Genomic DNA, 128,520 nt, shown 5'->3' on the forward strand with positions numbered 1-128,520 from the left:
GGAGGAAAATTAAGTTTTATTTAAAGATCATATTATGGCTTTGGACAATTTGTGTTAAAAGCTATATTCTGGCACAAGTCTTGATTATATTGCAGCAATGCACCATCTCCTCCTCAATGACATTTATATGCGTGTGTCTCTATTTCCATTATCCCTCCCCTGAACAGCTCTTTTGTCCCCTGTATCTCTCTTCCTCTTTTTCTGGCAAAAATTAATCCTTTTTAGAATGCTGAATAAGGGCCCTAAAATCAGTTCCTCATTTACCCTGGTTCAGTTAAGGTAAACTATTTGTATTGAGAAACATCAGCATGACAAAAACTGCAGGGTCCAGCCAGGAGCAGCGCCAGGGTTTTTGCCGCCCTAGGCGGGGGGTCCTTCCGCGCTCCCGGTCTTCGGGGCACTTCGGCAGCGGGTCCCGGAGCGAGTGAAGGACCCACCGCAGAATTTCCGCCGAAGACCCGGAGCGCGGAAGGACCCCCCGCTGCAGAATTGCCGCTGAGGGCAGCAAAATGCCGCCCCCCAAATCCTGCTGCCCTAGGCGACTGCCTAGGTTGCCTAAATGGAAGCGCCGGCCCTGGGTCCAGCCCAAGCTCAAATGTCCACACAGCAATTAAACAGCCCTTAGAGCCCTGGGAGACTGACTCAGTTGGCATGGGCCAGCTGCGGGTTTTTAATTGCAGTGGAGACATACCCTAGGTGTCCACACTGGGAGTTAGTACTATTTAAAGTACTGGGTGGATGAGCAAGTGTAGAACCACTAAAAACGAAAAGCCTCCCTTTAAGGGGAAGGAATCACTGGACCAAGGCATCAATTGATTATGGGGGACAACAAATGGGAAAAAAAACCAGGAATGGGGGTGAATTCAGAGGTAAAGAATTAGGGATCCAGAGGGGGACACTGAACAGAGAATCCCTGGCAGTGCCCACTGCTCCTCAAAAGAGTCCAGGGAGTCAGTGAACACTACTCAGAGGAACTCTGCCTGGAGGTGTAATCAAATAAGGGACCAGAAATAGGCCCCACAGTCGCAGAGTACCCCCCTGTTCAGCTTCCCCCTCCTGGTGTGATGGATGGCTGTACTGGCCAGCACCAGGAGAAGGCTGACAAGGAAGTCCCATGACTTTGTGGGGCCATGAATGGTGTGTGCTTGGATCAGGAGGTGCAGGGAGAAGTGCAGCCAGAACCTCAGGAAGAGGTTCTGGAAAAGCCAGAAAAGGGGCTGCAACCTGATCCACTCTACAAAGATGTGCGCCAGGGTCTCCCTCCAACTGCAAAAGGCAAAGGTGCCAGGGGAGTTTGTGAACTATGCCAGGTACATGCGCATGACTCTGTGAAGGAGCCGCCAACTAATATCCCCAGCAGGCCATGGAACCAGACTGGAGTACAGAGTGGCCCAATGGGGTTCCTCGCCCCCCTCAGGGGGCAGCACATCCCACTACTTGGTGTTGGGGCAGGACATGAGTGGATAGTGTGAAGCACAAGCATGTACAGATGCTCTCTGGGCACAGTTTGGAGGTGGACCAGCTGGCTCCTGTGCAATTGGCTCAGGTGATGTCGGGGGTGGCTAGGGAGGCTCCCAGGCAGGGGTCTGATGATGAGGTCTGGAGGGCCAGGGATGAGAGGTGGGTGGGGTGCACCTGCCCGCAGGACCCACTCGAGGAAAGCAAGAGCAGCAAGAGTCAAGGCTGCCCTCACCTCCTGGAGCACATGACATGGGATGCGCAGGGTGGGCAGCTCCATGTCCACCCTAGCCTAGATGATCTCCAATTATGGTGGTACCAACTAGGACCAACCTCTGCCGCACCAAGGGGGACTCCACCACCTGCACACAGAGAAGGGGGTTGTGTAGCAGGGGTTCTACTAGGAGGTCCTCCCCTTTGGCGGCCACTATGGACCTGGTCACTGAAACTAGCTTCCAGGTCCTGAGGAGGTCCTGGTAAAAGACCAGCAGCTCAGAGAGGTCTTGGGGGAGACCTCTCGGGTGAAGAAAAGAGTTGCCAGTTGTATCAGAGCCCTGGGAAGTGGCAGAGGAAGGTGTTGCACCAGCATGCTCCATGCTAGACCATCACTTCGCAGGGCCTGAAGGCAGAAGGCATGGACCTAGCTGTGGATATAGACCAAGCCCTGTCCACCCTTCCTCCCGGGGAAGCTCAGGACACATGCAGAGACCCAGTGCAGCCCTGGCCAAAAAGACTCCAGCATCATCTTCTGGAGGCTGGCCAGAGTTCCCTGTTGTACAGTCAGGGTGTTGAACTGATGCCAGGTCATGGACAGGACAAGCTGGTTGAGCAACAGTGCACTACCCCAAACGGAAGGCACTGCAGCAGCCCCATTCACCTCTGCCATCAATCAGCCACCCTGTCCTTGATTTTGACCCAATTCTCTAGCAGGGAAGGAGGTGTGTCAGAAAGGTACATGCCCAGATAGAGCAGTGGGCCCACACCTAAGTGGATGCCACCCCTCCCCAACTACCAGGCCAGAGCTCTGTTCAGGGGTGCTGAAACAATTTGTATATTCGGGTGCTGAGAGCCATTGAATCAAACTATACCTTGTATATAATGGCTTCAAGCCAGAGTATGCTGTAGCACCCCTAATTCCAGCACCTATGGTTCTGTTGTTTCCAAGCTTCACAGCATACAAAATAGAATTAGATCTTGAATGTCTGTTAACAGCCAGAGAAATTGTGGAATTCCAATTTCAACATAGTGAGTTGCCTGGTGGATAATAAAGGTCTCAGTACTCCCCCCTCCCTCCCCCCGATGATCTTGGCATCAAACCATTGACTCCACTTCAGTGAAGTCTTACAGAGACAAATTCAAGCCCTGGAATCATTCATGGATCTGACTCAGGAGATTCTCTTTGTCTCTAAACCAACAATATTTGGTTACCACCAGTGATTCAAGCACTGACCGCTTATCTATACAGCACAGTGATAGAGCCAAGAAAGCAAATATTTTGGATCAATTCAGTCATGTTGTAATAAGCAAGGCTATAGAGTTCCTAGGTGCTGGACCTCATGTTCCAGATCTATCCATTTAGTTCAGACAAAACCCTGACAGCTGAAAATACTGGAGTCAGGAGATAAGCAGAACAGTCCTACAAAAGTCTGAACTGGAGAGCTGAAAATAAGTGGATGTGATGTTATCTGATTAGAGTATAACCATGCAAATCATCGTTGCAATTATATAACAGTGGTAGCCACGAATCTTATAGTGTGTGACACATGGCCAGAAAGGGTTAAGCGGCTTGCAGGCTAAATAATCCAGAGTCAACCTTTAGAGACATGTTAGAAAAGTATATAAATGGTACTATGCCCATCTAACAAGGAATGGCCCTAGAACGTTGAAGTGCAAACCTGTATTGTTAGAGAATTAGAGGTGATACTAATTGTATGTGTGTACTTAGATCTTGTTAGATGTTAGCCATGTAAACTGACCGTTCCTGTCTGTCACTATAGGTATTGATTCAGAGATCAAAAGGGAATATTAACATTTAGATGAATCTTGGGTGAAATAATGTCATTGTCTATATGTCTCTTTAAAGTTTGTGGTAAACTGCCTAGTGGATAAAATGCCTTATGTTAATCTGTGTAGCTAATTACCAGTGATGTTTAGGAAATAGGTCTTCTTCAAAGTTTCCATGATTGCCTATTGTTCGCCTAAGGACTCCAACCTGTCAAGAGAAGGCCTGGAACTGTATAAAAACCCCTTGGGTCCTGATCCTTTTTATCTCAGATCTGCTTGATGCTTTATGCAGGGGAAGCTTAAGTCATAAGTGTGAGATCTCCAGTCTTAATCTGGATCACCCTGAATCTGAACATTGAACTATAACCTATGGACTAATTCTGAAAGAACTCTTTGCAGCTACAAAGCTCACCATCTCTGCTATGAATCTGATCTCAGAACTGTACTCATGTCTGTACTCTTTTCTTTTTAAATAAATTCTAGTTTAGTTAATAAGGATTGTCTGTAAGCGTGTATTTGGGTAAGATCTGGAATATTCATTAACCTGGGAGGTAATGTGTCCGATCTTTTGGGAGTGGTAGAACTTTCTTGTACGATGAATAAGATTTTCAGTAATCCTCATCATATTTGACTTGTGTGTCTGGGTGGAGGCCCGAGGCTGGGTTGCTTTAAGGGAACTGTGTTGTTGGCTTCTGGGTAGCCAGTGAGGTATTACAGAAGCTGTTTTGTGCTGGTTTGGTAAATCTAAGTATTGGAATATCCACCAGCTTTGGGGATTGTCTGCCCCATTCTTTGCAGTTCACCCTTATTGAGTGACCTCAGTGCTGCTCCCCTGGCACTCTGGTCACAGTGGAAAACAAAGCAACCTGAAAAGAATACCATAATGAACACAAGCATCTGGAACTGAGGTGGGGCACGTTAATAAAAGTGATCATATGTCTTGTTTTTTCATAAGATGTGCAGGTCCCTGAAACTTCTTTTGGGGTATCTAAAATATTCAGTTTTTTCCTTTAGTCAATCAACCCATTTAAAAAAAAAAAACCCTTACAAAACATCTGTTCAACATGTATTGCTATGCAGAGTAGAATCTGCTCTGTACTTATTGTGACAGTGAGATATGTCTAAGTCTATGGGTGGAAATAGTGGACACTGCTACTGCCGAAGCATGGGCCTGGTCAATGATAACTATTGTACTGCATTCCAGACAGCCACCCTGTCTGGGAAAGATGCTTGACACCTTGTTGAAGGACTAACAACCAAGAACCTTCAAGACTGCAATCTGGGGCAATGACTCTGGTTGTCTCTCAACAGCTGGCCCACTCCCCTTGTACAATGGGTTTTCTATACCAGGACCTGCAGTGGGGAAGGGGAAAGCATGAGTGGTGGGTCTGTAGCTTCAGTCTGAGCACATGGCTTAGCTCTGTAGGCCCTATTTAAGACTGGGGTTCTGCTCTGAGTAGGGGGCCTACCATCACCCCACATAAAAAAGGACTTGCAGGAGAGAGAGGATAGGAGGGACTCTGCCTACCCTGAAATGCTGACAAACCTGAGATTCACAAAAGGGGTCAACACAGACATGGGGAGCATGAATGTCAAGTCCTTTGTTATTTTCAAAGGTCTGTAACTCTTGACTGCTAGAAGAGTAAAGTTTCTGTGATTAAGATTCTTTTGCTAAGCCTGTGCTCCTTGCTTTCCTACTGTGTTGTCCCTGAAGGGGTTAAACTAGAAGTCCAGTGTCCACAATCTAGGTAGGGTTCGAGGGAGCAGTTGTAAGGGTCTGGGGGGGGGGGAGCAGGGAGGTCTCAAACACTGGTTTAGGGATCTAGGGTGGGTGGATGGTGACATCCCAAGGAAGGGTGTCAGACAAGAGGTCAGAGAGAGAGAGAGAGAGAGAGTGTGCCCTGGAGCCTCAAAGCTAGAAACAGTGACTAGACTCTACCCCGTTGGTTTGGAAGCATGTGGGACATAGAAACTGGGTCCACTTGCAATAGATTGATGACACATAGTAGGGTACTGGGCCAGTATGAAAAGACAGGCATAAAGTGAACAGACAAGTTGAACGAGAGCAGACACTATAAAAATTGTTCTTGAGTTTTATGATTTTATTTAGAACACTCTTACCAAGAAAAATCCTTCACCAGGAGAGAAATGCAAATATCACTGTTGAGTCACAAGCTGGCAGTGACGATAGCACACTTTTGTTTTGTACAGTGTACTTTTGCCTTTAGTATGACTTTTGTTTCGTGACTCTAAAAAGAAATGCCAAACAAGTGTTCCACTTTTTTATTTTGAAAATAGGGTCACTTGAAGTATTGACTGATTCTTGGTGTGAAGTTACTGACAATAACAGTGGAGGTGTATTGTAATACGAGTCCACTGTGCCATGGACAAATGATGCAGCGAGGATGGAAATCACTTTCCAATCACTGTCTTACACTACTGAGGAAATTTCTTAGAACTGTTGGAGATATTTTTTGGCAGTCAATCCTCCGCATGCATGTGTCCAATTGATGCAGAAAGTTCTGTGTTCTAACAACCTAACTTGCCATTAGTTAATTGTAAGTATCTAGTTCTACACAGGGGGTTTCTGGGTCTTTGAAGTAAGCTGAGCACTCTTAGTAAAGTCTGTTTAATAAGCATTCCCCACTGTGTGTCATATTTAGGCTTGACAGAATTCAATTTTATTTTTTATAATTTCAATGAATAATATCAATGTTTATTTTTAAACATTTTAAAAGATTTTTATTTACTTTTTCACAGTTGTGGGAAATTATTGGGGGGGTGTCAGACAATTATTTAATGAAAATAGGTGTTGAGATTCAAAAAGATAAACCTTTATAACTGTTAAAACACAAACTGTCAACATCACATGTCAAACCATACAAAGTAAGGGCATGTCTACACTATGGGAGCTACTCTTGTAACACTGTAGTGTAGATGTTGCCTATGTCAATGTGGGTAATCCACTTCCCTGAGCAGCAGTAGCTCGGAGGACACAAGAACTCTTTTTTTTTTTTTTTTTTTTCTGTGAATTTTTCACACTCATCCCCTGAAGCGATGTACCCAGGTTGACCTAAATTTTAAAAGTAGACCAAGGCTAAATATCCTTAAATCAAACTGATAATTACTTAAGAAGCATTTTTCTTTCTTTGCCATCTGTCAGGTTGGATTATTAGAGACAGAAATATTTATCAGTTTGTGTGTGTACAATGAAAAATTGGTCCAACAGATCTTACCTCACTCACCTTGTCTCTCTAATATCCTGGGCCTAACAGGGCTACAGCTCCACTGCATTCAGTGAAACTAGGGTGACCAGACAGCAAATGTGAAAAATTGGGACAGGGGTGGGGGGTAATAGGATCCTATATAAGAAAAAGATCCAAAAATCGGGACTGTCCCTATAAAATCTGGACATCTGGTCACCCTAAGTGAAACTGACATTTATCGGATACAAATCAAATCGTGCCAAGCCTAGTCATGTTTTTATTCATATAACATCATAAGGGGAGCAGATGCTCTGCCTTCCACTTACAGAGCACCGTAAGGAAGTGTAGCATTACAGGGGAGGGGTGGATGGGACTGGGCTGCATTGGATGCAAGGGGACAGCCTGTGGGGTGAGGGAGAAGCAGTTTGGGGAGGAAAGGAAGGAGGGGAAACAGACGCAGCAGCCAAGGGCAGGAAGCAGATCTTCCCCCCTTCTAGCCTCTGGGCTGTGGAGCTCCTGCTTTTCCCTGCCCGCCTGAGCTACACTTTTTAAACTCAGCTCCGCCTAGTGAAGGGCTGGGAACAATTCAGCGCCCTCAGCCTGGACTGGAGTGAGGTACCTGCGTGCGGGGCGCAGGGCCAGGGACGGGCTGGGCTCTCCACGCAGCGATGCCCCCACTCTGGGGTGCTCGGTGCACGGCTGCCGGGCGGTGGCGGGGCCGGCGCCGCGGCCGGGCTGAGGACCTAGAGCACAGCCCGCGGGGGCCGCCTGGTGCGGGAGGGACGCTCGGTCCGGGCTGGGGCGGGGCCGGGTTCCTCGCTCAGTGGGGGCGGAGCGCGCCTGCCTGCGGAGTGTCCCGGGCCGCAGCGAGCCGGGCTGGTGCTGCACCGGCGGGGCCCGGACGGAGCTGGCGGAGGTAAGGGGGTGGCGGGGCTGGGAGCTCGCAGCGCTGGGGGAGCCGCCCGGGTTTGGGGAGGAGGCGTCTCTGCCGAGCCCCGGGTGCGGGTGAGCCAGAGTCGGGCTGGCCCCAGCCTTGCTCCCTAACTCTGCCCCGCCGCTCCTCTCCCTTGAACACCCTCCTTCCCCCCCCCCCCCCCCCAGAGAAGCCCCGAGTGCCTGGGCTCCCGGGAAGCAGCGGGAGCCCTTAGAGCAGTTGTTGTGGAGCGCGGGCAGGGGGGCTGCCCTGAGACCTTGCAACATCTGCAGCAGAGCCTCCCCTACTGTAGCCTCTGCAGGAACTGTTGTGATCTAGCTGAAAGCAGGCTGGCTGAGAAACGTCTCTGGATGCCAGAAGTTAACATAGGTCAAGCTGGCACTAGGGGTGGCCTGCACCCCCTGGCTTGAAGAGGTTCCCATCGTATATAGATAGGGTGGGTTTACAGGTTTGGCTCAATGGCTCTCAGCACCCCCACTATACAAATTGTTCCAGCACCTCTGGAAGCCAGTGGATTTCTACCTTTTTTCATTTGCAGGGCCCTAAAAAATTTCAGATAGCGGTACGGACCCATTTGGAAATCATAGACCTAGTCTGCAGACTCTCAGGGGTCCTTGGACCACAGGTTGAAAACCACTGCCATAAGCTACAGCTCCTGGGTGTGAAGCTCCAGGGTATCTATCTGCTTATCCTTGTGTGCAGGGGTTAATTAATTTACTGCATGCTTACATCACCTTGCCTGTCAAATTGGTGGCAAGTGAAATTATGTAGGATAGGGTGCATCACCAACAGAAGAATGCATTAACTGATTTGATTAGGGTCTGGCCCTTATAAATAATTTCACAAAAATCGATGCCATTTCTTGAGCTTTTTTGAACTTCTCATCAGTACAAGGCAATATGGAGGAGGGGTGACAGGAATTAGTGTCTCTGTGACGGTTTTATTTTGGAATAGATGCCATTAAATCAGTTGAAATTTAGTTTCTTTCTGAAACCAGGCTTTTTCGTTTTCATATTTCAGTATTTGAGGTTAGTTTCTAGACCAATTTCTTACCGTTGTCCCCAAATGCTACTTACCAATCAAACTGGATTTCTCTAATGGTAAAGAATATCATGTAAAAAGATGTTTAGGGAAATAGTGGATATGTGCAAACAGATACTAACACTGTCAAGTTTTCAAAGTTGTGTATTTCATCACCTTGTGAATTGCTACTTTGATTTACAGAGAGCAGCTCTGTTTCTGCACTGACTTCAGTGTAGTATGTCTCAATTGTTAATAGGAACTGCCACATTTCTTGTCGGGAGCCACAAATTTGGATACAGTGCTTGCTCTTGTAAACAGTAGAATACTAGGTTTTGAGTCTGGAAACTAAGTGTCTAGTACAGCTGTGGGAAAAACTGATTTTTTTGGTTCACAGACAGTTCCAAAAAACCCAGAAATTTGGCTTGATTAAAACCAATTGGAATTTTTTTGTGAATTGAGAAAGGAATGGAATGTTAAATGGAATATTTTATTTTGTTTTGGGGGCATTTTTAACCTTTTGGCTTTTTAAAATAAAAGCAAAGGAAATGAAGGGTTAGATTAATAAAACTGGTGATGTCCGGTCTTCCTTTGTACTAGTAGCCTAGTGGTTAAGGCACTCACCTGGGATGTGAGAAACCCAGACATGAATTCCTGCTAAGGAGCAGAGACTGGAGCTGGGGTCTTCCCCCTCTTAAGTGAGTGCCCTAACCTTGGGCAACAGAGACATCCTCACTCTTTCTGTGAATCTAGCCCACCCAGTTTTTTCAAATTTGCAACTAGCTTTGGTGACCTGAAACTATATTTTTCAGTGAAGAAATTTTTGACTGAATAGTTTAAAGTGTCTGGGTTAAATTTGGTTGTATTTTAGTTGAATTTATTATTTGTTTTGGATTTGATTTGTATGTTTGCATGACTAGGATGTCTTTGTTTATTATTTTTTGGTGTTACTGATTATAAAGCATTAGATTCCTTGCTAGTCAGTGATTTTTATTTTAGATTTGCATTGTCTACTTACAAATAATATATGACTGTGCTCAAACACAGGTAGGAAATCATGTTTAGAAAGTAAAATTGTAGCAGTACTGCACTCTTTCCATGTAATGTTTGGAAGTATTTGTAAGAGGAAATGGGACAAATTTTGGAATTAACCTTTGAAATCCCCTAAAAATCACTAGAAACCATATATTTGAAATGACTAATAAGGAGACTTAATTTTGGTTAACTGACCCAGGATCTGAAGTTGTCCTTAATACTTTACTACTTTCTTTGCTATGTTGTCCAGTGTATGCAAATAAGTCCAGAATGCTGAATCTGTAACAAGATATATTGGAATGATACTTATTTGAAAAAAGAAGTCATTCTAACTAACATATACATAATTTATGCTGTCACTTTGAAGTTGACTATATAATGACTGATGCAAGGAGTGGTGGAAGCAAGGGAGTTCCTGCTACAAGAGACAACCACCCCCAAAAAAGTGAGTAACTCCAGTTTGACTTTGACTCTGCCTCTACTCATAGCTGTCCCAGAAAAGTCAGCAGTGTGAAACTGAAATGACTTTTAACAATCACACTGAATACTGTCAATGAAATCTATCAGTTGTGTTAATTTTCCACTTCTGCTTGGCAAAGCACTGAGCATAGTCCGTGCAAACTCAGGAGACAACAATGTATTGGTTTACATTTGTAAGGTTATTTTTAACCATAAGAGCTAGAAATTCAGTATTTTAAATGAATACTGCAATTTTCCAGAAAAGTATAGCATAGGCCCTTACACTCACTAGAGACAGCATCACACTAGCCCCTAGCAAGTGGATTTTGTCAATCTCCAGTATCAAGTATTGTTTAGAGTGAGGTATTGGTGGGGTAAGAGATTGTCAGGTTTCCATATGCAGATCTGCCAGTGCACATCAAATTTGACAAGCAACTCTGTTATTCCAGTCTTGGGTCTCTCTTGGGCAGCATTATCATTTGTTTTAAAAATGGCTTGTGGTGATGAGATATTATCTAGAAGCCAGACTGAGCCCATAAAATTAGTGTCATTTCCAGCCATGGCCATCTATGGGAATCTATCCCAAATGTGTAGGATTTCCTCAGGGACTTTAGCAAAAATCTGAGTCTCTTTCCCCCCATCCTCCTTCATTACTTGGCTTTTACACACTTGGCCCCATTTCTATATTAGTCTCAGAAGAGAGTGTTTCTAAAGCAAGTTAAGACTGGTGAGTGATGATGTGCTTACCTCTCATATCAATTGCAAAATCAAAACATTTAAAAGCAGGGAAGTTAACAGGACTCTCCAAATCTCAAGTGGCCAGCATAATAAAACCACCATTTACCACAGAAAATAAAGTTAATTTAATCCTTAATTCAGACCTATGGATATTTTAAAATGTATCTTTATCTAAATGTTTTTCTCTTAAGAGATATTGGTAAGTGGGAAATACTGCTCTGCTGTATAATTTTTTGGGTAAATTATTTGTAATGGCTGTTCCTTGAGAAGAATACAAGTAGTTTAATAGGTTAGGGATACATAAGTTCTGCTCACTTGATGCCAAAATGAGGTACTGCATGGCTTAAAGTTTGGCAATGCACAGGAGGTTATTGATGGCTTTGCATAGATGGGGTTCCCAACTGTGGCTATTGATGGGACACACATTCCTATTCTACGCCAACCACATCACGCCAAAATCTTTGGATATGTCTGCATTGCAATTGGGAGGTGTGATTGCAGGATGTGTAGACATACCTAAGCTAGCTTTGCTCTAGCTCAGTGGTTCTGAAACTTTTGTACTGGTGACCTCTTTCACATAGCAAGCCTCTGAGTGTGACCCCCCCCTTATAAATTAAAAACACTTGTTTATATATTTAACACCATTATAAATGCTGGAGGCAAAGCGGGGTTTGGGGTGGAGGCTGACAGCTTGCGACCCCCCCATGTAATAACCTCATGACCCCCTGAGGGGTCCCGACCCCCAGTTTGAGAACCCCTGATCTAGCTAGATCAAAAGTGGCTCAAATAACAATAGTAGTGAAGCCGTGGCAGCATAACTTGGGAACATCATAAAGTTTGAGCCACTTTAGACCTACCTAGATCAAAGTTAGTTCGGGTATGTTTACACATGCTGCAATCACACCTCCCAGTTGCAGTATAGAAAGACTTTATCAGCAGGAAGGGGTATCTCTCCATCGTGCTGCGAGGCCTGATTGATCACCATGGAAGATTCACCTGTAGTACCAGAACTTTAGCCGAGACTAGTGCTGTATTGGTTTACCTAGGGAAAGCTTCCAATAATTTTAAAAAGGAATCAATCACAAACAATTTTTCCCCCCTTCTGAGTAATTGGCAGGGATCCTATAACCTTGTTTGGTAAGGTATATCAAGGACCTCATGCCTTTGTGACCTTGAAAGAGTATTTCTTTTTCCTGGTGTGGGATTATCTTGAGCACAAACAAGACAAGACTGTCAATATTCATGAATATCTTCCCTCATAGTGAGCCACCATCCTAGAGTGGACAATTGTTGGAGGGTCTTTTCAGTTCACTGATGTCTTCCCATGGGGGAATCCTGAACCAAACGGATGAGCTATCTTCTTAGAGCTGTAGGCACTGCCCACATCTTTGGTGTACATTCCAATCCCATCAATTATTTCAAAATTTCCTTCAAAGGATTTGTAAGGTGAATTCTCAGGCAGAGCATTATTCCCAATCCAGCCTGCACCTACAACTCCTTGGGTCATTAACCCAGACATTTATTAAATAGTCTGAAAACCTGATCCAGCCATGTCAAGGTTAAGGATGTTATTCCAAATTTAAGAGAATTTCATGAATTCTCTTAGATTTGGAATAACATCCTGAACCCTTTCCTTTTAGGAGGCCACAGGTGCTTGATTAAGGATGTCTTTTACTATAATTGATTACACACTGACAGATCTTTTCCTGCTGCTCCTTACTTAGCCAGCCAGTCTGGTTTCTGTTTTTGGATGGCACATGGATCAGTTTTACTGTGAGCCTTAGCCTTTTTAATCAAAAGGGGCTTTTGTAAACAAAAGGCTAACTCAACCATATTAGATACTAAAATAGGGTATTTTATCATGGAGCCATCAGTAGAGGTAAAACCACTTCTAAGCCAAAAGAGTAAAAAGTCTGTTAAGGAGTTGTACACCCAAACAGTGTCTGAATACAGTATAACTGCATAATCTTCCAGCTATGCATATCTCTTTGGGACATGGCTCATGTAATTCTGGAATCACAAAGGGTTCTTTCCCCAAATCCTTTACCACTGTTTGACAAATCAACTTGTTAGTCAAATCTAAAATTAACCTTTGCTTCATCAGAAAATCTGCTCCCAACAGGCTTTGTGGTTTTGGTAATTTTGCCAGAGCAAACACATGAGTCCTGCATAAAACTCCTATGCGGGCTATCAGTGGGTGTGATAGGCTGTTTCATAAAGGTTTCAAGAAACATGACTCCTCTTCCTGCCAACGGTGACGTGACTGGGTGAGGGTCATATAATACAGATATATTTGCATCTATATCAACAATGAACATTACCTTGTGACCCCTTATGAGAGCTGATACAGTTAGTCTCCCTGCTCTGTCTGTATATAAGGAGGATATTATATGACATGATGGAATCTGGTGGTGTGGTTGTGAATGTGTGAATACTCTCCCCCTCACCTTACTTAGTTTCTGGAGTCACAGGCCTGGTTAACTGGTCCAGAAAACCAGGTATCCCATTCCATTAGAGAGGAGGAAGCTACTGAGTTTCTGATTACTCTTCCTCATTAGGATCCAGTTGCTTGTGTAACCACTTCAATTCCTTCACTTGAGCTACAAAGGCCACATTCATATGGCGAATATCTGCTACTGTTTCATCTCATTGATTCAGTGAATCAGATTGGGCAGGGGCCCACAGGCTCCACTGATCTTCCCCCCAAAATGACTTAGGAGTTTTTGAATCTTGATTTAGTGAAGGATTAGGGTTTTAACAGGCCATAGGACTGATTAGGTTCATAAGAGAGTTTCTGTGCTCTAAGCTTCTGGTTTTTAAACCTTGGCAGGAGCCTATGTTGGAGCTGACTGGCAGCTTTTTTTTTTGTCTGAGACTGAGAAGTCTCAAACCAACAAGGCTTGGTTGCTGGAGCATGGCTGGGTGCTTCAACCCATTCACCTCCTGCTGCAGCTACAGGAAGCTTTCTGTTTTTACCCCTCGTTGGCTGCACAGTCTCTTCAATGACTATCTCAGCAGCTTTGGCCATCAGCTCACACATTTGGGTCAGTGTTGATTCCTTGTTCCTTCTTTCTTTTTAATAGGCAAAACATTATTAATTAACAAATCCACTTATTCAGGACAACCAACATCCCCTTGCGTGTTAGTGCTATCCCAGGCTACAGCTAGCTTTTCATGATAGGCACGAGGAGACCTCTTTCTTTTAATATTTGCAAACTGTGCAATCACAGCCTGTACTGGATATAAAATCTCTTCCAATTTATCCAGCATTTCAGCAAAATCCTTAGCTCCTGACTGAAAATGTGGTGGGAGAGCATACCATAAAGAAGGCTCCCCGTCATTTGTAAAACCTTGAATCAATACCTATTATCCGATTGAAACATTTGACTGTTACTCACAGTTCTCCTAGTGTGCAGGGCAATTAGAACACCCTTTTAAAACAGATCAACATTTTTCGCTACCAAATCCAATGTTTTAACATCCACTACTGCCACAGGACAATGTCCATCATTTGATCCCTCTGGATCTTCCCTTTCCGCTTTTGAGGTATTACTGTTTAATACCCTATCTGGGGAAGATAGGCTGGGGGTTTGAAAATGAGACACTTGCGCTGTACCAGATTCTGCATACAAAGGGTTACAAAATCCACTCCCATTCCAACTATCTAGTAGTGCTCTTGCTGTTTCACAAACAGTAGTAGATTGCAGGTTGCTTTGTTCAGCAGTGTTTAAAAAAAAAAAATCTCATAATTTGAAGGGAAGGAGCATTTGGTGTTGCTAACACTTCTCCCACAGGATCAAGGACAAGGTAATCTGCTCTAAAATCTGGAACAGAAACCCCAGTTGCTCCAGCAACAAAATCACAGGTTTTATCACAATCCAAACTGTCTTCACTTGAGCTGCTCTCTGCGTCAGAATCTATTTGATTTCTCAGTCTTTGAGTTGTGGACCTGGTCAACACTCTACTTTACTTTTGTCCCAGTTCCTCCTCTGGCTTATCTCCCTGGGAAATCAGAGTGTCAGGTTTAATCTCTGACAAATCTTCCCTAAAAACTGAGTATCTTCCTTCATTTCCAAAAATATCCAATCATCTTCTAAAACAGGAGTGCCTATACTAAAAATCTGTTTCCCTTCCTGTAAAACGGCACGAAGCTCAGCCAACTCCCTCTGTGTGGCTGTGTTAGGAATCTCTAACTCTTGGGCACGATCCTGTTCAAATTCATTAGATGCTCCAACATTGAGGTCCTCTGCCTGGTTTGTAATATTTTTAATCTCCCTTATAACTAACTCGTGTTGCTCTACTTTTTGCCTATACTGTATCTCTAAAGAAGTCCACAGTAACAACAAACAGTCATTGCTGCTTTCTTTAAATCTTTGCTATTAACTTTCTACTATTATTAGCCTTTGTTTAAACAAAGTACACACAAACCCAAAGGGATCTTGCCAGTCTGCTAAGTTTACCATAGTGTCCATACCTCCCCCATGACCAGCAATAGAAGACTTAACAAAAGTCATTTAAATTATTTGTTTACTCTTCCTTTAGAGTTTCTTGTACCACTAGATCCTGAAGAGGCATTCCCCATTCAGTACATTTTACTAGAGTAAAAACTGGTTTCTTTAATGTTATGTACTCTTGGCACATTAAAGTTCATATGTCAGCAACCTGACTCAGTTTCCCCAATATCCTTATTTGAATCTTTGGATTCTCTTTGGCCTGGAATCAATGCAGGTAGAGGGAAGGTGCACAATCACTGGATGTTTCCCAGTGATCCTTTAGATTATTTTAAGAATCAAAGGGTAGGTAATCAGTCCCCACCCAGTATCCTATTTAGGATCTTCAGTTACCCTGGACTGGAATCAAATTTTTTTTCTGATGAAGGGAAAAAGTGCTTCAACTTCCTAAGCATCCGTTTGTGCGCCTTAATGATGGTAACCTATCATCTTTCAAATACCCCTCTTAGAGTCCTCAGTCTTTTTTTCTAGACTGGAATCAATACAGGTGGGGTTAGAGAGGCACGATCATTTCCTACACACCCCTTCAGTTCTGGGAAATGTAAGCGGAAGGAAGAAACATGGTCAACTTTCTAAACACCTCTTTGGCAGCCGAATAAGATGCCCTTGTGGAGGTCTTTGACCTGTTTGTGGGTTGGATTTTTAAATAAGTGATAAATTACCTTATATGGGGTCTTTGGCTTCTCTGTGAGCCAGAATTAAGAAGGGGGTAGGAAACGCGGTCAACCCTGTCCGGCACCAGAATCAAAGGCTAGTGTGCTGTCACCAGCCTTAGTTTTCCTCTGAGACTTCCATCTCTCTGGCCAGTCCCTACAGCCTATTTAAATTTGTGGGGGATGCAAGACCCAAGCTTAACTGCTTGTCGGTATCTGGCTGTTCTTGGGTGGTCTCGGATCTATGTCCTTGAGCCAGTACAGGGTTTCTATAACTTTTAATACCACCAAAAATCAAATCATATATTTCAAAATCAGTTCTTTTATATAACACTAAAAATATTTTAACTGCAGTTGCTAACAAGAGACAAAAACAATTCCACAGTCTATTTCAAAACAATCTTGCAACTGTGTTACAAAACTTAAGGATTCTAAGTGAAGTGAGAAGCAAGAACTGCTCTTTAAAGTCTTCCTGACTTTCCCACTTCCCAATGAACCCCAAAATCACTCAGTCATAAACTTCACAGTCCTAGGTTTTGGCACTAATTGTAATCTTAGATTTATATGTTCCCAATTAATATTTTAAAAATAAGGAATAAAACCAAACTGAATTTTTTAAGGTTCGAGCCTCCAGGATGATTAGAGATAATTTAATGTAATTTTACTGGAGGAATGTGAATGATGCCATGAGTGATCAAATTAAAAACTTTGCTTAACCGACTTGTATATAAAATAAACAGGCATTGCAATATAACCATACGTTGCATTGATACTCCCATTTTAAGATGAACTGATGCATTTAGGGGTAATCGCTTCCTAAATGAGGAGAACAGGTATAATCTTTTCTCTAATGGTAACTTGATGGTGGATGGGTGCACCTAATCTGGAATCAGCGTATTTCTCTTTTGATAATAAAATATAACACCCCCCCTTAATTAATTAGCATTAAATCCACCTTTTACCATATCTGTATTTCCGCTACCATAATTAAATATTTTCTACTTTCTCACTGGCTTTTCAACACTAAATGTCATCCTAATTAACATCTCACAAATGCCATAGAAATAACTATCAATATAGATAGCATTTTCCAAAATATTAACATTTTATTTAAAACACTTGTAAAAACCAGCTAGGACTAAAACTTGTTTACATGTTTGGCTATGTCCTAACTTATCTTCAGCTTGCCTCCGAATTGTCTCACTTCACTTTATTCCTATTTTCCAGGCCTTGCTTGGCTATTGTCAAGCCTACTTTTAAGAAATAGATTTTTGGACCTACTTACATTTCTATATAAACATAAACAAGCATCATCTCTATTGGCTACATGGAAGAGAAACCGATTGTCTACAGATTATCTGCTCCTGAAAACTCCAGTTCAAAGACCTCCAAACTATAGAAAGGAGGGACTGAACTTTTCATGCGGGTGCTAGTTCTCAGCTAAGGCTGTTTTGAACTTGTGACCACGAGAGACTCCTCTGGGGAGGGGGTGTGTGCCAGAGCTCATATTGAAGACAGTTGGGGTGATTTCTGGTAAGCTTATTAGCATATGTGCAGATTCTTTTATTGTTTTTAATATGTTTTCGCTGTAGTGCTTATGCCCTAAGAATAAATATGCCTGCTTAGAAAGTGCTGTGTGGTAACTTGTAACTGTGGCATCGCACTATTAACAGTTTCTAAAGAGAAAGCAAGCACGCCTGTTTAGGCATACTGTCTTTTGTTGGAAATAACTCAGTGAAGCCAGGGAACTCTTCTTCAGCCTGGAAATCTGTGGTCGGGAAGGAGAGAGATGCAGGTTCCACCCAATAAAGGCAACAGTTAGGGAGCTAGAACCCTGAGAGTGGGGGCCCTTGCTCAACCACTAAGGGTATGTCTACACTGCAATTAAAACCCCGCTGGCTGGCCTGTGCCAGCTGACTCGGGCTAAGGGGCTATTTAATTGCAGTGTAGACGTTCAGACTTGGGCTGAAGCCTGAGGCCAATGTTTACACCACAATATGCTCCTGTGATAAACTCAAATATTAATAAAGTTATTGTTGCTATTGAGCCACCTAATAGAACAGGGATTGGCAACCTTTGGCATGCAGCTCGCCAGGGTAAGCACCCTGGTGGGCCGGGCCAGTTTGTTTACCTGCCGCGTCCACAGGTTTGGCCGATCGCGGCTCCCACTGGCCGTGGTTCGCTGCTCCAGGCCAATGGGGGCGGCGGGAAGTGGCGCCAGCACATCCCTTGGCCCGTGCCGCTTCCTGCAGCCCCCATTGACCTGGGACGGCGAACCGCAGCCAGTGGGAGCCGCGATTGGCTGAACCTGCGGACGCGGCAGGTAAACAGCCCGGTCCACCAGGGTGCTTACCCTGGCGAGCCGCGTGCCAAAGGTTGCCGAGCCCTGTAATAGAACAAGGTTTAGATGGAAGATCTTTAGTGCAATCAGATTAGGTATCTGAAGAAACATTGAGTTATTGGCATATCTAGATCTTGCTGTTTTTGTGGAATGCTATTTCTAGTACTTTTTGTGTTGTGCTCTTATAATTACAGCAGAATATAATCTTGTTTAGTTATATACATTGGGTCATTTAATTGAATTTAAGATCTCTAAGCACTGTGAGCTGTTGCAGGAGTGTGGGAGCTGCAGGAACTAGGGGTTTCCTTCCTCCTTCCTGGATCTTCTAAACCTTCTAAGCTTCTCTTCCTGATCCCAGCAGCATCTGCAGCACTTTGAACTTCAAGAAAGTTATTTTCCCTCTATCTGTTATAGTCACAAACAGAATTAGCTGTTTTCACTGTAAAAATACATTTCTGCAGTGTATCAGAAATGCAGCTTATCCTACTATGACTGGATCTAGCCATCATATTTCAGCAAGTCTGGCATTTAAATTAACAACTTGTTGAAGTGAATGGAGGAAACTGATACTTCCTTAGTAGTAACATTGCTGGCTGATTGCAAACAAAACTGCATCAGTTCACATTTAAGGTATCTTTGTACCTGGAAAACACTATTTTTTTTTTTTTTTTAAATGGAAAGCTTACCTTCTGTGGAAAGTGCTGGTGTACCTAATTTTCCAAGAGTTTATGGATCCACTGATTTTCAGATTCCCGCCCCCTCCCCCCCCCATCCATGGATTTTTTTTTTTACTGTCCTTGCTGCTTCTTCTGACCTAAGTACACCTCTACCCCGCTATAACACTGTCCTCGGGAGCCAAAAAACCTTACTGCATTATAGGTGAAACCGCGTTATATTGAACTTGCTTTGATCCGCTGGAGTGCGCAGCCCCGCCCCCCGGAGCAATGCTTTACCATGTTATATCCGAATTCGTGTTATATCGGGTCGCGTTATATTGGGGTAGAGGTGTATCTAGGTTTGAAAGCTTAAAGTGCTAAGGGCTTGTCTAAACACAAAAACTGCATGAGTATAAATAAAATCACTTTAAAACTGATTTTTGTTAAGCTTGTGCAAACCCCTATGTGAACAAACTTAAATCAGTTTGCTCCTGGTTTATATTGATTTAGCTTAATTTGGTAACTGAGCGAAATTATTTTCATAGATTAAGACCATAAGAAACAACTATCATCTCATTTGACCTCCTGCAAAACATAAGACAAAGAATCTTGCCCAATAACTTCTACATCGAGCCCCTAATTTCTGCTTGAGCTATAGCATGTCTTTCAGGAAGACATCCTGTCTTGATTTAAATATGTCAAGTTAACCTGGTGCAATTTTTGTATATAGATCCCACTGGATTGTCTAGTTCATCATCATCATCCGGGGTGGGAGGGGTGGCTTTCTCAGACAGTATGCTTTCACAGTCAGATTCTTTATCTGTTTCCCCCCCCCCTCCCCTTCCTGCTTTTGGTTGGCATTAACTCTGACACTTGTATAATGCCACCTTTTTGCTAAATTGTATCTCAGTAGTCATATTTAAAAATGAAGAATGTGGTGGTAGAGATGGCGTTCTTCGAGGTCTATACATGAACACCTGGTCCAGTTTTACCCACAGGTTTATGGATCCACTGATTTTCAGATCTCTCTCTCCCCCCCCCCCCCCCCCCCCCCGAGTATCTTGCTCTATAGTACTGAAGATATTTCCTTGCCTTTGGAAATTTGTTATGCTCTTGTTTGCATGATGCATTTGACACTTTTGTAAGATTTATGTTTCTCTTTTCAGGTAAACCTAAATTTCAAGGATGGTGACCACCCCCTTGGCGTATGTCAGGAAAAATACATAGAAGACAGCTAAATAAAGACTAAGGTATGAATGCTTTCTCAAGCAACAAATCCAAAAGGAGGATGCATTTGGAAGTTGTTAAATTCTGTAATAGAGCCCTCAAGTTCTCTTGAATTAATCCTAGAATCAGGGCTGGCTCTACTGTTTTTGCCGCCCCAAGCAGCGCGCCGAATTGCCGCTGCGGACGGCGGGGGCAGTCCGTGTGCCGTTAGGGCAGCACGTGCGTTTCCGCGGCGGCGGCAATTCGGCGGCAGCTTCTGTCTTCAGCCGGAAGACAGAAGCTGCCGCCGAATTGCCGCTGCAGCCAGCTGAACATAGAAGCTGCCGCCGAATTGCCACTGCCGCGGAAACGCGCATGCCGCCCTAATGGCGCACGGAGTCCGCGGCGGCAATTCGGCGCACTGCTTGGGGGCAAAAACACACGGATTGCCGCCCCTTGCAGATTACCGCCCCAAGCACCTGCTTGGAAGGCTGGTGCCTGGAGCCGACCCTGCCTAGAATCATAGAAATGCAGGGCTGGAAGAAATCTCGAGAGGTCATCAAGTCCAGCACTCTGCACTGAGGCAGGGTCAGGTAGACTATCCCTGACAGGTGTTTAACCTGTTCTTAAAAACCTCCAATGATGGGAGGATTCTACAATTCTCTAGGAAGCCTATTCCAGTGGTTAACTGTCCTTCTAGTTAGAAAGTTTTTCCTCATATCTAACCTCAATCTCCCTTGCTGCAGATTAAACCAATTTCTTCTTGTTCTACCTTCAGAATCTATGCATTATCTCCCATTGCTCAGAAATTTTTATTTCCCCCCAAAAAACTTATTTGTGTGACTGTCACTAGAAAAGCTCAGATCCAGCAGTTGGCTGTTTGGTTTTGATTACATATTAAGATTTCACAAAACATTTCTTTAAAAAAAAAAAAATACTGTGGAGTCCAAAAATAAACATGAAACCTCCCTAGCGGAACAGAGAGTGAACTTGGGGGTGGGTGAATTCTGCTGCCTCTTCTACAGCGACCTAGGCAAACCATCTGCAGTAGTCTAGATCAGAGACTCCCAAACTGTGGTCCGTGGAAAACTGGCAGATCACTTAGTGCTGTTGTGTGTTTCCCTCTGACAGAAACAGAATGGTTAGGGAGGCAATTAGATTAAAATAAATGTGTGATTAATTTAGCTAAAATGATGCAATATTTCCTTATTACTTGGAAGGGAGGAGGTTGTCATAATGGGAAGGCGCAAGGCACTTGGAAGCTGGTTAACAGCAGATGCGTTGGGAGAGGGCTTGACGTGCTTTGAGGTGAAGAGACTAATTCTAGAGAAAGCAGGCCTATGAGTTGGGGGAAAAAGAGGAAGATTTAGAGAGGATGATTCAGGCCTTCGGAGCTGTGGGATCTGCTGGTCAGCATTGTTTTTTGTCAGAGAAACTTATAGAGGAAGCTCCTTCTATTAGCTGAGCTTGGTTATACACACTAATGCATGCACAAACTGGGGTATTCATCTTCTCCAGCATTTATCTGGAGCATGCGTGTTAAGAACAGCTAATTCTTCCCAATGCACTGTAGAACTTTATATATGAGCTGTTTGAAGTTTTAATTGACAACATGTTTAATATATTCTAAGTATGTCTGGAGCTCTGCTTTTTCATATATGCATCCTTTGCTACTTGTTTATTTCTTTTATCTACCCTGTAAAATACCCCCATACATTGTATAACAAAATTACATAATTTTAAAATCAGCTTCCATATAAGGATTGCATAACTAATTACAAGACTGGCAATAACCAGAAAGCTTTGAAGATTGCCGATGAGACTGGACATGCAAAAAAGGCGTAGAACATGTCAGGTTGCTAATAGAAACCTGCAACACTGAACAGTGAAAGTCTACCTATCTTTCCTTTGGAAATCCAGATGCAAAGTTACACAACCAGAATCCAGACAAGATTAGTCCTTAAAATAACTTGTCTGCCACTTCCTGAATAGATAGTCCTGAGTACTTAATGAGATGCAAATGTAGCAACAAGCTCCTTCATCTCAGATTTGCACTGGAGTTATCCTCCAACAGTAAATTATAGACTTGTCCACACTTAACAGTTCTGCCACTTGAACTACACTGGCATAGTTAAAAGACCAAAAAAGCCCTACGGTAGAAGCAGTTATACTCTTATAAAAAGGCACTGAAATAAGCTATCCTGGTATAAGACAGCTTTATACCAGTATAACTGAGTCTACGCTTGGGCTTTCACTAGTATAACGGTCAGATAAATCACACCCCTTAGTGATATAGGTACGTGGGAAAAACATGTAAACCACCCCCTGTGTGTGGACCAGTTAATGGCTATGATTTAAAGCTTTCAGAGGAAGATGCTAGGTCAGCACACTCACTTCTCCTTCCCAAAGGGATGAATACTCTTAGTGCCTTTGCATTTATTCTAGGATCAGTGAGTACAGTGGGTATAGTACAGAACAAAATTTACGGTGCACTTTGAACACTTTTAGCATGTTAATGAAATATCTTGTTTTCTCTGCAGCAAAACATGATCTCTTCATTGTGGTTCATTTGCTATATCATTCCTTTTGTTTCTTCATTCAATGCTGGTAAGTCAAACTTGTTTATTAATAATTGAATTATTTCTAAAATGAGTTATTTTCAGTATATACATGAGTTAAGTAATAGCACAACAGAGAAGGCTGTCTTGCACTCTGCCATGCCAGAGGTGTGGGTGTATTGATTGGATGCCCTTTCTAGGGTGTCATTGTACCAGAGATGATGATGACTGCATGATGTGTGGCCCGACAGACTTGTAAATGTATCAAAATGTAAACTGTACAAATATAGAGGGAAACTTTAAAAATAGGTATCTTAATCTTTCTTAAAAGTACTTAGTTCTAGAATTAAAATGGCCTATTTATAACAGCATTGTTTACGATCTAGCATCTGCATACCTGAGGTGTGTAATATCTCAGCATACCAGTGGTAGATATCATCCATATAGGTGATAGTGCAGTGATTCTCAAACTTTTGTACTGGTGACCCCTTTCACATAGCAAGCCTCTGAGTGTGACCCGCCTTATAAATTAAAAACACTTTTTAATATATTTAACACCATTATAAATGCTGGATGCAAAGCGGGGTCTAGGGTGGGGGCTGACAGCTCATGACCCCCTATGTAATAACCTCGCGACCCCCCATGTAATAACCTCACCACCCCCCTGAGGGGTACCGACCCCCAGTTTGAGAACCCCTGTGATAGTGCTTTTGAGCTTACTCAGAATGTCCTGGACAGTGATAGCTGCGCACCTATTAGCGGGCAATTTCTGGCTCCAGTCATAGGTAGAATCTTGCTTTTTGGGTTTAGGATTGCAGGGTTGAAGCCTGAATTTGTTATCTTATCTCCATATTCACTTGGAAGTCACAACTCTCCTTAACTTCTGTCACAGTGAAGAATGTCTTTCATTTGCCATGAAGCTGTAAGGACTCTATAGGATAGAAATTCTGTTTAGCATCTCTTTGTAACAGAGTGGAGCATGAACTGTGTTACTGAAGAGAGTTTTCTTTGTCTGTTTATAGCATCTATAATATCCCAGTGAGTAGAACTGTTGTGCTTAGTGAATAGCAAGGCTCATCTAACTTTCTGAGAGATTATATGACTTTGTTCATAGTCTCCGCCAATAACATTCTCGTGCTTATGAATTCAAATGTATTTATCCAAAACACTCAAAAATTCCAGAAGGAGATAATATGCGAAGTCAAGTACGCCCAGTATCTCAGTAAAATAAGTGGGGGGGAAAAAAAGTATACTTTTATTACTGAAAAACAAACTGTTTTTGCAAACAATTAGTTGAAATTCAAAATTCGCAGTGAGAATATAAGTCAGTGGCTTTACTAACTATTTCTTCTGTCTATGAAATTCTAAATTCATGATAGTATAAGGCAGTGACAAGATCTTACTTTTTGTGTCTTTATTGCTAAGGTGGTTACATGTTGTACAAGGTGCCCTAATGACGAGTGTTCTGGTTCTAGGCCAGAAGCGGCCAAACTTACTGACCCTCCTAGCCGCATTCGACAACCTTCAGAAGTTCGAGAGCCGGGGCACACCTGCTGGGGCTCGGGGCTTCAGCACCACGGGAGGCACCTGATGGGACTTGGGGCTTCAGCCCCACTCCTGCTGAAGCCCCAAGCCCTGGCTGGCATGCCTCAAGGGGCAGAAGCCCCGAGACTCCCCCTCCCCGCTGGGCAGAAGTCCCTGCCTCACCACTCTGCTGCAAGGCAGAGGTCACAAGGTCCCCACCCCCTGTCTGGTAGGTGGAGAATGGAGTCAGGGGTGCATGGGGGGGCGGGGCGCTCTGTGAGCTACACTTTAACGGTAGCCGCATATGGCTCGTGAGCCACAGTTTGACCAGCCCTTCTCTAGGTATTTCAGGAAAGCTATAGATAAATAACTTACAAAAGATCTTTTCAGTCCTATGTGAACTGTAACATATTTAAGGTTCAAGTGCATTTCCCTGTTGGTAGGGCCCTACCAAATTCACGGTCCATTTTGGTCAATTTCACAGTCATAGGATTTTAAAAATAATAAATTTCATGATTTCAGCTATTTAAATCTGAAATTTCACAGTGTTGTAATTGTAGGGTCCTGACCCCCAAAAGGAGTTGTGTGTGGGGGTGAGGGTTGCAAGGTTATTGTAGAGGGAGTTGCAGTACTGCTACCCTTACATCTGTGCTGCTGCTGGTGGCGGCCCTGCCTTCAGAGCTAAGCAACTGGCAGCCTTAGAGGGCATAATGTTAGTCTGGTCCTGAAATTGTGTATGTAACTCCCAGTTCACTTGTGTACTGACTTAAAATTCTTTAGATTTAAGTCCATTAATAGAAATGAGGATTGCACACTGCAATGACATTCCTCTCCCCTCTTAACAAGAGCAGTCTTGAACAGATCCAAATTGATTTGTACTCCATTGAAAACTAGCGATTATATTTTAAATTATTTGGCAAATGGCATAGACGGGGTGGGGGTGGGAGAGAAAGGAGGACTAAACTGGTAAGTGGAAAATTTTAATTTTAAGGTTCTGTGCAGTAAAATATGGATGTGGGTTTCCTCTTTAAAAATTCAACTCTGGATTTGTATAGGATTCAGTATATTATGGATTTAGAAGCTTTTCAGTAAGGCTCAATTTTTATCAAGTATTTTGGACACTCAATGTTACAAAAGTAAGACAAAATGTGAAATCGGTTCTGTGGCCAACTGACCTGCTTTGTTTATGGCTGTGGTTAAACTGACCTCTTAAAAATGTTAGGTATGCAGATCTCTGTCATTAGGTATGCAGATCTGTGTTGTTCTATCTTCCGTTGAGGTCTGAATGCTTACAGTCCCAATCTTTTTGTTTAAGGACTTCTTGCAAGTGTACATGCCTTGCCTTAACTTGTTACACAGTCATAATTAGTGAAGTCCTGCTTATGCTTAGCATGTCATATAGTGTAATGCTCAAACAACGTTTGCCATATTAAATGAAAATCTGGAAGTGTGGGGGAGACATGGCAACTTGCAGGATTGGTCACAGGATATATGCTAAAACCGAAGACTACTTGGTCTGAACTGTTGACTTGCTACTGACCTCGTCTGGTCATGTTACATGCTGCAGATTCAGATCTTTATCAAGTTTCTTGCCTATCATGTTCTCCAGTGCTAGAAACCACCTCTGAAATGCCCTCTCCAGCCTGGATTTGGTCCACCAGGTCAGAATTGAGTCACATTGTTCAGAGCACTGTGGGGGAAACTTGCACTGCCCCTAGCCTGTACTGCACTTATTGTGACAATTTTTACATTGCCTATCTTGTATGGGTACTAAAATTCACTGCTTGTCTTTAAATAGAAAGAACAGGAAAATTACATCCTGAAGATCATGAAGTTCAATGAATTTGACATCTTTATATACTGCTCTTTATATTGAGGCTACTGGAGTTAAATATAGCTCTTGTATGACCACCTATTTTAAAGGGTATTGTGTGACTTAAAGCTTGTGAAAGTTTTGAAGTTCTCAAATGGAAGGTGCTAAACAAATGCAAACAATAATATAAATTGTTATTGGACAATAAGTCATCAGTCTTGTATCTTTGTAACTGAATAATTTAAGTTACCTCTGGCAGTAAAATTAAGGAAATATTAACAAAAAAAGCAAACAATTTTGATAATTTCTAATTATTATGATTTTTTTTAGAACAAAGCAAGCTGTCTAGTCACTTCGTACTTGTAGGAGAGCCTATTGCTATCAGTTGTCAAATAGCTAAAATTCCACCACTTCACTCTGACTACAATCTGACTTGGTATAGAAATGGTAGTGCTACACCAATAACTACAGAGACACATTCCAGAATCCATCAGCGAGATGACTTGCTTTGGTTTATTCCTGCAACTTTAGAAGATACAGGACTTTATGAATGTAACATACGGTAAGGGCCTGTATTTTTAGAAATGTTTTTACATGCAAAATCGTTCTACAAAAGGGAAAAATGATGACACATGAAGTACAAAAATGTATTTTTGGTGTTAATCTAGTGCAGGGGTCGGCAACGTTGGCACGCGGCTCGCCAGGGTAAGCACCCTGGCGGGCCGGGCCAGTTTTATTTACCTGCTGACGTGGCAGGTTCGGCCGATCGCGGCCCCCACTGGCCGCGGTTCGCTGGCCCGGGCCAATGGGGGCGGCGAGAAGTGGCGCGGGCGAGCGATGTGCCAGCCGCGGCTTCTCGCCGCCCCCATTGGCCCGGGACGGCGAACCGCGGCCAGTGGGGGCCGTGATCAGCCGAACCTATAGACGGTTTTTCATCGAGGTGCTTTAGAACTATTAACTAATTGAATTTTTTTGGAAGTGTAAATTTGTAAGTATGCTTTTTAACTCTATTGGAGTTAATGAGTCACTTCATATTTAATTGTATAGTCTGTTTCTGACAGACAGTAAAACAGTTTTACTTTCTTGGTTTGATTCAGTTAATCAGGAGACTGAGAAATATGGGGGTGAGGTGAATTTAGCCCAGTCACAGTCCCGTTTTAAAAATAATACTTATCTATGGTAGCTTTACATGTCTCGCTAAACACTATTTTAAAGTATGGGTTTAAGAGTAAAAGAAATACAATTTACTGAAAATCAAGGCACCATGTTATGCAGACTGCTTTGCCAAATACTCTTTAGGCTTTTCAGTTTTTTTAAGAGGCCAGATAGATGATGATGATGATTGGAATATCTTTCATCCTAAACGAGAGAGCCAGGACTGTAGAAGCAAAGAAGAAAGTAAAGCAATTCTTCAGCTTCCTTTGGGATTTAAAAATCCCACTTCTCCTTACTTCATAGGGTGACAGAAGCTCAGTTTTGTTCATAGGGCTCTGCCTACATTAGGATTTTATATATCGGAAATAAAGCCTAAAATTCATTCTGTACCAGTCAGGGATCCAGAGCCTGACTTGCATTATTGTGGACATGGGAAGTACTAGTAATGGTCCGATTTGTTGCTGTTCTCATTACAGGAATTCTAACAGCTCTGACAAAGAATATATACATCTAAATGTTTTCAAGAACAATGATGGCTTATGTTTTAATGGAGAAACTATGTATAAACAAAAAGTGTTTATGTCAATTGGTGGAAAGATTACATGTCCTGATCTGGAATATTTTTATGATGAAAATAATACTGCACCTGAAATACAGTGGTATAAGGTACTGTGTATATGTATTTTTACTGTAACATTCCCTATCATATAATTTAATGCTTCTAGTAAGCTAACTGTGCATGGTAATGAGAGAAAAAAAGACAAGATTTTTTTTCTGTGTAATGTGAATAGCTACTTAACTTTCCAAATCTATTGGAATATTATAGGAAACATAATAAGAATGTGCTTACATTTACATTTTAAATAAAACAACCCCTCTATTTTTCCAAAGCATATTCTAAAAGATTCTGATCTATACTTAAATTGTAAGATAGTCCATAATATTTCGGCATCAAAAATGTGAGTGTGATTTTGCTATGTTACTTTGATGTGTAATTGGTTAAAAATATGAAGTAGATGAACACATTACACTTTTAATCATGCAATTGGATCACTTTTCTCTTGTAGCTTACAATTCTTAAAAACCTGTTGGACATGCTTTGTCTACTAAAGATTAAATAAATAATCTGGCACTTTACATTGCTAGTGCAGCTTCAGCTTCAAAGAAAGTAAAGCTCATCAAAGCTGTTAAATCTTCTGCTCCAGTAACTGGAAAGTATCTGACATTTTAGGCCACACGGACCTGAAAGGGTGTAGATTCTGGTCCCAAAGCAAGTTAAATTATCTAGGGGAACAGCTGGCCTTCTGTGTAAAGGTCAAAACCCAGAAGCCCTGTTATTAGGTGGTCCTCTGTCTGGCTGGGGGAACGAATGCTTGTGTGTCTGATGGAGCCTAGGGCCTAGGATGAGAGCAAACTGGCTGAAACTCAATCTAGGAAAGATGGAGGTGATGATGATTTCCTGGGGAAAGCATCTAGAGAAGTGGCATCTTCCTGTATAAATGATGGAGGGAGGGGGAGTAGGGATTCAGCCTCATTGATGATAGGTGGGCATACAGTTTTAGGAGTGCTTTTGTCGTTTTAGACATTAGTGGCCAAACTTTTTTTCATATGCATATTAGCACAATGATTGCGGTGACATACAACTCCGATATAAGTCACCAGTGATCTATGCATTTGTCACCAATAACGCACTGTACAAGAGATTTACTCTTGAAAATCAACTAAAAGCTACAGCTGTCACAATGCGGTAGTCCACTTATTTAGTGGGGTTGGCGTTAAGGAGCATGCTATATTGGGGCTTCATACACTGCACTAACTTTCTATTCGCTTCGAGATACAATTCAAATTGTTGATCTTCAAAGTTTTAAGTGGTTTTTGGTGGTCTAGTTAATGGAGAAATTGCATCTTTCTGCATGCACTGTGATTAGGTGGGGGGGGATACCTACTCTGCTTTAAAAATTGGGGTTTAAATTAATACTTGTAGAAACGCCTTCGTGCTGCACTCTGTGGGAAATTAAAGTAATCCATCACTTAAAGAATACACAGTATGTTTAATATCAAGACCAAAATGATGGTTCAGCCATGCAATGTGCCCCTTGACTAATTCTCCCTCTTACCTATTTCCCTAGAGTATCATGGGAAACTGTTCTTGGAAGTTTCATTGGAAAACTTCTAAAACAGTCTTTTAATTGGAAGAGAACATAATGAAAAATCTGTTTAGATGCTTGAAAACATAATCTCTTCCAAAATAAAAACAAAAAATAAAATCCATTAATTCAAGGGCCTCGTTATTCACTGCCATGAAGAAGAAATTAGTTCTACTTGTGATCTCTTAGTGTAGGAAGAAAGCACTTAGCTCCTGCAGGATAGTTAAATGCCAATGCCAGTCAGCTAAGAAACAGCACCCATATATGCTGTAAAGGTTAAATATCTGGATAGATGTCCTAACTAGAGCTGCCTAAACATTTTTGGACTAACTTTTTTTTGAAAAACGCATGGGTCAACTGAAACATTTCACAAATTTGTGTTGAATTCACTGAATTGTGTCAGCTGGAAAAAAAAGCTGCCTTTTGACTTTTTCAGAATGAAATGTTTTGACTTTTCAATTCAAGATGACTTTTGGAATATGACTCCCATTTTATTTATTTAAAAAAACCCAAGAAATCCTATAACAAAACATTTCACTTTTGGTCTTGATAGTGTCTCTTAAAATAGAATGACGTATTGTCAGTGTTTCAGTACCAAAGCTCTGTACATTCATATTAAACTTGACAACTACCTTGCCATATTCAGAGAATATTTGGCAGTACACCTCTACCCCAATATAACACAACCCGATATAACACGGTAAAGCAGTGCTCCGGGTGGGGGGAGGGAGGGCTGCACACTCCGGTGGATCAAAGCAAGTTCGATATAACGCGATAAGATTTTTTGGCTCCCGAGGACAGCGTTATATCGAGGTAGAGGTGTATCTACACCTTGGGCAGGAAGCTGTCTTTTTTACATGGTTGAAATAACTTTTTTTTTTTTTTTTTTTTTTGGCAAATGCTTTAATAATCAATATTTTATTGGTACTCCCAAATAACAGCTATTTTTGCTTTATTTAGGAATGTAAGCCTGGATTACTGCAGGACAAGAGATTTCTTTCATCAAAGTATGATATCTATCTTTTGATTAATAATGTAACTATGCATGACAAAGGAAACTACACGTGCCAGACAACATATACTTATATAGGAATACAACATAATGTTTCACGAACCATTTATGTAGACATTGAAGGTATTATGTTCCTTTTTTTTTTTTTAATGTCTTTGGCTCTCCTGTGTTAAAGTTTAGGGTTAATAGAGCTAGTTATTGGCATATCATCGTACTGCTAATCTTTCACCTTCAAAAAGTGCAGCTGGTTTGTAAAATTTAAAGGCATTGAAACTTTTCTAAATTATTCTTCCCCAGAATGTTAGAAATAAACTACAATAGAATTTTGTGTTGGAACAATTACTCTTTCCCCTACTTGTATTTTGGATCAAATTAAGGCTTGCAATCCCCTTGTGGAAAAAGGTTTACCACATGCAGTTGAAAAAACCCTAGACTTGAGATCTGTTTCTTTGTGAGGAGAGGGTGAAAGACCATGTGACACTAATTTCTGCTCAGCTATTGATGAAATTTAAACTACCAGAAACCAAACTCTCAATGTATTTGGCATAACCGAGCAAATGATATCCAGGGCTTAAAGTGTATGACTTGTTACTCTTGCCAGTACGCTTCCAAAATAATTTTGTTGGTACTGCAGTATTTTATTTTACTGAAGGCCAATGCCACATAATCGTGCATGTGTTTCAGTGTCTCAGTACACAGCTGTGGAAGAGGTGACCTGTGATGATGGTAGTATAGGGAAGTGTCACTTGTTCTTACCGCTGTGTAGGTAGTTGAGGACAAAAGATGATCAATATTCGGCAAGAATAGGCCATTATCTGCATAGTATTTTTACACTTCAAGAAATCACTTGGGTCCATCAGACTCTTTAGAGGGGAGTATAAAACAGATTCACTGCCCCAGTGAGAGCACACGAGAGTCCTGACTGCAAACAATAAGAGGAAATTGCCTTTGGCAAGATTATCAATCAACAATTCTGCAAAATCAGTCAACGAAAAATCAAGAGTGTTTCTATATGTAGAGCTGGAAATAATTTAGGGCATTTTGTCTTTGTAGCTGTGACAGCCTGAATTATTGCAAATTGCTCACCCGAAAAGACACAAAACCCGAAAGAATCCATAATCAGACAGTGGAATTCCAGTTTCAAGTTGCACAAAACCTGTATTTCCTGAGCTAGGAACGTTGCTGGGTCAGCAACTACTTCTAGAATCTTGAATGGATTTGGTGGCCAAGAGCACCTTTTTCCTCAGCATCTGGCTAATCATTTTTGTTCTCCTCTTTCAAAGCCAGTCCTTATTTCACTAATCTAATGCCTCTTCGATTTATGGACTAGACTACCACAGTGTGGCTTGTTTGGGACCACACAAGACCCCCTTGAAGATTACGGCAGGCACAAAACATGTTTTCCTGCCTGCTTTGGTAGTGGTAGGCAAAAGGAACACTCTACCAGTTCAACAGTTCACTTGTTCCCTGTTTGCTTTAGGTGCAATTCAAGATATTGGCTTTTGGGTACTTGATATCTGGGTTACTGCCTATCCCTGTGGTTTGCCACAGCATTTGAAGTCAGTTTAGCATTCAACCAAACACCTAGCTTAATCTGGGATACTTCCATTGGAGTATTATTGACTCTAGGATTAGCTCCTTCCGCTGATCCAACAGAGCCTGGGTTTTGTTTGACCTTTAGGGCAGAATATTGGGCTTTGTATATCTCTGAGAAGAGACACATTTGTATATATGTGTATTTACAGGCCTCCAGAGACATGTGAAAGGAAGTATTATACATTTAAAATATAACGTAGAAATCTCAGTGTAACTCCTAAAACATTTGAGACCTTATCTCTGTCTTGCACTAGGAGCACAAGTGCTTTCTAGTGATGGCTTCCAAACTTTCTGCTTTATATGGGCAGATAAATAGGAAAAGGGACAGAACATTGACTCAGAAGGACATAGATGGGAAATACAGCAGCAGAGATGGGGGAGGGACAGGCAAGATGGGTTTAGGACTTTTTTTTAATTTGCAGAGAGAAGGATGTGGCAAGTAGAGCTGGGCAGGGAACAGTTCTCCCAGCTGGCAAAGACTCTTGGGGTTCATAAATTTTTTGCCTGATTTTTTGATACAGTGAAAATCTCCAATATTTGTGAACCAAAAAACCCTGATTTTTCTTTTGTTTGGGTCAATCAAAACATTTGTTTCAACTTCAACCTTTTCACTTTAACCTTTTTAGTTTAATTAGCTTAAAAATTGAAACAAAGTAGTTTTGAACTAAAAAAACTGGAAGTTTTCATTTAAAAAATGCATAAACAAAACATTTTGGCAACTTTGAATTTGTTTTTCAAGTCAGGGAATTCTAAACTGACCCTGTTTCACAAACAGTTTCAGTTTTGATAAATCAGCATCTTTTGACTGATAAACATTTTGTCAAAAAACTTCTGACCAGCTCTAGTGCCTGCCTGCAGGATTCGGGGCTCAGTGTGCCATTCAGAAACATAGTTGCTTGGGAAGCAGATCTGCCCAACATTTAGCTTTTGGCTAGAGGTGTTCTGGCATTCAGGCCCCATCTTGCAGCTTCCCAGTCTTCCTGCTGACCTATTTGGCATTTGACAGGTTCCCAATAGGTGGTAGGAGCAGATTTGACTTGAGAACATCATCTTACCCTGCTAGTCTCTTGCTCACTCTAATTTAGTTCCTCCCCTCTCCCTCTGTGAGGCTGTCTGAGAAAAGGAGGGAATCTCAGCCACTGTGAGCAGCAGCACCAGCTGTTGCTGAGAAGGAGAGCATGGCGCCGAAAGAAGAATTGCTAAGGGAAAAGGAAATTAAGTGTCTGGGTGTCAGAGAGAAAAAATTGATGGGTTTTGGGAAACTGATGGTTACTGTGGAGGGACTTGTGTAGTGGAATGCCCACAAAGGAGTTTTATGCATTAAAACCAAACACACACACTCTCTCTCTCTCAGGCTGTGTGTGTGTGTGTGTGTGTGTGTGTGTGTGTGTGTGAGAGAGAGAGAGAGAGAGAAAAAAAAAAAAAAAAAAAAGACCATGAAAGCAAACCTGCTGGGAAACTACTCCTTATGGCTTGGGTGATCAGCTTGCTCTTAGGAATCGGCTAGAACCACTAATGGTGGAGAGGGAGAGGTGGCCGGGGCATAAAATAGATGACTACAACAAAATCACTAGCAGCTACATTAGTCCTTTTGCAATAAAAAGTTAGTTACAAACTTTGAGCTTCCAGCAAATCTAAAATACTAAAATGGGGAAACTGCCTTAGGATCAGCACTAGCTTTGGTATTGTCAGACGTGCTTGTGTGCATCTAAGGGGAAGTCAGGCTTGCTGCCTGACCATCCTGAGATCCGAATTCACCGCTAGTGTCATGGCTGCTGCATATGTGTATGCAATGTTGTAGTGTCAGTCAGCATTTGACACCACAAGAACCATTCTTCCAAAAAAAGGCTGCTTGAGATGAAACTTACATCTTCAAGATTTTTGATTTGGTGATCTACGTGTTTAGATACTTTCAGAACATTGGTTGGTATTCTATAAGAGCCTAAATAGAATAGGATTTTACCTGTGGTGAGAGGACAGCTATTACTTGCTGAAGATTGACCGTGATTGATAAAGCATACAAAACAATACAATTCCTGATTACTATACACTCGAAGCTCCAGTCCAGACATTATTCTACTAGATAAAACATACATGAAAAGATTTGTGGTGAACATCCAAGATGTCAGTGAAATATCCTCTCCCTCCCCCTTTTTCCCACCGCCCTTATGAGTATCATGAGAATTTTTTTGGTATTAGGCTTCCTATAGATTTATTTCTATAAATCTGAAATTGTTTGCATATTTACAGATAAGGTGAAACTTATGCTTAGTTTGATCCTAGAGTGAAATCCTTTAACCAAATAAAGAAAATCTATTATTACAGATATTGGAAAGTTTGAAATGACCTTTATGTGCATTAATATTGAGTACTTGGTAACATCATTGTCAACTACCCGTAAAACAAGTAGTGTAGCAGTTGTAGTAGCAGGGGTAATGACCACTGGTTGTTAATCTTTTTTTTAATTTTTTTATTAGAGGGCCCGAAGAAGACACCACCAAAGTTTATTTATCCAAAAAACCATTCGATTGAAGTAGAACTTGGTAAGTAATTGCCTTCTAACAAATCACTAATCATAGAATTATAGGTCTGGAAGGGACCTCGATAGGTCAACTAGTCCCGGTGCTGAGGCAGGACTAAGTATTATCTAGATCATTCCCTGACAGACATTTGTCTAACCTGTTCTTAAAAATCTCCAGTGATGGAGATTCCACAACCTCTCTAGGTAACTTGTTCCAGTGCTTAACTACCTTTGCAGTTAGGAAGTTTGTCCTAATGCCTATCCTAAATCTCCCTTGCAATTGAAGGTCTTTACTACTTGTCTTGTCCATAGTGGGTAAGGAGAACAATTTATCATCCTCCTGTTTATAACTTTTTATGTACTTGAAGACTAGGGTGACCAGATGTCCCGATTTCATAGGGACAGTCCCGATATTTGGGGCTTTTTCTTACATAGGCTCCTATTACCCTCCACCCCGATTTTTCACACTTGCTATCTGATCACCCTATTGAAGACTATTATCATGTCCCCCCTCAGTCTTCTCGTCTCCAAACTAAACAAATGTAATTTTTTCAATCTTTCCTCGTAGGTCATGTTTTCTAGACCTTTTAAATCATTTTTGCTCTCTGGACTTTCTCCAATTTGTCCACATCTTTCCTGAAGTGTGGTGCCCAGAACTGGACACAATACTCTAGTTAAGGCCTTATCAATGCTGAGTAGAGTGGAAGAATTACTTCTTGTGTCTTGCTTACAAAACTCCTGCTAATACATCCCAGAATGATGTTTGCTTTTTTTTGCAACAGTAGTACATTGTTGACTCTCATTTAGTTTGTGATCCTCTATAATCCCCAAATCCCTTTCTGCTGTACTCCTTTCTATGCAATCATTTCCCATTTTGTATTTGTGTAATTGGTTTATTCCTTCGTAAGTGTAGTACTTTGCATATGTCCTTACTGAATTTCATCCTATTTATTTCAGACCATTTCTCCAGTTTGTCAAGATAATTTTGAATTCTAATCCTGTACTCCAAAGAGCTTGTAACCCTTCCCAGATTGGTATCATAATAGCAACCTGGCAAAACCAGTCTGGAATCCTGGCTCTATTGAAGTCAATGGCAAAACTCTCATTGATTTTAATAGGGCCAGGATCTTACCTGAGGAGTTGAGGATTTCTAAAAGCCAGATGACAATTCTACTTTGACTGCTTGCCCATATGTATTTTGCTCTTGGGGCACATGTGCTCCTCGTGCTCAGGATCAGTGTCTTTTGGCCAGCAGTGCCCATTGGGGGGAAGTGTATGTCTCTAAAGCAACTAGACACCTGCAGATGGCCTGTGTCAGCTGCCTTGGGCTGTGAGCTTGGACTGCGGGGCTGCTTCACTGCTGTGTAGACATTTGGGCTTGGGCTGGAGCCTGGGCTCTAGGACCCTGCGAGGTGGGAGGGTCCCAGAGCTCAGGCTTCATCCCGGGCCTACAAGTCTGCACAGCAGTGAAACAGCCCCGCAGCCCGAGCCCTGCATGCCTGAGTTGGCTGGCACAGGCCAGCTGCGTGTTTTTCTTTGCTGTGTAGACATACTCTTAGTGTCCTTGTGCTACTGTACTGAGGGTGGACTGGGCCCAACTGCCACTCAGTTCCTTCTCACCACCTGTGGCTGTGAGATGGAGCTCTTTGGTGTCTACATGTTGAAGCATCTTTTTTCGTAATTGCTATAGTTAATTGTATGTATATTAGTGTTATTTATAGATGGTTTGGGTAGTTGCCTACTGGCAAACTTTAGATCAGTGGCTCTCAACCTTTCCAGACTACTGCACCCCTTTCAGAAGTCTGGTTTGTCTTGCGTACCACCAAGTTCCACCTCACTTAAAAACGACTTGCTTACAAAATCAGACATAAAAATACGAAGTGTCACAGCACACTGTTACTGAAAAATTGTGTACTTTCTCATTTTTACCATATCATAAAAATCAATTGGAATATAAATATTGCACTTACATTTCAGTGTATAGTATATAGAGCAGTACAAACAAGTCACTGTCTGTATGTTTTTAGTTTGTACTGACCTCACTAATGCTTTTTATGTAGCCTGTTGTAAAACTAGGCAAATATCTAGATGACTTGATGTACCCCCAGTGGTACGTGTATCTCTGGTGAGAACCACTGCTTTAAATATTTTTTATTGGTACACCTCTACCCTGATATAACGCGGCCCAATATAACATGAATTCGGATATGACGCGGTAAAGCAGTGCACCGGGGGCTGCACACTCTGGCGGATCAAAGCAAGTTCGATATAACGCAGTTTCACCTATAACGCGGTAAGATTTTTTTGGCTCCCGAGGACAGCGTTATATCGGGGTAGAGGTGTATTTGGAAGTTTTTCCTTCCATATTTTGTTTTTTCTCAGATTGAAATTTTATTTCTGGCCCCAGGATTTAGTCATGCCCCCTTCCTAAATCACACAGCCTCGGAATCTATGTGAATCTGTTGCCCCTCCTGTAAGGCAGCAATTGCGATTGATGACAGGCGTACCAGATACCTCATCTCTTCTATATGGGGAAGCCCATATCCCTGACATATGCTTGGTGTGCAAGTCCTTTTCTTTTCTAAAAGGACCTTAAAGGTTTGGGGAGGCATGCCTTGAAATATTTGTTGAGATTGGCTGCATGGAGCTCAGTCTGGGCAGGGCAGACCTCCTCTCCTCCTCCCTCTGTCCCCTGACATTCCAGAAGTGCTCCTGTGAGTTTGGATCCACTAGCTCCCACGTGCCATCTTCTAAGACCATTCTAGCTTTGGATTCAGTTAGGACTTTAAACAAAGTCATCAGACAAAAAGGAGCATCACTTCTGTGGGAAAAGTAGGGCCGATTCCCCAACGGGCATTCTCAGTAAGAAGTCTTAAGTCACCTCACTGCTCCCATTCTAAAGAAACTCCATTGCCCAATCTGGGAACCACAGCAGCTCTAAGGCAGCGTGGCACTAGGGCTCTGGCACGATCTTGGGAATCAAAGTTAACTGCCTCCAGTACAGAGGCCATAGCATTGGGAGTTACCTCAACATTGAGTGCTTTGATGCCGTCTGTGATGGTATCCGCCTCATTGGTACTGCTCTTCTTGATGCTACTCTCTTCAGCACCAAGTGTGTCAGTATTGGGCATGTCCATATCATCAACCCTGATACTCTCTTCTCCCGCACTCAGGTTTGTAGCACCGTCCCTGTCGATACTAAGAAAGTATGTAGTACTGAGGGATCTCCAGCTCTTAGAGGAATCAGAATCTCCTCTGCTCTCCACTGATGCTCAAGGCCTAGTTGGCCCAGATTATCTCCCCAGTGCTGATTTACTAGAATTACTGTGCAAATTTAGCATTCTGACTCCAGGAATGCTCCCCTCCATCTCCCCCTGCTACACGCCCCCCACCTCCCGCAACCAAAAAAATAATCTGGAGTGCTTCTTTTCATCTTCTGACTCACTACACGTTGGGGGGTTCCCATAGTTGTTCTCCAAGGTTCCCTTCTTATGGTATTGTGACTCTGAGAAGGAATCAAGGGGGTTTTAGTTATGTGAAGGTCTCAAATGGGATGTAGGAGTAGGCATATGTCCTGGTACCCTTCTTTGGGCCCCCTGCCTCATTTCCATACAGTGTTCCAACATGGTTCTGTTGGAACCCCTGGGGTATGCACCTCCCTAGACATCACACCTCTGCACCACCTTCTAGAATGAGAACCTCCTCCCCTATATGTTCTCAGGCACCTAGGCTTGCAACCTATGAATTAGAGCCCCGTGAGGAGTTTTCTGAGGAGGAGCACCCTCAAGCTGAGGATCAGGCAATTTCTGAGGCTATACACTCCTGACCTTGAATGAGGTGGTAGTCCCCTCTAGACCTATGATATGTGGACAGAGTTGGCAGCGGGCTTTGTTGCAAGGATAGGTTCCTGGGTTAGTGTTTTTTGTTATGTGGTGTGTGGTTGCTGGTGGTTTGGGGGCTGTCTGTAAGCAAGGACTGGCCTGCCTCCCAAGATCTGTGATTTTCCTTCAGGATAGGTTGTAGATCCTTCAGCCCCCAACTAAAACCTCTCCAGCTCATCATGAAGGTGATGGCTAGTGGCATTCTGTTACTTTCTTTGTTGGGCCTGTCCTGTAGTAGGTGACTTCTGGGTACTCTTCTGGCTTTGTCAATCTGTTTCTTCACTTCAGCAGGTGGATATTGTAGTTGTAAGAACGCTTGATAGAGATCTTGTAGGTGTTTGTCTCTGTCTGAGGGATTGGAGCAAATGCGGTTGTATCTTAGAGCTTGGCTGTAGACAAAGGATCGTATGGTGTGTCCTGGATGGAAGCTGGAGGCATGTAGGTAAGTATAGCAGTCAGTAGGTTTCCGGTATAGGGTGGTGGTTATGTGGCCATCGTTTATTAGTACTGTAGTGTCCAGGAAGTGGATCTCTTGTGTGGACTGGTCCAGGCTGAGGTTGATGGTGGGGTGGAAATTGTTGAAATCATGATGGAATTCCTCAAGGGCTTCTTTTCCATGGGTCCAGATGATGACACCATCCAGGGGACACCATCATAGGACCTAATCGCATCAGCCACACTATCAGAGGCTCTTTCACCTGCACATCTACCAATGTGATATATGCCATCGTGTGCCAGCAATGCCCCTCTGCCATGTACATTGGCCAAACCGGACAGTCTCTACGTAAAAGAATAAATAGACACAAATCAGACGTCAAGAATTATAACATTCAAAAAACCAGTTGGAGAACACTTCAATCTCCCTGGCCACTCGATTACAGACCTAAAAGTCGCAATATTACAACAAAAAATCTTCAAAAACAGACTCCAACGAGAGACTGCTGAATTGGAATTAATTTGCAAATTGGACACCATTAAATTAGGCTTGAATAAAGACTGGGAGTGGATGGGCCATTACACAAAGTAAAACTATTTCCCCATGCTTATTTCTTTGAGATGCATTGTCCATATGTATTCCATGACCTGCCCTCTTTCCTGCTCCTGTGGAGTTTTGTAACATCTGGATTCTGCAATGGCAAAGGAATTGAGGGGCAGTTGGCCCCCCCCACACCCTTTATGCCCTCAGTAGAGCAGGGCCGGCTCCAGGCACCAGCTTAACAAGCAGGTGCTTGGGGCGGCCAAGGGAGAGGGGCAGCATGTGCGGCAATTCGGGGGCGGCAGGTCCCTCACTCCCTCTAGGAGCGAAGGACCTGCCACTGAACTGCCGCCGCCGATCGCGGCTTTTTTTTTTTTTTCCAATTGCCGCCGCCAATCGCGGCTTTTTTTTTTTTCCCCAATTGCTGCCGCCGATCGCGATCGCAGCCTTTTTTTTTTTTTTTGCTTGGGGCAGCAGAAATGCTGGAGCCGGCCCTGCAGTAGAGGAGCACTAGGCCACTCAGAATGCATGCGGACCCCCAATGGACATTGCTGGCCAAAAGACTCTGGTCTCAAGCATGTGGGAGTGTGCACACCAAAAGTGCAACACACATGGACAACACACCTCTAAGAACCACAGTTGCTGTAATCTAAGTAACTGTCCTTTCCCAAACTATTTACATAATCATATGAGTCTGCCTGCTTATGGTACACAATTTTTAATTGTCACATTTAAATGTTTTGTAGGATCTCATGTCATCATGGACTGTAATATATCCAGTAGCATAGGTACTTTGAATCCATACTGGCAAGTCAATGGTGAGGATGTTAATAGATTTGATGATACCTACGAGGAACAATTCTATGAGTAAGTATTCTTACAAATCAAATTGCATGTGGATTGAATGCTAAAATATTTTAAAATTATTTGGTGTGAATCATCCATAAAAGTAACTGTTGGACAAAATAGTGGCTAATCATAGAATTGTAGAACTGGAAGGGACCTCAAGAGCTCATCTAGTCCAGTCTGCTGTACTCATGGCAGGACTAAGTATTATCTAGACCATCCCTGACAGTGTTTGTCTAACTTGCTCTTAAAAATCTCCAGTGATGTAAATTCCACAATCTCCCTAGGCAATTTATTCCAGTGCTTAACCACCCTGACAGTTCGGAAGTTTTCCTAATGTCCAACCTAAACCTCCCTTGCTGCAATTTAAGCCCATTGCTTCTTGTCTTATCCTGTCCTCAGAGGTTAATGAGAACAATTTTTCTCCTTCCTCCTTGTAACAACCTTTTATGTATTTGAAAACTGTTATCGTGTCCCGTCTCAGTCTTCTCTTCTCCAGACTAAACAAACCCACTTTTTTCAATCTTCCCTAATGAATGCCAACAGACTACTGAAAGTACTTCATGTTCAACAAATTTGCCATGCATTTAATAATTATCTATTTTTTCTGTAAGTAATTTATTGAGGCCATCTTATCTAGATTTTGGAAATTCATAATAGCATGATAATACTTAGCACTCTTCATCCATAGATTAAAGGCTGATCTCAACCAGCCCCAGTGGAAAAAGAGTTTGCCAGTATGGGAACAATTCATTATATATACAATAGGTGTTTCCTTGAGTTCTTTTAAGATCAGCTGCTCTGCCTGCATGTATGCGGTGGCCAGGTTCACAAATTGCATAACATGTGCCACTGAATCAAGTTGAAACTTCATAAAACATTTTCTTGTTTAGAGAAGATTGGCACATTCACTTTTTTTTGTTTTATTTATTTAACTATATTTTTGAGAATATTAAATGTCAACCTGCTCCTCAGGAAAATTGTCTTGAATTTTAGTTTTACTTTATCCCCAAACTCCTTTAGATTTATAGGGTGAGTGATTTTTGTTGTATTATAGTCTCACGGGCTACAAAAATAACTAACATTCCCTGCTTACCTCTAAACCTTAGTGTCCCACATAACTGATAACTGAGGCATCAGGAGTAAATTAATTATTGTTACTTTTGCCCTAAGCAAAAATTTTCAACTTGGGTGCCTAAAAAATATAGATTCTAGGTGAGCTAATTTTCAGAGGTGTTGAATACCTGCAGTTTCCCTTGAAGTCAGCTGGAGCTGTTGGATACCCGGAATCTCCAAAAAAACATATTAGGTGTCTAATTTCAGGCACTACAGTATGAAAATTTTGGCTTGATCATTTCTCTGCTATTTCTTGTCCTAATCCTGTCTTACCTGATTCTCTTTATTGCTTCCTCCTTACACCCTTTTGAAGGATGAGCTCCAGATGTACTTTCCTGCTGCACGTATAACACTGTGCCTCTGGAGGAGGTGATAGCTGGGATTGAACCAGAGACCTCTGTGATCTAAAAGTATTAGCTTTACTCCTTAAACTGAAGAACCAGTTTCCATAGTTCAACAGCAGCAGCAAATTCAGAAACCTCTGAACATGGGCTAACCACTAGAGGACAGAGCCACACTGTTAGCATGGGCTATATTAGCTGACTTTTTTTTCTTTCTATAAACGGACTCTGTAGTCAGCTTTGTGTAAGCTTGAATGATTTGCCAACTGTTGCTGATCCTGTTAACTCGCAGGAGTCTTCCCAACATGCCTCCCCGCTATCCATCAGGACCATGACAGTCTGTGTCTGTCTGTTTTATACCCTTAGTCCCATGTGCTTGGAGAACACAAGTCCAGGCATGTCCACTGAGAAGCCAAAAATGCTGGATGAATGAACCACCTAGAATCATTTTGGGGGAGGGTAGAAGCAGGTATTCTTTTTCAAGTGATTGTTCACATGGATCCTACTCTTGGTGCGCAGGCACACAAAATTGGATTCATTTGGCCAAATCAAATTCAGTTGGGACTGCGCCTGTTCCCTAGGTATCCTCGTGCTCCATTACCTCACCCGTGGGAGGGGGCCAACCATCCCTCAATTCCTTTTTGCCATCGATGGCAGCAAGATGGAACTTGTGCAGAGTCAGGCTGCTTCTCTGCAACTCTGTTGTAGTTAGTGTTAGTGATTAGTTAATATAGTTGTTAAGCTAGTCCTTTTAATGTCCCTGTTGGCTTAATAAAATTATTTTCAGTAGATAGATGGTTAGGTGCAGAACCCCCTCTCTCTCTTTGATACCAGGACTTGAGCCACTATGGCAGAAGCTAAATCTCCAGGGTTTGACATACTTCTCCTCTGATGCTTCTACGCCATTCAATGATGGGTCCTCTTAGGTGCCTTTTTGATTTAGGTGAAGGTCATGTATCTTATTGGTACTCCACCTGCTGCTCTATGTCCAAGCAGACTCCGAAGGCTAGGTGTGACAGGATCCCCGGGGTTCAGTCTGGGACTGTGGGACAAATTTGCCCACTTAACTGTCCAGCCTGGGCTGTCTCTCACAATTCTTTGCTAGTGATAAGCAGCAAACCCCTCCAGGTGCTGTTATCACTCAGCACAACTGCATGTGGAGCCACATACCCAGCTAGATTGCATGAATGCTCCCAGAGCCACTCATGAATCACACAGAGAAAGGCACCAGCCGAATCCCCCCATCTCCCAGCCTTGTACCTCAGGAATATACTGTCTTGCACTGCTCAAGATCCTTTCTTGAGAAATGCAAGTTTATTAATTGGTTCACCACTCCATCAATGGAAAGTGGATATACATACACCAGCTTTTGTAAATCTGATTAGATTTACCAAGCGCTTCAGGCAAACTCACTGATAAAGGTAAACAGTAAAAACAAGTGTATTGATTACAAAAGAGATTTTAAGTGATTAGGCAGATAGTCAGAGTGGTTACCAAAATAAAATAAAATGTAAGCACGCAGCCTACATTCTCAACCCTATTAGACTGGGTAACATCTAGATTAAGCAGTTTTTCTCATGCCACTGGATATTGCAGTTCAGAGTACACAGGTTTCACCCTTGAAACCTGGGCCAGTCTCCTCTGTTGGAGTCTTCAATCTTCTGAGTGTCCTTGTTGCTTGCAGTGTAGGTGGGGGGAGAAGAAAAGGCCAAGCATGGGGTCACTGTGTCTGTTTTATACCCTTAGTCCCATGTGCTTGGAGAACACAAGTCCAGGCATGTCTGGTGGGCATTGCTGAGTCCCCAGGCAAGATTGAGCAATTCCCCTGCTGTGGCCTTGTGCAAGTTAGTCATTGGATTGTAACTCCGTGGCAGGACAATGGTTGTTGACTTACAGGGCACGTCTTCACTACCCGCCGGATCGACGGGTAGCGATCGATCTATCGGGGATCGATTTATCGCGTCTAGTGTAGACGCGATAAAATTGATCCCCGATGGCTCTGCCGTCGACTCCGGAAATCCACCGCGGCGAGAGGCGGAAGCGGAGTCGATGGGGGAGCGGCAGCGGCCGACTCACCGCCGTCCTCACAGCCAGATAAGTCGACCTAAAATACGCAACTTCAGTTACGCTATTCACCTAGCTGAAGTTGCGTATCTTAGGTTGACACCCCCCCCCCCCATAGTGTAGACCTAGCCACGCACACATGCACTACCCAGCACTTTGGAAAGTGGAGGGAGTGGTGCGCTCCATTGGGATAGCGTGGATTCATCACCCCTTTCAGTTTCAATGTTTGCAGCCACTGCCATGCTGTGTCTCCTCCCTCCATTTGTGCTGCCTTGTAGAGGCTACATTAACAACAATGTGTTAACCCTTGAGGGCTCAGTTGAGTGCTAGTTCATCATTTAGCAGTAAGGCATTCCCTGGGAAATATCCCACCCTCTGACTCCACCATCTCAACCAAGCTTCACAATCATCATTGCTGTGTACAGTATTAAATTGTTTGTTTAAAACTTATAGTGTGTGTGTGTGCGTGTATGTATGTATGTGTGTGTGTGTGTGTGTGTGTGTGTGTGTGTATATATATATATATATATATATATATACACACACTTTCTTTCTTTCCCTGGAACCTAAGTGCCCCCCCTCATTTACATTAATTCTTATGAGGAAATTGGATTCACTTAACATCGTTTTGCTTAAAGTAGCATTTTTCAGGAACATAACTACATTAAGCGAGGAGTTACTGTACATATTTAGATGGAACAGTGGGTTTCAGCAGATCATAATCTTTCCCATGATACCTCACATGACATGCTTTATATGAAATATCTCAATTATATACAAACAATGAGTATGGGGCTTCAAGGGTGCTCCCCCGAGGTAGAGTGTCACACTAGGGTTGGCCACCTAAAGTTTTTTCTTCTAGAGTACTCCACAAAAGCCATCTCAGATATGGAGAAGAAGGAAGTAGCTAAGTCTCAGTCCTCCCTCTAGTCCTCCTTAGTTAGTGCACCCCATGAGCCATGATTCCAACTCCAAGCTGCAATGCTGAGATGTCCCAGTTGTCTACTTAGATGCACATGTTGATTTCCTTGAGAAAGGAACATCACTCCAGAAATGAGACATTAAGTTTCCCTCTCAAGATTCTTGGAACTGAGACAAAAGAGTAAACATTAGATTTGTCTCAAGCTTGGCAGCCAGTAGCCCAATTGTCTACATGGCAAATTACTGTGTCACAAGCCAAGGTGTGAGCCATCAGCACACCAGCTTACAGCACAGTAACATCCTGTGTGGACACTGCTGCAGTGCAGTGAAAGACTTGGAGTGTGGTTTGGCATTACTAGTAAGCTTCACACACTTTATGCAGTAAGAGCTTTATATTCTCTGAACAGGACAAAACCATTCAGGAACACCCAGACTGTTCATGGCCGTCGTGGATATGTTTAGGGATCAGGCAGTAACCTCACAGAAGTTATCAAAATGGGTTTCTGGCTATGCAAGAGCACCTTATGAGTTAGCCCAGCCAGCTTAGAGCTACCTAGGCACAGCTGAGCTCATTCCACTAGAGCTCAGGTGATCTATTTCTGAAATTTATAGGGCAGCTATGTACAGTTTGGTACACACTTTACTAAAGCTGTGTCTTGTAAGAAGCTTCATTTTGGTAAGGCTGTGCTACAATCTTTTAACTAGGGCTCCTAGCACCTACCATGTAGACACAAACTGGCTATTATCTTACAGTACAGTACTGTGGTTCAAGATGTTTTGTCAACAAGGATACCATGACCTGTCCTCCTCCCCTAATATGGAATCCTACTCCTCTGGGATTCTGTATTGGTGAAGGCACTGAGGGCCTGTTCTGCACTTTATGCTCTTGGATGAGGGAGTTGAGAGGATGCTTAGGGGACAGGCCTGGCCCCAGTGGACACTGCTGGTCAAAAGAATTTGATCTTACACGTATGGGGTGCATGAACACCAAGTGTGGAATGCATATGGACAGAACATCTCGAAGACCCACGGCTACTATAAGATATGTAACTGTTCTTATGGGATGCCAATACAACTAAATCAGTTTGCAACCTGTCCTCATCTATCTTTTAAATTATAAAGCCATAATAGTTGTTAGCTAAATCAGTTTTAACCAAAGCTCAGTTGGTATGGAAAATAGCTATTTTTTAAAGTGGCCGGCAACAAGTATCAGAACTGAAAATATGGAGGCACAGTACCTGACAGCAATGCCTACAGAAGTTTAAATGTTCTAATGTGGGCAGTAATTCAACCTGTGTAATGTCATTGTTCCATCTGTGTAGTTTCAAACCCTTGGCTCTGGTACCTCATTTTGCTGACACTAGGCTTTGTACTATAAAGTCCTGACTCCCAATATCAATGTTTGCTCACAAGTGACCTGAACTCTACTTGCTTAATACACTCTTGAGGGTAAAAGTGAACTTTCTTGTATTTGCAGTTAAGTCTGCCTAGTCCATATTGAAATTCTAATATATAATAATTTCTCTATCCGCTGATGTGGTTTTTTTTGTTTTGTTTTGTTTACTGTGATGATAGAAAACCTTCCCCGGGAGGTGGTTTTATAATTGGAGCAAGATTCAACATTTCAAAAGTGAAAAGTAAGGATTATTCTCACAAGTTTTTCTGTTGTGTTTTACATCCCTATGGCGAAGCTGTAGCATACATTGTACTAAAACACCCAGGTAAGATATTAAATAAGTTTATAACTACAATTCTAACCTGATCATGTAATGAAAAGGAAACCGTTTAATAAAGATTCAGCTAATATCAACCATAATTGGCTATAACTGTGTAAAGCTGCTCTGCATTAAACAGAACATGACGGGGATGTTACAATTGTATACGTATGTTAACTAAAGTATTCTACGTTCGTTCTATTACCAAATTTAATTAAACTATCAGTTTTAATAAACTTTGGACTCTATATTTCAATTCAACAGCCTTTCAGAAAATACCAATGAAATACTTTTCAGTAAAAAAATAAATTAAAACAAACTTATAATTAGCTTATTCCAGACATGGTAGATAACTACTACAAGTTAGCACTCTTGCTGTCTTCCTTCCTCTTAAGTTGTAGCTGCCCTTGTTGCATTTACCCCTAAATTCTTACATTTGTTTAAAACATATTCCCCCTCTTCCTCCTGAATAGCTTCTTTCAAATTCACCTTTTTCTCTTTAAAACAGTATTTTCTCAGTTAATTACTTTCTTTTATACTCCATATTGCCTTATTTCAATAATGCTTCTGTTCACCTTGTTGTTAACTGAAGGCTGAAGAACCAGAAAGGAGTATTTGGGCACAAATTTTGTGGTTACTGCTTCACTTTTGAAGTAACTCCACGACCCCAGCATCTCTACTCTTTTTTGTTGAGGTGTGGAGGAGGACGAGAGGATATATGTAGCAGTGGCTGCTGCTGCTCCTTTGATTCCCTCTATCCTCATCACTCCATAACAGATAGGCAGGAATTCCATGCACACGCCACTCCCCCTTTGTATGCTCTGCTTTTTGCCCCAGAGTATAGATTTTGCTTTGTTTAATGTGGAATGTGTGAAACATTAAAAAGTCCCTATTGCCAAATTCATTGTGACTCAACAGATAAGCAGTTTATGTGCTGACAAATTTAACAATTGTTTCTAGTTTTCAAAGTTGAAAAGCTGAAATGAGTACAAATGTGCCTATATGGGAGTTCAGGTAACTTTAATATAAGAGAGAAAAGTTCAGATTAAGTCTCTCAAGTTTATTTAAGCAGAATTTGAGGCCAGTCTACTTTAAAATAGAATTAAGTCTCAAACCTCACCTGAAAAGTAATAAGATATTGAAATCAAAACTACTGCCTATTGCAAGATGTACCTTGATAATTCAGCCAGTGTCTACTACAAGGTTAATGAACAATGGCTTACATTTAAGCCTAGTTAATCCAGAGAAATCTGTTTTGGAGGTTATTTTTAATTTAAGATCTTGTTTACCACAGAGAGAAGTTGTGAGGATTAATTGGTTAATGTTTGGAAGACAGGTGCTATATAATCGTTCAAAAGGAGAGGCATAGAGTACCATAGTGCTCTGTCTCTTGCTAGTACACTTCTCATAAACCCTTTTTGTCGAGGTGACTGTAATGACAACCAATAGCGTAGTCCAGTGGTTCTCAACCTTTCCAGACTACTGTACCCCTTTCAGAAGTCTGATTTGTCTTGTGTACCAAAGTCTCTTAAAAACTACTTGCTTACAAAATCAGACATAAAAATACATAGGTGTCACAGCACGCTATTACTGAAAAATTGCTTATACTTTCTCATTTTTACCATATAATTATAAAATAAATCATGATTGCCAGGTTGAGGCACACTGATGTAGTATATAGAGCAGTGTAAACAAGTCATTGTATAAAATTTTAGTTTGTATTGACTTCACTGGTGTTTTTCATGTAGCCTGTTGTAAAAGTAGACAATATCTAGATGAGCTGATGTATCCCCTGGAAGAACTCTGCGAACCCCTGGTTGAGAACCACTGGCTTAGTGTGCCATAAATGAGGGTGGAAGAGGGAGCTAGAGTTTATAAATGTATAGCAGAGTGGGGAAGCCTATAAGACTTAAAAACACTACTTTAAAGCAAAGCCTAAAGCAGTTTTTGAGTACAAAAGGCAAACTTGCATTCCACAATGGATGCAACTTCATTCATGAGAATAGAGCCTACAGAGATATTGCATCTCTTTGGGACTTTTTCTGACTGTGAATCATAATCCTCCATTAATGTAACCACAGAACACAGACTGCACTAAAGTGAGACAATACAATCCTCCTACAATATAGTTCATACTACAAAATTACTACTTGTGGCTGGTCTCATTCTGTTAATATCCCAAACTATCAAAGTTTGGGTGCCTAAAGTTGTGCTCTTAAAACCATATTTAGTCACTTAAATAAACATGGGCTATTTTCTGCAGTGCTGAGTGCTAACAACTCCCACTCTAGTAATTGGGAATTTTCTGTTGTTGCTGCTTATACAGCATTAGCACATAGAAACCTCTATCAGATTGGTCACCCACTGTGCTAGACGCAGGACAGTCATTTAGTACCTGACCATTCCTGCTCCAGTTCCAGAGAGCATATGGTGTAACGAGAACACATTTATGTGTTCACTTTTCTTTGTCTTCTTGTGGGATTGTCTTACTACTTACTTTTTTCTACAACCGTGTGCCACTTTTTAACAAGGGCTTGTCTACACAAAGATTTAGTTCATGGCAAGTTAGGCTGTGAATCTACCTCTCACTAGCGTACAATGGATTAACTGTCCAGGTGCACCCTCCTGATGCACATTCACAGTTGGTTAGAGGGGCATTGAGCTAGTTCCATTTCAAAGAGAACTACACAGTTAATCTGCAACCGGCTACTGTGGGGTAGATTCACACCCCAGCTTGCTGCAAAATGAATATTTGTGTTGACAAGTCCTAAATCAAACTTGTATGAGAATTCTGAGTCAGTTGTCTTGTCAGAATAAACATCAGCATTTCTTTTCTGGTTGGAAAATACAATTTCTTTGCATTTGTGCAGTAACATTTTTGACTTTAAGATGTCCTCTGTTGAGACAGGACGGCATGCATTCTGGGTTTACTAGCAGGCTGGCCAATAACAGTTTTATGTTGAAACCATACAGGAAGAATCTTTAGTCTTTTCTTGTTTGCTGATTGCATGGTTTGAATCCTTAAATAAGTAGCTGGTTTTAAGAGACCAAATTGTTGGATTGTAGAAAATGTTTTGAATGTTTCTTGTTTGACACATGCTGCAGTTACAATGTATCTTCTCCCCCCCCCCCCCCTTTGCTAATACAGCTCCAAACATTCAGGGTTACTTGATTGGAGGACTTGTTTCACTGGTATTTGTAATAGTTGTTGCTGTGTTTGTCTACAAGCTACTCAAGATTGACATTGTGCTTTGGTATCGGAACTCCTGCCATCCTTTTCTGAGTAAAGAAGGTATGTGTTTTCTTAAGAAAAAAGATTACAGAATTTAAAATCTAATTGGGAATGCATTCAGGAAATGATCCTGGAGTGAGAGTGATTCCATTTGGAGTTCCACCAAAGTGGGCGCCCTTACATTTTTGAGATGTATCATGAAAACTATTTACATAATCTAAATCAGAAAATATGCTAAGTGCTTCAGATTTCTAAAATGGCAGATTGACTTGTATATTTGATAGCAGTGTGCTGACTGGTTGATGTACTGTATTGCTGTTTGCCTTAAAATGGCTGACAGAAGTATTCTCCACTTGTAACATCTACTCAAGCTATAGAACTACCGTTTCTTTAATTACTGTTTGGAAGAGTACTAATAAATCATATGAAAGTGCATTTTTGTAAAAGAGCACAGAGAAAAATCCTAAGCATCTACCTGTTTTTTAAAGACAATATTTCTCAGATCTGTATTTTGGTCTGATATTCGGCTCTCTCTTATGTTCCTGGAATTTGCATTAGCAATGGGAATCCCATACACGAGAGAGCAGAATTCTGGAATTTAGATCAATCATGAGGAGATGTACCACGAGAGAAGTAAAATGTATTTAATAACTGCATTGAGGTAATTACTGGAGTTGTATAAAGTTTATTAAATCAGGCCTTACTGGAAATTTTGTTCCAGATAAATCATAACACTCCTGATCGTTCTGAATATTGTGTTTTTTTTTTTTTTTTTTAATTCAGGTCATAAGCAGTAAACACCAGTTATGAGTAACTTGGAACTTAAATAATATGCTGTACTTGAAACAGATAATTTGGTGATTTTGCTTTTTTTATTTAGTGTAGAGCAAAGACTGTTCAAAGGTAATCAATTTTACACCTTTGAATATTTAAGTCTAAAGATCTACGTGTAAAACTATTACTTCCATAAGTATAATTACTCACACTACAGTAACTTTAATTACAGGATTCGTGCCCATGGCAGTGTTGTGTGGGGAAAACTATAGTTTACTTTTTTATTAAATATGCTTTTTGGTCTTAATCATTTTGCTCACTTTGTTTAGTTTCAGATGGGAAGATCTATGATGCATATGTGCTGTATCCAAAAAACAGAGTAAGCTGCCTCTACTCACCAGATATCTTTGCACTAAAGATATTACCTGAGGTCTTAGAGAGACAGTGTGGATACAATCTCTTTATATTTGGAAGGGATGATTTACCAGGACAAGGTAAGATATATATATATTTTTTTTAATCGGAATTTCTATATTTTCTCTCACCAGTCTCAAAGGTGAGCTGCAATGATCCTCAAAATAGACATAAGCAAACTTGTGTGCCCCAGGCATCCTGGTTAGCGTAGGCCAGGGGTCGGCAACCTTTGGCACGCAGCTCGCCAGGGTAAGCACCCTGGCGGGCCAGGACGGTTTGTTTACCTGCCGCGTCCGCAGGTTTGGCTGATTGCGGCTCCCACTGGCTGCGGTTCCCCGTCCCAGGCCAATGGGGGCGGCGGAAAGGGGCGGCCAGCACATCTCTCGGCCTGCGCCGCTTCCCGCAGCCCCCATTGGCCTGGGACTGCGAACCGCGGCCAGTGGGAGCTGCGATCGGCCGAACCTGCGGACACGGCAGGTAAACAAACCGGCCTGGCCCACCAGGGTGCTTACCCTGGTGAGCTGCGTACCAAAGGTTGATGACCCCTGGCGTGGGCAGTCTCTTATCCCTATTCCTCCCTCCTGTGTAATCCCATGGGTAATGTGGAAGTACTGTGCTTGGGGCTCCCATAAAGCCCTGTCTGCCTCACAGCTTTTCCTCCGATCAGCTCCTAGTTCTTCCTTTAATATGTAGGTAGTTTAAGCAGCTGGGACTGGTGTGCTGATCAGAGGGAGAGGACTGGTAACAGCCTTCCTTGTCCACAGGGTCAGGGACAATGGCAGAGCAGCACTTGTGAAGGGAGGGAAGTGCAATTGGCATGGCAGTCACTCTAGAGTGTCATTTCACCTCCGGCAAATGTACCTCTTTACTTTTCCACTCTGACAACTGCCCATGAAGAGCAAATAAAATCTGAATGACTCATCTGGCAATGAGGGGGGAGAGGGCGCTTAAGTGTGGCAAAATGGTGCAACTTAAAATAAAAATTATTACAAAGCAACACTTTTGTGTCCAGTATCAGAAAAGATCAGTAAGAGATGAGAAAATGCCTGACTCTAATCCAAATATGAGCAGAACAATATGTTCTCCAAGTGCCTTTAAAAAGGGACATCCTGAGGGAATGTTTCTTTTTGCCGTATATTGCTGAAACTAAGATTCTAACATTTGGTACTGAAATTGAGGAAGGGTCTTTCACTGATTGCTTTCCTGAGGAGAAGGTGGGGATAACACTGAGTTATTTGTGTATGGTCTTGTATAAGCTTTCAGCTGTACTTATGCACTATAAAATAATCAGTAAAACCGAGCTTAAAAATTGGTCTATTTTTTCCAAATTGTTTAACCAAATAAGTTTCTATTGGAAGTTTATGTCAAACTAACCAATATGTGCTTAGTATTGTAAAAGCAAGCTTTTCTATATGAACATGTGTAACACTGACAGACCCTGGTCGTCGGTGGGCGGGATCGAACCTGGGACCTCTGGAGCTTTATGCGTGAGCCTCTAATGCATGAGCTAAAAGCCAAGTGTCTCTTAGCTAAGGCTGTAGAGCAGACTCATTAATCTCTTTCTCTCAGTGGTCTTGGTGCCACTAGAGGGGACAGAACACCATACCCAGGAGGTGTGTGGGTTACACATACTTTTGTCTTAAGATGGAATTTTAGCAGAAGGCATTCATATTTCTGAATAAATTCTTAGTAATGCAGATAACTTATTTTTACTAGAATGAATATTTATATTGCTTGTCCTACACTAGGTCTCTGTGGCTAATGCCTTGTCTACACTACAAAGTTAAGTTGATGTAAATTAGGTCGCTGTAGAGCCACTGCAGTAATTACAGCGGTGTTTCATGTCCATGCTACCCTCTTTCTGCCGGTGTTGCACATCCTCAGCGGAAGCGCTTGCACTGACTTAAGTAGGGCAGCGTGGGGGCTGTCGGGCCCCAGCTGTGAGCCCCATGTAGGGTTGACAGCCAACAGTTGATGTAAGTAACGCAGTGTCTACACAGACACTGTGTCACTCTAACTACATCGACCTAAGTGCTATGCCTCTCATGGAGGTGGAGTTATTAGGTCAGTATAGCCTGCGACTTACATCAGCGGGAGCAACATTGTAGTATAGACATTTACACAGTCAGGTCGACATAAGCTGCTGTACGTTAACAAAACTCTGTAGTGTAGGCCAGGCCTAAGATTGGCTGGTATGCTTTTGCTGTCATTTCCTAGGACTTTCTATTCATGTTAGCAGGCCTTCTCATGGGTGGGGGGGTCCTCCTGTTTGAAATTTTCTTCCTTGAGCAGTCTGCAGGGCACAATTTAAGGCTCAGAGTATTTTTGCTTTAGTTTTCATAGGAATTTGGGTTTTTTTCACACTGATACTTATTCCTGATGGTCTGGTTGCAACATACTTAGTGTACCAGGGCCAGCTGCCACCCAACCACCCTTTCATGGCCAGCAGGTGCCTCTGCAGCGTCCTGTCCTGGTTTTCCTCTTCTTCAGGGCTCCTTCAGCAAACTCCGTGCAGTCTCGTTCAATCACAGCCCTTCTTGGGTCTGGGCCTTTTTATTAAATTATCAAAGTTCTTAGAACAATCACAATACAATCTTCCCCCCCCCCCCCCGGCTTAAGCTGGGAACAGCCCCTCTTCCCTCAGGAACTGTGCCTTCCTCAGGGACCACTGCAGGAGACCCCCCCCATAGCTTCCCTCTGCAGGAGCCCCTTCCCTGCAGCTTCCTGATGCCTTTTACCCTGGGATCACTTGATTCAACTCAGGTGTGGCTTGTCCTGTAATCAGGGCTGGCTTAGCCGCAGGCTGTATAGCACAGGGGCAAGCAATCCTGTTACATGTATTAATATACTAATGACATTTGGTAGCTTTATCTAAAGATATGTATGGAATTAATTTTTTTTTAAAACAATGCCAACTTTTTACAGCTACGGGTGTAATATCAATGAATAATATGGCATAAGGAGACAAGTAAGACATCTTTGTTTCTGAAAACTAAACAGCCACAAAATGAAAGTAACAAACATTGTATAAGCTTTTGCAGGAGTAAAAAAACCTTTCTCTGCTTTTCTTTGTTTACAGCTGTGGTCAATGTCACTGATGAAAAAATCAACCAAAGCAGAAGAGTGATACTTGTGTTAGTACCAGAATCATCCTGTTATAGTGTGTTAGAAGATACCTCTGAACAGCAACTGGCTGTGTACAATGCTCTTATCCGTGATGGAATTAAAGTTATTCTAATTGAACTGGATAAAATAAAGGACTATACGAACATGCCAGAATCGATCAAATATATTAAGCAAAAGCATGGGGCTATCAGATGGAAAGGGGACTTCACAGAGAAATCTCATTCAGCAAGTACAAAATTCTGGAAAAATGTACGATACCAAATGCCACCCAGACAAACCGTGTCTCCCTCAGAACTACAGTTACTACAAACAGCGTTTAATTCTCCACATACAATAACGTTAGAAAGATGACACCCAAGTTCAGTTTTAACAGCTGTGAGCAACTCACTTCAACTGCTTTTTAAATGGTTGGTTGTAGGATACCCATATGCGTTATACACTGGCCATCTCATTTGGAGGCTTACAGGATTAAAGCCTCCACAACATCAACATGGACAGATTTGAAAAACTGATTGATCATCCATTCCCCTGAGCAGATCAACAGAACACTCTGAAGCATTGTTTTAATATTGCAGTGGCCTGTAACAAGAACTGCAGGACTTCTTGAAGAAATACACTTTTTGTAAGGAAAACGAAAAGCATTTTTTGCACTTTTAAAGACATCTTTTTTTCTAAATAGAAAAAGCATGACAATGAAGGAAATAGTGTTGTTATATCATGACTTTTATATGATGGGTTTAGGTCTGGAAAACTGTAGTTTTGAATGAAACAATTAAAACTCTAGTTCATTCATGTGTTGCAATCTATTAATTATGGACTTATTCAATCCACTACAAGAAGAATCCTTATATTACATCATGTGGTATCGTCCAAGGGGAGAGGTGAGAGGGAGACCTAAGACAAGAAGGGGACCTTGTACTGGCCTGTTAAAGAATTGAACCTTTTTTCAGCGTTGCTTTCTAGAGCAACTCTTGCAGTAGCTGATTCTGTAAGGCGAGAAACATTTTTATTATAAACCAATGTTTTCAATCTTATCTTCAAAAAAATCCTCTTGGGGCTGAAGCTTATAATGTTTGCTCTTTGCATTTTTTAATGTTTAAGGAAAATCTACTCAGATGATTGAGTTAACTGATAAGTATACATGTACATTATCCCACTCCGAACAAAAATCAGATTTTTTGCACACCGTCAACTCAATTGGCCAAATATTAAAGTGTCATTTGTAACTGGCTGTTTTTAATTCATCATGTACACAACGTAATTGCTGAACTATTGTGCTACACTTGAGTTTTTGTATGTAGATAGTAGTGTAGTTTGAAATCTGTGGAGCTGTACAAATGTCCTAGTACACATTCCAAAGTGGAGCAGCTAGGATTTTCTCTCTCCTTTGTTTTTGAGGGGAACCTTCCTGCCCTCCAAAAACCTGTTAACATAGCATTAAGGTTGTAAATTTAAAGAATAAGGAGATACAGAAATTAATTTTCCCATGGCAATATTAAATTGCTCACATTTTACATATTGTATATTTAGATATACATTTTAAGTCATTAGATTTAATGTTGTGTGCAATTTTGGAGTCTTGTTGCTTGACTACTAAAAATGGACTGTGTACACATTGTCAGACAGATGTTTTGAAAACCCCTGATCTCTGAATTTTCTTGAATTGATGCTCAAATATTTCCATGAAAATCTATAAATTACTCAGGCTTGAGTTAAATATTTTCATATACTGATTACAGTATGATCATTCTGACATTCCTTGCTTTAAAACTGTCCATTAACTATATTTTGTCGAGGATCAGGATACCAATTTTGTAGACGATGCCAAGCTTTATTGTTGACCTACTTTAGAAAAAATGGGTAAACTTGCACCTCTTGAAGGGTTAATTTCTGTACAAAGCATTAACCCTTCGTTTTGACTAATATGATGATGATGATGGTGATGATTGATGATGAATTAAGTAATTGCAAGTGATGATATGGGCAACACTTGTTTTTCTGGGTTCTATTTCCAGTTCTGCCACTGGCCTACTGTGTGAATGTGGGCAAGTCACTTCCCCTCTCTGTCCCTCAGTTTCCCAAAGAGTCAAATGGCAATAATACTTGCCTCTTTTGTAAAGTGCTTGGAGATCTACTGAGGAAAAGTGCGGGATAAGCTAGGTATTTTAAATTTGAATATGTATTGTATCATAAAAGATACATCAGAAACTACAGTGGTATATTTTGTCCCTATTAAAGTTATATTGAATTTATTTTTCTTTGTACTGTCCACTAGATTTTAATGTATAACTTCCAGTTTTGGAAAGCTTTCAAAATTTGGTAAAAATACATGACAACGCAGAAGATTGAACTTGTTGGCAGAAGTCAAGGGTAGCATTTGCTTCTCCCAATAGTGAACTGAGTCTATAATCATGCAGATGACATGGGAACCTTCATGATTGCATTTCCTATTTTTGTGTTTAAACTGACAACCTAAGCAATACATTTATATAGTCTTGCCCTTAGTTTTTATTGTTATGCAATGTCATGCGTGTCTTCACATAATCATTCTTTCTGTCTGTACTACATTCCTTCAACTCCTGTCTTACTGGGCCTTTGGTCTCCTACCACTCAAGTTCCAGTGCTTTTCAAGACCACAGGCTATTCTTGGAACAGTGTCCTTGTTAGCCTGTCAGACTGCCTCATTTTCCAATCCCTTCTGTAAGGCAGCTACTACAGTGACAGCTGGGTAGGAATTTTCATTCAGCCTCTCTGGGGAGGGGTGCGTGAGTTTAGCTTTGGAATCTGAAAAGAAAGCAGAAGTCCAGTCTGACTCCTAAACCCTCTCTGTTTCTTTGAAGGCTACTGGCTTTATTTTGTCCCAGTGTCTTTTCTGCAGCCCCTTTTGTTTCCTTCATGATTCACAGAGATTTCCAAGGCCTTTCCCATGTCTGTGGCTGGCTCTCCTACCAAAGTAAACACCACTTCCCTGGGTACTATCCTACAGTAGAATTGTCCACTTACCACAGACTGGTCTGACTACTTTCTACTGTGTCCTCTCAAGGACTTGTGATAAAAACAGTAGAAACAATGTCCAATGTAAAATTCACCTAAGGCTATGTCTAAACATAGGCACTTTCGCTGGTAAAACTTTTGTTGGTCAGGGTGTGGAAAAAAACACACCCCTGACCGACAAAAGTTTTACTGACAAAAAGCGCCCCCTGGTTGAGGGTGGTTTTATTTTGTCATCAGGAGAGCTTTCTCCTACTGCCAAAGAGTGGCTACACAGCATACCTTACAGTGACACTGTGCCACTGTAAGGTGTGCACTGTAGACATAGCCTTAGTTTCTGCCTAAGGATCACAAATGTTTTTCTGCAGGCCTGTGTCAAAATCCAAGACAGCCTATTTTGCTCAGACAGAGAGAAGAGCGATTCACTCTGCTTTCTCTCTGGCTGGCTTCACCTGCTTCATCTTCCAGTTCTAAATATGTACAGGCAGTCCTCGGACTTACGACACAATAGATTCCTGAAAATTGTGTCGCAAGTCAAAACGTCATAACTCGGAACCGCAATTCACTCCATTGCGGGACCGAACGTTAAAGTAGAAAGAAACGTCGTAAGTTGAATTAGGGTGTCAATTCCGAAATTTAAGTGCTGTTTGTTGTAAGTTGAACGTCATAAAGTCGAGGACTGCCTCTACTCTCAGCCCAGGTGGAAACACTCCCTCTGAGTGGCAGGGCAGATAACACCGCTGTAGTTCCTTTGACATTAACTAACACCTTCCTGACAAAACAACAAACAAAACCTAAATACTTAAAAGTAATGTCATACTCAAATATTGTGGGGATGGAGTTATAAATGTTTAAATGTGAATAACTGTCTCATATTCTAGTTACTTTCCTGTTCATTCGGTGTTGGACAAAAGACAAGCTTAAGACAGTAAGAATGCTGAGCCAGGGACACTTTTGGGTGTGAAATGCTATACTCATGTTGCTATAGTCCCTTTAATTTTCAACAAGGTACATATTTAGGGATAATGTGGCGTGGGATAATGGAATTTTGGATAACTGATATTCTTCTAATCGAGGCTAAACTGCATTAATATTGAAAAATTCTGTTGTCTAGACGTGAGGAATATCAGCCAAATTGTAGGATGGACCAAATAAGCAATAGAAGTTGGTGGTTAAAACTGGTATGTACAGTACCTGTATTATTTGATAACTTTGATAAAATGGTCAGTGCAGTAGGGACTTGGCCATAAAGACTCCATTCAGTTTTTGGGATCTTAGATTTCACCTTTTTTCTGACATCTACAAATCCAAGTGCTAGACAGTATTAATGAGTCCCCATAAAAGGTACTGTAGTAATGTTCAAAAGACACTTCTCTCCTTTAATGTAATTCAATAGAGGAGTTAGAAGCCAGCAGGGCCGGCTCTAGGTTTTTTGCTGCCCCAAGCAAAAAAAATTTTGGCTGCCCCCTCCCCCAACCCCCCGTCCCAGCCCTGGGCTCCTCACCGCCCCCCCCCCCACCTGCACCCCCTTGCCGCCCAAACCCTGGGCTCTCACCCCCCCACCCGCACCCCCCTGCTATCCCAGCCCTGGGATCCCCCCTACCCCCCCACCATTGCCCCCCACACACACCTCCTGCCGCCCCAGCCCTGGGCTCTCCCCGCCCCCCCCGACCTGCACCCTCCTTCCGCCGCAGCCCTGGGTCACTGGTAACTCGCTCCCCGGGCAGGTCATTCAGCAGGAATTTTGGATGTGCACAGAACACAGACAGGATTGGTTCCCATATGGTTACAGAACTGCAGTAAAGTGGAACAATTTTCAGCTTGTGTGACTGGAGGATATCTGGATGCATATTATTGTCCTCCATAAATGAGGAAAAGTTGAGGTGCCTTTATTATTCTTTTGTTCCACTCTTTCTTTCTATGGGGAATTTGCCAATGCGATATCACTGTCTTCCTTTTAAACAAACAAACAAACAAGGCAATGGCTGTTGAAAATAGCAATTCCAGTCCTAATAATCACTGGGAAGCATTTCTTGCTCAATTTTATCCTACTTTTTCTACAGCAAGTTACAGTGGATCAGTATATTTGATTTGGGAGAAATGAAGTAACTGAGCTTAAGCACTCCTGAATTTTGAGGTGTTCAAATCTGGAAGGCAGGTGCTGGGGGGAGGAGGCTGTGGCTCTGCAGGGGAGCATGGCAGCATGTATGCAGCAGCGTGTCTGGCACGGCGCGAAGCCAGACACGCTGGTCTGAGTGGCACGGTAAGGGGGCTGGGAGGTTGGAGAAGGGGTAGGAGGTTCCGGGGGGGCAGTCAAGGGGTAGGGGGTTCGGGGGGGTTGGATGGGGTGGAGGTTCAGGGGGCAGTCAGGGGCAAGGAGAAGGGGGGGTAGATGGGTCAGGGGTTTGGGGGGGCACTCAGGGGACAGGCAGCAGGTGGATAGGCATGGGAGTCCCAGGGGTTTGTCAGGGGACAGGTAGGGGGTGGGGTCCTAGGGGGGAACTTGGGGGGGGTGTCTCAGGAGGGGGCAGTTGGGACAAGGAGAAGGGAGGCTTAGATAGGGGGCGGGGTCTCAGGAGGGGGCAATCAGGGGACAAGGACCAGTGGGGCTTAGATAGGGGGTGGGGTCCTGGGGGGCAGTTGGGGCAGGGGTCCCGGGAGGGGGTGATCAGGGGACAGGGAGCAGGGGGGTTGGATGGGTTGGGGTTTTTGTGGGGGGCAGTCGGAGGGAGTGGATGGTGGCAGGGTGGGGCTACCCTCCCTCCCCATGGAGTGTCCTATTTTTTGAATATTAAAATACGGTATCCTTACCCTTCCCAATGCAGCTCTCCATTCAAAGTAGGCTGTAGAATGAGGTCTCAGCTACTTCTTAGCCGGGAGCTAACCAAGGAACTACAACTCCTAGGGCCCCCTGTTGGTTCTCAGCTCCCAGGCTGGATCCCTGCTGCCCCTGCAAATGGGCTGCCCCAAACACCTGCTTGCTTTGCTGGTGCCTAGAGCTGCCCCTGGAAGCCAGGGTCTGCCAAGCAGGCTTTACATGCAACTTCCAGTAACGGCTGTGATCCCAAGGCATTTTAAGGGGCGAGACAGAGGTGCGCTGTGAGAAACTGCTGCTTATAAGCCAGTACTGTACAGTGAAAGGAAAATTACTTCAATGAGCCTGGAGCCAAACTACTTATCTGCTCTGTCTGATAAATGGTATTTGTACTAGTGCGTGACATACCTTCCTGCACGTGTTCACGGAAAGACACGTGTGCGGAGATGTCAACTGTGTATTCAATCAAACCCTAAATTCTCTGCCCGGGCTTGTTTTTCCTGCTGCTGCCTGACGCAAGGTTAGGGCCGCTGTAACGACCGGCCCTAGCAACCACGCGCCCCCCTGGCTGAAATCCCAAATCGCGGCGATTTAAAGTGTTTTAAATCTCAAATTCGAGCGATTTCTCCCTACGGTGCCTTAGCTACGCTTCCCGCCTCGGACAGCAGCAGAGCGGGGCTTGTCCCCTCTGCACCAAGCGGCTGCAAACCGGCCGGCGGGGGGCTGCGGTGTAGCACGGTGGGGAAGGGGCTGCACCTGCTGCTGCTCAGGCGTGGGAGGGAGGAGCAGCCGGGCTCTCGGGCGGGGTCAGCAGCCACCGCGCCCGCTTCCCGCATGAGGCTGCGGCATAGCGCGCTGGGCGCAAGGGCACCGCCCAGCCGCTCCCTCACCACTTGCAGCTCGCTCCCACCACCAGGCTCTGGCGTCCGCGCAGCGGGACTTGGTGCCTGGCCCCAGTCTCCGTGGTGGCGCCCGGGTTACCCCGCTGCCGCCTCGGGGCGCGCCAAAGGCGACGGGGGAAGGGTTGGCAGGCGGGAGCAGGGGCAGGCTCCCCGCATGTGCTCCCATCTCCCCGCAGAGCGCTCGGCTTTCACCCACCATCCCCGAACGCGGCCAGCCTGGCGCGTCTCCCCTCCCAGCAGTGCCTGTCGCACACCCCAGAGAGCAGCATCCCCGGGCTGGCTGGTGTCTCCTGGGAGGTAGCGGCCAGGGGCTGGCTCTCTCCCAACCAAGCTGAAGCGAGGAACCAGCTTTCTCCCGTCTCCACCCGCAGGTAAGAGCTTCTGCCTCCCAGAGCTGGGAAAACGGGCGAAGCGATCTGAACCCTGCCTGCTCCTTTTAGTGGGGACACCAGTTTCTCTTCCCAGCTGCAGCCAATCTTCTCCCCTCTGCCCTGAAATACGGAACTAAAGCCCCGTGGCTCCGTGCTCACGCAAGGGTTGGAGTGAGGAGAAGCTGCTGTGATGGGGGAAAGCGGGGAGGGGTTAGCTAGCTAGCTAACTTGTTCTGTTTTGCAAGGTGATTCACAACGGCACAGGTTTCCACATGTGTATTTCAATAATTTCTGTATTCAAGCTTAGAGGTGTTTAATTTGCAGCTAAAAAGATTCTGACCCTCCTACCTCTGTGTTTTAGCCCTGCACCCTCCCTCTTGCACAAACTCCAACAATAAGATTCTGATGACCAATTGCTGCTGTTAGCTGGTGTCTGTACTGCCCATTGTCTGTAGTGGGTTTGCACAGATGTAAGTGACTGGAAGAGCCTCGTAAGCCACATGCGTTTCTTTTACCACTAAAGTGTGGCTTGCAGAACTCCCTAATGACCCCCCCCCCATTTTCCACCTACTAGACTGGGGGTGGGGGAGCTCAGGACCTCTGCCTGGTCGTGAGGTAGGGGCTTCTGCCCAGTGGCGAGGAGGGTCACGGGGCTTCAGCCCCGCTGAGCGCACGTGCCAGGACTCGGGGCTTCAGCAGGAGTGGGGCTGAAGCCCCAAACCCCATCAGGCGCCTCCCGGGGGATTGAAGCCCTGAGCCCCGGCAGGCACTTCCCACGGGGCTGAATCCCCAAGCTCTGGCAGGTGATGACTACTTTAAGACACATGTTGGTGATTCTTTTATTCAGTAACGTAACATCCCCACGTCGTGTCTTAGGGCACTGTATTTCAGATTTGGGGGAGGAGGCGGGGCAGGGGTGAGCTGGGGCGGGGGGGGTGCCTCAGGGTGGGGGCTCGGGGACAGGGGGAGGCGCAAGGTGGAAGTTTCGCCTAGGGCGCGAAACATCCTTCCACGGGCCCTGGTGAGGAAGTATCTTTTATTGGACCAACTTCTGTTGGGGAGAGAGACAAGCTTTTGAGCTTACTACACCAGCTCTTCTTCAGGTCTGGTTGGGATTGTCTCTCTCCCCAACAGAAGTTGGTCCAATAAAAGATATTACCTCCCCACCCCCACCCCCACCTTGTCTCTCTGGTATCCTGGGGCTACAACACCGCTGCATGGGACAGTGAAAGCCAAAAAAGCACTTCTGAGGGACAGAGGCAGAATCCAGCATGCTCTGCAGGTATAAAAAGTATTAGAAACTAATGTATGTGATTGCAGTCGATAAACAAGACTGAACAAACACAGGATCAGACTTATGTAAGAGAGTACACTTTTGACAGAGTTTGCACACCTCATATATTTTTTTGGCAACCTATTATAGTCCTACATTCACAAAAGAAGGATTTTTTAGTGCTCTTTACATGTAAGAGTGGTAAATAAAGTCTAATCCAGGAGTGATTGGGCAATACGATGCAGAGCAATGATAAGTTTGTGCTACTTGGGCCCTGGCCAACAAAAATTGTTTTGTAGTAAAAGGGCTATATATATATAAATTAACCCTTCATTTCTCTGCTTAAAACTAAGGTTGATAAACGCAATATTAGGATTTATACATTTTGAATGCTAATACCGCTGGTTTCTCATTCTGGTATCCCTGGTTTCTCACTCAAATAAAAATTTTACACTTTCATTGAATGTTTTTTGTTTTTTTTTTAAATGCTGGTGCAATGTGCTTACATTTGAACATATATTAACTGTTCTTCACTCATGCATTTCCAATATACAAAACTAGAAAACAGACAAAAGGTAGTGAACAATTCCTTGACAGAAATACATTTTTATTTTCTTTACATCAACATTGAAAGGGGGTTGGGGTGTGGGAGGGGGCTCAGGGCAAGGGGTTGGGGTGCAGGAGGGGTGCGGGCAGAGTGCGGCAGGGGGCTCAGGGCAGGGAGTTGAGGTGTGGGGTGCAGGAGGGGGTATTTTCCAGGCCCCTGAGGACTACGCCCTCCTCTGCAGTATGACTGACTATCTGGAGTTGCTGCTTCAGGAAAAGTTTGCAGCTATCAGCAGCCAAGATTAGGGACAGTCTCTACGCAAAAGAATGAATGGTCACAAATCTGACAGGAATCGTAATACTCAAAAACCAGTGGGAGAACACTTTAACCTGTCTGGTCATTCAATGACAGACCTGCGGGTGGCTATCTTACAACAGAAAAACTTCAAAAACAGACTCCAACGAGAGACTGCTGAGCTGGAATTGATATGCAAACTAGATACAATCAATTTAGGATTGAATAAGGACTGGGAATGGCTGAGCCATTACAAACATTGAATCTGTCTCCCCTTGTACTCTCACACTTCTTATCAAACTGTCTGTACTGGGCTATCCTGATTATCATTTCAAAAGTTTTTTTTCACTTACTTAATTGGCCTCTCAGAGTTGGTAAAACAACTCCCACCTGTTCATGCTCTCTGTATGTGTGTATATATATCTCCTCAATATATGTTCCATTCTATATGCATCCGAAGAAGTGGGCTGTAGCCCACGAAAGCTTATGCTCTAATAAATTTGTTAGTCTCTAAGGTGCCACAAGTACTCCTGTTCTTTTTTCAAGATTAGGGAATTAACCTGAGGCTGCATTAGGTCACACTTGGCTTACTTTGTTATTGCTCCAACAAACATGTCGAAATCTATAGCTTTCTTCCACCCAGCTTTCTTCTGGCACAGTTCAGAGAAAAAACTGACACTTGGAGAACTGATTTTGTGACCTGCTGACTGCATGGACTACTACTAACTGAAATGGACTAGGTTTGGAAATAAAATACTGTTTCCCAAACACACACACTCAGTTCGCTGTTCACAGGTTGCTCCATAGACCCAGGAGGAGTGATTAGAGTGGCAAATTTCTTATTACTGAAAGGAAAACATGACTGACCCTGACAAACAGCTGTGACTTAACAGTTAAAATGACTTTTACAGCTGTTTATGAACGTTTGAAATTCCAAGTTGCCATTTTGAATGCCACGTCGGGGGGAGAAAAGAGAAGAAGATGGGAGTCACGTAGGCACTGTGATGCAGTCTACCATTAGTGGCCATGCTGCTAGCCGGGACTTATCATTATTGCATTGTTTCTTACAGCAGAAATCCCTCCCATTACTGTAATAATAAACTGTAAATGTGCCTCATACACTTTGAGCTTTGAGGCAGCTTTTGCCTCGACCAGGTTTGTTTATAAGCTCGGCCGTGGGGGGAGGATCAAACAGCCCTGCCTCATAGGGACCAATAATTCGCTGTTAATCCTGATCCACAGCCTACTTTGGGACTCATTTCATTAAAACTATCACTTCATGCTCCTCGCTGGGGGCCTGCTCCTGGCTCCCATCAAACCCTATGCTGGATTCAGGGGCCAGCAGGCCACTATCCTGGCTGACCAGTCATTGTGAAGCACAGTTGGCTCCGTGCTAGGCACAGTCATCATAAAATGGACATGTTGGTGAGTTACCCGAGGTGTGGCTCTTGTCCCTGGTCATCTAGTACTTGTTCTTCAGCTTCTTAATACATTCCCTGCACTGATCACCAGTCTAGAAAATCTGCAGAGCTGTCAGCTTTTTAGCTATCTGCTGGTACACATGGTCATTCCTGGTGCTTTTGCTGAAGTCCATAGTTTTACTGACCTTGTACCAGAGTTTCAACAAAATTTGGCTGTGCTCCCATGATCACGAAGCAGTGCGCTTTGGAAAAGGTTCTTTCAGTTCAATCTCCATTGCAAACCCAGGAGGCTCTCCGATAGTGTGGTTACAGATCAGTGATCAGAAGAGAATGGCTTAATGCTGACTTGAGCTGCTGCCATACACCAAGGAGGGATGTTAGGGGACCCAGAGGGATGGGGGGTGGCTGAGGAACTCACCCTCCTTTGGTATATGGGTAGTGGAAGAAGGTCCCTGCCCATTGGGACTGAATGCCTCCCAGGGAAAGGAGGCACTTCAGTTCACTTGTGAGAGGTTTGAAGTAAGGGCAGCATTATGGGAAGCTGCCAGTAATCTTTCAAGTTTGGTGCTGTTTCAGCAAGGGCTGCTGAAGGGTTGTAAATTAGTTAGGGGTGGTTAAAGATGATTTGGCACAATAGGGTTTAGAGTCAGAAGCAGAGTTAACAGACCACCTTTAGAGACAGGAGCTGGGACTTGGTCCTGGGAGAGTGGGGGGAAAAAAAAGTTTCAAAGTAAAAAATGACAGGGTTTGCAGAAGCAGGTAACAACCCCCACTCTTCTCCCAGAGCCAGGGATACTTATGTAAAATGTTTTTGGTGTTTTGTTTTGTTTTTTGTTTGGGACAAAGTATAATGGAGGTCTGCTGTATTCCACTGGAATTTTTGGAGTAAAAGATCCATGGGCAACCATGAAAACAAGTGTTTTACTGCCTTTTAAACAGTCTCAAGGTAAAAACAGCACAGGTTAAGGCAGCTGTGTGGCAATAATTGTACTTGGTGGCTAAGTTGTTAAAGACAAAGTGCACTACCTTAAAGAACTAAATGTAGGAGTAAGTGATTTAAAGAAGTAAGTAAAAAGTTACAAATACCTTTTGCAAAAATTGATAATACAGGGTTTGAAGAAAAGTAAACATTTGAAAGTTGTAAAAATGGTACAACACATGGTACGTTGTGTGTTACAAAAAGTAAGTTTTTGGTTTAATAATAAAACCCAGTTATATAAATGTACCTGTATGTGCAACTCTGTGCAGTCACATTAAATGAAAGCTTGGTAATTAAATTATACCAGGGGGTCAGGTAGAGTGGCTACTACCACCACTATGCTTCTGTCCCCAGAAGCCTTTACAGCTATTCTGATGGGAAATGGGCCCTTTTCCCACAGAAATGGTCTATAGGGGACTGCTGCAGGCAGCAGGCGAAGGAATAATCTAATCAAAATTATTTGACTATTGGGTAATGTAATCAAAATCACTAAAGGAATGTCAGGGGTTTCTATTAAAACTTAACTTAACTGCCCCTGGCTGTCTCTGGTTGTACAAGAAGAAAGTGTAATCAGGGTACAGTTGTGTAACAAAGAGTAATCACAGTGCAAGGGATGTTAGGCAAAAAATAGAATTTTGTGTGTGTGCACAGGAAAAAGAAAAGGAAAAGGGGAGCAATGATGGGAACATTGAGCCTTGGGGTGGCTCTGGGGGACTGGACTGTCACTTTGGGGGTGCATGAAAACTCTGTGGGCACAGGGGAGGCAGCTACACCTTGTGTAAAATTAATATGGCTAAAATAATATTATGAAGGTTAAACTATTTCCCAGGACGTGTGCAGTGTATATTAAAAAAGGGGTAAAAGAAATGCAAACAAAACATGATACTTAATTAAAATCCTGTTAGGGCTTCAAAAGAAGCCACAATAGGCTGTGCTTTCTTTTTCAAATCTATGTGTGTTTTGGATCAGGAGATGAAAGTGAAAAGTAATCAAAACTCTGGTGAAAGTAAAATATGTCCCTTTTAAGACAGTCTCTAAGCTGCTAATAGCTTTGAATCCAGAGGCAAGCCAAAAAAGCCTCTGTGTAAATGCAAATTACGTAGCTGATGGGGAAAGGAGAAAACTGCCCATAAGTAGCAGCACAAAGAACCTGCAAATAATAAATACATCTGGTCAGCAAACAAGCTACTAAAAGACTCAAATTATGGCCCTCCAGAAAAGGGAGGTGAAAAAGCAAGTCAAGCCTAAAAATAAGGGGGACAGGTTAACCCTAAGAGAAAGGGTGTGTGTGTGTGTGTGTGTGTGTGTGTGTACAAAGCTAAAATCTAAAGCTGTCTCTCAGCTATTACCTGAAAATAAACTTAAAGCTTGGTACAGCAAAAAAACTATTGCAAACCTGGTCTGTTGTACAAAAGGGAAAACTGAAGCACACCATCTCATAAATTTCATAAATGACCAGTGAGTGGGGTAATTCACTAGCCTAACTATAGAACAACATAAGGACAGCTTGGAGGTAATTCTTCTGTTTTTCCTGCAATTAGCAAAAAAATTTGTAAAAGAAATTGGTATTATTATTAAGCAATAATCTGTCCCCACTAAAGGGGGTGGAAATTATTTCTTTTGTTTTTCAAATACTGTACAAGCATGCTGGCGCCAGCAAAAAAATAACCCAAAATACCATGAATCTATGTTTTGTGTTGTTTGTCTGTGGTGTTTGTCTTGTTGCTAGCATGACGTGGGTGGGGGATGGCTTCAAAAGGCTGACCTGGGGGGGAGATGTGTATAAAAATGCAAAATGCTCAACTAAAAGGCCAGCACCTGTGTAATAGCTACCATGGTACCTAAAAATGAAATGGCAACCAAGATGGGCCCCACAAGCCCTATAAAAATAATAAAAAGGGGAGGAGCTCACTAAAAATCAGTGAAGGGGTGTGTAAAATGGTGTAAATCCAGAAAACATGTTTAAATGTGCCTCTCTCCTATGACTATGAAGAAGAAGAGGCCTATGGCAAGGGGTGGACAATTGGGTGTATTGTGTATAAGGTGTTTTGCTGAAAATAAACATATTACGAGGGGGCACAATTACACTAGCCCCTAACCAAACTACACACATCTACAGGCTGCTATCTAAACTTTGAAGCACAAATGAATCTGTAAATCTTATTGCTGTAAATAATCAAACCGGGGTATACTGCCTAATTCCATACCAAGTGGTTAAGTTGGTTTGAACAATAACACATTTCTCTGTAAACATTCAATAAACTTATAATGTAAACAAAAGCATGCAAAACTAGGGTTACCATATTTCCACAATCAAAAAAGAGGACAGTGGGAGAGGGAGGAGCCCCGCTCTAGCCCTGCCTCTGCCCCGCCCCACCCCCATCCACTCCCTCCCACTTCCCACCCCCTGGCTGCCCCCCTCAGAACCCCCAACCCCCCCACTCCTTCTCCTGACTGCCCCCTCCTGGGACCCCTGCCACTAACTGCCCCCTAGAACCCCACCCTCTATCTAAGCCTCCCTGCTTTTTGTCCCCTGACTGCCTCCTCCTGAGAACCCCCCACCCTAACTGCCCCCCTAGGACCCTACCTGTCCCCTGACTGCCCTGACCCTTATCCACACCCCCACCCCATATTCACACCCCTGCCCCCAGACAGACCCCCGGGACTCCCATGCCCTATCCAACTGCTCCCCACCCCATGACAGGACCCCCAGAACTCCCGACCCATCCAACCCCCCCCCCCGTCCCCTGACTAGGGCCGGCTTTAACAAGAGCCCAGGAATCGGGCTGTGCTCCAGCCGGAGCTCCAGCCGGGGTTGCGGGGCTTGGGGCCAGGCCGGCCACCCTGGGGCCGGGGCCGGCGCGCTCGGCCGGAACTGGGGCCGCCGCCCTGGGGCCTGAGCCGGGCCGGAGCCGCTGGGGCCGGTGCGCTCGGCCGGAACCGGGGTCGCCGCCCTGGGGCCCGAGGTGGGCCGGGGCAGGCGTGCTCGGCCAGAACCGGGGGCCCGGGGCCCGAGCAGAGCTGGGCTGGAGCCGCTGGGGCCGGCCGGGGCCGGAGTGAGCCGCTCGGCCGGGGCCGGACTGGGCCGCGCCGCGCCTCCCCGGAGCCCTCCCCACCCGCCCCAGCTTACCTGCTGCTGCCCGCCTGCCCCTGCTTCTTTTCAGACTTCCCGTGAACATCTTATTCGCGGGAAGCAGGGGAGGGGGAGGAGCAGGGGGCGGAGCGTTCAGGGGAGGGGAGGAGGGGGAAGACAGCTGCCGGGCCGGACGGCGTGCTAAGGCTGCAGGGGATGGGGGGAGCCGGGAAGGGGCTTTGGCTGCCAAGCAGTGCTTGGCTGCTGCTTTTCGATCTATAAATAGCCAACTGGGGGAAATCCTGGACATTTTTAGATTTTTAGAAATCCCCCCCGGACGGCTATTTATAGATCAAAAAGCCGGACATGTCTGGGGAAATCCGGACGTATGGTAGCCCTATGCAAAACCTGCAGGGGCAGCTTGTTGCAACTGCCAGCAACTGGACACATTAAAATTTTAACCCTGTCAAAGAAAAAAAGGCAGTGTTTTGGTGGTGGCTCAAATATTGGACCATACTGCAGTGGTCAGGACTCGGTGTTGCTGTAAATTGTTAACTGTACCTGTGTTATGTTGCATATAAAAATAACCTATAAGTAATGTAGTAAGCCCTCTTCACCCCGCAGTGTGCAAAACAACCCGAACCCAACCTTCTTGGGCCCACTATAGTGGAAAGTCTAAAACACTAATTAAAATAAATGTGGTATGCCCGTTCAAGAAAAGGTGCAGGGCACTGTACTACACAAGGGGCAGTGAAACAAAATATCAACACCTTTCGCCTTAATGCCTGGCCCTATCAAAAAATGTCGTCATATGTCCTATGCTTTTCCAGGAATACCTGGGCAGGAAAATCCCAAAAGAAAAAGAAGGAAAAAAAAGGGGTGGAGTGTTAGGATATAGATATTCAAGCCTGTCTGTAAAGGCCTATACTTTAAGAATTTAGGTGTATTATTATCACTTAGCTAGTTATAGAGATATAAAAGAAAGAATCAAAATCACTGTCTGTATGTGTAAGGGACAGTCTGAGGCCTGGATTTCTTAGGCTAAGGCCTTCGGCTAAGCAGCAGAGGCAGCCATAAACTCGGAAAGTATGGTCACATCCTTACATTCCAAACTAGTCACACTGAAATAAGGTGCTATTGGGCTGTTAGGAATATCAGGACAGGATTGTATTCCTATCACCTCCAGAGAAAGGGAAGAGCCTAGAAGATGTAAAAGGAAACTTAGTTTAATGGCATCCTGTCTGGCAAGAACTCACTTATCAATAGCTGGAATGTGAAATCCTCGCTTCTGTATTGTTTTGTATGTTTATTTGCGTGGTCTCTGTCTGGTTCTGTAATTGTTTCTGTCTGCTGTGTTAGGATATAGATATTTAGGCCTGTTTGTAAAGGCCTATACTTTAAGAATTTAGATGTATTTTTATTACTTAGCTAGTTATAGAGGTATAAAAGAAAGAATTAAAAGTACTTTTTGTATGTGTAAGGGACAGTTTGAGGCTTTGTTTTTAGGCTAAGCAAGGCCTTTAGCTAAGCAGCAGAGGCAGCCATAAGCTGAGATGTAAACGGTCACATTTTTACATTTCAAACTAGTTACATGAAAATAAGGTGTTTTGGGCTGTTAAAAATACAATTTTGTTCTGATATTTTTATTACCTTCAGAGAAAGGAAAGAGCCTAGAACATGTAAAAGAAAATTTAGTTTGATAGTTTTCTGTTTGGTAAAAACTTACTTATTAATAGACACAGCTGGAAAACCCTTATGTTTGTACAGATGTAGTTGTGAAATTTTTACTTTTGTATTGTTTTGTATGTTTATTTGCATGGTTTCTGGTTTTGTAATTGTTTTTGTCTGCTGTATAATTAATTTTGTTGGGTGTAAACTAATTAAGGTGGTGGGAATATAATTGGTTAAATAACCATGTTACAGTATGTTAGGATTGGTTAGCTAAATTTTAGTAAAATGATTGGTTAAGGTATAGCTAAGCAGAACTTAAGTTTTACTATATAGTCTGCAGTTAATCAGGAAGTAAGGGGGGAATGGGAACAGGGGGTGGGGGAATTGGGATCATGTTTTGCTAAGGGGGGGAATGGGAACAGGGAATGGGAACAGGGACATAGGCAAGGCTCTGTGGTGTCAAAGCTGGGAAGGGGGACACTAAGGAAGGAAACTGGAATCATGCTTGCTGAAAGTTCACCCCAATAAACATCAAATTGTTTGCACCTTTGGACTTCGGGTATTGTTGCTCTCTGTTCATGCAAGAAGGACCAGGGAAGTAAGAGGGTAAAAAAATAAGCCCCCTAACAAGGGAGTAGTTTCCGGTTTCAATAGAGTAGATTGGAGCTTGTTGGGATAGAGATAACTTGGACTGCATTGCAGACAACTTTTTATTTCAGAAGGTTGAAAAAGCTACTAGGGGGGAAGCTGTTCTAGACTTGATTTTTAACAAATAGGGAGGAACTTGTTGAGAATTTGAAAGTAGAAGGCAGCCTGGGTGAAAGTGATCATGAAATCATAGAGTTTGCAATTCTAAGGAAGGGTAGAAGGGAGAACAGTAAAATAGAGACAATGGATTTCAGGAAGGCAGATTTTGGTAAGCTCAGAGAGCTGATAGGTAAGATCCCATGGGAATCAAGACTGAGGGGAAAAACAACTGAGGAGAGTTGGCAGTTTTTCAAAGGGACACTATTAAGGGCCCAAAAGCAAGCTATTCCGCTGGTTAGGAAAGATAGAAAATGTGGCAAAAGACCACCTTGGCTTAACCACGAGATCTTGCATGATCTAAAAAATAAAAAGGAGTCATATAAAAAATGGAAACTAGGACAGATTACAAAGGACGAATATAGGCAAACAACACAGGAATGCAGGGGCAAGATTAGAAAGGCAAAGGCACAAAATGAGCTCAAACTAGCTACAGGAATAAAGGGAAACAAGAAAACTTTTTATCAATACATTAGAAGCAAGAGGAAGACCAAAGACAGGGTAGGCCCTCTGCTTAGTGAAGAGGGAGAAACAGTAACAGGAAACTTGGAAATGGCAGAGATGCTTAATGACTTCTTTGTTTCGGTCTTCACCGAGAAGTCTGAAGGAATGCCTAACATAGTGAATGCTAATGGGAAGGGGGTAGGTTTAGCAGATAAAATAAAAAAAGAACAAGTTAAAAATCACTTAGAAAAGTTAGATGCCTGCAAGTCACCAGGGCCTGATGAAATGCATCCTAGAATACTCAAGGAGCTAATAGAGGAGGTATCTGAGCTTCTAGCTATTATCTTTGGAAAATCATGGGAGACGGGAGAGATTCCAGAAGACTGGAAAAGGGCAAATATAGTGCCCATCTATAAAAAGGGAAATAAAAACAACCCAGGAAACTACAGACCAGTTAGTTTAACTTCTGTGCCAGGGAAGATAATGGAGCAAGTAATTAAGGAAATCATCTGCAAACACTTGGAAGGTGGTAAGGTGATAGGGAACAGCCAGCATGGATTTGTAAAGAACAAATCATGTCAAACCAATCTGATAGCTTTCTTTGATAGGATAACGAGCCTTGTGGATAAGGGTGAAGCTGTGGATGTGGTATACCTGGACTTTAGTAAGGCATTTGATACGGTCTCGCATGATATTCTTATCGACAAACTAGGCAAATACAATTTAGATGGGGCTACTAAAAGGTGGGTGTATAACTGGCTGGATAACCGTACTCAGAGTTGTTATTAATGGTTCCCAATCCTGCTGGAAAGGCATAACGAGTGGGGTACCGCGGGGGTCTGTTTTGGGACCGGCTTTGTTCAATATCTTCATTAACGACTTAGATATTGGCATAGAAAGTACGCTTATTAAGTTTGCGGATGATACCAAACTGGGAGGGATTGCAACTGCTTTGGAGGACAGGGTCATAATTCAAAATGATCTGGACAAATTGGAGAAATGGTCTGAGGTAAACAGGATGAAGTTTAACAAAGACAAATGCAAAGTGCTCTCCACTTAGGAAGAAAAAATCAGTTTCACACATACAGAATGGGAAGAGACTGTCTAGGAAGGAGTATGGCAGAAAGGGATCTAGGGGTTATAGTGGACCACAAGCTAAATATGAGTCAACAGTGTGATGCTGTTGCAAAAAAAGCAAACATGATTCTGGGATGTATTAACAGGTGTGTTGTGAGCAAGACACGAGAAGTCATTCTTCCGCTCTACTCTGCTCTGGTTAGGCCTCAGCTGGAGTATTGTGTCCAGTTCTGGGCACCGCATTTCAAAAAAGATGTGGAGAAATTGGAAAGGGTCCAGAGAAGAGCAACAAGAATGATTAAAGGTCTTGAGAACATGACCTATGAAGGTAGGCTGAAAGAATTGGGTTTGTTTAGTTTGGAAAAGAGAAGACTGAGAGGGGACATGATAGCAGTTTTCAGGTATTTAAAAGGGTGTCATAACGAGGAGGGAGAAAACTTGTTCACCTTAGCCTCTAAGGATAGAACAAGAAGCAATGGGTTTAAACTACAGCAAGGGAGGTCTAGGTTGGACATTAGGAAAAAGTTCCTAACTGTCAGGGTGGTTAAACACTGGAATAAATTGCCTAGGGAGGTTGTGGAATCTCCATCTCTGGAGATATTTAAGAGTAGGTTAGATAAATGTCTATCAGGGATGGTCTAGACAGTATTTGGTCCTGCCATGCGGGCAGGGGACTGGACTCGATGAGCTCTCGAGGTCCCTTCCAGTCCTAGAATCTATGAATCTATGAATAAAACTAAGGAAGTTGTCCCATGGAATTGTGGGTTATTTCTGGCAGACTACCTACTGGACATGAGCAAGTGGGGCTGTGTATACACTGCAAAGCAATAGAAGCGCTAGCATGGGCCTATGTTGCAGTGTAGATGTACCATAGGCCTAACTTGAGGACCAGGCAAATTGGTTGAAACTATAGTAAAAAAAAAATAGAATAATCAGACACAAAGATGAACACGATATATTGGGGAAGCGTCAACATGACTTTTGTAAAGAGAAATCCTGCCTCACCAATCTGTTAGAACTCTTTGAGGGTGTCAACAAGCATGTGGACAAGTGTGATCCAGTGGTGTTATAGTGTACTTGGACTTTCTGAAAGCTTTTGACAAGGTCCCACACCAAAGGCTCTTAAGCAAAGTAAGCACTCATGGGATAAGAGAGAAGGTTCTCTCATGGATCAGTAACTGGTTAAAAGGATGGGAATAAATGGTCAGTTTTCACAATGGAAAGTGGTTATCCGTAAGGATCTGTGCTGGGACCTGTGTTGTTCAACATATTCATAGATGATCTGGAAAGGGGGGGTAAATAGTGAAGTGGCAAAGTTTGCAGACAATACAAAATTACTCAAGTTAGTTAAATCCAAAGCAGACTGTGAAGCGTTACAAAGGGATCTCATAAACTGGGTGATTGGGCAACAAAATGGCAAATTAAATTCAGTGTTGATAAGTGCAAAGTAATGCATGTTGGAAAACATAATGCAAACTATACTAAACTAAAATGATGGGATCTAAATTGGCTGTTACTACTAAAGAAAGTGATCTTGGAATCAACATGAATAGTTCTCTGAAAATAAATGCTCAATGTGCAGCGGTAGTAAAAAAATGAACAGTATTAGGAACCATTAGGAAAGGAATAGTTAAGACAGAAAATATAATGCCACTATACGAATCCATGGTATGCCCACACCTTGAACGCTGCATGTAGTTCTAGTCGCCCCATCTTGGAAAAGGTACAGAGAAGAACAATAAAAATTATTAGTGGTATGGAACAGCTTCCTTTTGAGGAGAGATTAAAAAGACTGTTTCTGTTTATCTTAGAAATGAGACAACTAAGGGGGGAAATGATAGAAATCTATAAAATCATGAATGGGGTGGAGAAAGTGAAGTGTTATTTACCTCTTCATGTAACACAAGAACTAGGGGTCCCACAATGAAATTAATAGGCAGCAGGTTTAAAACAAACAAAAGGAAATATTTCTTCACACAAGGCACAGACAACCTGTGGAACTCGTTGTGATGCTGGCAAACCAGGTGCCAGCTCTTGCCAAGACTGCAGGCATTAGCTAAGAACTAACAGACTCATAGCTGGAGACTGGACCAGTTCACCTGTGGGTTAGTTTTGCTCAAAATTAGACTTATAAGAATGCATTTAGTGTTTAGACTGTGAAATGCTTGTAAGTTGCTGCATGCATGAATCTCACTTTTAATGTCTGTATTCTGTGCTACAAAAAATACGTAAGTTTTGCTTTATAACTTTGAAAATGTTTGTTCTCAACCCAGGTATGGGAATCGTCCCCCCCCAGCCATCCAGAAGGACTATCAAAATAAAGATGAGCCATCAAGGAACATCACAATACAAAGGATTGGTTAATGGCCCTATCCTACCTGGGAAAAGCTACATGCAAGGAAGCTCATCCTATGGACTTGAAAACTGAATGAAGGAAATAAAGTCACAGGAAATTTGTCTATCTCTCTCTTTGCTGTTTGAACTCTGGGAGGGCCAGAGACTGAGGCAGATATCCCCAGACACTTTGAATTGACAGATCTCTACAGCTCTGTCACTCTAGTGATTTAGATGATAACTCATTTGTGTGTGTGTATATTTGCTTGCTTTAACCTGTAAATAACTCTTATTTCTTTTTCCTAGTTTAATAAACCTTTAGATAGTTTATTACAGGATTGGTTACAGGCATTGTCTATGGCAGGGGTCGGCAACGTTCGGCACGCGGTACCCTGGCGGGCCGGGCCAGTTTCTTTACCTGCTGACGCGGCAGGTTCGGCCGATCGCGGCCCCCACTGGCCGCGGTTCGCCGTCCCGGGCCAATGGGGGCGGCGAGAAGTGGCGCGGGCGAGCGATGTGCTGGCTGCGGCTTCCCGCCGCCCCTATTGACCCGGGACGGCGAACCGCAGCCAGTGGGGGCCGTGATTGGCCGAACCTGCCGCGTCAGCAGGTAAAGAAACTGGCCCGGCCCGCCAGGGTGCTTACCATGGCGAGCCATGTGCCGAACGTTGCCAACCCCTGGTCTATGGTGTAAGCTCCTTGGTTCCAATTGATCTGGGGTAAGTGACTGGTCTCTTGGGAATGGACGCAACCTGAATATTGTGTGATTTTTTTTTTTTTTTTTTTTTGGTGTGACCATTTATCACTGAGTCCAGCTTGCCTGGGTGGCAAGATAAACTGGAAAGTATAAGGGGACTGTCTGTGACTCCATCGTAATACTGTTACACCAGGAGTTCACATTTGTTACTGAGTTGGTGAAATCGAATTATAGAACACACCACCAGTCTGCCCTGTTTTTGACAGTCTGCCCTGCGGTAGGCCCTTGTGAGCTGCTCCAGACAGCGTGACATGCGTTGCCAGGATATGTTGTGAAGGTCAAAAGTATAACTAGGTTCAAAAAATAACTAGTTAAGTTCATGGAGGATAGCTCCATCAATGGCTATTAGCCACGATTGTCAGGGACACAACCCCATGCTCTGGGTATCCCTAAGCTTCTGACTTCCAGATGCTGGGACTGGATGACGGGATAGATCACTCGATAATTGCCCTGTTTTGTTCATTACCTCTGAAGCACCTGGCACTGGCCACTGTCGGAAGACAGGATACTGGGCTATATGGACCATTGGTCTGACCCAGTATGGCCGTTGTTATGTTCTTATGAGATCCTTGTGTACAAAAAGATCTCTAAAAATACAAATTACAGTGTGGACGCTTGTAATTTTTGTTCTGCTCTGAGTTGAACTGCTTTGAGAAAGACGATACTGATTTTTTTTTTTTGTCGTAGTAAAACGTAATGGCTGCAGCTGTGTTTACCTGTAGTATAATCCTAGTGTTTATCTCTTCAGTGAAGGCAGGTAAGTTGATCAGATGGTTTCCTAATTACCTCCTCTGAAATGCACTCTTTTACACATACATGTATTAAAGTAACTTACTTCTCAAATACCTGAAAACAGCTATTTAAGAACAGAGATGTAGTAACCAGTAGTGATGCTAGTCTGAATTCTAGATTTAGGGTGTGCTGTATTTTCATTATAAAACGGTGTGGCTTTTATTTTTGTGATCTTAAGTTGCCCTGGTGTGAAGTTTCAGTGCATTATGTATGCTTTCCACACGTAGGCATTTTTAAATGGGCACTGGAAAAAGTATTGAATATCCTAAATCTGACACGTTTGACATTTTCAGTGTGGAGAATTCTCAAGACCTATATCTGTAAATCTTTCAGTGTCTGTGTATAATCCTACAATGTATACACCTTATTGTTCCAGATCTGGGAAGAGTTAGGCTGACAAATTATTTTACAATCTCAAGGCCCCATGTATCCGTTGATTCCATGCTGCAGTTGACAGCAAAGCAGCAGAAAGCTCATACAAGCAGGGGACAGAGTAGCAGAAGTTGGAAGTGACAGCCCCATAACATTCTCCTTGTTTCCCACCCTCCCCCAGTGTGCAGACTTGGCGAATGTAGAAGGACCTTTGCAGCAATATTTTGTGATCAGGTTTCTGCACATTGGGATGGAAAAAGTCAGGTAGAGAATAATTACTGTTTCCTGGAAGCTGGCATGCTCCTCTTGCATTCAGCATATTTCAGAGTGAGAGTTTATGCTGGCTAAACTAGTCATTTATTGCTTGGTCTAATGGAACAATTGAAGACTGGACAGTACTGCTACAAAACAATGTAGGGTGAGATTTTCCAAAAGTACTCTCTACTAGCCTAACTCTACTCTCATCAAAGCCAATGGTAAGCTCCCGTTAACTTCAATGAGAGCAGAGGTAAGTTGCTATTTAATCCTTTTGAAATTCCAACTCAGTGCAAAAAGGGAGGTGAAACAAAATATGCAATCTAAACTCAGTGTGGGGCATTCTAGACAGGCAAAATATAATTACCGGTACTTAAACTGGAATTTGGCTCTGACATTGAAGCTGACAATTTTTAATTATATTCTCTAATTCCTTCACATAAAATAGTCAGATTTCACATTGCTGGGGAACTCTGTGACTTCTTTGTGATTAGAATTTCACTAACAGAATTTTTGTGTATAGTTATAAGATATCATTTAGTTTATAGATGCTGGAGTTGCCTGTCCCACAAGAGTATTTAAGGATGAATATTGAAAACCTATTAAAGAAATAGACAAATTTGTCTCCATAGTTCTATACTCATGTCTTTTTTTTTTATTTTGTCTCTATCATGTTTTTTAGAGGAATGCATGGTACATGATGTGCTGCATAGTCAAAGTTTGGTATCTGTACTGGTAGGAGAACCTCTTACTATTGATTGTTTGTTAGATAAAACACTGGCTCTTCAGCACATGAATTACAGCTTGACTTGGTATAAAAGTGGGAGAAAAATGCCTGTAACTCAAGTGAAACTTTCCAGAATACATCAGCACGAGAACTTGCTTTGGTTTATGCCTGCAATTTTAGAAGACTCAGGATCCTATGAATGTGTCATGTGGTAAGAATGTGTTTTTCCTTTGGTTTGGTTTTTTGCCAAAGCTACATTGCTGTAGATGTGAGCTTGAAAAAGAATAATTAAACAAATATCTGAATTATTTTTCTGATATTAAGTCTGGGGTTAGCTTTTAGTTTTCCCTTCACAAACGCTTATGGTTCATATTAAAAACAGGGCTATTCATCTTGATTTACAGCAGAGCTGATTTTGATGAGGCTGTTACACTTTATTGGAAAAGAATCCCAAGTACATTCATCGCTGATACGACTTCATGATTAGGGCTGGTCAGAAAATACTAATTATTTTCTATGGAAACTTTCAAACTAAAGGAGATTTTTTTTTTTTTTTAATTTGAATTTTTTTTTAGAATTTTGATTTTTTTTAAAAGAAAATTATTGGAAATAAAACATTTTCATTTCGATTGGAATTTAATGGAGTAAAGTTTTGTTTCTTGGTAATAAAATCTTTTATTTCATGTAGTTGAAAATCAGCAAATTACAAACGCTGCAAAAAGCTGTAATGAAAAGCACTTTTCCTTGAAAAACTTTCAGATGAAACACTTTCAACCAGCCCTAGCCATGGTATCATGAGGTTTGTGTCTATTCAGATATGATGATACCATACAATGGTGGCAAATCCTCAGCTGGTATTAATTGCTATAGTTCCAATTACTTCAATGGAGCCATGACAAATTGCAACAGTGGAGGATCTGCCCCAGTGATTTTTTTCCCCCCCAAGAGGTGCACCCCGGTCCTGCTGCCCAGCTTTAAAAACTCATGCCCATCCTAACCTGCTTCAGGCCTCCAGAAAACCATGTCCAGCCTTAATTTTCAGTTGTAATCCAGATGTAGCCATGGTCCCAGAAATCCTTCCCTGTTCTGGCCCTTGAAGAACTAAGAGCTGATCCAAATTGATGTATTTTTTTCCCAGCTACAGCATTCTCCTGGGCCCCTGAAATTCAGTAATCATATTTGTTTCTTCAGCATAAGCCAGTTGCCTGGATACTGTTTGAAGGCCAGTAGCCAGGGTATGATGACGCTCATTCATGCACACATATTTGCACGTAGGAGGTTCATACCCCAGTTCGAACAGTGTTTGTTTGCTGTGAGTTTTCAGGGATTGGAGGAATTTTTGCTAATTAAAACAAATTCTCTCAGACTTTTAAAACAGTCAGTTCATTGACAGTCTGAAGTAATTAGGCAGACCCAAAGAAAAGGACACTGAGAGCCAGGTTCTCTGGTATAGTGCAGCAGCTGGTCTTGCATCACTAGTGGACTCTGACCCAAAAATCTTCTGGTCATAAAGCTGGCATAAGCAGCTCAGGGAAGATCACGCCAATGTAAGGACAATTTTTTGGTGATATAAAGCCAGTGTAGGGGCTCTTAGGTTATTACCTTTCCTTGCTGCCAGAATAGCTGAAGAGGAAGCATAGCTAGATGACCCTTACACCACACCAATGCTTTTATCCCCTTCTTTGCAGCCTTAAATTAGATCAGCTTGAAGGCTGCTGTAACTTGGAAGGGGGATTGGTGCGGCACACCAGATTTGGAGGAGTGCAACGGAGAGCTTTACGCCATGTGTGTACATGCTGATCTGCATTCTGTGCAGCTTAGTTGCCCCTCAAGATCTCTCTCTTAATTTGTTCATAGATACAAGTAACATTTTGTGCAATGTCATACCTGACCACGTCGTCTTCTCTTTTTTTTTTTTTTTTTTTTTGGTAATCGTATGGGTTTCATGGATTATGGAATGAATGAAGGAATTGATGCTAGGGAAAGTAGAGCTGGGGGAAGGGAGGGGAGGGGAGGGGAGCGGGGTAGGAAAGTCTTGTTACAGGACCCCCTGACAGTCAGTCTGCTAGATAGCAATGGATTTGCTTCTGGGGGGGAACTATGTTCCCAACTTTCCAGCCTGATGTTAAAGCTTCATTAGAACTGGCCAAAGAGAAAGGGCAGCAGTATGAAAAGGATATAAATATGAAAAATTAGAAGTGTAATTCAGCTGCTTTGTTTTCATTACAGGAATTTAACAAGCTGCAAGAAAATATATTTCAGTGTAATCGTTTTCAAAAATACTGCTGGTTTGTGTTTTAATGGGGATTTTCTCTATGCTCAAGAGATATCAGCATCATCAAATGCAAAGATTGTGTGTCCTCATCTAGACTATTTCAGAGATGAGAAAAATACTTTACCCATTCACTGGTATAAGGTAGGGTCTGTCCCCTATTTCATTTTCAGCCACTGTTTTGTGTTTTAACTGATGTTTAGAATTGATAATGGAGGTGGGGAGACAGAATAGATCATATGATTTTTTTTCTGTGACACGGGATGTACATGTGAGGAGACTTGTATGTTGTGGTGAAATTACTATAATAAAGTGTAGATAAGCGTGTCTATTTTAGCTGCCCACATGACACTCAAGGGGCCTATTGTTTTGAAGGTGATTTCATCTTCCCCTTCCCTCATATCGAACAAAAAAGGGGACCTTAACAAAAATATCCAACATGCATAGGTAGTTTCACGGTAGGGTGGCTGTGTTCTTGAAGAGGGTGGCCTGATGTAGCCAGACTTCAATGTGAGTTGAGGATGCTGAGCCCATTGCAGCACTGAGTTCTGTCTTGGTAGCCATATGTCCCTTCATGCTTCAACCACCATTCCAGGGGATATGTGTCCATGCTGATGACGGGTTCTGCTTGATAACAATCCAAAGCAGTGCGGCCCGACGCATGTTCGTTTTCATCCTCTGAGGCCTGGTCTACACTAGGCGTTTATGTCGAATTTAGCGCCGTTAAATCGAATTAACCCTGCACCCGTCCACACCACGAGGCTATTTAGTTCGACATAGAGGGCTCTTAAATTCGACTTCTGTACTCCTCCCCAACGAGGGGAGTAGCGCTAAATTCGACATGGCCATATCGAATTAGGCTTGGTGTGGATGGAAATCGACGGTAATAGCTCCGGGAGCTATCCCACAGTGCACCACTCTGTTGACGCTCTGGACAGCAGTCCGAGCTCGGATGCTCTGACCAGCCACACAGGAAAAGCCCCGGGAAAATTTGAATTCCTTTTCCTGTCTGGGCAGTTTGAATCTCATTTCCTGTTTGGACAGCGTGGCGAGCTCAGCAGCACTGGCAACGATGCAGAGCTCTCCAGCAGAGATGGCCGTGCAATCCCAGAATAGAAAGAGGGCCCCAGCATGGACTGATCGGGAAGTCTTGGATCTCATCGCTGTGTGGGGCGATGAGTCCGTGCTTTCCGAGCTGCGCTCCAAAAGACGGAACGCAAAGATCTATGAGAAGATCTCGAAAGCCATGGCAGAGAGAGGATACAGCCGGGATGCAACGCAGTGCCGCGTGAAAATCAAGGAGCTGAGACAAGGCTACCAGAAGACCAAAGAGGCAAACGGACGCTCCGGATCCCAGCCCCACACATCCCGTTTCTACGAGGCACTGCATTCCATCCTTGGTGCGGCCGCCACCACTACCCCACCACTGACTGTGGACTCTGAGGATGGGATATTGTCCACGGCCGCTTCCTCGGACATGTTAGCAGACGTGGAAGATGAGGAAGGAGATGAGGAGGACGAGGCAGTCGACAGCGCTTACCAAGCTGATTTCCCCGACAGCCAGGAGCTCTTCATCACCCTTACAGAGATCCCCTACCAACCCTCCCCAGCATGTAACCCGGACACAGATTCAGGGGAAGGATCAAGCGGTAAGTGCTTTAAACATCTAAACATTTATTTTTTACAAAACTGGAATATTAAGAATAAGAACAATGTGTGCTTCATGATTTCTTTACCCTGGGCACTTAAGTAATCAGTAACAACTATTTAAAAAAAATCAAACAGTGTCCGGTTGTGCATGATTCTGCTGCCCAAGCTGCTCCACTCTTTAGTCCCTGCCACTGCAGCTATATGAAAATCCGGTCTATATGTCCGGGGATAGAGCAATAATCCTCCACTGACATCTCAACGAAGCTCTCCTGCAGGTAATGGGAAAGCCTGTTCATCAGGTTTCTGGGGAGAGCGGCCTTATTGGGTCCTCCGAAGTAGGAGACGTTCCCGCGCCAGGAGACAAGCAAGTACTCCGGTATCATTGCCTTGCACAGCATGGCGGCATAGGGCCCTGGTCTTTGCAGGCTTTCCCGAAGCATCCTTTCCTTATCGCTGTCCGAGATCCTCATTATTGTTATGTCGCTCATGATGACCTGCTTTGAATTAGGTAGGGGACTGTTAGTATTGGGACTGCTTGCAACAAGTTCCTTTACAGAACTGTGACCGCTGGTTTACAGCCACGCGGTGGGGGCGGGAGAGGGGCAGCATACAGGGATCTTTCCCTGGCACATCCGCGAGGGGGTGGGACAGGGCCAGAGTTCCTGCTTGGCCGATTGCTGGCAGCACATACTGGCAGTGCTTTCAATGTGAAAGGAGGCCAGTGGTACCGTGAGGAGAGGTGGCGGCAGGAAGACCAGCAGGCGACTCAAATGCTGCTTGGACTTCTGAGGGAGCAAACGGACACGCTCCGGCGCCTTGTTGATGTTCTGCAGGAACGGAGGCAGGAGGACAGAGCCCCGCTGCAGTCTATCAGTAACCGCACTCCCCCGCCACCAAGTCCCATACCCACCTCGCCCAAAGTCCAAAGAAGGAGGGGCGGCAGAGTCCGTGAAAACTCTCACTCCACCCCTGCAGACTGCTCAAGCACCAGAAGGCTGTCATTCCCCAAAATTTGAAAAGTCCTTTCCTGCCCGCCTCACCCAAGCCCCCGTCCAAGTTTCACCCCCCAGTTTCCTGTCTGGTTGTTAATAAAAAATACGTTTCTGTTCATTACTGTTTCAGTCAGGCTCTTTTGGAGGAGAGTCTGTCTGAAGGGGGGGAAGGGGCTTGGTAATTGGACAGGACAGTCACCTTTAGCAGCGTACAGAGGCGGGGGCAGGTCCAGCAGCAGGGCACATACACAGTGCAGTGACTAGTTACCCTGGTCAGTCTGGGAGGTGGTTTTCATGTTCTGTGGGGGGCGGGGAGGGGTTGGTTGCTCTGTGACTTTGTGGCGGGGGAGGGCAGTTACAGATCTTATGCAGCGGTCCTTGTCCTGGATCACAGAGCCACGCAGCAGGGGATCTGTAACCCTCCTCCCCCTGCCATAAAGTCACATAGCCCCCACATACAAGCAGTCCCGCTCAGGAGGGCTGGCAGGCTCCGTTGAAACAACCAGTCCGCCCCTGCGAATCCTGTCATTCCTGGAGTTTAGAAGGATCATTTGCATCAGTACACTACACCCACTCCCCACCACAGTCTGTGTCCCCGGTTTCAAAGATTCCCGCGAAAACAGTACTAAAGACAACGGTGTTCAATAACAAAATAAAACTGATTTTATTTTTTTGGAAGGGGGTGGAGGGGGTCTGTAACTGGAGAGGATAGTCATCCTTAACTGGGTAAAGAAACGGGGGCAGGTTCAGCTTCTCTGTACAGAAACTTAAAAGTCACTGGTTACCCTGCTCACTGTGGAACCTGGCTTTCAAAGCCTCCCGGATGCACAGCGAGTCCCGCTGGGCTCTTCTAATCGCCCGGCTGTCTGGCTGGGCGTAATCAGATGCCAGGCTATTTGCCTCAACCTCCCACCCCGCCATAAAGGTCTCCCCCTTGCTCTCACACAGATTGTGGAGCACACAGCAAGCAGCTATAACAATGGGGATATTGGTTTCGCTGAGATCACAGCGAGTGAGTAAGCTTCTCCATCTCCCCTTGAGACGTCCAAAAGCACACTCCACCACCATTCTGCACTTGCTCAGCCGGTAGTTGAACAGTTCTTTTTCAGTGTCCAGGGCGCCAGTGTAGGGCTTCATGAGCCAGGGCATTAGCGGGTAGGCTGGGTCCCCAAGGATCACTGTAGGCATCTCCACATCCCCAAGAGTTATTTTGTGGTCCGGGAAGTAAATACCTTCCTGCAGCCGTCTAAACAGACCAGAGTTCCTGAAGACGCGAGCGTCATGAACCTTGCCCGGCCATCCAACGTTGATGTTGGTAAAACGTCCCCTGTGGTCCACCAGTGCTTGCAGCACCATTGAAAAGTAGCCCTTTCGGTTGATGTACTGGCTGGCCTGGTGGTCCGGTCCCAGGATAGGGATGTGAGTTCCATCTATAGCCCCACCGCAGTTTGGGAATCCCATCTCGGCGAAGCCATCTATGATGACCTGCGCGTTTCCCAGGGTCACTACCTTTGAGAGCAGTACCTTGACGATTGCGTTGGCTACTTGCATCACAACAACCCCCACGGTAGATTTGCCCACGCCAAACTGGTTCGCGACAGACCGGTAGCTGTCCGGCATTGCAAGCTTCCAGAGGGCTATGGCCACTCGCTTCTGGACAGTCAGGGCTGCTCGCATCCGGGTGTCATTGCGCTTCAGGGCAGGGGACAGCAACTCACAAAGTTCCATGAAAGTCCCCTTCCGCATGCGAAAGTTTCGCAGCCACTGGGATTCGTCCCAGACCTGCAGCACTGTACGGTCCCACCAGTCCATGCTTGTTTCCCGTGCCCAGAATCGCCGTTCCACAACATCCACATGACCCATTGTCACCGTGATGTCCTCGGAGCTGGGTCCCGTGCTTTGTGAGAGGTCTGTGCCCCTCTCAGAGTTCAGGCCCTCACCGCGGTGCCGTAGCCTCCTCGCCTGGTTTATCTGCATCTGCCTCTGGGAAAGGTGGATGATAACCTGCGAGGCGTTGACAAGGGCCACAACTGCAGCGATGGTCGCAGCGGGATCCATCCTCGCAGTGCTGTGGCGTCCGCGCTGTCACTGACCCGAAAAGTGCGCGAACTGATTTCCCGCCGGCGCTTTCAGGGAGGGAGGGCGGTAGTGACAGACGGATGACGACAATTACCCAAAAGCACCCTCGACCCTTTTTTTTTACCCAGAAGGCATTGGCGGCTCGACCCAGAATTCCAATGGGCAGCGGGGACTGCGGGAACTGTGCGATAGCTGCCCACAGTGCACCGCTTCCAATGTCGACGCTTTCCCCGTTAGTGTGGACTCACAAAGTCAAATTACTGTCCTTAGTGTGGACACACAAGTTCGACTTTGCAGTATCGATTCCACATATTCGATTTAAGTGAAATCGAAATACCCTCGTAGTGTAGACAGATGCCACCAGCAGAAGATTGATTTTTCTTTTTTGATCGTTCGGGTTCTGTAGTTTCCTCATCGGAGTGTTGCTCTTTTAAGACTTCTGAAAGCATGCTCCACACCTTGTCTCTCTCAGATTTTGGAAGGCACTTCAGATTCTTAAATCTTTGGTTCGAGTGCTGTAGCTATCTTTAGAAATATCACATTGGTACCTTTTTTGCGTTTTGTCAAATCTGCAGTGAAAGCGTTCTTAAAATGAACAACATGTGCTGGGTCATCATCCGAGACTGCTATAACATGAAATATATGCAGAATGCGGGTAAAACAGAGCAGGAGACGTACAGTTCTCCCCCCAAGGAGTTCAGTCACAAATTGAATTAATGCATTATTTATTTAATGAGCGTCATCAGCGTAGAAGCATGTCCTTTGGAATGGTGGCCGAAACATGAAGGGGCATACGAATGTTTAGCATATCTGGCATGTAAATACCTTGTAATGCTGGCTACAAAAGTGCCATGCAAATAAATGTCTGTTCTCACTTTCTGGTAACATTGTAAATAAGAAGAGGGCAGCATTATCTCCCGTAAGTGTAAACAAACTTGTTTGTCTTAGCGATTGGCTGAACAAAAGTAGGACTGAGTGGACTTGTGGGCTTTGAAGCTTTACCCCCCATTTGTTTTGTTTTTGAGTGCAGTTGTGTAACAAAAAAAATCTACATTTGTAAGTTGCACTTTCAAGATAGAGATCGCACTACAGTACTTGTATAAGGTGAATTGAAAAATACTATTTATTTTATCATTTTTTACGGTGCAAATATTTGTAATAAAAATATTATAAAGTGACAACTGTACCCTTTGTATTCTGTGTTGTAATTGAAATCAATATATTTGAAAATGTAGAAAAACATCCAAAAATATTAAACAATACAATACCAATTGAAATTTATTAAACAGTGCAAGTAAAACTGCAATTAATCGTGATTAAATTTTTTAATCTCGATTAATTTTTTTGAGTTAATTGCGTGAGTTAATTGCGATTAATCGACAACCCTAGTTTTAACATAAGATTCATATTGAACCCAACTGGTGAAATTACCTTGCCACATTCCATGGGAGGGAATATTTGAATTTGATATTTTTTTTAGTACTGTATTCTTATTCTCTGTGATTTAACAGAGCACTTTTTGTTGTGTTTAGGAATGTAATCTGATTGACAATGAAAGATTTCTAAATCGGGATGATGATCTCATAATAAATAGTGCAAATGTAAATGATTCAGGAAATTACTCATGCAAGATGACATATAATTATATGGAAAAAAAATATAACATTTCACGAAACATTTATGTAACTGTTATAGGTAAGTCTCGTTTTTATTCTTCGGTGCATTTGTAGAGTTCAATGTTACTTTTTTTGCAAATCCAGAAGTTTCAGTCAATTCATTGGTTAGTGTGGATTCAAAGGAATGCCAAATCGGACAACTAAGATATCGTTTGTTAGTAATTCTTTTATAACTTTAAACTTAAGGGAGAGCCAGAAGACTGAAAAACACTATTAATATTATTTTGGTTTGTTAGTATTACAGTAAAATAAATAGAGATTCCAGTCAGGATTTGGGGTCCCATTGTGCTAGGAGCTATACAAACACACAGGAAAACACTGGCCTTGTCTGGATTAGTTTACAATATAAGGGCCTGTTCTAAACTGGGGATGGATGTACTGGTGTAACAGCACTAGTACTAAATATTGAAGCAAACTCCAGGGGAAATGCACTTCCCTGGTGTAAAATGAGGCTTGCACTAGTGTGGCTTACCATGATTTGAAACTGGGAGCATTTGTATTGGTGCCACAGCACTAATGCAAACCCCCCAGCGCAAGCTCTGTTTTACACTGGTACAGTGCATCTACACTGGGGGCTTGCATCAGTGCAGCTGCACCAGTACAAATACTCTCAACATAGACAGGTCCTGATTTTAAGACAGGATGTGACAGTTGTGTTTAAGAAACAATCAGAGGAAGGAAAATTCTCAGCGATAAGGTCCGGTGGTCTAACTAGTGCTCAATTTGGTTGGCTAAATAATCCCCAGCTGAGGAGAGGAAAAGACTCTAAAGCCACCTTCCCACCCCCTTGATTCTGGTGATAAAATAGCCCCTGTCCCAGGTGACCACTCTACCATATACTCTGGCCCCACCCTTCCCTTGCCCAGGTGCTGCCCACACACAGTAAGGTTGGAGTGCATGGTGCAGAGTTAGCTTTGCCAGTTTTATGCCAGGGCAATTTCTAGCTTCTCTTGAAGAGCAGATTTTGGGCTGCCTTGGCCCTCAGAGCAGCACAAATGACAGCAGCTGAAGATCTGGCCAGATGAGTTAGATTCATTTTTCTGTATGATCCCCTTTTCCTACTTTGCTGATTTGTGTTTTTATTTCTCACCTTCTTAAAAATAAATACATATTTATTCTTGTTCTTAAAACCTATTTTTGTAGCCATACCTTTCCACATTCTTAAAGTATTCACTTCACTTGCAAGTTTTTCTAATAGTATTTTAAACTGCTGCTTTCTCCAGTGTTTTTGTGAAGTTATTTTTAATAATCACTGCCTTTGTTTATTTACCCCTACTTTTTTGAAGCTACTGCCTTTACTTATTTTATAGATTAATTTAAATAAAAAACCACAGTCAAAGTAAACTCATCCCATTAATTGGCTACTTCTCGTCCACTGCCCCGGAAGGAGGTGCTGGGACAGGCCGAGCACCAGCCACAAGTAGGTTTGGGGGCCTGCAGCTGGGGAAGACACATCCCAGTCCTTCCTACCCTGACTGCAAACCTTCCTGCGGCTGGGGCTTTCCACAAAAACTGTTTTCAGTAGTGGGTGTGCCTGTTGCCAGTATACAAACCAATTAACAAAATGTTTCTGCTAACCAAAAGTGGTTGTTCTCCAGGTTGTTACTAAGCAGTATCTACTGTACTGTTGTTCACACCTGGAGCCATAATTGTAATGCTAAAGTGAATTATAATTAACTAATCCTTTGTGGAGCCACTGTGGTCCAGGAGCTCTAGCACTGGATTGGGTCTTCAGAGACCTGGGTTCTAATCATGGCGCTGCATGGCTTGGGGCAAGTTGCTTCACTTCTGTTCCTCTCTTTTCCCTCCCGCCCTATGCCTGTCTCGTCTGCTTAGATCATAAAGTCTTTAGGGGAAAGGACTGTCTCTTACTATGTGTCTGTACAGTGTCTGGCATGCTGGGGCCTGTAGGAATAAGAAATGGGATGGAGTGACAGGGTATTGTCGTGGTCAAAGACACCCACGCATTGATTTTAGTTTACAGACTCAAGCCTGACGCCAGTTTATTGACATACATACCAGTGCACTGGGGTGCAGTCCGAAGACTGACACCCCGAGGACCGCTCGCAGGCGGGTTTTTATTTCATTAAACCGCAAGCAAAGTACAAACAATACGTCATGAGTTAAGAAATTAGGGTTGGGGTCACTCCCCCCCCACCCCCCTGGTACCTTCCTCATTAATTTCCGAGAAGTGGGTGTTTATTTGGGTAGAGGGGCGCTTGGTGGTTTTCCCCAGGGGTGGTACTTGGCACCAGTTTGGGTACATTTCTCAAGACACATGTTATTTTCCGGGGTCTTTTGGTTAAAGATTGGGGGGGGGGGTTTCCATGGGACGCCTAAAGAGGATCTATGATTGGCTATTTTTGCAGATAGCTGGAATCACGGAGTGGGTCACAGATCACCCAAAGGAGAAGCTGCATGAGTCAGTTTGCATTTAGCTAAAGTTACCTATTGCTTCACACAAGCGGTTATTATATTTCATCAGCCATGAACATATTTCATTAGTGCTGCTGCTGGGGCTTTTTATTCTTTCCCTCCTTGCCCCTCCCCCCTCCTCTGGACATGACCCTTGACCGAGTTTGGCAGGGAATTGTGCAGTCTAGTCTAGTTCAGGCCCTGGCCTGGGCCCTGTACAGCTTTCTGTTTAAGGGCAGTCAGCATAAGAGATCTCTGTTGGAGGGTTTATTTCAGGGCCTTCAGATTCACAGCTCTGGCTATTAAAAAGAAGGCCCCCCTGCTCTATTTCCCCACAGTATAAAGATTTTATTAGCATAAGTTTGGGTTGACCCTGTCACCCATCACAAATTAAGCACAACTATTTGACAAGGAAACGGTTCTGATTTTTCTACAAAACTAATATTGTTAAGGTATTTGCAAGTATTTCTGGTACTTAACTTGATGTAGTTCTTTTTTTTTTTGGTCTGGATTAAGTAGGGAACTGTTATCCTAGTCACTACAAATAGGGATGGAGCAGGGAGAGTGAATGGTTGTTGATATTTTGGAATACTGTAACTGTTAATGTGTTTTACCTCTTCCCCTACTTTTCTCGGTCGGTTTGTTGGTTTTTATGGAAGTTCTTCAGAAAGAAAAGAACAAGCAAATGCAAAACAAACATATAGAAAAATACTTTTTGAAAAGGGTTGAGGTTCTTTTCATTGCAAAGGAACAGTAAGGGCTTCAGGCAAAAGTTTTGTGTTCTTGTTTTGCAGTTCATCTATAAACCACTCCTGCCTGTTAGTGGTATTTCTAAACTAGTGCTGTACTAAATGTCCTTGCCATTACTTGTGATTATTTCTGATAAAATTTTGTATTTATACATTTTTTTTTTTAATTTTTAGAGACCCCACTGAAGAAGAAAACTGAAATTCTTTATCCAAGAAACAATACAATTGAAGTGGAACTTGGTAAGAAATGGGCTCATAGCACATTATAAAAATTGAGAGTATTTTGTCTCATTGTCAATCCATAACCCCTTTATTATGGTCCTCAGACTTTTGAGTCTGGGAAACCTTTCCTGTATTTTCCCAAACCTCCATTGAACCTCCATTTATATTATTTTTATTTTTTTTAAAGGGGGTGGGGGGATCTTCATCTATCTGTCAGTCTTGTTGGGATTGCTAAAAAGGCTGAGGCTCTGGCTGGGCTCCTTACATGGCTGACGTAGCAGATGCAAAGTGGTCTACTTGATATCTTTTGACCATCCTACATAAATATTGAGTAACTTGCAGTGAGGAGGATAAAGTGGAGGTTCAGAAAAGGGCAATGAGAACAATTAGGGATGTGGAAAAAATCTTAATGAAGCAAGATTGAATAGATTTGGATTGTTTACCTTAGAAAGGAGATGTACAAGAAGGGACATGATAGACGTCCTCCCCACAAACAAACCCCACCCTGCTCCAAGCAGAGTTTTGATTCCCAGGGTACGTCTACGCTACCCACCAGATTGGCGGGTAGCGATCGATCTATCGGGGATCGATTTATCGCGTGTAGTGTAGACGCGATTAATCGATCCCCGATCGCTCTCCCGTTGACTGCTGAACTCCAGCTCGGCGAGAGGCAGAAGCAAAGTCGACAGGGAAGCCGCGACCATCGATCCTGCACCGCGAGGACCAGGGCCGGCTCCAGGCACCAGCCCACCAAGCTTGTGCTTGGGGCGGCACCTGGAGGGGGGCGGCGAGGCGCTCTGGCCGCCGGGGGGAGAGCCGAGCCCCAGCCGGGGCTCGCCGCCCTGCGCTCTGGCCGCCGGGGGGAGAGCCGAGCCCCAGCCGGGGCTCGCCGCCCTCTCGCTGCCCTGCCCCCTGCGTTCTGGCCGCCGGGGGGAGAGCCGAGCCCCAGCCGGGGCTCGCCGCCCTCTCGCCGCCCTGCCCCCTGCGCTCTGGCCGCCGGGGGGAGAGACGAGCCCCAGCCGGGGCTCGCCGCCCTCTCGCCGCCCTGCCCCCTGCGCTCTGGCCGCCGGGGGGAGAGCCGAGCCCCAGCCGGGGCTCGCCGCTCTCTCGCCGCCCTGCGCTCTGGCCGCCGGGGGGAGAGCCGAGCCCCAGCCGGGGCTCGCCGCCCTCTCGCCGCCCTGCCCCCTGCGCTCTGGCCGCCGGGGGGAGAGCCGAGCCCCAGTCGGGGCTCGCCGCCCTCTCGCCGCCCTGCGCTCTGGCCGCCGGGGGGAGAGCCGAGCCCCAGCCGGGGCTCGCCGCCCTGCCCCCTGCGTTCTGGCCGCCGGGGGGAGAGCCGAGCCCCAGCCGGGGCTCGCCGCCCTCTCGCCGCCCTGCTCCCTCCCGCCCTCTCGCCGCCCTGCGCTCTGGCCGCCGGGGGGAGAGCCGAGCCCCAGCCGGGGCTCGCCGCCCTCTCGCCGCCCTGCCCCCTGCGCTCTGGCTGCCGGGGGGAGAGCCGAGCCCCAGCCGGGGCTCGCCGCCCTCTCGCCGCCCTGCGCTCTGGCCGCCGGCGGGAGAGCCGAGCCCCAGCCGGGGCTCGCCGCCCTCTCGCCGCCCTGCCCCCTGCGCTCTGGCTGCCGGGGGGAGAGCCGAGCCCCAGCCGGGGCTCGCCGCCCTCTCGCCGCCCTGCCCCCTGCGCTCTGGCCGCTGGTGGGAGAGCCGAGCCCCAGCCGGGGCTCGCTGCCCTCCTCCCAGGGCTCCGGCCGCCCTCCCCCCCGGCGCCCTCCCCCCGGGGCTCCGGCCGCAGGGGGGGGGGGGGGGCGGCCGGAGGCTTTTTTGCCTGGGGCGGCAAAAAAGCCAGAGCCGGCCCTGGCGAGGACGCGAAGTAAGTAATTCTAAGTCGATCTAAGATACGTCGACCTCAGCTACGCTATTCTCGTAGCTGAAGTTGCGTATCTTAGATCGATTTCTCCCCCCCCCCCCTCCCCAGTGTAGACCAGGCCCCAAAAGGGAAAAGTGCCAGAGACTGCATGGTCTGCTTGGGACTGTGCTACTGCTATTGACTTCATGTGGAAGATGTTCAGATGCCATGTTGATGGGCAGCAATAGATAGATAGATAAAAGTATATACAATAATAAATTATATCGAAGGTAGGAGCTTCTGCCCTTCTTGTCTCCTAACACAATGAGAAGTCTTTCGATTAAAGTAAAAAGGTGGCAGATGCGGAACTAAGTGCTTTTTGCACAACATGTAATTAGATTGTAGAACTTTCTGTGACAGGAAGTCTTTGAGCCCAAAACTTAGCAAGGTTCAAAAACTGTTTTGGATGTTGATAGAGATAAAAAGAATAGCCACACTTTACAATTAATGATACGGGATATTAAACCCCATGCTTCAGGGCTTTAGCCCATGTCTAACTATTAGAGATCAGGATGAGACCTAATGTGGAGGGCAGCTTATTTCACATCTTCCTACCACAGGGTTCTTGTACCTTCCTCTGAAGCATCTGGCACTGATTTCTGTCAGAGGTAGAGTACTATACTAGATGGACCTCAGATCTGATCCAGTGTGGCAAATCCTATGTTCTTAAGTACTTTCTAATGAATTGGGGTGGGGGATCTATGTCTCTTCCCCAAATGCCAGGGGCTCCCACCCTGATTGTGTCTCATTTTTCACCTTCCAAGGCTTGCCTTTAAAAGGGACTTGAAAAGGGGGCTGGGAAGAAAGGATAAGTGATTTTGCTGCTTTGAGATATCTAAACAAAACCTGGCATGTGTTTTCAAATTTTAAAATAAAAACTTGCTAGAAGCTGGGACTGGACTTGATAATTGCCCAGTTCTGTTCTCTCCCTCTGAAGCATCTGGTGCTGGCCGCTTTTGGAAGACAGGATACTGGGTTAGATGGACCATAGGTCTGATCCATTATGGCCATTCTTATGTTCTTAACCAAACCTGCATTTGTGTATCTTTTTAGACTGTCCAGTCTTTCCTGTCCTTGTGTGTGTGGGAGGAGGCGGGATGGGGGGGAGGGGGAGAATAGGAAGGAACAGAATGGGATTCGGAATGGGATTTGCTTGCAGACTGAGATGTGCATTGTGATCTTTCTCAGCCCTTAAGTGAAGAACTGGGGAATGTCAAAGCTTTAACAGATTTTTTCCCCCATTAGATCTTCAAAGCTCTATAGGATGTTTTACCTAAATAGATGTTAACAAAAGCAAACATAAGAGTTTTAAACAGCCTGGATAAATGCCACTCCTTTCGGGCCCTGATCCTAGAAACACTTATTCACATGAGTAACTTCACACACATGTTTACTGGATTGGGCCTTAATCAGATTTCCCTTGCTTGGTATTTGGAATATCATAATTCTACCAGTTTTCCGATTATTCGTAGAGTCTCTCAGGGAAAATAAAGCAGGCAAGATGTGAATTTCTAATGTTAAAAAAAAAGGGGGGGAGGGAACCCTTAAATCCTCACTTTATGTCACCTTTGTCTGTTGAAAAGAAACAACAAAGGCACAAATCTGTGTTTTCCTTTGTGGGTCACCTTTAAGCCTAGAAATGGGAAAAACTGAAATATTTACCATAAATAAAATCATGCAAAAATTGTATAATTAACAAGAAAAAATTCACTGCTTTTGTCACTTCATATCCTGTATGCTGTTTGGCTTATGAATTCTTTGGGGCAAGACCCTTTACTCCTGAGGCAATTGTGCTCCACTGTGCATGTGCAGAATTCATGTCCACTGCAGAGTTTATTCCCCACAGAAAATACATTCTGCCCAAGAAGTTCTGCAGTTCTGCCTTTTGCCCACAAGAGGCCATTGTGGAACCAGAACAGCTGGATGACTGGCATTAACATCTAGCAGTCAGCTGCGTTCATTACAGTAGCCTGCGGGTGGAGCTAGAGTGGGGCACATGGAGTTTCTGGGGGGTGTCATGGGCTGGGGTCCAGAAGAGCTAATGGGGAGCACAGGCTGGGACATGGGCTCAGGAGCTAGTGGGGTGACAGCATCGAGCCAGGGGCTGAATGGGAGGGGGCTCCAGGGCCATATGATGGGGGGTAGGAGGGTCTGGGGCTATATGGGGATGGGGGCAGATGTGCCTGTCTGAATGGGAGAGGCTTGGGGTCTGCATGGGAGAGGCTCCCCAACTCCCTAAGAATCCTGCCTGCAAAAGAAACTCCATACTTCTCCCACCCACACCCAACAACCCTCCAAGTTCACTCCGAGGCTCCTTCCTGCTCCCCCAGGTCTTTGCACTGCTTCCATGGGGTGCAGAAATACAGTTCTATATTGTAGTTTAAATTAATTACTCAAAGTTCTGTATTAGTATGCCTAGTAAGGAATCTATTTGTCAAAAAAAACCATTTCCTGAATCTTTTATTTGTCTGTATTGTTACAGACATACTTGCTGACAGGTATTTTGAAATAAATTGCCAAAATAATTGAAACTGGTGTGTTTATATTGTGTTATTTTGACAAATAAAATATGCACAATTTTGCAGAATTTTAAAATATTGTGTACAGAATTTTTAGATGCAGACTTCCCCCAGGAGTAGCCCTTGTCTTCATACTTGTGTGAAAAAGCATTTAGTTCGCTTTTGGTGCTATACCAACAATAATAAAAAGTGGTTCTGGAATTCTACTTTCAACAAATATGGTGTTATGTCTTTTACAATAAGAGTCTGTCCAGCACACTTCAAGAAAATGTTTGCAGGATAAAGATCCTAGTGATCTGCTGTATCTGGACCAAATGTAGAAAATGACAAGGTTTGTGATATATTTAAACCTCTCCTAATTGTTGTGGATGGAAGAGTTTTGTATTCATTCTTTTATGAATTTTCTGCTATGACCTTTTCAAGCTTTGCACTGAAGCCATAAACCTGAGAGAACATTATTTCATCCATAGATATGTCAAATTTAAGAGGCAATTATGGTCATTTTGTTCAGAATAGAATTAACATATTTTTTCTCTGAAGGGATTAATTTACTGGGCCCTTTATAATTTGCTAGGTTAGCTCTTGTAAAACAAACAGCTGATGGTCTGACTAGGGATCTGCTAAAGCTTCATAATTCTGCAAACTGCCTCCTTTGTTCTGTCAGATTGCTCTTTACATATTTACTGGTGTTGGTTGCTAATGTTTCGCATGCTCCTTTACATGAGTGGATCTCATGACTATGCAGAGTAAACGGTATCTCATGGCCATTTTCTAATGCTATTTTTCAGGGTCCAATGTTGTTGTGGACTGCAACGTATCAAGTTTTAAAGATAATTCAATTGGAATATCCTGGAGAGTCAATAATACTTTAGTCAATTTTTTGTTTATGGGGAGAGTCCAAGAGGGAAATCAGTAAGTATACTTGCATATAAAAATGTATATCAGTTGATCACTGACTGCAGTGTATGAAAATATCCTTAGTGTTTCTCTCTGCTTCCCAGGCAGGATCCTAATTCTGTGTTTCTTAGAGACTAATTTGGACAACTAGTATCCTACTAAACTTCAATAGACCTAGGAGCAAAAAATAACATGGGTACTTTGGAACATTTTGCTTTACAAAAAATCTGTTCACTGGGCATGGCACCACTCAGGGGATATAACCCCCAAGCATCACCAGTCTGCATTGGTTTTACCCTCTACCCCAAGAAAAATATTCCTGAAAGTTAAGTGTATGACTGAAGCAAATCTGTCCAACAGCTGCATATAGAAACCTCATGTGCTTTTTAGAAAATAGAATACTAGCAGTTTTGCCAACCCTGAGAGTTCAAAAATCATGAGTTAGGTCCTCCAAAATAGCAAAATTGTCTCAAAAAAACATGAGATTTATAAAAGTAGATTTGGGGTTCTTTCTATATGCCTTTTGGTTTTTGGGGTGCACTTGGGTCACATTTTTAAGCTTTTCTCTTCAGCTATGAGGGCTATAATTTTTTTCTTTTTAAGTGAAGACTGAGATTCTCAAGAAATGTATTCAATTATGTGAGCTGGGGCTTTCAGAAAAATGCCAAATATCATGAGACTTTGTAATAAAATCTTAGAAATATAGGGAAGGGAAGGGACCTTGAGAGGTCATCTAGTGCAGCCCCCCATGCTGATGGAGGACCTAGACCAGTGGTGGGCAACCTGCGGCCCATCAGGATAATCCGCTGGTGGGCCGCCAGACAGTTTGTTTACATTTGCACATCTGCCTGAAGCTCCCAGTGGCCACGGTTTGCTGTTCCTGGCCAATGGGAGCTGTGGGTGGCCATGCAAATGTAAACAAACTATCTGGCAGCCTGCCAGCGGATTACCCTGACGGGCCGCATGTGGCCGGCAGCTTGCCCACCACTGACCTAGACCATCCTAGAGAGGTGTTTGTCTAACATGTTATTACCAATGATGGGGATTCCACAACCTCCCTTGGTAACCTATCCCAGTACTTACCTAAATGTACAGATAGAAGGTTTTCCTACTATCTAACCTCAGTCTCCTTTGCTGCAGGTTAAGCCGATTACTGCTTATCGTAGCTTCAGTGGTCAAGTGGTACAATTGATCAGTGTCCCCTTTGTAACAGCCCTGACTGTGTTTGAAGACTGCTACCAGGTCCCACCTCAGTCTTATTTTCTCAAGGCTAAATATACCCAGGTGTTGTTTTTTTTTTTGTTAAACCTTTCTTCATAGGTCATTTTCTAAACCTTTTTATTGTTTTTTGTTGCTCTCCTCTGGACTTTCTTCAAATTGTCCACATCTTTCTCAAAGTGTGGCTCCCAAAACTGGACACAGTACTCCAGCTGAGGCCTCCCCAGTGCCCAGTAGCGTGGAACAATTAGCTCCTGTCACTTACATACAACACTCGTGTTGGTGCACCCTGGAATATTAGCCTTTTTTCGCAACTGCATCACATTGTTGGCTCATACTCAATTATGTCTACTGCTTTCCCCTTATCCACTTTGCCAGTAATCCTGTCAAAGAAGGAAATTAGGTTTTTTTGGTGTGATTTGTTCTTGACAAATCCAAGCTGGCTATTACTTATCCCTGTATTATCCTCTATATGCTTACAAATCGATTGTTTGAAATATGAGAGTTGGCAGCACTGTCTCTATATAGAATTGCCTCATGTCTTTCTCTTTCACTGGGCAATGATAGCATGAATAAGATTCTTAGATGTATGTAAATCTAGTCTATTTTGATTGGGAGACAGCACCAGGAGCTCTCAATGTGTCTACACATGAGGTCATGCTCTTGACTGGAGTTCCGAGGTACATCTGTAATTCAGATAATATATAATCGTAGACTCCAGATATCCGTCTGTTTTGAAATGATTAAGGCACATTTCAGACATTGCTGAAGATAAAATATAACCATTGTCCTGTTTTGTTTTCAAATGAAGAAATCTGCCTAATGTGGCTTTTATTATTTTAATTATTCACTACCTTTTTGGATAGAGAAGATTCTTTCCCAGATGGGTACTTATTCTCTACAGTGACGCTCAACATCACAGAAGTGAAGCAGGAGGATTATGGACGTCAGTTTGTGTGTCATGCTGGTGAAGTTGCAGCCTACATTGCATTAAGACAGCCAGGTCAGGCATTCAGTCTTAATAATGTTCTGAACTGCTCTCGTAGTCAGGAGTTAATTTAAAAAGGAGATGAGGGGAACACTTTGAAAAGGGACAGACTAAGGGTGTATGAAAATTTGGGATAATCGGCAGGAAAGGGGCTATAAAATCATTGTAAATCTGGAAGTAGCTTCATTAATGTCAAAGGAGTTACTATAGATTTACTGATAGGATTATTCACCAAAACATCAGTGGTAAGGCAGATGGATACATATGGAAAAGCAAATTCTGAATTTACGCCAGACATCTGGTTCTGAGAATGGTGCTTCTCCAGCCAGAGAACCAAAGCGTTCCATGTTCCCATCTGTCCAGTCAAGATGGCATAAATTTCAAGTATTGAATACCTTCAATGAACTGCTTACAAACAAGCTGTAGACCTAGAATTATTTGTCAGCAATTATTTGGAATAATGAATACATTCAAGAAAGTCACGATCAGTTTGCAGAAAATTCATGAACAGAAAAAGAGGAGGGAGATGTCAGATTTTTATTATGGATTATTCATACAGTTATAACTGTCTTTAGACAGCTTAAAAGGGCTCTAATTTCAGAATTCTACACAGTTTTGTTTGAATGTTCCTAACTTCACCAGTGCTGCCATTTCAATATATTACATATTTTTCCCTTGCTGATGTAGTTCGAAATTTTCAAGGATACTTGATTGGAGGACTCCTTGCACCAGTGTTTGTAATAGTTGTTGCCATATTAATCTACAAGTATTTCAAGATTGACATTGTGCTTTGGTATCGAAAATCCTGTCGTCCTTTTCTGAGTAAAGAAGGTAGGTGTGTATAGCCATGTAGCTAATGTACATGGCATACAATCCCAGGATTCATTAAGAATTCTTAAGAGAATAAGAAGCTACATTTATTTTGTGTAGCCTTTTTAAGCGGGAGCAGATGCAGGAAATGTCCCTGAATGAGCAAGCTTGTTTGGAATTTCCATCTGTGTGTTGCATTGTGTTTGCAATATGGATGATGAAAAGATTGAGTACCAGATTTTTAAAAGGGCTTCTACTCAGTGTCCTTTTTTTTGCAGACACAAACTTCTCCAACGTATTTTACGCAAAGTCAGTTATGAGTGCAAATCCCCTTTTTTAGATGCCGAAGTACTTCAGTACAGCCATCTTGATGGTGTCATTTTTATTTGTATTGTGGGAATACCTAGAAGCCCAGAGACCCCTTGTGCTAGGCTCTATACAAACATATAGCAAAATTATGACCATCTCTGCACTGAATAGTTTACAATTTAAGACTCCATAGACAACAGGTGGATATGATAGACAGTCAAGGGGAATGCAAAGGTACCAATGGAATGATACTGGTTAGCGTGATAAGCAGCGATCACCGAACACCACTGTTCTAATCATTGTCCAGTGTAAGTATCATAACAGAGATGGAGGGGTTCGAAAGAGGACAATGCGGTACTTTTGTAGATATTGATATGGCACTCCTATGAGGCATTGGAACAGGATGGGAGAAAGTGTGCTTGTTGGAAAACATTATAATTTTAACTGTAAGATGTGAACCTAATATTCATTGAAGGTGAAAAAAAAATGTGTGTGCAGTCTTTGAAAGTGCAAAATGTGCTCCGACAAAAAAAGAAGTCTGCCATTTGAAAATCTGGGCTTAAATGCACTTTGAACAGAGGGTGTGAAATGCCTTGTATATGTAAGCTACCAGACGTTGGCTTGTGTAGGTAGTGAAGCAGGTATGTAAATCTGCTAGAAACAAACCTTTTTCAGGTTTATCTGCTCTCTGCTTTGCAGGGAAACTATTTCTAACTGTGAGACATGCATACTACAAAATATTTACAGCTGCAGAGCAGTTCTTGTAATGAAAGGCTGATGTCACCAAGAGCTACTTCTGCAGCTGACAAGGTGATAATGTGATAAGGTAGTTTCTGGCTCAATGTTAAAACAGAAATCAGGGTGGGAAATAGAAGAGGTGGGAACATATTCTTATTCCTTTAAAATAATTTTTGTCTTACAAATCTCACTGCTTCTATCTTGTTCAGTTTCAGATGGGAAGATCTATGATGCATATGTGTTGTATCCAAAAATCAACAAAGTAGATTGCATCTACACACCAGATAACTTTGTGCTAAAGCTGCTTCCTGAGGTTTTAGAGAGACAGTGTGGATATAATCTGTTTATACTTGGAAGAGATGATTTACCAGGACAAGGTAAAATGAAAAATGATTGTATTCTCTCATTGCCTTTAAAGTAGAACTGGGTGAGTTTTCTCATCATTCTCTTTGAATACTAGAGCAGGGCAGGAAAGTTTCACATCAGTATGGTCCCATGGGTCACATCATGACATAGAGGCAGGAAAGTAAGGCACCAATTTTTATATTAGAAATTTCGGGAATATAGATGCTCTGAAATATTTTAAATTGGAGCTATGTTGGAATGGAACTACTAGTGGGAGGAGAGGAGGCCACTTGGCAACAAAACCCAATGCGTCTCCAAGCTGAACTTCAGTAGAGAGAGGTCAAGGGAAGAGAGTAGCTTGCCTAAAGGTTTTGGATACTACATCTAGAAATGGGAAGGTTCAGGGTTCCTCTCCCAAGAAAAATTGATGTAAGACTTCACACCCAACCTCTGTTAATTCCCGCTTCCGATCAAGTATTAGCAGCATTCCCCATAGTCCCTGAATTCTCAATGCTTCAAGAAGGGCTGGTTCTAGCACTGTGTCCTAAGTATATCCTGCCAGGACCAAAAAGCATTGGTCCTGGCAGGTTATACTCTCCTCTTCTATCTGATTCTTGTATTGGTTTCATATTTTTGTTATCCCATCTCTGGTTTTCTCTCTATTCTCTCTCTAGTCAATGTTTTTTGTCCTGTTGTTCCTCCTCTGCAATCTTCCCCTGATTCCTCATTTTCTTTCATTTCACATTTGATTTTCCTTTCCCTCTTTATTTCCTCCTCCCCCATCTCATGTTTCCCTTTCATTTTTTCATCTCCTCCATGGATCCTTCAGTTGCACCGTTTTGTTTGTAGGGGGAACTTAATTGCTGGCCCCACTTGCCCCCCAGTACAGACAAACCCTTGAAATTTTGGGTACCTTTGCCTCTTTCTGAGAATGTTCAGTGAAGTTTGCTTCCACCTGCCCTTTTCACCTTTCCTTATGACATACTCCACCTTTTTCCCATACCCTGTAGATGTGAGTGCCGCTTCTTGTGCTCCCATACATGTGCTTCACACATCTCCAACTAGCTGGCACTCTACTCCTAAATCTCTCTGCAACGTGTCTATGGGCAGAGTTCGGAATAGAGTGTTTTTGGCATAATAGGAGCAACTCTTTTTGTTACCTTTAAGACCAGGAAAAGTGGAAGAGCAGTGCTCTGGGAGGGAGGAAAGGCTAATCTGCTAGTAATCTCAGAGAGAGAGAGAGAGAGAGAGAGAGATCTGGTATGATATAGAACATCAAGAAGTTGATTGGGTACAATAAAACCTAACCAATTGGTACTGAATGTGTGTTCTTTCTAATACTTCTGCACTATCACATTTGCTTAGTATAGATAAGACCGTTTTTCATTGTTAACTTGCTCTTATTTTGTACTGTACATTTACATTTATATTAAAACAGAGTAAAAAAAATGCTTCTGAGGTAATTGATTTTGAAATATGGATACAAAGCCAAATGGATTTTTTTGTTACTAGTTATAATTGTAGAATTCATATCTCTGAAAGAAATCTTTAAATCGAGAGAATTTGTTTTTAGTAACATTTTTAATTGATGATTTTCATCTGGGGTAGTGAAAACTAGCAATAGACTTTCTTCTTCGAGTGCTGGTCCCTATGTGTAGTCCACTGTGGATACGCATTCACTCCATACACCCGGAGCCAGAGAACTTTGAAAGCAGTGTCTGTTGGTCCACACACATGCACCCAGGCTCACTTCGTGCTTCTGACTGAGGAGGTAAAGGGCGAGGCGGATCGACTGCCTCTCCATATCCTTCTCACCATGGTCCAGCTCAGAATCTCTAGAGTCCAAAGCTTTGGCTTTCTCTTTTATTTATTAATAGATATCTGTCAATAGTTTTTGTAGTTCTAGAATGTTAAAGTTTTTATCTGATAGTTTTAGTGTTTTATGGTTATTTAGTTAGTCTCTCCCGACCTGGGGAGCAACACCCCCCCGCCATCCCAATTTGGGTACTGGACTATGCCCAGAACTCTGGGCTTCAAAATTTTTGCTTCCTCCCTGCAATCCTTCTCAGTCAGTGACGATCACCAATGCTGCGTGTGCTGCCTTGGGGGAGTCCACATCGTGGCAAGGGCAGGAACTTTGCCATAGGAAGCACCTAATAGAAAAGGCCATGAGGCAGCAATCAGATCAGGCTGGGGGATTCCCTCCCTCCCACAGCATACATCAGCCTGATTCTGCTAAGAGTGCACCTCCTGCCATGAAGTCTGACTCAGGAGCAAAGAAGTCTATCCCCACAGATCTCTTGATGGGGTCTTGTTGGGAGAGTAGGGAGCATTCTCATGAGCATTAGGCTAAGTCCTCTTCCAAATCCACTTTGAAGAAGTCGGATTCAGCCCTGTCTAAACTGAGCAAGTCTATAAGCTCAGCCCAAGACAACCTAGTAAGTCCTATGTCTCAGAGCCATGACAAGAAAGCCTACAAGTCTAGGGCTCCGTTGACACCAGATTGCGATCTGGCACCTGCAGACTGCTAAGTCCAACATCTCCCTACTCCCACACACTTTTTGGGGTTGTCTAGCACTCTTTTTCAACAGCTGGTGTACAATGGATAAATGGGTGCTGAACATCATCCATTCTGGCTGTACGATAGAGTTTATGTCCCTCCCCCCTCCAAAACCTCCTTCCTCACTCCCTCTTGGGGCCACTCTCATGATAAGATTCTCAGACAAAGTGGAATCCCTCTTACAGCGGGGAGTGATAGAGAAGGTTGCTCTTGAGTAAAAACCCCCACCCTTGGTACTGGACATACTGGGATCAGACTATATCCTCTCAAAGAATCTCAAAATGGATCTGACTGTTTAATTGTCCCGTCCCCCATCCCCCCACCTAGGGTAAGAGCTCATTCCACAAGAGGGCATCACTTCAAGAGGTGCTGCTACTCAATACCTGCAAAGCAGCTACAAGGGGCTCCATCCACATGTTTGTGAGACACTATGCCTTGGTACAGGACTCCTCTGCCGATACATCTTTTGGAATCTCAGTCCTTCATTCGGTTCTGCCATCTACAACCTCTCACCCTCTTCCTATCTGAGTACTGCGTGTCAGTCACCAACAGTGAATACCCATAGAGACCAGCACTTGAAGAAGAGAAAGTTACTTACCTTTTAGTAACTAGAGATTCTTCAAGATGTGTGGTCCCTATCTGTGTTCCTCTACCTGCCCTCCTTCCCCTCTGCTTTGGATCTTCTGTAATTTGCAGTGGAGAAGGAACTGGAGAGGCAGTCAGTCCACCCCGCCCTTTATCTCCTCGGTCGGTGGCACAAGGTGAGCCAAGGCACATGTGCAGACCAACGGACACTGCTTTCAAAATTCTCCAGCTCTGGGTGCATGCAAAACATGTGTATCCACAGTAGAATACAGATAGGGGCCACACATCTTGAAGAACCTCCAGTTACTATAAGTTAGGTCATTTTGCATGGATTAAAAAGAACAAAAACAAATCAGCTGTATCATTAAAGTAAGGTCTAGAGTGCACATCTAAAAATGTTACCAGCATAGCTATGTTGGTAAGGTGTATGGTTTTCTTGCCACCAAAAACCTCTCTAGTGTTGACACAATTATACTTGTGTAAAAGTGTGTGTATAGCTTATTTTGCTTCTCTACTGGAATATGCTATGCTGGCATAGACACTTTATACCAGTATAACTGTGTCTATATTAGAGGGGGTTTGCCACTTTAATTATGCTGACATAAGAAAAAGTAAATATCTATTTTTAATGGGGGGAGAGAGATTCTTTTGTCTGAGCTAAAAGTTGATCATTTTTTGTGTCTTTTACAGCTGTGATCAATGTTGTTGATGAAACCATTAAGCAAAGCAGAAGGCTTATAATTGTATTAGTACCAGAATCATCAAGTTGCAGTTTATTAGAGGATATCTTCGAACAGCAACTGGCTGTGTACAGTGCTCTTGTCCAGGATGGAATTAAAGTTATTCTGATTGAGCTAGAGAAAATAAAGGACTATACGAACATGCCAGAATCAATCAAATACATTAAGCAAAAGCATGGGGCCATCAGATGGAAAGGAGACTTCACAGAGAAATCTTATTTAGCAAATACAAAATTTTGGAAAAATGTCAGATACCGAATGCCACCCAGACGTCCAACTTCTTCAGAACTACACTTGCTGCCAACAGCCTTGAACACCTTTCAAACCACAGAAAGATGAGGCATATGTCACTTTAATGGCCCTGGGCAGCTCCATTTTGAAAGCTGTCTTGGTGGATTTTATTAGAATGCTGATTGTGTACATGGTAAATGGATGATTTCACTTAAAGCCTTTCAGGATTGCATTCACAGGTTAAAGAAAGCTAATTAATTATCATTCCACTGTGCATAGCTAGCCAGCAGGATACACAGTAGTATTCCTTCAGTGTTATACTAATGACAACATTAGAATGATGACAGCAGAAAAGAAGCACCGAAAACAGCAGAAACCTCTGGGGAAAAAATAAGCTTTTGAAAGGGCACTTTTAAGACCCTTTTTGAACAGTGTGTTTCTAGAAAAAAAACTGTATTAAAGCAGATTAAGTATAATGAACATTCAGGTATCTTTTATGTTAACTGACTCCAGAGTGTTCTGACTACAACTGCTAAGAAATTAGTCTGCACTGGAGAGGACCACAAGGGCCTGGGATATGTTTAAGATACAGGGATTTACAACAACGAACTAGTCAATGTATTGGCTTTCAGTGGATTACAGGTGGAAGGAAATTGGTATTTTTGTAAATGATAGGAAAAAATCATGCTCTTGAAATGAAGAGAAGAGTAGAGTTGCAAAGTGCACATTGGTCATGTGAGAAATGACAACCTGTAGGGCAGGCCAGATAAAACTGGAAAACTGTAGTGAAATTTGGGAGATCAAATATTGAATATCTAAATGTATGGATACTATACTGACCTTCTGTGGATCTACTGGTTGTCTTCTAAATTAGCCAGAAAAAGTTATTTCACTCTGAAACTAATGCTTAAGGCCCCATGATTACAATGGAACTACTTGCAAAAATAGTTAAGCGTGTGTGTAAGTGTTTGCTTGCCTAGAGGTCTGTGACAAGGGGGACTCTCAATGCAGATAGAAGTTGGTTATGTAAAAGAAGAGCTCTGACTCCTGACATTAAATCTGTAATTGGTTTGAAATTAACATATCCAACCCCTAGAAGTATTGACTATAGATACATGAAGCTTCACAGAAGACACTGCATTGATTGCAGGATCAATTCTTTTTTAATACTGCTTAATAAAGTAACTTGCTCAGGGTCTGATAAGTATGGTTTATATTATAGATATTCTAGCAAGTGCAGCAGTACATTTTTGTAATTGTCTATGATCAAAGGTGGGTATGGGGAAATATGAACTTTATGTGCTCTCAGGTTCAGCACAAAAGGAAGGAATTATATCACTGGGTCAAAGAACTGTGCTTATAAATGCTCAGTATATTTTACATAAGGTAAATTGTATTTGTATCAGTCAATGAAATCCCTCTCTCTCTAACATACATATTTTTAAGATAGGGTGACCAGACAGCAAATGTGAAAAATTGGGACGGGGGTGAAGGGTAATAGGATCCTATATAAGAAAAGACCCTAAAATCGGCATATCTGGTCACCCTATTTTAAGATAAGAGAAATGTAATAAAACCTCCAGACTGTTGTTTGAATAGAGTGGGAATGGTCGTGCTATCAGGAAGAAATATTTTCCATCTATAGCATTGCACAATTGGATATGTTTATTTTGAGGTTTTCTCCTTTTCTCTGAGCCTCAGGTACTGACCTGCATCCCCACCCTGCCTTCCTACCAAAGCTGGTGTCACATTTCCACCACAACCAGGACATTTTTCTGCCTGTCTTCTTCCCAAAGCTTCACAAAACTGATGAGGAACATTGACTATATACCATAGACATAGATGGCCCCTGTCCTTTTATGTTGAAAGAACTAAACCCTTCCGAAAGTCAACACAGCTATTTGTAGTGAACAGGATGAAAGGTCTGCTGGTGTCATCCCAGAGCATCTCGTCCTGGATAACCGCCTGCATCCTGATTTGCTATGAAGGTTCTGCCTCCAGCCATCACGACAGCCCATTCCACAAGGGCCCAGGCTTCATCAGCAGCATTCCTCGCACAAATACCAATCCAGGACATTTACAGGGCTGCGACATGGTCATTGATTTATGCCTTCGCATCCCACAATGTCATCACGCAACAGGCCCATGATGATGCCAGTTTTTGGGAGGGCAGTGTTGCAGTCAGCACGTTCATGAACTCCAAGCCCACGTTCAGAGATATTGCTTGAGTCACCTAGCATGGAATTGACATGAGCAAGCACTCAAAGAAGAAAAAATGGTTACTGAAATTTCATAACTGTTGCTCATTGAGATAAGTTGCTCATGTACATTCCATTACCCAGCCTCCTACCCTCTGTCAGAGTTACCGGCAAGAAGGAACTGAGCAAGTGTGGGACTGGCAGCACCCCTTATACAGGCGCATAGGCGCAGGGCTTCAGGAGGCACTAGGGCCAGCCCCATGGATACCACTAAGGGAAAAAAATCTCTGGCAACTGTGCACATGGTGCGTGCACACCTAGCATGGAATGCACATGAGCAACACATCTCAAAGAACAACAGTTACGGAAGGTCAGTAACCGTTTTATCCAGGAGCTAGTTAACAGAATATGGTGGAGCCAAGGCAACCTACTAGAAATTCCAGATTAATTGGTAGGCGTTAAGACTAGGAGTACAAGTTCAGTGACCATATACAGTATCAAAAGTTCATACTCAAGTTTCTGAGCCGATACAGTTCCACTGGCCAGGTTCCTGGGGAATGCCAAGTGGTACAAAGTGCAATGTCATCGATTGGCTTCCTTTTAACACTATAGCTTTGAGAGTCCAAAATGCTCTGGCATACTGTCATTGAGCATGAACTAACACAACTAGAATTCCCAAATGCCTCCAAATCAAGTAATCCCTGCTTCTCTGGGGGAGGCAGCCCATCAAAACATTTCCAAGATTTCATCTTCAGATATAAAGAAAGCCTTGTGTTTTTCTTAAAATAAATAAAATCTATTTTTACATCAGTAACATGGGGTGCCAGTCTCTCTTAGCTGGAGGACTTTCATCAGACCTTGGACAGTGGCATCAATGGAGGCTGAAACTGTAGCTGCAGCTCTTAAACCTTAATGGCCAGTTGAGCGTTGCCATTCCTTTTCCCCCAGACTGGACAGTGGGAGACCTGCAAGTCAGATTTCAGCCACCTCTGGCATCCCTATCCAGATCCTCCAAAGGTCAAAGTCCTCCAGCAAGAAGAGGAATCTCAGAAACTGACATTCTGTATATTTCCACTAATAAAATTACACAACTTTTCGATAGATAAGAATTCTAGTAACAAAGAGAGACAACCAAAACGTAACCAATTACTTTAATGAGGGATTTTTAAAAAAAAAGCTAATACCCCATAATACAAACCTACTGAGAACAGAATTTGGAAATGGCTGAGTTTGAAAAGGACTGATTGTGTTAAGAGGTAACTCCCTTCTCTTCATGTGTCATATAATGCCTGCATCTGTAATTTTCACTCAATGCATCTGAAGAAGTGAGTTTTTTTTACCCATGAAAGCTTATGCCCAAATAAATCTGTTCGTCTTTAAGCTGCCACCGGACTCCTTACTGATTGTGTTGTGATGTACATGTTGTAATATGCTATAGGCCATATGGACCTCGTATAAATGCTGTATGCTTGACGTGAGTATATGAGCTGTGTGCTGGCAGCTGAAGCAAGGATTTAAGGTTATGAGCAGTCAAGAATTATCTGTGCAAAACAAACTTTGTCATGTCCATAAGTGAAAATGGAATGTCTTGGATTATGGTGGCCTGCCCGGACCTGCTCCTCTGGAGTTATGGATGAAAGGCTTAGTAAACAGAAAAAGAGCTAATGATGCGATGGACTGGTCTATAAAAAAGGTTGTTGCTATAGCTAAGTTGGAGTCAGACACCAAAATCATGGAAAAGAAGAGGCGTGTAATGTGGGGCTCCCCACGCCTTGTGATCAGACTGAATTTCGACTGGCCATCGGGATTTTCTTTGGATCTTCAGATTCTGGTGTAGTATGAAAGGAGTGTGATTGTGGAGTGAGTGAGGTTTATATTGTAATCAACAAAAATATGTAGAGTATTATATACCAACACTGTGTCCGGTATCTGCCTGGTCCCACATCCAGTAGGGAGGCCTCTATCAGAGCCTAATACTTGATGGAGAATTGCAAGTGGGGGAGAGATATAAGGAGTGCTGGATTATGAGACGGGGGTCTCACAGTGTTGGGGGAGACTAAAGGGTGACTCCAGAAGATGGAAAAAAACCTTGGGTTTAATTGGAATCAAACCACTGTAAAAGGGATTGGAAGGGTAGGATGCTATCACATAACACTTGGAAAAAAGAAAAGAACGGCAATGCCTGGGTGCTGCCAAAGATTATTAACGGAGAATTATGGCAAATAGAAATAAGTAGAAGACATTTGATCCCAGAAGAGGGGGGCTATAAATTGGTGGAATTGATAAAACGTTGTGAGGAGTGGGGGCAAAATAAATGAGTGTGCCCACAGCTAACTTGGTCTTTAGAGGGATGTCATCTAAACCATTCAAGTGGACAATGTATAATACAGTATTTAGCCCCTAATGGCACAAGAGTGTTTGATGTAGGCAATGGGCGCATTTGTGTTGTGACCACTGAAAAATATATATTTTGGGGAGATATGACAGAAAAAGGTCCAATTGAGTCATGCAAATGTAATGTAACAGAGGTTATTATTGAAGGAAATGTTTATCGGGGACCCTTATTCTTAAAAAAGGAAATCATTGGGGAACCAAAAGATGTGGTCTGGTCCTTTCATTTTAGCGGTACATTGGGAACAATGGGAGGAATTGGTTGATAAAAGTGAAAAAATAAAGCAATATGCAAAGAATGTATCTCAGGGGTTGGCAGCCTGTGGCACGCGGCTTGCCAGGGTAAGCACCCTGGCGGGCCGGGCCAGTTTGTTTACCTGCCTCATCGGCAGGTTCGGCCGATCACAGCTCCCACTGGCTCGCTGCTCCAGGTCAATGGGGGCTGCGGGAAGCAGCGCAGGCCAAGGGAATGTGCTGGCCGCGGCTTCCCGCAGCCCCCATTGGCCTGGAGTGGCGAACCGCGGCCAGTGGGAGCTGCGATCAGCTGAACCTGCCGACGAGGCAGGTAAACAAACTGGCCCGGCCCGCCAGGATGCTTACCCTGGCGAGCCGCATGCCAGAGGTTGCCGACCCCTGATGTATCTAAATCTGCCCAGTTGGGAAAGATAAGTATCTTGTTGCATAATGATCAAATATTAAAATTAGGAAAAGAAGGGGAAGAACTGACAGTCCACCATTGGTACAATGTCTTTAAGGGATGGTCTCCCAGTGCCACGGCCTTCCTGAATGTGGCATTGCATCCTGTTGTATTGTTCATGTTAATGATTCTATTAATCTTTGGTTTCAGAGTAGCAGCCGTGTTAGTCTGTATCCGCAAAAATAACAGGAGTACTTGTGGCACCTTAGAGACTAACAAATTTATTAGAGCATAAGCTTTCGTGGGCTACAACCCACTTCTTCGGATGCTATGCATGCATGCTATGCATCCGAAGAAGTGGGTTGTAGCCCACGAAAGCTTATGCTCTAATAAATTTGTTAGTCTCTAAGGTGCCACAAGTACTCCTGTTATTTCTATTAATCTTTGTCATGCTGTGTTTGTACTGTCAAATAAGAAAACGACAAGGAGTTTTGGAACAGGTAATATATAAAGCTGAGCAGCTTGCAAAATTATAAAAGTGATACATGATTAGTAACATTGATTGTATCAAAAGGGGGACTGTTGTGATGCATATGTTGTAATATGCTATAGGCCATATGGGCCCAGTATAAATGCGGTATACTTGACATGAGTATGAGAGTTGCACGCTGGCAGTTGAAGCAAGGATTTAAGGTTATGAGTGGTCAAGGATTTATCTGTGCAAAACAAACTTTGTCATGTCCATAAGAACTTCGACTGGCCATCAGGATATTTGGGGGCCATAGGGATTTCAAGTGACCCTTCCCTGAATTTTTGTGTAAATCACTTGGTGGTGGCAGCAATACTGTCCAAAGACAAGGAAAGGAATTTGTGCCTTGGGGAAGTTTTAACCTAAGCTGGTAGAATATAAATTTAGGGGTCTTTCAGGTGGGTCCCCATATCTGTACCCCAGATGTCAGAGTGGGGGGGAATCCTGCCTCTTCCAGCCCCTGCCCTACCCTCACCCTGCCCCCATTCCACCCCCTTCCCCTAAGTCCCTGCCATGCCTCTTCTCCACCTCCTCCCCTGAGTGTGCCCCTCCCTGCTCCGCCCCCTCCCTCCTGGAAAGTCCTAAGCGCCACCTGTTTGACAGCAGGAGGGAAGCCCTGGGAGGGAGGGGGAGAAGCAGGGACATGGCACGCATGGGGGAGGAGGAGGGGACGGCGGGGATGGGGGTAGCTTGGCTGCCGGTGGGTGCGGAGTACCCGCTAATTTTTCCCTGTGGGTGCTCTAACCCCGGAGCACTCATGGAGTTGGTGCCTATGCAGTTGGGGGTTACAGGTTGTTGTAATGACCCATAAATCCAGTGTCCCTATTGTGTCTATAATTTTTAGTGTCTAGGAGAATTATGAATTTAAGCTCCCAGGCTCATCTTTTGAAAGTGTTGTGCAGGTTTCCTTTGAGGATAAGGACTGAGATAGCTCAGCTATAGAGCAATCACGGTATGAAAAATGCTCACTCACAGGCGATGTGGTGTTTTTGTCTTGTCAGTTTCCTGTGTGAGTTTATTCCAGAGTCTAGTGATTGGCTGGTTTCACCCACATAGTTCCTATTGTGGAATTTAGTGCACTGGATGAGGTACACCACAGGTTGTGATTGGCATGTGTAGGATCCACCGATCTTGAAAGGCATGTTGGGGCACAGGGTTTGATCATGGTAGCAGTGGAGATATAGCTGCAGTTTTTGCATCTGTATTTGCATCTCTGGTGAACACAACAAGCCCCACATGGCCAGTAGCTGGGTTAGCTGGTGGCCCTGCCCCCTAGGCTTGGGACTTTTAATATAGACTCATAGAAGTGTAGGACTGGAAGGCACCTCAGTAGGCCATCTTGTCAAGTCCCTTACACTCATGGCAGGGTAAGGTTAAATTCCTCCCCCCCACTTAAGCAGACAAGGCCTCATTAGTGGCTGGGGCCAGGTCATTCGGGGCTGAGCAGCGGCTGGCTGTAAGGTGACCATATAACCAGTGTGAAAAATTGGGGTGGTGGTGGTGGGTTAATAGGTGCCAATATAAGACTAAGCCCCGAATACCTAGATTGTCCCTATAAACTCGGGACAGCTGCTTCCCCACACTGGCTGTGAGTGAGCCTAGGCATAGCGGACTCTTGCCCCACCTGCTGTAGCAAGAGGGGTCTGGCTGGGGGCAATGGGGCCCCAGAGCGGGCCGGGCTGGTAAAGGCACAGCAGAGACCCCCCCCCCACCATCCTCTGGGAGCAGGGACCCGCTCGGGTGCCCCTGCTGCCATCGGGGCTCTTCGGAGGGGGTGCGGGGGGGGGAGAAAAAGGGGACCCAGGGCTGCTGCGCTCCCGGTCCCAGTCCCAGCTCCTTTGCTGCTCGGTCTCTCCGGGTCCGCGACTGCCACCCCGGCCCCGCCCGCTTCTGACGCGAGCGGGAGCTGGCAGGAGGCGGCAGCAGCACCGCAGCGGCAGGTAGGTGCGGGGAGCGGGGGCTGGCCGGGTCCGTCTCCGGGCGGGGAACCGCGCGGATGCCGCTGGCCAGGGGGTCGCGCTCGCAATAGGGGCTGTGAGCCAGTGGGACCCTCCCCCCGCTGCGGGCCGGGAGCCCCGGCCCCCTGGAGCCGGCTTAACACCTCCCGCCCCCGCCGCGCCCCGGGGCAGCCAGCCGGGGTTACCGTCCAACACCCTCGGGGCACCTGCCGGGGAGGGTGGCTCCGGGGTCGGAGCTCGGCGCCGTCCTCGCGGCGGCGGGTCGGGTCGCAGGGAACCCCGCGCAGGTCGGTTCTGCCCCCGACCCCGCCGCAGAAGGCGCTGCCCATACAGGCAGCGGGAGCCAGGAGCAACCCCGCACCCGCAGCCCTGGGAAGCTGTCGGGACCCCCTCCCCCGGTGCCTTGTCCCTGGTAGCTGTTCCCAGGAGTTAGGACTGAGCAAGAATCCGAACTCAGACCCCAGCCCTAGCTAGAGGTTGGGCGCGTGCTAGGTGCCGCTGGATCCCCACGTGTTGTGGCTGTTGCAAGCCGAGGTTGAGTAACAAGTTCAACCTCAGCCATATCTACTCTGCGTGAGGCGGGTTTTAAAAGTAGTTGTTATTACTTCCCATTAGTATCAGCGTTCGGAAAAACCGAGCGAGAAAAAGATTCTCGCTTAGTTTGGAACCCCAACCTCTGAAATTGGAGCTTCCGTTTAAAATGAATGCAAACTGAACTTCATTTTTTTAAACCTATTTTTCATGCTAATAGATACTATTAAAATACTTAAAGCAGCCCAGGATTAATTTCTGACTGCAGTTTGTGTCATCAAAAGGAAGAGAAAGCTGCATGAAAACATGTTCAAATGGGATACACTTGATATATACAAAAGGAGAAAATAGGTGGGTAAGATTATTTCCCCCGTCTTTATCAGGTAACCACCCAGTAAATATATATTACAGAGTAGGGTCTCCTGTTGATTTTACTGCTGGCAAGACTCATTATTCTGAATGCAGTGTAGTTGTAACTGTGTTGGTCCCAGGATATTAGAGAGACATGGTGGGTGAGGTAATCTCTTTTATTGGACCGACTGCTGTGTCTCTCACCAACAGAAAGTTGATCCATTATTCTGCGACTACCACCGAACCAGTCCAATTAGCATCACAAGGGGGTACTGGTGATACTGGTTTCCTGATGGAGGAGTTAGGTCATCCAGAGTGTGCTATAAAATCTACATTTGAATATCTTTAAAAGAGGACTTTTCTGTGGGAAGAGGGGGGCAGAGAGGAAGCCTAAGTATTGTCTCTTTTGGATGGTAATGGGTATGAGAATGAGGTCACAATATTGGGTCCAGTACTTTTTTGACCAGGCAACATTTTTCTCTGCAAATAACAGTGTCATTATTTTAATTACTCTTTTTACTATCAGGGGGTAGCCGTGTTAGTCTGTATCTACAAAAACAACAAGGAGTCTGGTGACACCTTAAAGACTAACAGATTTATTTGGGCATAAGCTTTCATGGGTAAAAACCTCACTTCTTCAGATGCATAGAGTGAAAGTTACAGATGCAGGCATTATATAATGACACATGGAGAGCAGGGAGTTACTTCGCAAGTGGAGAACCAGTGTTGACAGGGCCAATTCAATCAGGGTGGATGTAGTCCACTCCCAATAATAGATGAGGAGGTGTCAATTCCAGGAGAGGAAAAGCTGCTTCTGTAATGAGCCAGCCACTCCCAGTCCCTATTCAAGCCCAGATTAATGGTGTTAAATTTGCAAATGAATTTTAGTTCTGCTGTTTCTCTTTGAAGTCTGTTTCTGAAGTTTTTTTGTTCAATGATAGTGACTTTTAAATCTGTAATAGAATATCCAGGGAGATTGAAGTGTTCACTTACTGGCTTTTGTATGTTACCATTCCTGATGTCCGATTTGTGTCCATTTATTCTTTTGCGGAGGGACTGTCCGGTTTGGCCAATGTACATGGCAGAGGGGCATTGCTGGCACATGATGGCATATATAACATTAGTAGATGTGCAGGTGAATGAGCCCTTGATGGTGTGGCTGATGTGGTTGGGTCCTCTGATGGTGTCGCCAGAGTAGATATGGGGACAGAGTAGGCAACGAGGTTTGCTACAGGGATTGGTTCCTGGGTTGGTGTTTCTGTGGTGTGGTGTGTAGTTGCTGGTGAGTATTTGCTTCAGGTTGGGGGGTTGTCTGTAAGCGAGGACTGGCCTGCCTCCCACGGTCTGTGAGAGTGAGGGATCATTTTCCAGGATAGGTTGTAGATCGTGGATAATGCGCTGGAGAGGTTTTAGCTGGGGGCTGTATGTGATTGCCAGTGGTGTTCTGTTATTGTCCTTGTTGGGCCTGTCCTGTAGTAGGTGATTTCTGGGTACCCGTCTTGCTCTGTCAATCTGTTTCCTCACTTCCCCAGGTGGGTATTGTAGTTTTAAGAATGCTGGATAAAGATCTTGTAGGTGTTTGCCTCTGTCTGAGGGGTTGGAGCAAATTCGGTTGTATCTTAGGGCTTGGCTGTAGACAATGGATCGTGTGATGTGTCTTGGATGGAAGCTGGAGGCATGTAGGTACATATAGCGGTCAGTAGGTTTCCGGTATAGGGTGGTGTTTATGTGACCATCACTTATTTGCACTGTAGTGTCCAGGAAGTGGATCTCTTGTGTGGACTGGTCCAGGCTGAGGTTGATGGTGGGGTGGAAATTGTTGACGTCCAGGTGGAATTCTTCAAGGGCCTCCTTTCCGTGGGTCCATATGATGAAGATGTCATCAATGTAGCGCAAGTAGAGAAGGGGCACTAGGGTACGAGAGCTGAGGAAGCGTTGTTCTAAGTCAGCCATAAAAATGTTGGCATACTGTGGGGCCATGCGGGTACCCATAGCAGTGCCACTGACTTGAAGGTATAAGTTGTCCCCAAATCTGAAGTGGTTGTGGGTGAGGACAAAGTCACAAAGCTCAGCCACCAGGCGTGCTGTGGCCTCATCAGGGATACTGTTCCTGACAGCTTGTAGTCCATCCTCATGTGGAATATTGGTGTAAAGTGCTTCTACATCCATGGTGGCCAGGATGGTGTTTTCAGGAAGAACACCAATGCATTGTAGTTTCCTCAGGAAGTCAGCGGTGTCTCAAAGATAGCTGGGAATGCTGGTAGCATAGGGTCTGAGGAGAGAGTCCAAATAGCCAGATAATCCTGCTGAAAGAGTGCCAATGCCTGAGATGATGGGGCGTCCAGGGTTTCTGGGTTTATGGATCTTGGGTAGCAGATAGAATACCCCTGGTCGGGGTTCTGGGGGTGTGTCCATGTAGATTTGTTCCCGTACTGTAGCTGGGTATTTCTTGAGCAGATGGTGTAGTTTCTTTTGGTATTCCTCAGTGGGATCAGAGGATAGTGGCCTGTAGAATGTGGTCTTGGAGAGTTGCCTGGCAGCCTCCTGTTCATAATCCAACCTGTTCATTATGACTACAGCACCTCCTTTGTCAGCCCCTTTGATGATAATGTCAGAGTTGTTTCTGAAGCTGTGGATGGCATTGCGTTCTGTACGGCTGAGGTTATGGGACAAGTGATGTTGTTTGTCCACAATTTCAGCTTGTGCACGTCTGTGGAAGCACTCTATGTAGAGGTCCAGTCTGTCATTTCGACTGTCAGGAGGAGTCCATGCAGAGTTCTTCTTCTTGTAGTGTTGGTAGGAGAGTTCCTGTGGGTCAGTGCACTGTTCAGTGGTGCGTTGAAAATATTCCTTGAGTTGCAGACGACGAAAGTAGGCTTCCAGATCACCGCAGAACTGTATCCTGTTCGTGGGGATGGTGGGACAGAAAGAGAGTCCCCAAGCTAGGACAGACTCTTCTGCTGGGCTAAGTGTGTGGTTGGAAAGATTGACAATGTTGTTAGATGAGTTGAGGGTACCACTGTTGTAGCCCCCTGTGGCAGATAGGAGTTTAGATAGCTTACTGTCCTTTTTCCTCTGTAGAGAAGTGAAGTGTGCATTGTAAATGGCTTGTCTCATTTTTGTAAAGTCCAGCCACGTGGAAGTTTGTGTGGAAGGTTGGTATTGTATGAGAGTCTCCAGTTTTGAGAGCTCATTCTTGATCTTCTCGTGTCTGCTGTACAGGATGCTGATCAGGTGGTTCCTCAGTTTCTTTGAGAGTGTGTGGCACAGTCTCTCACCATAGTCAGTGTAGTATGTTGATTGCAATGGACTATTGGTATTAAACTACAATACCCACCTGGGGAAGTGAGGAAACAGATTGACAGAGCAAGACGGGTACCCAGAAATCACCTACTACAGGACAGGCCCAACAAGGACAATAACAGAACACCACTGGCAATCACATACAGCCCCCAGCTAAAACCTCTCCAGCGCATTATCCACGATCTACAACCTATCCTGGAAAATGATCCCTCACTCTCACAGACCTTGGGAGGCAGGCCAGTCCTCGCTTAGGCCTTGGCTACAGTGGCGCTGTACAGCGCTGCAACTTGCTGCACTCAGGGGTGTGAAAACTCGCAGCGCTGCAAGCTATTCCCCTCGAAGAGGTGGAGTACTTACAGCGCTGCGAGAGAGCTTTCGCAGCGCTGGCGACGCGACTACTCTCGCGCTTCACAGCGCTGTCGTGGCAGCGCTGGGAATTCCTGAGTGTAGCCAAGGCCTTACAGACAACCCCCCAACCTGAAGCAAATACTCACCAGCAACTACACACCACACCACAGAAACACCAACCCAGGAACCAATCCCTGTAGCAAACCTCGTTGCCTACTCTGTCCCCATATCTACTCTGGCGACACCATCAGAGGACCCAACCACATCAGCCACACCATCAAGGGCTCATTCACCTGCACATCTACTAATGTTATATATGCCATCATGTGCCAGCAATGCCCCTCTGCCATGTACATTGGCCAAACCGGACAGTCCCTCCGCAAAAGAATAAATGGACACAAATCGGACATCAGGAATGGTAACATACAAAAGCCAGTAAGTGAACACTTCAATCTCCCTGGTCATTCTATTACAGATTTAAAAGTCACTATCATTGAACAAAAAAACTTCAGAAACAGACTTCAAAGAGAAACAGCAGAACTAAAATTCATTTGCAAATTTAACACCATTAATCTGGGCTTGAATAGGGACTGGGAGTGGCTGGCTCATTACAGAAGCAGCTTTTCCTCTCCTGGAATTGACACCTCCTCATCTATTATTGGGAGTGGACTACATCCACCCTGATTGAATTGGCCCTGTCAACACTGGTTCTCCACTTGCGAAGTAACTCCCTGCTCTCCATGTGTCAGTATATAATGCCTGCATCTGTTACTTTCACTCTATGCATCCGAAGAAGTGAGGTTTTTACCCACGAAAGCTTTTGCCCAAATAAATCTGTTAGTTTTTAAGGTGCCACCAGACTCTTTGTTGTCTTTTGACTATGCGTGAATTTCTGAGAGAAATTATACACATAAGGACCCTTTACTCTGCCTTGGCTCTGTGGTCGGGAAGCTCATCTGGGATAGTGGTTCTCAAACTTTTGTACCAGTGACCCCTTTCACACAGCAAGCCTCTGAGTGCGACACCCCCCCCTTATAAATTAAAAACACTTTTTAATGTATTTAACACCATTTTAAATACTGGAGGCAAAGCAGATTTTGGGGTGGAGGCTGACAGCTCGCAAACCCCCCCCCCATGTAATAACCTCGCGACCCCCTGAGGGGTCCCGACCCCCAGTTTGAGAACCCCTGATCTGGGAGAACAGTATCCACAATCACTGTACGCTCTCTTGAGCATGCATCACAGAGCTGACTCCAGTTAAAATGTATAGAGATTGGACCTGCAACTCAGTTACGTTCTTCTTATAACTCCGAGAAATTACTTTCTTATTCATATGTTTTTTTAATTATATGCAAATACTTCTGGTTGGGACTTTCAAGAAATAATGCTGCTGCTTTGTAGTTATCCACTTGGGTTGTTCTGAAGGGTTTTCATCTTACTCACAGAAAAATACTTAATGAATATAACATGGGCCCTAATCCTGCAACTGCATGCCCATGGCTGGACTCCAATGATATCAGCTGGTCTTTGTGCATGAGGGTCCACCCCTTCAGCTAAAGTTTCAGGATCAGGGTCTAAAACTTCAGTAACAGTTAAATGTACAAACACCTGCCAGGTGATTCTTTCCTAGAAGGAATGCCTCTGCTTGCAAAGACTTTAATCGAATTATAGAGCAATTCTCTTTTGATCAGAAGTGAGAAAATTAAGAGGTGTGAATTCTTAAGTGATGACTAAAGGGATTCAGAATACTTTGCAGTTTATAAATATTGTTAAAAATACATTTTCCTTTTTTCTGGTACAAAATACAAATGGATTTATTTAAAAGGAACAATGTGATATTTTGCCTGCCTATGTGTTGTTCCTTTCACATTGGAGAAACTGGACTCACTCATATTTTACAATTTTGATCCATTTGTCTGGTCAGAGGGCATTCAAAACTTTCCTAGAAAGAAAGCCATTAGTATGCAAAGTTCATCCTACATGCATTGAAGGCTACAGTTCTTTAAAGATTAGGTGAGACTACTTCTAGTGTTTTAACTGCGTGTATCAATATTTAGAGGAATAAAGAGGAAATAAGATGGGGAGCCAGCACTGGGGAATAGTGGGGAATGAGAGGAGTGCAGCTTTGCTCGTGTGGGGAATCTGATAGGAGGAGGAACATTTAAGACTTGATCCTGCACCATTGGAATCAATTGGAGTTTTTTCACTGACCTCAGTGAGTGCAGGATTAGGCCCTTAAAGCAGGGGCCCAACTCAGCACACTCAGCAGCAACTTACATTCACAGTGGTGGATGGTTCTCCTCTCCCTACTGACCGTAAGGAGAGAGGGGACCTGCTTTAAATTGTTTTGTGCCTGTGTGTGGGAGGGATGCCCCAGTGTTTTCCCCAGGAATTGAAATTAGGGGGGATGTTGGAATATTCGGGGGATGAGGACCAACGAGGGTTGAGACCATGAGGGCGAAGGTGGGCTGTATGGCACCATAGTAAAAACTGAAAAATGTTTCACAACCATTTTATTAGATTTAACTCATGTTTTAAAATCATCACAAAAATTAAAGCTGGCTACTCAAGCCTACTATGAAGCACTACATCTACATCCTTCTTGGTTTCTTATAATTTTGAACTCTTTGGTGTCTTCTTGTGTGTCCGTTACTTCCAGTCCTTCATGATATGTTCGTGATCAGGCAGAAGGCGACTTCTTTCAGAACACAAAATTCTATTCAATGAGGAAGAAGAATGCTCAACTGTAGCTGTTGTGACTGGGAGTAGCAAGAGATGAATTCCTACTTCTTTCATCCCAGGAAACATAGTACAAAGATTGGGTCGAACAACTAGTGATGATAAAGAAATTGAAATTAAATCTTCTTTCGTTCATTGTATTATAGTCCACTCTGTGTTCAAAATTCTCTATTCTGTCCTGATCACATAGCAGCCCTATTGTTGGTGGTGCCTCACTCCACTCAACTGTAGGTGTTTTATAAGACAGGCATCTGTAAAAGCTAACCAGAAATTGCTATTGTAGATTTGTAAGAATCAAGTCTGTGTACTTTTTCAGCTGGCTTAACAACCACTTCTTGTCCTCACTTAAGGAGTCAATATAAGTACCTTCATTAGTCAACTTCTGGACTGAAGTCTTTGCTTCTTCCAGTACATTTTCAATAGATATCTCTGATTGATCCAAGGGTAGACAAAGATCTACTACTGTTGTAGCAGATACCTGGATGATATTGTTTAATGACCCAAGCGGTTTCAACAGTAGACTTACAAGAGAGAATGGTGATAGCCTTCTCTGAACTTAGTAACAAAAGTAGTCCACCAGCCTCACTACTTTAGATCTGTCCTATCTTGGTGGATACTTTCCAAAGCCAGTAATAATGGTTGCAGTAATTTTAATACAACAGCCAAGAATCACTCATGAGAAAGCCAGCAGGTTTTCCCAGGTTGGACTAATCTGAACGTCAATCCCAGTGTATCTTCTATTTGTTTCCAAGATGTTCAATCCTTTTGGACTCTTGCTGAAAAAAAAAGAGTATAAAAGAGCCATTACATTTATGGCTTTTTAATGTATTTTGAAGTTTCTGCAGCTTGTACTAGTGCTAGCTGGAGTAGATGGCCTCTGCAGTGTGTATAGGAGAGATTAGGGTTACACTTTTCTCTGAAAAAAACAACAAAGAATCCTGTGGCACCTTCTAGACTAACAGATGTATTGGAGCATAAGCTTTCGTGGGTGAATACCCACTTCGTCAGATGCATGTAGTGGTTTCCATTACATGCGTCTGACGAAGTGGGTATTCACCCACGAAAGCTTATGCTCCAATACATCTGTTAGTCTATAAGGTGCCACAGGATTCTTCGTTGCTTTTTACATATCCAGACTAACATGGTTACCCCTCTGATACTTTTCTCTGAGCAAAGCTTGTACTCCACTATGTCTTCTAGAGAAGTTTGTAGCTCCATCAAATGCACAAGCAGCCATCTGTTTGGGGTTCAATTTACAAGGATTTAACTCTTCTAAGATATCGCAGATGCAGCTGATGTGTCTTATAACCTGAACATCTAGAATGCATCTATTGGCCTACCACAGACATCAAGATAACATTCACAATGACTTAATACTTGATGCCTATTTGCATTGGTGCATTCATCAGCCATGTATGCACATATTTTGAATATGGTGAGAGAGTTCTTCACTTTTTCAACTGCTGAGTTTTTCACTGTTGCACTGCATGCTTCTAGAGAGTCAGCTGAGTTTTTTCAGAAAGATAGCGAGCATTTGCCAGTCTTGTTCGAAACCAGTGTCTGACTTCAGGATTAACAAGTGACAATGCACTTAGAATTGGCCTCCAGTTTGTAGTGTGTAGTATCTGTTGCTTAAATAGAAAGTATGATGCAACAGCCATGCTGGTTCACATAAACTGAGTTGTGTCTCCAGCATTCTTAATAGCCTCATTAAGTTCTTCTAAAATTGGCTTTGACAGTGACTGGCTTATAAGGCTTTCTGCATGTTGATGCAGTCCAGAGGCATGGTGTTTTGCAGCCTTTTCATATAGGTTGTCAGTATTGGCTTAGCTGATCAGTCTGGCAAACCAAGCTCCTCTACTTTTACTATATAAATCCATGATATGCCCACATCTTGATACTGCACGCAGTTCTGGTTACCCCATCTCAAAAAAGATATATTGGCATTGGAAAAGGTACAGGGAAGGGCAACAAAAATGATTAGCCGTATGGAACAGATTCCATATGAGGAGAGATTAAAAAGACGGTGACTTTTCAGCTTGGAAAAGAGACGACTAAGAGGGGATATGATAGAGGCTTATAAAATCTTGACTGGTGTGGAGAAAATGAATAAGGAAGTGTTATTTACTCCTTCACTTAACACAAGAACCAGGGGTCACCCAATGAAATTAATAGGCAGTAGATTTAAAACAAACAAAAGGAAGTATTTCTTCACACAATGCACAGTCACCCGTGGAACTTTTTGCCAGGGATGTTGTGAAGGCCAAAATTATAACAGGGTTCAAAAAAGAACTAGATAAGTTCATGGAGGTTAGGTCCATCAGTGGCTATTAGCCAGGATGGGCAGGGATGCAACACCGTGCTCTGACTGTCCCTAGCCTCTGTTCATCAGAAGCTGGGAGTGGACGATGGGATGGATCACTCAATGATTCCCTCTTCTGTTCATTCCTCTGAAGCACCTGGAATAGTCGCTGTTGGAAGACAGGGTAAGTTTCCCGTCACAAATCTAGCATTCTGGAGTGAAGTCACCAAAACATAGTCCAATGCTCTGGCTGCTGTATGTTGTGCCTCTGTTCACTCTACCGCTCCATCCCCAATAGCCCTGCACTGTCACCTTCTGCTGCCACCTGCCACTGTGACCTCTGCAAGTCGGTCTCTCGAGGTTCCACCCACTGCTCAGTGATTTCAGCTCTCAGTGGGGGAAACCTCACTGCTAGTGCAGGCTGGGCCGTCTCTTCCACAGAAACACTGTCCCACAGCAGGTCTAAGCACTTAGACCCGATTATCAGTGATTTCAGCTCTAGTGGACACTTAACAAACCAACAGACTCTCTATGAAGTCTAATCAGTTCTCTCTCTCTCTAAACAGGAGAGAGAGGCAGGTGAAATAGTGCCTGTGACTCTTAGGCAGAGCCCACACCACCAAGCAAAACACCTGTCTCCCCCCGCCCCCCTTCACTAGGATGTGGCATCCAAACCTCCTGCTTAGAGAGTGCAGTTCAGTTGAGGATGACCAATGCTTAATTTGTAATGAAAGAGGTGCTGGGGCTCAAGCAAGTTTGTTACTTTCATAACTGATGGGACAAGCCCAGAGGTCCCGGGGCTATGAACTGCCAAGCCTAGAGATGCTGAGACTCAGCCCTGGCAAGCCCTAGCACAAATTAAGCACTGAGGGAGCCCCCCCCCTTGTTCAGTCAGGCTAAGTACAGTTCTGCTGCCCTTTACTCATACAATAAGGATAACAACATTTAATACTTAAGTGATTTGTAACCCAACACCAGCCAAAATTGATCACTTGGGTAGCACAACTCTGTCTGCTGGATACCTAGGCAGAGTAGGTGTGTTCATGTAAATACAGTCTGGTCCTGAAGCCTTTCCACCCATCACTGGCTCATCATTAGCTATCAGGGGAGAGCTCATTCAGACCTTATAAATTATAATTTGAAATTATTAGGTTGGCCAATATAGCTGAAACAAATGTGCCAACATTGTCATAAATAACAGCTGCATGAGGAAGCTAGTCTTTGTTCATACTTTTCAAACCCATTATGCTTTCTCCAATACAAGTATTTTCTCATATACTGTGTATGCTTTTAAAGTGTGTATTAATATTTCAATTTCATTTCAATTCAAATTTCCAACCAACAACTAAATTGGTAGCACTGCATGTAACGGGGGGTGGTGATGGGGAAATTCAGGGGGCTGTACACCCCCCCCCCCCGGGGGCATCTAGGGAAATCCCTGGGATGCCCTGTTAAGAGGTCTCCCACACTGCAGGAAGCTCAGGTGGCTCGAAAGAGCAGTTTGGAGAGGAGGGGCAGCATGCAGGGAACTGCACTGGCGATTTGGCCAGAGAACGGCAGGAAACCAGCATTCTGTTTCTCAATGTTTCATTTATGGGGGCACCCCAACAGTAAGACTATCTGGTACTAAGTACAGATAAGACAGCTGGAGGCTAACATATCTGGTATTAAAAATCTACTCAAACCTGTGCAAAAAGTTATAAAGGGGAAAATGGCAGAAAATAACTGGAGGCCAGAAATGATCCCATTCTTTGATATAATGTTCTCTTTCCATCAAAATATTTTCATTTTTTAAAGTGACACCAAGGAGTTACGCTAAGTTAAGCATTGTTATTTATGTACTGAATTCAATGAGAAAATGTCAGGTTTCATCATTATAGGAAGTTTCTGAAATTCCACCCAGAAATGTTTGTCTTTACTTTTTAATGCTCAACATACTCTTTGTGCTCAACATTCTTGCAGCCATTCACCCTTTCTCATAGCTAAGCAAGACTGGTCCTGTTTGATACTTGAAAGGGAAACATATAAGGAGGAGTTTAAAAAATAAAAGACAACAGGTATTGCAAGATGTAATGCTGTTGACTCAGTACACAGCGTTCTTCTGAGCTCATCTCACAATATTGTACAAGGGGTACTGCTCAGCTGGAAGTGCCTGAGATGTGAACCGGTGGTCATCTAAAGATCCTGTGGCCCTTTTCACAAGAATAGGGTGGTTAACCCTCGTGTCCTGCTCTAGTTGCAGTTTTTAGGTAATTATATTCTTCCTAGCTAAAATCCCTCTGTTTCAATTGACGAAGCTATTCTTCACTCCCCCCATTAATAGAAAACGCGTGCTGTGTAGTGAGACTAGTGCAGAATGGTCCCATTGTTCCATCGCAGAGATGGGTGCATTTCACTAGTGCACAGTGCTTTTCAACCTTTTTTCATTTGTGGATCCCTAAAAAATTTCTAATGGAGGTGCGGACCCCTTTGGAAATCTTCGACAGTCTGCGGTTTCCCAGGGGTCCGTGGACCAGAGATGGAAAATTATTGTTCTGTAGTGAAGACAACCTTTCACAGACCGCTTAGATGCAGTCTGCAGACCCCCAGGGGTCTGTGGACCACGTGTTGAAAACCAGTGCACTACTGGGTAGGTGATTCCCTCCAATGTACTGCAAATTTATAAAGCGTGTTGAGAGCCTTCTGGAAGAAAAGTACTATATAAATTTAAATAATGTGTGGAGTGTACATTAATATAAACGATTGAAATTCAGCTTTGAAGTGTTTTTTGAAAGCCATTATTGAGGTCTTTCTTTTTTTTACCCTCTATAGTGAAACATGACATCAACAACATTGTTTTTGTGCAGTATAACAGTATTTCTTTATTCACTCAAGGCAGGTAAGTTAATCAGTGGATCCTTAAGGGTTTGTTCTGAAATTGGTTCTTTCACAGACATTACAGTAATTTTCTTCGAGAGTAGCTGTTTCCAAATATATGTACATCTAAAGATAAGCAATCTTAATAATAGTGGTACTTCTGTGCTTAGGGGATGCAAATGTTTCCATTGCATACTGTCTTAATAACAGTAGAAGTCTTTGAAGCAGAGTGTAATATGCAGCATTCTGGCATATTGAATGTCTTATTGGACAACTTCTGGGGCTTAGCTTTGCTGAATGTGTTCACATTATAATGAAACATACACATGGTCATAAATTTGAAGATATCAACTTTGTAACCAGTTAATCATTTTACTTAGTTATGATAACCTACTTTTCGTATATGTAACCCTTCTGCCCATCTAAGTTGGCAGCAACAAGGGCCGGGTTCTGTATCTAGGGGTTCCGTTTCAATAACGCAATGCAAAACTGGCTCGAGCCCCCACCCAGTGACCTGGGACAATTACATACCACCCCCTGGGCGCCTCTAAGAGGCAATACTTCCCCTCTCGCAAGCACGGAGTCTGAGTGTAGCAGAAAATGTTTAATAACATGAGGTAAACGACATCAGCATTAAATTGGAAAAAACACCACAAACAGGATTCAAAACACAAACCATGAGCAAAAGACCCACCCCAGCAAACTGGGCCGTGTCCTTTCCCTTTGGTTCTTGAATCCAGCAACCCAAAAATCACCCAGAGTCCCCAAAGTCCAGCAACCACCCAAAGTCCCAAAAGTCCAACAACCCCCAAAGTCTCTGTCCCTGGTCAGTGCAGCCCCAGAGTAAAAGGGGGGCACGTAGGGTGTTAAGGGGCACCTTACATGATCCAAGGCCAACCGGCCGTCTCTCCGTGGGGTTCTGCCGCCGCCTTCACTGCGAGCCAGTCCACTTCCTGCCCTGCCACGAACTGCTCTGCTCTAGGAGCTGCTCCACTCCGGTCACCGACCTGTGAGCCGCTCCAGCCATCCCCGCAAATGGCTCCGCTCCGCTCACCAACCCGTGAGCCGCTCCAGCCGTCCCCACAAATGGCTCGGCTCCGCTCCATTCACCAACCTGTGAGCCGCTCCAGCCGTCCCCGCAAACAGCTCCGCTCGCCGTTCCTTGCGCTGCTCCAACCATCCCCGCAAGGCTCCGTGCCGCTCGCTGCTCCGCCAGCCACTTAGCAATATAGCTTCAGGCTCCCCCACTAGTTAACACAGCACTCAGTTCTTAGTAACTTTAGCTCTTAGTGATTTCAGCTCATAGTAGGGGAGCCCCACTGCTGGTGCACTATTGGCCCAAAGTGAATTCAGCTCAGCAGCCTGTAACTGGACTCCTAATAGAATCAAAGTTAGCTCTGCCATTCAACAGTGGAGAGATGATGGGGTGCAATTGGTGTTTCAGGCCCTCAAAGGAGGGCCCATACCATCAGGTACAAATACCTGTCCCCATCCTTTCTCAAGTCACTGGGATGTGGAACCCATGTCCCTTGTCTAGCGAGAGCTACTTAGGTGATGGTGAGACCCTCTGTCATAAAACAGTTTCATTGTCCTTGATTCACATAATCAGGGTAACAACACTTTATTCCTCCTACCCCAATAACAGAGAAACTGGGGATCCCACCCCATCCAAAGTAACCACTATCAGTTGCTGTTCTCTCATGCCAGGCGGGTGGGTGTGCCTATGCAAACAAGATCAGCCCCTGGAGTTCTTTTCCACACTCGCCATAATTCACCACCAGATGTCAGGATAGAGCTCATCCGGACTCTGCTTACATATAGATATAGCTCTGCCCTTCAGTCATGGGCTAACAATCCAGATCTGCTGCTGCTGCTCTCTCTCTCTCTCAATTTCTAATAGATCTGGTCTGAATAAGATGCTATTGGGGACAGACAGTTATTGAATTTTCATAGAATGTTACTTATGCAAAATGTGCACATTTAGTGAAAATAAGAAATAATATATGAATTGCTAGCGTGATCTCCATATATCCTGGTTAATGCCTTGCTTCCTTATCATATATATCAGCATAAATAAATTACTATAATACGATAACCTAAAATGCTTCTTCACTTGATCTAATAGGTGGAACTTGAATTTAGATGTTTGGGGTGGGAGAAATATCTGGTTTTCCCTAACTGTGTTTTTTAATATAGTATAGTTGAAGTTTAAAAAAAAAAAAAAAAAGTATAGATGAGGTGCAGTATGAAAATTTATCTTAAATATATGCAGTAATACAAGAAATTTTGACTTTGCCTCTACAGTTAGAAAAAAATAGCTTATTTGTATTAGCATATCATTTGCACAATAATATGCCATATTATTCATTGTTATCTGATCATGTAATAGTAGTAATAATATCATAGCGATAATGCTACATAATAGCATATAATGCCTTTATATTCCGAAGGAGCCTATATTGCTTTTCAAGCTAAGGGCCAAATCCTCCTATCCAAAAAGCTTGCAGCAGGACACAGTCTGATTAAAAGAAAAATGCCATGAATTTTCATTCACTGAGTTTCTAACAGATCATTCTGGTGAAGATGGGTTTTATGTCTGTGGACAGAGGAGCTGTGTGGCTCGCTAGCCCAATGGATGTCCTAACTTCTGTATGGAAATTTTGTGGCTAGCAGGCCATTAGTGTGGAGGGGCTGATCATGTGGGATATCCTCTGGCTGCTCTCTTCCATGGCAATAGGTACTCCCATTGGCCTCCCTGCCTATGCATCTTATAATTCTTACCTGTGCCATGAAAATGCTAGCTGGCACAGAGTGGGCTTCCTAGAAATTGATATTGGGAGTTCGTAAAACACGTTGCTGTTTTGGATACTGCTTCGGGTTTGGTGGCAGAAAGGAGTCTATTCCAGTACCCTTTATGTTCTTTATAGCCAGATCAGGTCAATATTTGCATGTGTTTCATACCCTCCACATTTAAAAGGGGAGGGATTTCTTTGGCTCTATAGGTACAGAAATGACTTCACCCACCACTAAAATACAGCCCTTTGTCACAGGCTGTAGCAACAGTTTAACAGCACACAGTGCTACAGAAAAAATGTGTTGAAGTAGAGCATGAGAAAGAAAACCATAATCCAACTGAAACAAAAGGAATTTTAGATGAGCAATATGTAGTGATTGAGTCTGAAATATAACCATGACACCAGAGTTGACAACTCTAACAAAAGGTTCATAAGGTAGGATTTTTCAAAAATGCTCACCGCTAGGCTAATTCTGCTCCCACTGAACCCCACTGAGTTCAGTGGGAGCAGAATTAGGCCAATATTGAGTGCTTTTAAAAATCATACCCTTCATGCTCATGAGAAGGTGGCTGAGTGGAAACCCCTTGATATTTGTACAATTTATACTTTCATCTTCAAAATTCCATTAACTAGATGCTTTTACATACAGAAAGATGGGAACATGCATTATTCACTCTTGATGGCTTATTTCAGATGAAGAAGCTACATTAAGAAACAAAGTAAGAACAAATAAGAAATCTGTGTGTGTTTGTGTGTCAGAGAAAACAACGATTCACTAACATTCTGCATCAAAGATGAAAAACAAAAATGGCAACCCTGCAGTAGGGATTTGCCCATATTTAAAGGTGCAACATGCAGAACCAGAATATTTCATTTCAGTTGCCTAGCTACATCCACCACATCATTTGAGTATGATTATGTGGTATCTTCCAGTCTGAAGATGAATAACAGTAGTTCTCTCTCCTGTAACTGAATTAAGGATGAATGTTGAAATTGTAGTAAACTTTGTCAACTTAGTAAAGAAACAAACTCAAAATTTTATTTTACAATTTTTAAGCTCTTCTCTTGTTTTTCATTTTGTCTTCCTTTAGAGGAATGCGAAGTGAATGATGTGTTTCTTAAGCACAATTTTGTACATGAAGGACAGCCACTTGCTGTCAACTGTTCAGTAGATAAAATACTGAATTTTAAAAACACAGACTACAACTTGACTTGGTACAAAACTGGTAGCCAAACATCCGTGGCTAAAGACAAACATTCCAGAATTCACCAGCAAAAGAACTTCATTTGGTTTCTCCCTGCAACTTTAGACGATTCAGGATCCTATGAATGTATTATAAGGTAAAGACTTTTTTAAAAAAAGTTATACTATTGCAGAAGTAAGCTGCAAAATTGTGTGTAGGGTTTTTTTTGTTTTTGCTTTTTTTTGTGGGGGGTGGGTGGGTGTGATAATCAGTATATAGTTACATTTCTTCATAAGTACTGCTGTGGAGGGAATTAATACAATAGAGGGCATGTTTATAATATTTTTACTCTTTCAAGATGGGCCAAATATAGAATGGTCAGTTTACTATAGAAACTACAGACTTCCAAACCCCTCCTCTTCCTCCTCTAAAAGAAGCTGCATATCTTGAAGTTGTGAGGCTATACACATGGATAATACGATAAGTAGTTTAATTCAGCTATTTTATGTTCCATTGCAGGAATTTATCAAGCTGCAGAAAAATATATATGAACCTAAGAGTTTTCAAGAATATTTATGGTTTATGCTTTAATGAAAAATTTGCCATTGGGGAGGAGATACTAACATCGTCACATGCTAAGGTTGTATGTCCTCA

The 128,520-nt window shown here is 43.5% G+C and overlaps 3 protein-coding genes across 3 annotated transcripts in view; all 3 read left to right on the top strand.

Moving 5' to 3' along the window:
• The first annotated feature begins 22,767 nt into the window (after positions 1-22,767).
• On the top strand, positions 22,768-54,304 carry LOC135895159 (interleukin-1 receptor type 1-like). Its single transcript, XM_065423230.1, has 10 exons — positions 22,768-22,828; positions 26,447-26,678; positions 27,748-27,937; positions 30,379-30,553; positions 34,504-34,569; positions 40,151-40,271; positions 46,268-46,413; positions 49,556-49,699; positions 50,743-50,907; positions 53,907-54,304. The coding sequence occupies exons 1-10, from the start codon at positions 22,768-22,770 to the stop codon at positions 54,302-54,304; spliced, it is 1,698 nt and encodes a 565-aa protein (XP_065279302.1).
• Positions 54,305-76,402: 22,098 nt separating this feature from the next.
• On the top strand, positions 76,403-103,852 carry LOC135895132 (interleukin-1 receptor-like 2). The gene is made up of 10 exons (XM_065423202.1): positions 76,403-76,463; positions 77,808-78,063; positions 80,082-80,268; positions 86,378-86,540; positions 89,860-89,925; positions 95,112-95,235; positions 97,305-97,441; positions 98,114-98,257; positions 99,493-99,660; positions 103,464-103,852. The coding sequence occupies exons 1-10, from the start codon at positions 76,403-76,405 to the stop codon at positions 103,850-103,852; spliced, it is 1,695 nt and encodes a 564-aa protein (XP_065279274.1).
• A 17,290-nt stretch (positions 103,853-121,142) lies between these two features.
• LOC135895409 (interleukin-1 receptor type 1-like) overlaps positions 121,143-128,520 on the top strand; it is a 21,773-nt gene continuing 14,395 nt past the window's right edge. The window contains exons 1-3 of the mRNA XM_065423518.1: positions 121,143-121,215; positions 127,774-128,023; positions 128,386-128,520. The exon at positions 128,386-128,520 is cut by the window's right edge and continues 52 nt beyond it. Coding sequence (XP_065279590.1) covers positions 121,143-121,215; positions 127,774-128,023; positions 128,386-128,520 — 458 coding nt within the window. The remainder of the gene's footprint in view (positions 121,216-127,773; positions 128,024-128,385) is intronic.

The sequence above is a fragment of the Emys orbicularis genome, chromosome 1 (genome assembly GCF_028017835.1).
Source record: "Emys orbicularis isolate rEmyOrb1 chromosome 1, rEmyOrb1.hap1, whole genome shotgun sequence".
NCBI classification, from domain to species: domain Eukaryota; kingdom Metazoa; phylum Chordata; order Testudines; family Emydidae; genus Emys; species Emys orbicularis.

Coding starts and splice junctions, on each gene's coding strand:
- LOC135895159 (XM_065423230.1), top strand. CDS start 22,768: ATGATCTCTTCATTGTGGTTCATTTGCTATATCATTCCTTTTGTTTCT. Junction 22,829..26,446: donor TGTTTCTTCATTCAATGCTG/GTAAGTCAAACT, acceptor GATTTTTTTTAG/AACAAAGCAAGCTGTCTAGT. Junction 40,272..46,267: donor TACGAGGAACAATTCTATGA/GTAAGTATTCTT, acceptor CTGTGATGATAG/AAAACCTTCCCCGGGAGGTG.
- LOC135895132 (XM_065423202.1), top strand. CDS start 76,403: ATGGCTGCAGCTGTGTTTACCTGTAGTATAATCCTAGTGTTTATCTCT. Junction 95,236..97,304: donor AGAGTCCAAGAGGGAAATCA/GTAAGTATACTT, acceptor CTTTTTGGATAG/AGAAGATTCTTTCCCAGATG. Junction 99,661..103,463: donor AGATGATTTACCAGGACAAG/GTAAAATGAAAA, acceptor TGTCTTTTACAG/CTGTGATCAATGTTGTTGAT.